The sequence below is a fragment of the Heptranchias perlo genome, chromosome 3 (assembly GCF_035084215.1).
Source record: "Heptranchias perlo isolate sHepPer1 chromosome 3, sHepPer1.hap1, whole genome shotgun sequence".
In the NCBI taxonomy this organism is placed as follows: domain Eukaryota; kingdom Metazoa; phylum Chordata; class Chondrichthyes; order Hexanchiformes; family Hexanchidae; genus Heptranchias; species Heptranchias perlo.
The window spans coordinates 33,670,635-33,777,416 of NC_090327.1; the positions used below are offsets into that span (position 1 = coordinate 33,670,635).

The 106,782-nt window shown below is 44.4% G+C and overlaps 1 long non-coding RNA gene across 1 annotated transcript; it reads left to right on the top strand.

Moving 5' to 3' along the window:
* Window positions 1–7,939: 7,939 nt before the first annotated feature.
* On the top strand, window positions 7,940–45,466 carry LOC137306069 (uncharacterized). Its single transcript, XR_010958818.1, has 3 exons — window positions 7,940–8,006; window positions 12,994–13,133; window positions 43,287–45,466. It is a non-coding gene; the product is annotated as an uncharacterized lncRNA (long non-coding RNA).
* The last annotated feature ends 61,316 nt before the right edge of the window (window positions 45,467–106,782 follow it).

The following is a 106,782-nucleotide window of genomic DNA, read 5'->3' on the forward strand; positions in this document are numbered from 1 at the left end:
CACAGATCTCTGAAGGTAGCAAGACAAGTAGATAAGGTGGTTAAGAAAGCATACAGGATACTTTCCTTTATTAGCAGAAGCATAGAATATGGGAGGTTATGCTAGAACTGTATAAAACACTGGTTAGGCCATAGCTAGTGTACTGCGTACCGTTCTGGTCAGCACATTACAGGAGATTTACAAGAATGTTGCCTGGACTGGAGAATTTTAGCTATGAGGGAAAGATTGGATAGGCTGGGGTTATTTTCTTTGAAACAGAGAAGGCTGAGGGGAGATTTAATTGAGGTGTATAAATTTATGAGGGGCCTAGATAGTGTGGATAGGAAGGACCTATTTCCCTTTGCAGAGAGGTCAATAACCAGATGGCATAGATTTAAAGTAATTGGTAGAAAGATTAGAGGGGAGCTGAGAAAAAAAAAATTCACTCAGAGGGTGGTGGGGTCTGGAACTCACTACCTGAAAGGGTGGTAGAGGCAGAAATCCTCATCGCATTTAAAAAGTACTTGGATGTGCACTTGAAGTGTTGTAACCAGAAGGCCATGGACCAAGAGCTGGAAAGTGGGATTAGACTGGATAGCTCTTTTTCGGCCGGCACAGACATGATGGGCCGAATGGCCAAATGGCCGAATGGCTTTCTGTGCCATAAATTTCTATGATTCTATGATTATGAAAGGGTAGATGTAGAGAAGATGTTTCCACTTGCGGGGGAGACCTGAACTAGAGGCCGTAAATATAAGATAGTCACTAATAAATGCAATAGGGAATTCTGGAGAAACTTCTATACCCAGAGAGCAGTTAGAATGTGGAACTTGTTACCACAAGGCATAGTTGAGGCGACTACTATTGATGCATTTAAGAGGAAGCTAGATAAACACGAGGGAGAAAGTAATGCTTTGTTGATGGGCTTAGATGAAGAAGGGCGAGAGGAGACTCTTGTGGAGCGTAAACAGTGGCATGGATCAGTTGGGCCGAATGGCCTATTTCTGTGCTGTACATTCTATGTAATTTTATGTAACACTGAGACTGTTGGCCAGGACACTGGGGCTAGTTTGGGATTTCTCTAGCGAAGAGCACAGAAAGAATGCGACAAAAGGCCTCCCTCTGTGCGTCAAACTCCCTACTCTTCTTCATATAGTTCCATTTGATCTTTAACGTTCCCTTGAAACACTGGACTGGGGTAACACCAGGCCTTAGACCATAAGACTATGAGCAATAGGAGCAAGAGTACGCCTTGACTTAACTGCTCATCTAAAATTCATCCGAGACAGAAAATAACTAAACAAGAGCTGCACCCTGAAGCAGAAACAAGCTGAGGTAATATCCTTTTTATCTTATTGGAAATATTTGTCTGACACAACCTGCAATAAACAAACATGGAATGCCACTCAGCACAGTATTCAATTTTTCAAATTGCTAAGGGAACATCAAGAGATCATTTCTCAGCAAGAAAACAATGTCACTGACTCTGATGTGAGGAGGCACCAGGATCATTCAAATCAGCTAATCTCAGAGCCAAACAACAAAACGGACAGCAGTAAAAATTACAAAGCATACTGAGTCAGTGACCGGAAACATTCACTGTCTAAAGATGAGCGGAGACACAGCACTCTGCCATTTCTCAAAGGAGAAGATAAGAATTTGTGCATGTGCTTAAATAAAAAATGAAGTTGAAGAGGAATAAAATAAAATCTCTGGCAAGCAATGCATTCTTTTAATCCTGAATGTTACAATATGTAGGTTGACTTCTCCAATGGTTTCGTGGAGAGCACAGCCATATCAAGAAAGTACCTAGTTCAATTGCCAGTCTGCACTGAGTTAGCTGATCACAGCTGAAGTGACATTAGGAGTGCTACAATTGACCTCAGCACCCTTGAAGTAGTGCTGTGAAGCCTAGTATCTCAACAAGCTAACCCATTTAAAATAGTGGACAATGAACATTCATATAAATGCATTAATATGTTCATAAGCCAATGTCACACTGCACGATTTCACTCCAGACAGATGACGATTGGGCTTCTGGGACGTGTGGAATTGTGCCCCAGCATGAGACATGCCTTCAGGAGAGGAAAGGAGAAAAGGGGAGGAAATTGAAAGGAAGAACATGAGGAAAATATGGCGCACCTTGCAAAATTTTGGTCCTCATACCTAACAACATGTAAAATGTTTTGATTGATCCCTCCTTCTCAGCTTGGACGTTTCTTTCCAAATAGGAACTTAGGGCCAAGAGTAGGCCATTCAGTCCTTCAATTAGGTCATGGCTGATTTGTACCTCACCTCTACTCACTCGTCTTTTGCTCCATATCCATTGATACCTCGACCTAACAAAATCTATTAATTTCTTTGAACTTTGGAAGTATCAATTTTGACCCAGCATCCACAGCTGAAACAGTAGGCGTGAGGCCCACCCGATATTGGGCCTCGGGCCTCACCTTTATGAGACTGGTGAGCTACAGACACCTGCTGGATGTCCTCAGGCAGCTCGGCGGCGAAGAGGATTTTATGAGCCGCTGGTTAGGCTGCATGTAGACTATGTTTTCCTGAACCACGTTCAGGGCAGTCCAAATTTAAAAAGGGGCCCTCAAACAAACCTTAGGCTCCCTATTTGCATAACCAAAGGGCTAAAGGCCTATTTCAGGCGTAGGCCCTCGACGGCTCTTTTTCTGCTTTTACCAGCATGATGGGCAATGTTCGTCCGGCATGTTATGTGCGGCGCACCCCGCCCGCCATATAGGATGCTTGGGCGCCATCGAATTTCTAGGCCCAGTTCTTTGGCATCTCCCTTCTGAACTGATTCATTTTTAATGTTAAAACCACCTGCAATGTAGTAGATTGAGATTGATATGAATCATAGTGCTGGATGATGTAAGAGAGAGTGAATGAATGGGTGAGTGAGTACATGGTTGAGAAATTATGTGTGGAGGATTGTATGGGTTTGAGTGGCTGACTGTGTGGGTAATAGTGGCTAACTCTAACTGACTCTGTGAAACACAGCATGGCTAACTGCGTGGGCGAATTAATGGGTGAGCATGTTTAACTGCAAGTGTCTGTATGAGTGAATGCAGGGGTGATTAAATATCCACGGCATCTTATTCTCCCTGTGTGCTATTTTCAGTGCGCCCACTAATATGTTTGCAAAAGTTCCCGTCTACACTATTTTAATCCAGAAGTTAATCTATTTATTTTAAACAGTACGCAGAGGGAGTTAAATGCTCAAGTGACATTGTTGATGACTGCATGGGCATAAGTGATTACTTGCGTGATTGTAAAGGCGACTGTATGAGCAACAATTTGAGTGATGTTGTGGGTGACTTCATAAGTGAATCAGTAGGTAAGTGTATGGGTGACTGAGAGAGTGGCTGTAATATTCAATCATTGACTTACAATCCAGAAAGAGCAAGAAAGAAAGCTAATGATTTCTACTTATTCTTCAAAGGAGTCATGTGAAAGTAAAAACAGGAAGAGCTGGAAATACTCAGCAGGTCAGGTAGCATCAGTAGAAAAACACACAGGAAAAGTGCTTGGGCGGAGGATAGGATGTGATTAGATGGAAAATGTGATATTAGCAGGAGAGAGACTTGAGCACATAATCCAGACTGACACTCCAGTGCAGTACTGAGGGAATGCTGCACTGTCGGAGGTGCTGTCTTTCAGATGTTAAACCAAAGCCCCATCTGCCCTCTCAGGTAGACGTAAAAGATCCCATGTCACTATTTGAAGTAGAGGGGACTTCTCTTGATGTCCTAGCCAATATTTATCCCTCAACCAACATCACTAAAACAGACTATCTGGTTATTATCACATTACCGTTTGTGGGACCTTGCTGTGCGCAAATTGGTTGCTGCATTTCCTACATTACAACAGTGACTACACTTCACAAGTACTTTGATACGTCTGGAGGTCATGAAATGCAATATAGAAATGCAACTTCTTCCTTGAACCGTATTCACATAACTTCAATGACATGCATTTCATCTGTGTATTGTTCTTAGGATTAATATATAATTGTTTAAAACAGGGTTGTACAAGCTATTCGGGCTTTATGGATTTCATAGGTGCAAACCATGGACCCTAAGGGTCACATGTGAAGTTCAAATTCCTTTTCTCATTAATTTACACATATCTTTTGTTGCTGATACTTGACTATGGTGCTCTGATTTATGATTTATTCACCAATGAATGGTCGTGCCTTTAGTCGTCCAGGTCATAAGCTCTCTGATTCTCCCCCCAAGCCTCTCCGCTTCTCCACCTTTCACTCCTCCTTTAAGACGCTCCTTAAAACCTATCTCTTTGACCAAGCTTTTGGTCATCTATCATTCTTTGGCTCAATGTCAATTTTTGTCTGATTACACTCATGTGAAGCGCCTTGGGATGTTTTACCACATTAAATGTGCTATATAAATGCAAGTTATAGTTGGTGTTAATGAACTCACAAACAGGCTGAAGGCAGGCTAGTTTCTTAACTTTCTCAAAGGCAGACCTGTGGCCTTTGTTCTCATTGAAAAATTCAGTCCTGTAAAACTTTGCTGGGTGGTGGGGAATGAAATTTTATAATGAGATCCAAAGGCAAAAGAACCGGAGGAGAGATGAGGAGAATTTTTTTTAAACAGCGAGTTGTTATGATCTGCAATGCACTGCCTGAAAGGGTGGTGGAAGCAGATTCAATAGTAACTTTCAAAAGGGAATTGGATAAATACTTGAAGGGGAATAATTTGCAGGGCAATGGGGAAAGGGCAGGAGAATGGGACTAATTGGATAGCTCTTTCAAAGATTCTATGATTCTATAGCGACTCAATACGTTTGTGGTATCACAGCACAATATGGAGGTCATATATGCACCTGAATCAGAAACATGCATTATTACTGTCCATTAAGGAAAATTAAAAAACATTTAATGGGACTTGAAATTCCTCTTGATGGGAAAATTGGGGCAATGCCTGTGTATGTCCAGAATTTAGGAACATAGAAACAGGAGTAGGCCAACCAGCTCCTCGAGCATGTTCTGCCATTCAATTAGTTCATGGCTGATCTGCACCTCAACTCCATTTACCCGTCTTTGCTCCATATCCCACGATACCCCTCACAAACAAAAATCTATCAATATCAGTTTTGGCATTTTCAATTGACCTAGCCTCAACAGCTTTTTGCGAGAGAGAATTCCAACTTCTACTACCCTTTGCATGAAGTACTTCTTGACATCACCCCTCTAATTTCAAGGTTATGCCCCCTTTTTCTGGACTCCCCCACCAGAGGAAGTAGTTTCTCTCAATCTACCCTATCAATTCCTTTAATCATCTTGAACACCTTAATTAAATCTCTTAAACATCTCTCAATCTTTTATACTCAAGGGAATACAAACCTGTCTTCATAATTTAACCCTTTCATTCTGGTGAATATGTGCTGCACCCCCTCCTAGGCCAAGTTCTGGGTACCTTCCTGAGGTGCGGTGCCCAGAACTGAACGCAGTACTCTAAATGTGGTCTAACCAGAACTTTACATAACTAACATAACTTCCAACCCTTTGTATTCCAGCCCCTTTGAGATAAAGGCCAACTTTCCAGTAGCCTATTTGATTATATTTTGTACCTGTCCACTAGTTTTTAGCAGCTTCTAAATTTGAACCTCGAAGTATCTCTGCTACTTCACAGTTCCTAGCTTGCAGATTTCCAATCATTATTATGTCCCTTCATTAACTTTTTTTTGCCTCCTTTTGTATCATCTCGAAATTTGCTCTTTTCTAAAGTCCAATTTTGCAGGTAATCAAGAACATTTCAATTCTAATGGCATGATGATTGGATCCTAGATACAAAATCCTTCAACCTTAAGATGAAGCAGGGACTGAGAAAAATGGAGGCTATCTTAGCAATGACAAGTGAGTAATGGCAGTTCTTTCTCGAATGTGAAGGACACGCAACTAATAAGCTGTGCTTGATTTGAACAACTTATGGGCTTGCACACAAGTAGAAGAATGTCCAGAAGTTTCCTTCATGGATGACATGCTCCATTTATTCTTCCGGCTTCAGCTTGGACCTTAAGTACTATCTTAATTCATTTTGAGAAGCTGTGTACTGTTGTTGATATTGAGTGTTATTTTACATTATGACTCAGAAATAATAGTAACGATGTTACCTGCTATGCCACAAATTGAGTTTGTTGGGCATACAACAAATGAAGATTGTCAACATAAAATGTGACTGGATAGTGTATCTGAATTTTCACTAATCAGATAGGCATTACTGAATGATGATGGAGAATTTCTTTTTAGAAATATATAAAAGTTCAGGGTCAGAAACAACTCTGCAGCTCATTTGGCAGGTCCCAAAGACTAATGTCAACAACAACAACTTGTATTTATATAGCACCTTTAACATAGAAAAACATCCCAAGCTGCTTCACAGGAGTATTATCAAACACAATTTGACACTGAGCTACATAAGGAGATATTAGGACAGATGATCAAATGCTTGGTCAAAGAGGTAGGTTTTAAGGAGCTTCTTAAAGGAGGAGAGGGAGGTAGAGAGGCGGAGAGGTTTAGGGAAGAAATTCCATAGCTTAGGGCCTAGGCAGCTGGAGGCATGGCCGCCAATGGTGGGGCGATGAAAATCGGGATGCGCAAGAGGCCAGAGTTGTCCATCTATCACACTTTCTTTCAAATATCTATCTTATGGGGCATAGTCTCAGGATAAGGGGTCGGCAATTTTAAGACTGAGATGAGGAGGAATTTCTTCACACAGAGGGTTGTGAATCTTTGGAATTCTCTACCCCAGACGGCTGTGGATGCTGACTCGTATTCAAGGCTGAGATAGATAGATTTTTGGACTCTAGGGGAATCAAGGGATATGGAAATCGAGTGGGAAAGTGGAGCTGAGGTTGAAAATCAGCCACTGAATGGCGGAGCAGGCTTGAGGGGCCATATGCCTACTCTTGCTCTTATTTCTTATGTTCTTATCTTTAATTCTTCCTTAAGCTTTTCCATACTGTCTGCCTCTGTGGGCTGTCCATTCCACTTATTCACAACCCCCTGCATAAGGCAGTTAATAGAAATTGTCTGTGCACCTTCCTTCTTCTAAGTTTGAGCCACTGTCCCCTAGTCCTAGAGTTTGTGGCTCTCTTAAACATATTTTCGAAGTTCAATTTATCAATTTACTTACGAATCTTTAATCTTTGAATAATATCTCCCCTAAGCTTTCTCTTTCCTAGAGTAAACGGTCCCAGCCTTTCCAATCTCTCCCTGTAGCTCAGATGTTTTATTTAGGCATCAGGTTAGTTTCCCTTTTCAGCAGTACTTCCAATGCCTGAATCTCATTGCTGTGTAGTAGGGTGACCAGAACTGTACACAGTGCTGCAGGTGTGATGTAACGAAAGGATTAATCAGACTGACCTGAGGTCTGTTAATGTAACACTGCTATTGGTTTCTCTTCATATTGTAGTAATAGTAACCTTTAGCTTTTGCCTGTTGTTAGGAAGAATAAGTCAATTCAAGTGCAGTGACCACTGAACTGTTGAATTCAGACTGACCTCAAAGCAAATGATTAGTTTAGTAATTAAAAGACATTCCAGTGCATACATTCCAGAGAGCTTTAATTGGTTGTTAACAAGTTCTGCAGAAAGGAACATCTGTGACTACATCATCCTTTTCAGAAGCAGGAGATTGCTATGGAATGGTACAGATTTATAATTAGAAGTTTCATTTCGTAGAATAGTAACAAGAGTGAAACTATCCATAAGGTGACAAAGTAGGGCCGTTATACTGGTCTATGGAAAAATAACTCATTAAAACTAAAGTTACTGATAAGGGACAAGGGAATAGGCTCATTAAAATTCACCTTATATGGAATTGTATTAGGCAATGCAGAAACTTGCGGATTGTCACGTAGAAGGGTTAACAAAAAGATATAAAAAGTGGATGTTGGAACAGAGACTTAGGATTCAAAGGTCTGCAGATTGTATACCGAGCTCCGAACTGCAACATACTTGAGTCCTCCAGCTAAAACTCACAAGATTTTGTCGTAAGTACTGCTGTTAAGTGTATGTTTAATTATTGTGTACTTAATAAATCTGTGAAATCTGACATTCAATTTTTTTTATATTCATTCATGGGATGTAGGTGTCGCTGGCAAGGCCAGCTTTTATTACTCATCCCTAATTGCCCTCGAGAAGATGGTGGTGAGCTGCCTTCTTGAACCGCTGTAGTCCATGCGGTGGAGGCTCTCTCACAGTGCTGTTAGGAAGGGAGTTCCAGGATTTTGACCCAGTGACAATGAAGGAATGGCGATATATTTCCAAGTCGGGATGGTGTGTGACTTGGAGGGGAACGTGCAGGTGGTGCTGTTCCCATGTGCCTGCTGCCCTTGTCCTTCTAGGTGGTAGAGGTCGCGGGTTTGGGAGGTGCTGTCAAAGAAGCCTTGGCGAGTTGCTGCAGTGCATCTTGTAGATGGTACACACTGCATCCACGGTGCGCCAGTGGTGGAGGGAGTGAATGTTTAAGGTGGTGGATGGGGTGCCAATCAAGCGGCTTGCTTTCTCCTGGATGGTGTCGAGCTTCTTGAGAGTTGTTGGAGCTGCACTCATCCAGGCAAGTGGAGAGTTTTCCATCACACTCCTGACTTGTGCCTTGTAGATGGTGGAAAGGCTTTGGGGAGTCAGGAGGTGAGTCACTCACCGCAGAATACCCAGCCTTTGACCTGCTCTTGTAGCCACAGTATTTATATGGCTGGTCCAGTTACGTTTCTGGTCAATGGTGACCCCCAGGATGTTGATGGTGGGGGATTCAGCGATGGTAATGCCATTGAATGTCAAGTGGAGGTGGTTAGACTCTCTCTTGTTGGAGATGGTCATTGCCTGGCACTTGTCTGGCACGAATGTTACTTGCCACTTATCAACCCAAGCCTGGATGTTGTCCAGGTCTTGCTGCATGTGGGTACAGAATGCAGCATTATCTGAGGGGTTGCGAATGAAACTGAACACTGTGCAATCATCAGCGAACACCCCCATTTCTGTCCTTATGTGGAAAATTGCCCAGGTTTGTCCTGTCCATAAAAAGCAGGACAAATTCAATCCGGCCAATTACTGCCCCATCAGTCTACTCTCAATCATCAGCAAAGTGATGGAAGGTGTCGTTGACAGTGCTATCAAGAGGCACTTACTCACCAATAACCTGCTCACCGATGCTCAGTTTGGGTTCCGCCAGGACCTCTTGGCTTCAGACCTCATTACAGCCTTGGTCCAAACATGGACAAAAGAGCTGAATTCCAGAGGTGAGGTGAAAGTGACTGCCCTTGACATCAAGGCAGCATTTGACCGAATGTGGCATCAAGGAGCCCTAGTAAAATTGTAGTCAATGGGAATCAGGGAGAAAACTCTCCAGTGGCTGGAGTCATACCTAGCACAAAGGAAGATGGTAGTGGTTGTTGGAGGCCAATCATCTCAGCCCCAGGACATTGCTGCAGGAGTTCCTCAGGGCAGTGTCCTAGGCCCAATCATCTTCAGCTGCTTCATCAATAACCTTCCCTCCATCATAGGGTCAGAAATGGGGATGTTCGCTGATGATTGCACAGTGTTCAGTTCCATTCACAACCCCTCAGATAATGAAGCAGTCCGTGCCCGCATGCAGCAAGACCTGGACAACATCCAGGCTTGGGCTGATAAGTGGCAAGTAACATTCACGTGATTCACTCGACTGATTCCTGGGATGAGGGGGTTATCCTATGAGGAAAGGTTGGACAAGTTGAGCCTGTATACACAGGAGTTTAGAAGGATGAGAGGTGATCTTATTGAAACATATAACATCCTGAGGGGACTTGAAGGGGTAGATGCTGAGAGGATGTTTCCCCTTGTGGGAGAGACTAGAACTAGAACTAGGGGCCACAGTTCAAAAATAAGGGGTCTCCCATTTAAGACGGAGATGAGGAGAAATTTTTTCTCTCAGAGGGTCGTGAGTCTGTGGAACTCCCTTCCCCAGAGAGCGGTGGAGGCAGGGTCATTGAATATTTTTAAGGCTGAGTTAGATAGATTCCTATTGACTGGGACAGCCAAAGCATTAGGGGCTTGGATGGAGAGAAATTTGTTGAGTGTATTCAGGAGGAATTTCTCATTCAGTATGTGGATGGCCCGACTAGAGAGGGGGCAAAACATGACCTCCCTTGGGAAATAAGGAAGGGCAGGTGACCGAAGTGTTAGTGAGGGATCACTTTGGGACCAGTGATCATAATTCCATTAGTTTTAAGATAGCTATGGAGAATGATAGGCCTGGCCCAAAAGTTAAAATTCTAAATTGGGGAAAGGCCAATTTTGATGGTATTAGACAGGAACTTTCAGAAGTTGATTGGGAGAGTCTGTTGGCAGGCAAAGGGATGTCTGGTAAGTGGGAGGCTTTCAAAAGTGTGTTAACCAGGGTTCAGGGTAAGCACATTCCTTATAAAGTGAAGGGCAAGGCTGGTAGAAGTAGGGAACCTTGGATGACTCGGGAGATTGAGGCCCTAGTCAAAAAGAAGAAGGAGGCATATGACATGCATAGACAGCTGGGATCAAGTGGATCCCTTGAAGAGTATAGAGATTGCCGGAGTAGAGTTAAGAGAGAAATCAGGAGGGCAAAAAGGGGACATGAGATTGCTTTGGCAGATAAGGCAAAGGAGAATCCAAAGAGCTTCTACAAATACATAAAGGGCAAAAGAGTAACTAGGGAGAGAGTAGGGCCTCTTAAGGATCAACGAGGTCATCTATGTGCAGAACCACAAGAGATGGGTGAGATCCTGAATGAATATTTCACATCGGTATTTACGGTTGAGAAAGGCATGGATGTTAGGGAACTTGGGGAAATAAATAGTGATGTCTTGAGGAGTGTACATATTACAGAGAGGGAGGTGCTGGAAGTCTTAATGCGCATCAAGGTAGATAAATCTCTGGGACCTTATGAAATGTATCCCAGGACGTTATGGGAGGTTAGGGAGGAAATTGCGGGTCCCCTAGCAGAGATTTTTGAATCATCCACCGCTACAGGTGAGGTGCCTGAAGATTGGAGGGTAGCAAATGTTGTGCCTTTGTTTAAGAAGGGCGGCAGGGAAAAGCCTGGGAACTACAGACCGGTGAGCCTGACATCTGTAGTGGGTAAGTTGTGAGAGGGTGTTCTGAGAGACAGGATCTACAGGCATTTGGAGAGGCAGGGACTGATTAGGAACAGTCAGCATGGTTTTGTGAGAGGTAAATCATGTCTCACGAATTTGATTGAGTTTTTTGAAGGGGTAACCAAGAAGATAGATGAGGGCTGTGCAGTAGACGTGGTCTACATGGACTTTAGCAAAGCCTTTGACAAGGTACCGCATGGTAGGTTGTTACATAAGGTTAAATCTCACGGGATCCAAGGTGAGATAGCCAATTGGATACAAAATTGGATTGACGACAGAAGACAGAGGGTGGTTGTAGAGGGTTGTTTTTCAAACTGGAGGCCTGTGACCAGCGGTGTGCCTCAGGGATCGGTGCTGGATCCGCTGTTATTTGTTATTTATATTAATGATTTGGATGAGAATTTAGGAGGCATGGTTAGTAAGTTTGCAGATGACACCAAGATTGGTGGCATTGTGGACAGTGAAGAAGGTTATCTAGGATTGCAACGGGATCTTGATAAATTGGGCCAGTGGGCCGATGAATGGCAGATGGAGTTTAATTTAGATAAATGTGAGGTGATGCATTTTGGTAGATCGAATCGGGCGTTAGGGAGAGTTATAGAACAAAGAGATCTAGGAGTTCAGGTTCATAGCTCCTTGAAAGTGGAGTCACAGGTGGATAGGGTGGTGAAGAAGGCATTCAGCATGCTTGGTTTCATTGGTCAGAACATTGAATACAGGAGTTGGGATGTCTTGTTGAAGTTGTACAAGACATTAGTTAGGCCACACTTGGAATACTGTGTACAGTTCTGATCACCCTATTATGGAAAGGATATTATTAAACTAGAAAGAGTGCAGAAAAGATTTACTAGGATGGTACCGTGACTTGATGGTTTGACTTATAGGGAGAGGTTGGATAGACTGAGACTTTTTTCCCTGGAGAGTAGGAGGTTTAGGGATGATCTTATAGAAGTCTATAAAATAATGAGGGGCATCGATAAGGTAGATAGTCAAAATCTTTTCCCAAAGGTAGGGGAGTCTATAACGAGGGGGTATAGATTTAAGGTGAGAGGGGAGAGATACAAAAGGGTCCAGAGGGGCAATTTTTTCACTCAAAGGGTGGTGAGTGTCTGGAACGAGCTGCCAGAGGCAGTAGTAGAGGCGGGTACAATTTTGTCTTTTATAAAGTATTTGGACAGTTACCCGGGTAAGATGGATATAGAGGGATACAGGCCAAGTGCAGGCAATTGGGACTAGCTTAGTGGTATAAACTGGGCGACATGGACACGTTGGGCCGAAGGGTCTGTTTCCATGTTGTAAACTTGTATGATTCTATTAACAAGGGAGTCAAAGGTTATGGTAAATAGACAGGAAAATAGGGTTGAGGTCGCAATCAGATCAGCCATGATCTTATCAAATGGCAGAGCAGACTCGAGGGGCCGAATGGCCTACTCCTGCTCCTAATTCATATGTTCGTACGTTCGTATCCCTTTCTATTTGGTTTGCACCATTCCTATTATTGATAACTGCCCCCAATGTGAGCGCTGCACTGTTGGAGGTGCCGTCTTTCAGATGAGGTGTTAAACCTCTCGGGTGGACCTAAAAGATCCCAAGGCACTATTCGAAGAACAGTCCTGGTCAGTATTTATTCCTCAACCAACACCACGAAAAAAAAACTGATTATTTGGACATCGGGGCAAATTTTTACCCCCAATGGGGGCGGGTATGAGGTCAAAATGACAGAAGCTGGAAGTGGGACCACATCCCGGCTTCAACCTGCCCACTTCCAGGTGTAACCCAGGCACGTTCGGATGCCTGTGCGCAACTAAAACCCGGAAGTCCACGGCCAGTCCTCGCCCTCTCTCTCACATTTTGCGCTTTTTTCTCCTACAAGGGACAACCGAACAGACCTGTGAGTGACTGAAGGTGCCATATTCACCCGAATGATGCAGTGAATTGGATGAGGAGGAATATCTTACAGATGCATCAGAGGTTAACCGTCACACAGATGCATCATGTTGCATAAGGATTGGGGTGAGGGTCAGTGTTGGGTTCATAAATGGGGAGGTGAGCAAGTGCATAGAAAGTGAAGGATGGTTGCTGGTGACAATTAAAATGGGTTTAAGGAGTCTTGTGATGTTGTGATGGAGTACACTTGCCAAGACAAGGGTGATGACGGTGTGGGGGGAGGGGGGGTGGCGATGTTGTACACAACAGAATGTGGGTGATATTGCGAATGTATTCACTTTTCCAGATCTACTCAGGTCATTGAATCGCTTCCTGCACTGCAGCCAACACCTGGGCATCTTGCTCCTACTTGTTACCCCTTGTGCTACCTCCAGCCAAACCTTTTTAGTGACAGAGCCAGGTTCCTGCCATCCCTTGGAAAAATAACCTCCCTTCTTGCTCTCACTGCAGCCAGTAGCACATCTAGAGAGGCATCACTAAATCCAGGCACTGCCTTTGTTTTCTTTGACTCTTTTTCTCCTTCAAAATCCATTGTTGAACTGGCCCTTCAAATAATGCAGTTCCGATCGAGTCATCTGGGTACGCAGTATGCCCACTGCGCAGCTTGGAGATGTGAAACCAGGAAGCAAAGATAATTGACTGCAATCAAGGTACGATCTCAGATTTAAACGGGTTCACTTTGCTTCCGGGTACCCCAGGCACAAATCCACCCACCCGCTGAGTTCCCGTCTCAACATTAAAATCCAGGCCATTATCTCATTGTGGTTTTTGGGACCTTGATGCACGCAAATTGGTTGCTTAGTTTCCCTACATTACAACAGTAACTACATTTCAAAGTCACTCATAACAACTGACATCTGTTCCTGTACATGCTTCCCTTATTTGATTACAAAGCTCACGGTTCATCCTGGTGACCTGGTGAACTACAGGAGACAACCATTGTTACTTTGCTTCCCTCTTGTCCCTCATTCCTACCCACATTAGACACAACCTGACCAGATAGCCCTTGCTCTATTATAACCAAGTTCTCTTTCACAAAAAAGCTACAATCCCTCCCAGTTTGTCATTTCAATCTCCATGAAGTAATCTGTATCCCTTTATGCAGTGCCAACCCAGATCGTTCTTAAATGAGGTCTCTGGAATGATTATAATATTGTAGCCTTTGTTTCTATCAAGGACCTCCAAGTCTCTCATTTTATTTCTAAGGCTCCTGGCATTAATATATAGAACCTTGAAGAATCCATTTTCCCCACTACCTAGACTGATGTGTTTATTTTGTCATTGTTTCCCCACATGGTCATATCCTTACACTCTACACACTTACCTGCTCTATCAGTGTCTGCACTTGATCCATTATTTAACAGACTCTGAGCAGGGGAGTTCTCTTGGTGTCCTGTCCATCATTTATCCCTCAACCAACAAGTAGAAATAAACAGATGATTTGGTCATTTATTTCATTGTTGTTTGTGGGACCTTGCTGTGCGCAAATTGGCTGCTGCCTTTCCTACATTACAAGTGGCTACACTTCAAAAAAAGTACTTACTTGGCTGTAGAACACTTTGGGGCATACTGAGGTTGTGAAAGGCACTGTATAAATGCAAGTTCTTTTTCTTTGTTTTGTTCAGGACTCCTGATCATAGCCACAAAACACCCTATCTATACTCTAATTGCAGAACCCCTTACAACTACCACTCTCCTGATCTTATGGCTAGTGTTTATCTTTTGCCCAGAGATAACCCCTTGTTCAAGAGGCAATGGTGTTGCTCTTAATTACCCTGCCCTTAATTAATTTTATCCTTGTCCTAGGAGTTGAGAATTTGGACAAGTCCATACCCACAGGGTTTTCAATTGTAAACAATTTTACAACACCAAGTTATAGTCCAGCAATTTTATTTTAAATTCACAAGCTTTCGGAGGCTTCCCCCTTCGTCAGGTGACACCTGACGAAGGGGGAAGCCTCCGAAAGCTTGTGAATTTAAAATAAAATTGCTGGACTATAACTTGGTGTTGTAAAATTGTTTACAATTGTCAACCCCAGTCCATCACCGGCATCTCCACAACAGGGTTTTCAGCACTGGTTGCTCCTGTCTCTTCCTCTTTCTCCTCCTATGGATGGTCAACCACTTTCTCTCCCCTGCTTCATTAACTCTCTCTTTCTGTGTGGAATGTGTTTTGCAGGAACCTTTCTCCTCCACATTTGCTGCAGTGAGTAGCCAGCTGGTCCTTGAGCTCAGCATTCCTTTGCCCGTGAATCACAACTCACTGATTCTGCATGCATTTGTACTTCTATTAGATGCTTTACAGACATTGTTAATGCTGCACACTTCACTAGCCTAGCTCCTCATACTATAATTGCTATACTTCTAACTTGTATTATACTCTAGACAATTAATTAGAGATAATACTCAGTTACCTGCCTGGTCTTGTACATTCAGATCACTCTGTCTCACTACTAAACTCCTGTTCAGGCCAAACTTGTTTTCTTATCTTCTTTCTCTAAAAACTCACTCTGTCATCACCTTTCAGCTCAAGAAGCCTCTCGCTAGCACAAACTTATTTGATACCAACAGGAATCTGGAAAATCAATTGAGAATTAGCTCCACTTTCATAGCATCGACCTTAATTCACATGCATAATCAGCACTATCCAAATAACTTAATTAACTTTGCAGTAAAATTACTTAATTTAAAATAAAACAGCACAATCAGCACAATCCTTGGACAGTCGCAGTTACACCAGCACACTTGCAACACAGTCACCATCTACAACTCATCTCCTTACTGCAGGATTTTGGACTTTGTGATATGAACTTTTTGGTGCCTCCTCTTTTAAGGAGGACTAAGTAAGGCCTATGGAGTGGGAACTGTCAGAACGACCCTCACCCAGGATCTGTGAGATGGATAAATGAATGAACTTAAAACCCTGGATTAGAAGGTGAATAACGAGCATAATTGGTTAAAGTATGAATAGCAAATGAAGGATAGCCCACGTGCAATAAATACAATCGAAATGAAATTACCGGTAGACTAATTTGGGATCGATAGCCTACCGAGGAACAGATCTTGTATCAAAACACCAATGTGGCAAAGACCCCTCTGGGTCGTAATTGTTAGCTTGGCCAAAATCAAAGAGCATGCTGGATCTTGTTACTGCACAAAGCTGCCTTAAGGAAGAATGTACTGTCTGTACTTTCCAAGAACATTTACTACAGAAAGAGATAAACAAGGGGACAGATAAGACAATTATTCTGCTAAACCGTCAGAAATGAGAGGAAAACAACAAGCTATTCTGCACAGCAAAAGCTTCAGGAGGAAAGATTTAAAACATACAGGCTTGCGGAAATTTTCAAGCAGCACGCAAGGAAGAAGTCATCAATGAAGAATTAACCACCTCAACTCTCCCAGAAAAAGTATTTGATCACCTTTCCTTCTGAGTTGTACTCCCCATCCATTACCGAGAAAAACTGTTGTGTCTTAATGTCAGTAAAATTATTTAGGGTGTTTAAAACTATACTAGAGTCAGTCTAGGTTGATTCTTGCCTTTTGAGACCTATAAAAGAGAAAACCCTACATTGCCTTCTCCCACAGCTCGACAAGCCTCTCACGTTTTTCCACTTCTCTCCTGAAAGCAGTAGCTAATGCTTGAGCAATTTTCCACAGGTACCAGCTCTAATACTTCACCCTGCCACATTTCCCGACATTACAACAGTGGCTACAATTGTTCTTTGGCTGTGAGGTGCTTTGGGACATCCCGGGGTTGTAAAAGTTTCTATATAAATGCAAGCTTTTTCTTTCTTTCTTTCTTTCTTTCTGTCCATTTCAACCTCTAATGACATTTTTCTACACCTTAGTAGTTTTTGATTTACCATGTGAATTCTCATCTATTCCTTTTAATCTTGAGGATATCTTTAACTATGGGACTTGACTCAGTGTTTGAGTAAGCAAGTCTCCTAGTTCTGATGCATGCATGAATCAGCTTGGGTTGACTTTAGCAGCAAAAGCTTTTATAGTGATGGCTGAGTTTGAAAAAAAACTTGAGCACATCAGCAGAAAATTAATTTGCTTCACAGTAATTCAATAACAACAATTAGTTTAAGTTAGTTACTAATTTGAAAGCTAACACCACTAACTTTTTTAATTACTTTTTTTTGCATTTAGTGCTCATTAAGATTTTAGTATTATCCAACTACAACAAAAGCAACAAAAACTTGCACTTATATAGCACCTCTAACGTAGTGAAATGTCGCAAGGTGCGTCACAGGACAGTAATCAGACAAAGATTGACACCAAGCCAAAGAAAGAGACATTAGGATAGGTGACCAAAAGCTGTGTCAAAGAGGTAGGTTTTAAGGAGCGTAATTAAGGAGGAGAGAGAGGTGGAGAGGTTTAGGGAGGGAATTCCAGAACTTAGGGCTTACGCGGCTGAAGGCATGGCAGCCAATGGTGTGGCGAAGGAAGTGGGGAATGCACAAAGGACCAGACTAACACTTTGTTATATCAGGCACCCAGTGGCAGTTAGGAATAATCCCAGTTCATGGGTTAGATACAGATTCCAATTCATTAAACCCCAATAATGTGCCTCCCAAGAGCACTGCCTACTATATCATGTGACAATTTTCCATTCATCAAACCAGCTATCCCATGGCCTCTCTGGTTTCCACTTTAATGACTAACAGTACAAATAAAAAGAAACAAAACTGCAAATGAAGGAGGTCTAAAATAAAATAAAAACTCACCACTTGCCCTGATGGGTGCAGTTGCAACAACACTCAAGAAGGTTGACACCACCCAGGGCAGAGCAGATTGCTTGATCAGTGCCCCTGTCACCAGGCTCAATACCCCCCATCAACGGTGCCCTATGGCTGCAGCATGTATGATCTACAGGATGCACTGCACCTCCTTCGCTTGTGATTTCTACCAACGAGAAGAACAATGGCACCAATGTTGTGGGAAAACCATCACCTCCAAGTTTCCCTTCAAGTCAGGATGGTGTTTGACTTGGATAATGCGGCCTTGCCAGCGTCACCCGCGTTCTGAGAACAAAAAACATATAGCAGGTGATGTAAGAAAATGTAAGCTAAATTTTCAGGCAAAGTCTGAAAATACTGAAAATGGAAAAGTAGTAGAATTGGGAACAAAGGCAGGGGGCAAGGGTAAACAGACAGTCCAACCAAATAGAGGAAGTTAATGGGTTGCATGACTTGCAAACTGCTTAAAAGAAAAGCTGGAAACTATGCAATGTTATAAAAGATCACCTTAGTCAAGCAACAAAAAGACATTGGGATAGATCTTGGCGTTTGAAGGCAATGAAAATAAAAATCAGGAGAAATGTAAAACAGGCTGCTGACTGACTATCACCCATTTTACACTATCGCACAAAATCAAGATCTACCCCATTAAAAGAACAAAACAAAATGCACATAGACAAGGGAAAAGGTGAAAAAATGGGAGAAATTGAAAGAAAAGAATGAAATCATTTTTTTGCAGTTTGCCTTGTAATTCATCCAATTTCTAAAGTTTGTTAGCTAAACACTGAAGGGTAGAAATGTATATCATGTCAATATTAGCGATTAGAATATTTTCCTTATTCATGGCAAGATTTGGCCTGCACAGCAGACAACCTGTATGAGCGCACATACAGCCACCAAGAAATTTGTGGCACTGCTGCAGCTGCATCAACCATTTAAAGAGCCACATTTGAGCTGAGCAGGAAGCTTAAATGATTGAAAGTGAAAGTCTGCAGTGAAATGGAAGGATCTAGACAGTGCACTCCCAGATATACTGTTGAAAACCATGGGGTAGAAATTCAGGCATTTGGGCACGCAGTATAAAAAATGGGCACTGCGCGGCTGAATTTACATGCCCATGACCTGATGCTCCATGATTCTTTGTAAAAAAGGCTTTATTCTTCATGTGCAATATCCTTGCAGATCTACTGAGACTGCAAAGTAAGCAAATATTTGTAGCATGTCTTTTGCTCACATCTTATATCATTAAATATTTGTCTAGTTTTTTATGTTTTTTTTGTAAATTATGTACGTTGCAAGTAAATCAAAACTTGAAGAGACAGCTATAAATTATTCGTCATTTCAAGTTTGTTACTGGCTTGCCCCTGGTCTTGCATTTAACAAAACAGTAAAATTCTTTTCATAACATCCTTGAATAACATTCAAGATTTGCAATGTCGTTTTATGTTTAATCAAACAAGGCTCATTTGTGCCTGCAGTTGTACTCAATATATGGCTTGCAATGATTTAAAGACTAGGATTACGATGGTGTTACAGGACCTACTAAATCGTTAAATAAGTTTACTGAGTTCAAACTGGAATCCCCAAACTCCATCAGATTTCTGTTTCTCTGGGGCTGGAGGGACTACAGCACGGTATAGAATCCATAGCATCATACAGTGCAGAAGGAGGCCATTTGGCCCATCATGCCTATGCCGGCTCTTTGTAAGAGCTATCCAATTAATCCCACTCCTCTGCTCTTTCCCCATAGGCCTACAATTTTTTTCTTTTCAAGTATATATTCAATTCCCTTTTGAAAGTTACTATTGAATCTGCTTCCTTCACCCTTTGATGAGGTTCAAATCGGGTCAGGCTGTGATGCTACTCCTGCCGACTCTCACAGTCCAAACTCACACATGGACCAATGGTCACATGATGGGAGGGGGTAAAGTGGGAGGAAAATCCAGTGCTGTTACTGTAGCAGCTGAAAGGGCCAAGACAGCCATTTTGTGTCTGTAATAATGTGGCTGACTGCAATGTCTGAGGCTGGTGCTTCTACATGACTCCAAGTCCAGAAATGTAAAGATTCTTCAATAGAGGTGTTACTGTCTGTAATCCAGCAAAGGAGGACCCTAGCTATTTTTGGTCCTTGGGAAGGAGGCCCATGGAAAGAAGTGGCCTTGACAACTCCTGCACAGCTACTTAATGCTGGAAGAAGTTTATTGACTTCTCCAGGCCAGTCAAGGTAACAGGAGGCAGTCATACCTTGCAACAGTGCACTGTAGTAAGCATGTTTCCCAGATGCAAATACCTAACCTTCACTGCAAGGAACACTATATGTGACATGACACCTATGCACAGGAAATACCACAATATCCTTCACACACTCTTCCTTCTCCTGCAAGTGTTTCTTAATCCACAGCTGAACACGTAGAGCAACAGTGGTAGACGCAATCTGATTGATAGCACTCAGATTAAGCATTAGTTATAACATACACAAGCTGCCGGTAGACCCACAAAGTAAAGTTGTGCATTCCTGAGAGTGTGTTAGAAAAGAGTGAAAGAAAAAACATACATTCTCAGCAAGCTAAGGATAATCACCCCACCCTCCAGGAATTACATTACGGAATACACTATCCTCAGTTCAGTAGACATTGAGTCTGTTTTGATTTGGCGAGAGAATTGGATGGATTTTATTCACAGAGTAAAAGCCTGAAGTGGGAAACACACCAGCTGTGCCCTTTGCTGGGCTGTTTTGGATGAGTTATTGAATCTGACATTGTGAAACAGCTAAATTAAAGCTCATAAGAACATAAGAATTAGGAGTAGGCCATACGACCCCTCGAGCCTGCTCCGCCATTCAATGAGATCATGGCTGATCTTCGAACTCAACTCCACTTTCCCGCCCGATTCCCAAATCCCTTGATTCCCCTAGAGTCCAAAAATCCATCTATCTCGGCCTTGAATACACTCAATGACTCAGCATCCACAACCCTTTGGAATAGAGAATTCCAAAGATTCACAACCCTCTGAGTGAAGAAATTCCTCCTCATCTCAGTCTTAAATGGCCGACCCATTACCCTGAGACTATGCATCCTAGTTCTAGACACTCTAGCCAGGAGAAACAACCTCTCAGTATCTATCCTGTCAAGCCACCTTAGAATCTCATCTGTTTCAATGAGATCACCTCTCATTCTTCTAAACACCAGAGAATATGGGCCCATTTTACAATGAAACAAAAAAGTCAACATATAGGTGCAGCAGGTAATCTGGAAGGCAAACGGAATATTGGCCTTTATTTCTAGGGGGATGGAGTATAAAAGCAGGGAAGTCATGCTACAACTGTACAGGGTGCTGGTGAGACCACACCTGGAGTACTGCGTACAGTTCTGGTGCCCTTATTTAAGGAAGGACATACTTGCATTGGAGGCAGTTCAGAGAAGGTTCATTAGGTTGATTCCGGGTATGGAAGGGTTGTCTTATGAGGAAAGATTGAACAGGTCAAGTCTATACTGATTGGAGTTTAGAAGAATGAGCGGAGATCTTATTGAAACATACAAGATTCTGAGGGGACTCGATAGGGTAGATGCTGAGAAGATGTTACCCCTCATGGGGGGAATCTAAAATTAGGGGTCATAGTCTCAGAATAAGGGGTCGCCCATTTAAGACGGAAATGAGGATGAATTTCTTCTCCCAGAGGGTCGTGAATCTTTGGAATTCTTTACCCCAAAAAGCTGTGGAGTCTGAGTCATTGAATACATTCAAGCTGAGTTAGACAAAGTTTTGATCAGCAAGGGAGTCAAAGGATATGGGGAAAGGGCGGGAAAGTGGAGTTGAGGTAAAAATCAGATCAGCCATGATCTCATTAAATGGTGGAGCAGGCTCGAGGGGCCGAATGACCTACTCCTGCTCCTATCTCTTATGGTCTTAAGGTCTCATTTTACTCAATCTCTCCTCATAGGACAACCCTCTCATCCCAGGAATCAATCTAGTGAACCTTTGTTGCACCGCCTCTAAAGCAAGTATATCCTTCCTTAGATAAGGAGACCAAAACTGTGCACAGTACTCCAAGTGTGGTCTCACCAAAGCCCTGTACAATTGTAGCAAGACTTCCTTACTCTTGTACTCCAACCTCCTTGCAATAAAGTCCAACATGCCATGTGCCTTCCTAATTGCTTCCTGTTCCTGCATGTTAACGTTCTGTGTTTCTTGTACGAGGACTCCCAGATCTCTCTGAACACCAACATTTAATAGTTTCTCAACATTTAAAAAATATTCTGCTTTTCTATTCTTCCTACCAAAGTGAATAACCTCACATTTCCCCATATTATACTCCATCTGCCACCTTCTTGCCTTCTCACTTAACCTGTCAATATCCCTTAGCAGATTCTTTGTGTCCTCCTCACAGCTTACTTTCCCAGCTCACAGTTGAAATGACATGATCGGTGAAGCAGCCAGGTTAATGAATCTCTTTACTGGTGATTATTAACAACATCAACAACAACTTGCATTTATGCAGTGCCTTTAACGCAGTAAAATGTTCAAAGGCATTTCACAGGAACGTTAACAAACAAAATTTGACACCAAACCACATAAGGCGATATTAAGGCAGGTGAGGTAAGTTTATGGAGAATCTTAAAGGAGGAGAGAGGTAGAGAGGCAGAGAGTTTTCTGGAGGGAATTACAGAGCTTAGTGCCTGGGCAGCTGAAGGCATGGCAGCCAATAGTGGAGCGATTAAAATCGGGGATGTGCAAGAGGCCAGAACTGGAGGAGCGCAGAGATCTCAGAGGGTTGTAGGGCTGGAGGAGGTTACAGAGATAGGGAGGGGCGAGGCCATGGAGGGATTTGAAAACAAGGATGAGAATTTTAAAATTAAGATTTTGCCAGACTGGGAGTCAATGTAAGTCAGCGAGCACGGGGCGATGGGTGAACAGGACTTGGTGTGTTAGGATACGGGCAGCAGAGTTTTTGATGAGCTAAGTTTATGGAGGGTGAAAGATGGAAGGCCAGCCAGGGGAGCATTGGAATAGTCAAGTCTAGAGGTAATAAATGCATGGATGAAGGTTTCAGCAGCAGATGAGCTGAGGCAGGGGCAGAGATGGGCAATATAACAGAAATTGAAATCTTCTTCCCTCTAGTTCCCTCAATATCTCTCCCTGGATCCTTCCCATCAATTATACCATCAGCACCCCATTGTTAAGTATTGTTTAAATCAACAGCTACAGACAGAACACAAAGAATGTTGATTTCTAAATTTCCTTATCACACTAACTCTTGCAAGGTAGAGTTATGTTGGCGTTTTATACCCTCTGGGACCCAACTGAATTGATCGGTCTTCATGTCTTCATCAGATCAGGGAATGGTTGCTGGAAGCCTATTTAACCATAGGGAGCATCACAGCCAATCTTCACACTACCAAAAAAAAAGCATTAACTAGCTATTCATTTCATTGCTGTTTGTGGGATCTTGCTGTAAATTGGCGGCCAAATACAACTACACAGAAACTATCACTTCAAAGAAAGAACTCACATTTATATAGCGCCTTTCAAAACCTCAAAGTCAATTATGTAGGTATGAGGGCCGAGTTGGCTAAGATAGATTGGGAAATTAGATTAAAAGATATGATGGTAGATAAGCAATGGCAAATATTTAAAGAAATAATTCATAATTCTCAATGAATATACATTCCATTGAGAAATAAAAACTCCATGGGAAAAGTGATGCAATAGTGGCTAACTAGAGAAGTTAAGGATAGTATTAGATTAAAAGAAGAGGCTTACAATGTTGCCAAAAAGAGTGGTAAGCCTGAGGATTGGGAGGGGTTTAGAAATCAGCAAAGGATGACCAAGAAATTGATAAAGAGGGAGAAAATAGAATATGAGAGTGAACTCGCAAGAAATCTAAAAAAAGATTGTATGATCATCTACAAGTATGTAAAAAGGAAGAGAGTAGCGAAAGTAAACATCGGTCCCTTAGAGGCTGAGACAGGAGAAATTATTAAGGGGAGTAAGGAAATGGTAGAGACGTTAAACAAATATTTTGTATCCGTCTTCACAGTAGAAGACACAAAAAACATACCAGAAATAGTGGGGTCTAATGAGAGTGAGGAACTTAAAGTAATTAAGATTAGGAAAGAAAAAGTACTGGAGAAATTAATGGGACTAAAAGCCAACAAATCCCCTGGACCTGATGGCCTACATCCTCGGGTTTTAAAAGAGGTGGCTGCAGAGATAGTGGATGCATTGGTTTTGATCTTCCAAAATTCCCTAGATTTTAGAACGGTCCCCGTGGATTGGAAGGTAGCAAATGTAATCCCGCTATTCAGGAAAAGAGGGAGAGAGAAAACAGGGAATTATTAGCCAGTTAGCCTAACATCAGCAGTAGGGAAAATGCTAGAATATATTATTAAGGACGTAGTTACAGGGCACTTAAAAAAAATCATAATATGATTAGGCAGATTCAACACGGTTTTATGAAAAGGAAATCGTGTTTGACATGTTTATTAGAATTTTTTGAGGGTGCAAAACCAGCAGGGCAAATAAAGGGGAACCAGTGGGTGTAGTATATTTGAATTTTCAAAAGGCATTTGATAAGATGCCACACAAGAGGTTGTTACACAAGATTAGGGCTCATGGGATTGGGGGTAATATATTAGCATTGATTGAGGATTGGTTAATGGACAGAAAGCAGAGAGTAGGAATAAACAGGTCATTTTTGGGTTGGCAGGCTGTAACTAGTGGGGTGCCGCAAGGATCAGTGCTTGGGCCTCAGCTATTTACAATCTATATCAATGACTGCTGTCAATACAAAGCTAGGTGGGAAAATAAGCTGTGAGGAAGACGCAAAGAGTCTGCAAAGGGATATCAACAGGTTAAGTGAGTGGCCAAGAAGGTGGCAGATCGAGTATAATGTGGGGAAATGTGAAACTATCCACTTTGGTAGGAAGACTAGAAAAGCAGAATATTTTTCAAAAGGTGAGAGACTAAGAAAGATTGGTAGACAGAGGGATTTGGGTGTCCTTGTACATGAATCACAGAAAGTTAACATGCAGGTACAGCAAGTAATTAGGAAGGCAAATGGTATGTTAGCCTTTATTGCAAGGGGGTTGGAGTATAAGAGTAAGGAGGTCTTGCTACAATTATTTGGAGCTCTGGTGAGACCAAACCTGGAGTATTGTGCACAGTTTTGGTCTCCTTACCTAAGGAATGATATACTTGCCTTAGAGGCAGTCTAACAAAGGTTCACTAGATTGATTCCTGGGATGAGAGGGTTGTCCTATGAGGAGACATTGAGTGGAATGTGCCCATATTCTCCAGTGTTTAGAAGAATCAGAGGTGATCTCATTGAAAAGTATAACATTCTTAGAGGGCTTGACAGGGTAGATGCTGAGAGGCTGTTTCCACTGGCTGAAGAGTCTAGAACTAGCGGTCAAGGTAAGAGGTCGGCCATTTAGGACCGCGATGAGGAAAAATTTCTTCACTCAGAGAGTTGTAAATATTTGGAATTCTCTACCCCAGAGGGCTGTGGATTCTCAGTCGTTAAGTATATTCAAGACTGAGATTTATGGATAGTTGGACACTAAGGGAATCAAGGGATGAGGGGATAGGACGGGAAAGTGGAGTTGAGGTAGTAGATTGGCCATGATCTGATTGAATGGTGGAGCAGGCTCAAGGAGCCATATGGCCTACTCCTGCTCCTTATGTTCTTATGTCCCAAACCGCCTTAGAGCCAATTAAGTACTTTTGAAATGTAGTCATTGTTGTAATGTAGGAAAAGCGGCAGACAATTTACACACAGCAAGTACCTGACTGGTGTTTGAACCCACAACCTTGTAATTCAGAGGTGAGAGTTACTACTGAGCCACAGCTAACTTCTAAATGGTCTTTATTCATATGTATATCAGCTTGACTTAATTGGCTGTCCTCTCACCTCTGAGTCAAAATCCCCAACACCAGGATTTAAGCTAGGCTAACACTCCAGTGCAATCCTCAGAGGGCATTGCCCCACCAGAAGTTGTGTCCTTCGATTGAGACGTTGAAATGATTTGCACTCTGTTTGTTTAGCAGCACAGGTTGATTAAAGATCCCAGGGGTGCTATACGAGAAAAAGTAGAGAGTTCTCCCGGTCAGCATTCCTTCTTCAACCAAATTCCACCAAAAATAGATTAACTGCTCATTCATCTCATCATTGTCTATGGAATGTTGCAGCATGTTTGAGTGTTTGTCTACACAACAACAGTGACTGCTCTTCAAAATAATTCATTCATTTGGTGGAACTGTTTAGACATTTTAGCTTGATAAATGCAAGTGTATGACTCCATACTTTCCAACATTACAACTCTCTCTTAGAGATGAAACAATACATTCAGAAAGAAGCCATGTATTTGTAAAGTGATTCCACGGCAGTGTTTTTGTGGTAGTCTAGTACTGAGCTGTAGCTCCCCGGCTTACCTTATTTGAAAGGAATAATGATGATCTCCATACCGGCAACAACTGTGAAGATAATTAGAACATGATTGGTAAATTAATCATACAGAAATTCTGCCAGCCAAACAAAGGCATTTGCATTGGATGTGTTAAAGCACTCCGCATACCCATTACACAGAGATCACAGTCTGCGTATAGAGTGCCAGGACAGGCCCATTATTAACGAACAATAAAGGAGAACTGGCTTGCTCTTGGGTAAATTTACCGGGCAATAGCTGTCTCCGGAATATATTGGAAAAAGTGTGAATAACTGGTCCTTGTGTACGCTTTTGGGCTTTGTCTGAGTGCTCTAGTGTCACATTCCCACCTCTGCTCTGTAATGGAGCTCCTGTGGCAGTCGAACACATCTGTCTCCACAGAAACAAAACAAAAGCTGCTTGTTCATGAAAACCATGCAAATGTTAGCACTGTTTGGGGGATGTTTGTATTATAATTGCTATGAATGCACATTAATGAGGCCTGTTGAGCCTATTACCATAATTTCTATCATTCGCTCATTCTATCTCCGGCTGAGCAGAGAAGGCTATGGTGAGATTTAATAGAGATGTTCAAAATTATGAGGGGTTTTGATACAGTAAATGAGGAGAAACTTTCTAGTGGCAGAAGGGTCGGTAACCAGAGGACACAGATTTAAGATAATTGGCAACAAAACCAAAAGGGAGATGAGGAGAATTATTTACGCAGCAAGTTGTTATGATCTGTAATGCACTGCCTGATAGGGTGGTGGAAGCAGCTTCAATAGTAACTTTCAAAAGGTAATTTGATATGCACTTGAAAAGGAAAAATTTACAGGGCTAAGGGGAAAGACCCCCTGCTTTCCAGTTCCTCTCTCTCCAGCCCCTGGTCTCCAGCTCCTGTCTCTCCAACCCCTGGTCTCCACTTCCGGACTCTCCAGCCCATGGTCTCCAGGTCTGGACTCTCTAGCCTCTAGTCTTCAGTTCCTGTCTCTCCAGCTCCTGGTCTCCACTTCCGGACTCTCCAGCCCATGGTCTCCAGTTCTGGACTCTCTAGCCTCTAGTCTTCAGTTCCTGTCTCTCCAGCTCCTGGTCTCCACTTCCAGACTCTCCAGCCCCTGATTTTTAGTTCCTGTCTCTCCAATCCCTGGTCTCCAGTTCCTGCCTCTCCAGCCTCAGGTATCCAGTTTCAGTCTCTTCAGCCTCTGATCTCTAGTTCCTGTCTCTCCAGCTCCTGGTCTTCAATTCCTGTCTCCCCAGCTGCAGTTCTCCAGTCCCTGTCTCTCCAGCCCCTGATCTCCAGTTCCTTTCTCTCCAGTCCCTGGTCTCCAGTTGCTCTCTCTCCAGCCCCTGATCTCCAGTTCCTTTCTCTCCAGTCCCTGGTCTCCAGTTGCTCTCTCTCCAGCCCCTGATCTCCAGTTCCTTTCTCTCCAGTCCCTGGTCTCCAGTTGCTCTCTCTCCAGCCCCTGGTCTCCAGTTCCTTTCTCTCCAGCCCCTGGTCTCCAGTTCCCCTCTCTGCAGCTCCCTTTTCTCCAATTCCAAGTCTCCCACACCTCTCTCAAGCTCACTGTCCCTGTACACCTGCAGTGGCAGCAGTATGTGGAACAGAGTGCATTAAAATCAAATTTGCCGCTGTCTGGGAGCCATGGTGATGCATTTTTAGAACTGAGGCATAGTTCTTTTAATTCAATTTTTTTGGCTGGTAAGTCAAGAATCATTTTACATATGGGTTGCCATAAATGTGGATAGATACTATACCTCTGTTTTATGACATCATTGTACATACATGGAATCATAGAATTTCACAGCACAGAAGGAACCCATTCGGCCCATCATGTCTGTGCCAACTCTCTGAAAGTGCTATCCATTTAGGGCCATTCCCTCTGTGGAAACTTGGGGGTCCCTCACCCTTGGCTCCTGCTAACCTACATCTAACCTCATTGGACTTGCTGAGGTTAATTTTGACTTTGGCCGATAGTGTGGAAAAGGCGCCATCGCTTCAGCCTCCTGTTATACATCTCTCCCGATTGAAGTCAGTGGAAGTGAAAATTGGGAGAGATGTATAACGGGCGGCCGATCCGATATCGTCTGTTTTACACAATCACCCAAAGTTAAAATCACCCCCGGTCAGTTACTACGGTGAGATTGTGTACAATCCACATCAAACAAACAGAAACTGTACTTTTGACAATGTCTCAGCAGTTTGATCGGGAACTCTTAAACATGGTGATGGTTTCCGTGAGTGTCAGGCTACAAGCTGATCAAAAAAAAACAGCCCACAGTTAAGCAGCTTCATTGTTATTGTCTCACATGAAGCTCTATAGTTCCCTTCTACAGTGTCTGCTGTCATCTTGGTTGATAACTTTGATTTCATGATAGGGTACAAAATTTGAAGTCAGTAGAAGTCAGTAAAATAACACCAGCTAAAGAGAAGTAGAATAAGAGAGAGAGAGAATGTTACAAGAGGTGGGTGGTGCTCCACTTAACTGTTTCCATCTTGCTTGCTTGCCTGTGCCTTTGATTTTTTTCCCATCTGTTGTGATCTAGACCTAGAGACGAGGTTGAAGAAAGGGGGAGGACAGAAGAAGGATCACTGACATTGCCCCAAAGAATAGGGGTGAAAACAGGGGTGGGGGGATGTGTTTGTGGGGCTGAATAAAATCAGAGTAGAATAGATTAAACCAACAGCATCTACTGAACGATTTCTCATTACTCATAGACAGAAGCAGAGGCCTTCAAAGCAAGCTGAAGACAAGCACTGACCTTGTAAGATGAGGAACTCCACAAAAAGCTTGATCTCCTGTTGCTGTTAGAGGTAGATTTTGTACCCTATCATGAAATCAAAGTTATCAACCAAGATGACTGCAGACACTGTAGAAGGGAACTATAGAGCTTCATGTGAGACAATAACAACAACAACTTGCATTTAACATAGTAAAACATCCCAAGGCGCTTTACTCTAGTGTTATCAAACAAAATTTGATACCGAGCCAGATAAGGAGATATTAGGACAGGTGACCAAAAGCTTTGTCAAAGAGGTAGGTTTTAAGAAATGTCTTAAAGGAGGAGGAATGAGGTAGAGAGTTGGAGAGGTTTAGGGAGGGAATTCCAGAGCTTAGGGTCTAGACAGCTGAAGGCATGGCCGCCAATGGTGGAGCGATTAAAATCGGGGATGCTCAAAAGGCAACAATTGGAGGAGTGCAGAGATCTCGGAGGGTATAAGGATGGAGGAGGTTACAGAGATAGGGAGGGATGAGACCATGGTGGGATTTGAAAACAATGATGAGAACTTTAAAATCAAGGTGATCCCAGACCGGGAGCCAATGTAGGTCAGCGAGCACAGGGGTGATGGGTGAACGGCATTTGGTGCGAGTTAGGATAATGGCAGCAGAGTTTTGAACGAGCTCAAGTTTATGGAGGGTGAAAGGTGGGAGGCCAGCCAGGAGAGCATTCGAATAGTCAAGTCTAGAGGTAACAAAGGCATGGATGAGGGTTTCACCAGCAAATGAGCTGAGGCAATGGCAGAAACGGGCGATATTACGGAGAAGGAAGTAGGCGGTCTTGGTGATGGAGCAGATATGTGGTCGGAAGCTCATCTCGGGGTCAACTAGGATGCCAAGATTGTGAACAGCCTGGTTCAGCCTCAGACAGTGGCCAGGGAGAGGGATAGAGTCGGTGACTAGGGAATGGAGTTTATGGCAGGGTCCAAAGACAATGGCTTCTGTCTTCCCAATATTTAGTTGGGGAAAACTTTTGCTCATCGAGTACTGGATGTCGGACTAGCAGTGTGACAAATGAGAGACAGTGGAAGGATCGAGAGAGGTGGTGGTGAGGTAGGACTGAGTGTCGTCAGCGCACATGTGGAACCAGAGGTTGTGTTTTCGGATGATGTCACCTAGGGGCAGCGTGTTGATGAGAAATAGGAGAGGGCCAAGGGTAGATCCTTGGGGGATTCCAGGGGTAATGGTCCAGGAGCAGGAAGAGAAGCCATTGCAGGTGATTCTCTGGCTACGACTGGATAGATAAGAATGGAACCAGGCAAGTGCAGTCCCCCCAAACTGAACGACAAAGGAGAGATGTTGGAGGAGGATGGTGTGGTCAACCGTGTCAAAGGCTTCATACAGGTCGAGAAGGATCAGGAGTGTAGCACCAGCATTCTGGCCATTTTTATGAATCATATTTTAAATCCAATACCCCCAAGAAAGAACTGTACTGTTTGGCATGCTTGTGGGAGCGGCTTAGGGAATAAGATTGACTGGCAGGAGTTCCAAGCCAGGTTATCCTGACTAAGGTGCATTCATATGCAAACGGACATTTCGCACTGACAGGCTGGGTGGAAGGGAACCCAGGCCAATTGACGTTATCACCATTTAACATGATTACTGGGAACAATACCCCGAGAGGTAACTCAGAGACACTCAGTCCCAACCGAAACTGGTGGAAGGCAGGAGACGGCCGGGCCATTGTCTTCCAGGAGAGAAGCCAGTTAAGCGAGATTGGTTTGAGATCGAAACCCATAACCTGCTAATGGGGGCCATCAACTCGGGAAACGACAGACACCCAGTAATCAGCACCCATTGTCTCTCCAGGTGCAAGGCCTGGGAGCGGGAAATCAAAATAGCATTTTTCACAAATGTAAGGAATCTTACAACACCAGGTTATAGTCCAACTGTTTATTTGAAAATCGCAAGCTTTCGGAGGCTTTCTCCTTCGTCAGGTGAGCGAGTGTGGGATTCCATGGAAAGTTATCGCATTTATAGTCAGAGAACAATACCTGGTGATTACAGATAATCTTTCCAACTGCCCGTTGTCAAGGCAATCAAAGTGTTCAGACAGAGTGATGTTACCGACAGGACCACCGAATACACAAACGGCCAGAACACAAAACAGAGAGAGAGAGAGAAACATCCGAAAGGAAGAGAAAGACAGAGAATGACCCGTTGTGTTAAAAACAGATAACCTTTTTTCGCTGGTGGGGTTACGTGTAGCGTGACATGAACCCAAGATCCCGGTTGAGGCCGTCCTCATGGGTGCGGAACTTGGCTATCAATTTCTGCTCGACGATTTTGCGTTGTCGTGTGTCTCGAAGGCCGACTTGGAGAACGCTTACCCGAAGATCTGTGGCTGAATGTCCATGACTGCTCAAGTGTTCCCCGACTGGGAGGGAACCCTCCTATCTGGCGATTATTGCGCGGTGTCCGTTCATCCGTTGTCGCAGTGTCTGCATGGTCTCGCCAATGTACCATGCTCCGCGGCATCCTTTCCTGCAACGTATGAGGTAGACAACGTTGTCACTGCGACAACGGATGAACGGACACCGTTCCCATACTGGGAGGCGAAATTTGTAAAAGTTACCATAGTAAGTAAGTGGGTACTAGATAGAGGTTGCCTAAACATATTTCACATAGGTCCCTTACAGCTAACAGAGGGAGAGGATATCACCCCATCAGCCAAATAAGCTTCCAGAGGTGAAGGAACAGTTGACTAATGCACTGCACCACTCAGCCCCCTGCAGTGGTATTGGTGCAGTTTAGGGTATGAGGGAATTATAATTGGACATAAGATAAAGATAGAAAATGTTGGAAATACACAAGAGGTTTAAAGAAAGAAAGACTTGCATTTATAAAGCGCCTCTCACGATCTCAGTACGTCCCAAAATGCTTTACAGCCAATTAAGTACTTTTGAAGTGTAGTCACTGCTGTAACTTAGGAAACACGGCAGCCAATTTGCGCACAGCAAGCTCCCACAAACAGCAATGCGATAATGACCAGATAATCTGTTTTAGTGATATTGGTTGAGGGTTAATTATTGGCCAAGCTGAAAGCCCACCTCCTTCTACTCAGGGCAACTAAGGATGGGCAATAAATGACAGACTTGGCCGCGTGGCCCATATCCCAAGAATTAATATAATAAACAAATTTGTAAACACAGAAGTATTCAGTTCTGAATACTAGTGAGGGCAATGGTTCCTCTGGGGCGTGCAGCCAGTGCCAAGTCCACAGCACCATGGGTGGCTCAGCTGTACAGGGGGCGAGGAGAAAGATCAGTTGAGCAATAGTGATAGGGGATTCAATAGTTAGGCGAATAGACAGGCGTTTCTGCGGCTGCAGACATGATTCCAGGATGGCACGTTGCCTCCCTGGTGCCAAGGTCAAGGATGTCACTGAGCGGCTGGAAAACATTCTGAGGGGGAAGGGTGAACAGCCAGAGGTCGTGGTCCATATCGATACCAATGAGATAGGTGGAAAGAGGGATGAGGTCCTGCAGGCAGATTTTAAGGAGCTAGGAAAGGAATTAATAAGCAGGACCTCAAAGGTAATAATCTCCGGATTACTCCCGGTGCCACGCGCTAGTGAGTTTAGAAATAGGAAGATAGAGCAGATGAATGCGTGGCTGGAGAGGTGGCGCAGGAGCGAGGGCTTTAGATTCCTGGGTATTTGGGACCGGTTCTGGGGGAGTTGGGACCTGTACAAGCCAGGGGGGTTGCACCTCAACAGGGCCGGGACCAATATCCTTGCAGGAAGGTTTACCAGTGCTGTTGGGGAGGGTTTAAATTAGCTTGGGAGAGGGATGGAAACCTGAGTGCAGATTCAGTTACGATAACTACCAGATTGTCGTAAAAACCCATCTGGTTCACTAATGTCCTTCAGGGAAGGAAACCTGCCGCCCTTACCCGGTCTGGCCTATATATGACTCCAGACACACAGCAATGTGCTTGATTCTTAATTGCCCTCTGAAATGGCCTAGCAAGCCACTCAGTTGTACAATCTCGCGAAAAAAAGTCACAACAAGAATAAAACCGGACGGACCACCCGGCATCAGACCACTAGACACCAGACACGACAAAGGCAAACCAAGCCCAGTCAACCCTGCAAAGTCCTCCTCACTAACATCTGGGGACTTGTGCCAAAATTGGGAGAGCTGTCCCACAGACTAGTCAAGCAACAGCCTGACATAGCCATACTCACAGAATCATACCTTTCAGCCAATGTCCCAGACTCTTCCATCACCATCCCTGGGTATGTCCTGTCCCACCGGCAGGACAGACCCACCAGAGGGGGCGGTACAGTGATATACAGTCAGGAGGGAGTGGCCCTGGGAGTCCTCAACATTGAGTCTGGACCCCATGAAATCTCATGGCATCAGGTCAGACGTGGGCAAGGAAACCTCCTGCTGATTACCACCTACCGCCCTCCCTCAGCTGATGAATCAATCCTCCTCCATGTTGAACACCACTTGGAGGAAGCACTGAGGGTAGCAAGGGCACTGAATGTACTCTGGGTGGGGGACTTCAATGTCCATCACCAAGAGTGGTTTGGTAGTACCACTACTGACCGAGCTGGCCGAGTCCTAAAGGACATAGCTGCCAGACTGGGCCTGCGGCAGGTGGTGAGCGAACCAACACGAGGGGAAAAACCTACTTGACCTCGTCCCCGCCAATCTACCTGTCGCAAATGCATCTGTCCATGACATTATTGGTAGGAGTGACCACCGCACAGTCCTCATGGAGACGAAGTCCAGTCTTCGCACTGAGGACACCATCCAATGTGTTGTGTGGCACTACCACCGTGCTAAATGGGATAGATTCAGAACAGAACTAGCAGCTCAAAACTGGGCATCCATGAGGCGCTGTGGGCCATCAGCAGCAGCAGAATTGTATTCCAGCACAATCTGTAACCTCATGGCCTGGCATATTCCTCACTCTACCATTACCAACAAGCCAGGGGATCAACCCTGGTCCAATGAGGAGTGGAGAAGAGCATGCCAGGAGCAGCACCAGGCGTACCTAAAAATGAGGTGCCAACCTGGTGAAGCTACAAATGAGGACTACATGCATGCTAAACAGCGGAAGCAACTTGCTATAGACAGAGCTAAGCGATTCCACAACCAACGGATTAGATCAAAGCTCTGCAGTCCTGCCACATCCAGTCGTGAATGGTGGTGGACAATTAAACAACTAACGTGAGGAGGAGGCTCTGTAAACATCCCCATCCTCAACGATGGCGGAGTCCAGCACGTGAGTGCAAAAGACAAGGCTGAAGCGTTTGCAACCATCTTCAGCCAGAAGAGCCGAGTGGATGATCCATCTCAGCCGCCTCCCGATATACCCAACCATCACAGAAGCCAGTCTTCAGCCAATTCGATTCACTCCACGTGACATCAAGAAACAGCTGAGTGCACTGGATACAGCAATGGCTATGGGCCCCGACAACATCCCGGCTGTAGTGCTGAAGACTTGTGCTCCAGAACTAGCTGCACCTCTAGCCAAGCTGTTCCAGTACAGCTACAACACTGGCATCTACCTGACAATGTGGAAAATTGCCCAGGTATGTCCTGTCCACAAAGAGCAGGACAAATCCAATCCGGCCAATTACCGCCCCATCAATCTACTCTCAATCATCAGCAAAGTGATGGAAGGTGTCATCGACAGTGCTATCAAGCGGCACTTACTCACCAATAACCTGCTCACCGATGGTCAGTTTGGGTTCCACCAGGACCACTCGGCTCCAGACCTCATTACAGCCTTGGTCCAAACATGGACAAAAGAGCTGAATTCCAGAGGTGAGGTGAGAGTAACTGCTCTTGACATCATGCAGCATTTGACTGAGTGTGGCACCAAGGAGCCCTAGTAAAATTGAAATCAATGGGGATCAGGGGGAAAACTCTCCAGTGGCTGGAGTCATACCTAGCACAAAGGAAGATGATAGTGATTGTTGGAGGCTAATCATCTCAGCCCCAGGACATTGCTGCAGGGGTTCCTCAAGGCAGTGTCCTAGGCCCAACCATCTTCAGCTGCTTCATCAATGACCTTCCCTCCATTATAAGGTCAGAAATGGGGATGTTCGCTGATGATTGCACAGTGCTCAGTTCCATTCGCAACCCTTCAGAAAATGAAGCAGTCCGAGCCCGCATGCAGCAAGACCTGGACAACATCCAGGCTTGGGCTCAAAAGTGGCAAGTAACATTTGCACCAGACAAGTGCCAGGCAATGACCATCTCCAACAAGAGAGAGTCTAACCACCTCCCCTTGACATTCAACAGCATTACCATCGCCGAATCCCCCACCATCAACATCCTGGGGGTCACCATTGACCAGAAACTTAACTGGACCAGCCATATAAATATGGTGGCTACAAGAGCAGGTCCAAGGCTGGGTATTCTGCGGCGAGTGACTCACCTCCTGACTCCCCAAAGCCTTTCCACCATCTACAAGCACAAGTCAGGAGTGTGATGGAAAACTCTCCACTTGCTTGGATGAGTGCAGCTCCAACAACACTCAAGAAGCTCGACACCATCCAGGACAAAGCAGCCCGCTTGATTGGCACCCCATCCACCACCCTAAACATTCACTCCCTTCACCACCGGCGCACAGTGGCTGCAGTGTGTACCATCCACAGGATGCACTGCAGCAACTCGCCAAGGCTTCTTCGACAGCACCTCCCAAACCCGCGACCTCTACCACCTAGAAGGACAAGGGCAGCAGGCGCATGGGAACAACACCACCTGCACGTTCCCCTCCAAGTCACACACCATCCCGACTTGGAAATATATCGCCGTTCCTTCATTGTCGCTGGGTCAAAATCCTGGAACTCCCTTCCTAACAGCACTGTGGGAGAACCGTCACCACACGGACTGCAGCGGTTCAAGAAGGCGGCTCACCACCACCTTCTCAAGGGCAATTAGGGATGGGCAATAAATGCCGGCCTTGCCAGCGACGCCCACATCCCGTGAACGAATAAAAAAAAAACAATTACAGCTGTGAGGAGGGATGATATGTTAGAAGGATCATCAAATGAGGCCATATGGGTCGAGCTAAGGAACAATAAAGGGGCAGTCACACTATTGGGAGTGTATTATAGACCCCCAAACAGTGAGAGAGAGGTGGAGGAGCAAATATGTCGGCAAATTTCTGAGACGTGCAAAAACAATAGGGCAGTAATATTAGGGGATTTTAACTACCCTAATATTAACTGGGATACAAACATTGTGAAGGATATAGACAGCACAAAATTCTTACATTGCATACAGGAGAACTTTTTTAGCCGATATGTAGCAAGCCCAACAAGAAAGGGGGCTGTTCTGGGTTTAGTTTTAGGAAATGAAGCTGGACAAGTGGAAGGAGTATCAGTGTGAGAGCATTTTTGTGGTAATGATCATAATTCAGTCAGATTTAGCATAGTTATGGAAAAGGACAAAGATAGAACAGGAGTTAAAGTTCTCAATTGGGGAAAGGCTAATTTTACTAAGCTAAGAAGTGATTTAGCAAAAATGGACTGGAAACAGCTACTTGAAGGTAAATCAGTGTCAGAGCAGTGGGAGGCATTCAAGGGGGAGATTCAAGGGGTTCAGAGTAAACATGTTCCCACAAAGAAAAAGGGTAGGACTGCCAAACCTAGAGCCCCCTGGATGTCAAGGAGCATACAGGGTAAGATAAGGCAAAAAAGGAAAGCTTATGTCAGACGAGAACTCAATACTATAGAAAGCCTAGAGGAGTATAGAAAGTGCAGACGTGAAATTAAAAAGGAAATTGGGAAAGCAAAGAAGGTATGAAAAAATATTGGCAAATAAAATCAAGGAAAACCCAAAAATGTTTTATAAATATATTAAGAACAAGAGGATAACTAAAGAATGAGTACGGCCTATTAGAGACCTAAAAGGTAACCTAGGTGTGGAGGCGAAAGATGCATATAAGGTTCTTAATGAATACTTTGCGTCTGTCTTCACAAATGAAAGGAACGATGCAAACATTATAGTTAAGGAGTAGGAGTGTGAAATATTAGATGGGATAAACATAGTGAGAGAGGAAGTATTAAGGAGATTAGCATCTTTGAAAATAGATAAATCACCAGGCCTGGATGAAATGTATCCCAGGCTGTTAGAAGAGCAAGGGAGGAAATAACGGAGGCTCTGACATCATTTTCCAATCTTCCCTGGCTACAGTCATGGCACCGAAGGATTGGAGGACTGCTAATGTTGTACCGTTGTTTAAAAAGGGAGCGAGAGATAGACCAAGTAATTGCAGGCCAGTCAGCCTAACCTCGGTGGTGGGCAAATTATTGGAATCAATTCTGAGGGACAGCATAAACCGTCACTTAGAAAGGCACGGAGTAATCAAGGACAGTCAGCATGGGTTTGTTAAGGGAAGGTCGTGCCTGACTAACTTGATTGAATTTTTTGTGGTGGTAACTAGGAGGGTCGATGAGAGTAGTGCGCTTGATGTAATGTACATGGATTTTAGCAAGGTTTTTAACAAGGTCCCACATGGCAGACTGGTCAAAAAAGTAAAAGCCCATGGGATCCAAGGGAAAGAGGCAAGTTGGATCCAAAATTGGCTCAGTGGCAGGAAGCAAAGGGTAATGGTCAATAAATGTTTTTGTGACTGGAAGACTGTTTGCAGTGGGTTTCCGCATGGCTCGGTACTAGGTCCCTTGCTTTTTGTGGTATAAATGATTTGGACTTAAATGTAGGGGGCACGATTAAGAAGTTTGCAGATGATTCAAAAATTGGCCGTGTGGTTGATAGTGAAGAGGAAAGCTGTAGACTGCATAAGGATAGCAATGGACTGGTCAGGTGGGCAGTAAAGTGGCAAATGGAATTCAATCCTGAGAAGTGTGAGGTAATGCATTTGCGGAGGGAATACACAATAAATGGTAGGATGTTACGAGGTGTAGAGGAAGTGAGGGACCTTGAAGTGCATACCCACAGATCTCTGAAGGTAGCAGGACAGGTAGATAAGGTGGTTAAGAAGGCATACGGGATGCTTTCCTTTATTAGCTGAGGCATAGAATATAAGAGCAGGGTGGATATCTAGAACTGTATAAAAAAATAGTTAGGCCACAGCTTGAGTACTGCGTACAGTTCTGGTCACCACATTACAGGAAAGATATGATTGCATTCACGAGGGTACAGAGGAGATTTATGAGGATGTTGCCAGGACAGGAGAATTTTAGCTATGAGGAAAGATTGGATAGGCTGGGGTTGTTCTCTTTGGAACAGAGGAGGCTGAGGGGTGATTTAATTGAGGTGTACAAAATTATGAAGGGCCTAGATACAGTGGATAGGAAGGACCTATTTCCCCTAGCAGAGAGGTCAATAACCAGGGGGCATAGATTTGAAGTAATTGGTGGAAGGATTAGAGGGGAGCTGAGGGAAAAAAATTTCACCCAGAGGGTGGTAGCGGTCTGGAATTCACTGCCTGAAAGGGTGGAAGAGGCAATAAACTCATTTAAAAAGTACCTGGATGTGCACCTGAAGTGCCGTGACCTACAAGGCTACGGATCAAGTGCTGGAAAGTGGGATTAGGCTGGGTGGCTCATTTTTGTCCAGCGCGGACACGATGGGCTGAATGGCCTCCTTCTGTGCCGTAAATTTTCTATGATTCTATGAAAAGGATCGCCATAGGAAAGCCCATAAAGCTCGTATGGGCAGCACAGCATGAAATATCCCTCAGGATCGGTCAAAGAGATTTTAGAAGCCTTCACTAAGTTTATTCTTAGCCATGCAGCTTAACGGTTAAACACCTAAGTATCAAAAAAGCACTAAATTAGGAGGAAACAAACACAGTAACTATTTGCAAATCTAAATTAATGAGTCCAATTTAAAAGAAAGGACCCAATATATGGGAAGGGCTTCCCATGAAGTGCCTGTTTTATTCGGGCTCTGAGCATCTCTTGTGATGTTCTGATGCTCCAACCACATTATGAGGCTTTGGCCTCATTAAGAGATGTTTTGGGGCCAATGTGTGCACAAACTGTCAGCACTCCACAGGTTCTGCCCCCTGTGTAATAGCGTAGCCTGCACACTGGGGGCTAAGCTTGACCCAGCACCTCATACTGTACGGTGGTTAATGAGAGGCTGAAATGGAAATCCTAAATATTGCATCATTGGTAGTGTAGCATGAAATATATAGTACAGTGTATCATTCAATGATCCCTTATTAAGGGAGCTTCTTTGCATTCTCTGAGCAGGGCTGTTGCAATTTAGACTGAAATGGAAGGTGTAACAAGATTACCTTTGCACTTACATTTTTGTAGATTTTTATATTACATCCAATGTTCCACCTTTAATAGTCGTTCATGTACACCCATGTAAACTAATACTCATACATATTTAATATATAGCTACAGCTACAGATAGATATTTATACTACTTATACATATTTATAGTAACCAATACAGAGCCCAAAGAAGAAAGGGATGAGGAAATATGTATATCACAGTTATAGTATTTCATACAATTTAGGTAGTGTTAGGAATTGAATGATTCTGTGCGCTTCGATTTCTTTCTTGAGGTTCTGTTTCATAACATTCACAGATCATCACATATAGGAATCAGTTCTTGTGACTCAAATTCTTTTATCCAATAATCAAAGTTAAACTTACCCCATGGGATACACGGAGGAATTTCTAGTCACTGAAGATGAGATTAACTGATTCAGTACAGACTAGGGATCAGGCTTGGGATCTTCCTGTGCTGCGTAGGTCAGTACCACACTAGGTGGTGATTTACACAATGAGCTATAAATGGAGCTCAATGTCCTGTGTTTTCTCTTACCAATATCCAGATTCCAATCCAAAAGGCTAATCCCATTCTCAAACTACAGTGCAATTGGAAACTTTATTACATTCGATATTATTGAGCACATAATCTAGGCTGGTGCTCCAGTGCAGTGCTGAGTGAGTGCTGTTTTGCTCAGGATGCGGTCCTTTGAATGACATTTTACACTGAGGTCCTGTCTGCCTCTTCAGGTACATCTTAAAGATCCCATGATGCAATTTGAAGAAGAGTACTGAAATGTCCAAGTCAACATTCCTCCCTTAATCCTTCAACCAACATCATAAAAGAATACATTTTAACATTGTGAAACATTCACCTGACATTTTCTCTGCAGATGCCGTCTGACCTGCTATATCTTTCCAGCATTTTCTGTTTTTGTTACAGATTTAGGGGCCAAACAGCCTCAGATAAATAGCAAAAGATTATTTCCACTGGTCCATCAGTATCAGAAGGGCTCTTAAGGTTAGAGCTAGAAGCACAAAGAGGGGAGGTTAGAAGGAATGTTTTCATGCAAATTCATATTGAAATATGGGTGGCAATTTTCATTCCTGTTTTCAGGCATGAATGGGGTAATTAGCATGCTGGAAATGCAGGTGCACACCTTACTGCCCTTTTCCCACTGACAACTGGGCCACTGCCATTATTGTGGGGGCCTTAAGATAGTTGGCCCAGGCTCTTGCCAGAAACAAGCCGGACTCTCATTATGCCATGCAATCAGAGCCCTACTTGTCAGTAGAACCCCGATGCAATTTTGAAGTAGCAATTGATGGAACGTGTGCAGCACATGCTCCACCCATTTGTGCCTGATGTTCAGCATTCTAACCAGTGGTCCTTAAAGGGACCCTGCAGGCCACTCCAAAATACTTAGAGGAAAGCCTTTTAACAGCTTGACACAAAAATCGACCTCCCAATACCCAACCCTCCACGGCCCTTTCTGGAATCACATGCCATTCAAGGCATGGTATAATTAATAGTGCAGCACTCCCTTAGCATCATACTGGAGTGCCAGCCAAGTTTCTGTGTTCAAGTCTTGGAGAACGGTTTAAAGCTGCAACGCTCTGTCTCAGACATCAAGTTAATGTACATAATATCGAATATAATAAGGTTTTCAATTTGTACTGTGGTTTGAGAATGGGATCAATCTTTTGGACTGGAATCTGTATATTGGTGAGAGGACAAACAGGACACTGAGCTTCATTTATAGCTCATTGTGTAAGTGTACCACCCAATGAGGTACTGAACCACGCAGAACAGGAAGATCCCAAGCCTGATCCCTGGGCTGTGCTGCATCAGTTAATCTCATCTTCAATGACTAGAAATTTCTCCATTTATCTCACAGGGTAAGTTTAACTTTGATTATCGGATACAAGAATTCAAGTCACAAGAACTGTGACTTGAAATGTTATAAAATGTTATAAAAAAGAATGTTTTAAAAAAGAACAAGAGAATGGAGTCAAAGCACACAGAATCATTCAATTCCTAACACTACCTAAATAACATGAAATATAATAACTGTGATATACATATTTCCTCATCCCTTTCGCCTTTGAGCTCTGTATTGGTTACTATAAATATGTATAAGTAGCATAAATGTCTATCTGTAGCTGTAGCTATATATGAAATATGTATGAGTATTGGTTTACATGGGTGTACATGAATGACCATTAAAGGTGGAACATTGGATGTAATAAAAAATCTTCAAAAATGTAAGTGGAAATTGTTGCACCTTTCGTTTTAGTCTAAATTGCAACAACCCTGCTCAGAGAATGCAAAGAAGCTCCCTTAATAAGGGATCATTGAATGATACACTGTACTATATATTTCATTGCTACACTACTAATGATACGATATGTAGGGTCTCCACTTCTGCTTCTAATTAACCACCACACACTCAGGCAAGCTTAGCCCCCAGTGTACAGGTTGTGCCATTACACGGGGAGCAGAACCTGTGGAGTGCTGAAAGATTGTGCACACGTTAGCCCCAAAACATCTCTTAATGAGGCCAAAGCCTCATAATGTGGTTGGAGCACCTGAACAGCACAACAGATGCTCAGAGCCTGAATAAAACAGGCAATTCATGGGTCCTTTCTCTTAAATTGGACACATTTGTTCGGATTTGAAAATTGTTGTTGTGTTTGCTTCTACCTAATTGAATGCATTTTTGCTGTTTAGCTATTTAAACATTTAGCTGCTTTGCTATGAATTAACTCAGTGAGAGCTTCTTAAATCTCTGTGACTGTTACCCAACGCTATTTCATTATATGCTGCCATATGGTTTAAAGCCACAACCTTCTTTCTCAGACTTCAAGGCAACGTACATAATATAGAGTATTATTATGAATTTTCCTTGGGCATCCTTTTGTGTCTTCAGGTTGTGAGAGAAATGCTAGACAGATACATTTGTGCTTTAGGTAATTTATTACAGCACCTTTCACAACCTCAGGGCCTCCCAAAGTGCTTCACAGTCAATTAAGTACTTTTGAAGTGTAGTCACTGTTGTAATGTAGGGAAACCAATATGTGCACAGCAAGGTCCCATAAACAACAGTGAGATAAATGACCAGATAATCTGTTTCATTGATGTTGGTTGAGGGATAAATATTGGCCAGGCCACTAAGGAGAACTCCCCTGCTCTTCTTTGAACGGTGCCATGGAATTGTTTACATTGTTGGATGGCATGCAAATCAGGCTCGACTGTGAAAATGGTTTGGGCCCCCAACCACTTGTTTTGGGTGAGCAGAAGGCTTGTTCCACCCATCATCCATCCAATGGACACTTCAAAATTGACCCCATGAATCCCATGCCATCAGTGGCTACTAAAGCCAAGTCAATCCTGATGTTTAAAAGAGTACATTTGAAGAGTAAAAAAAATAAGGGTACAGGGAAAGAACAGGAAAATGGAATGTGAATGATGGGCTGAATGGCCTCCTTCTGTGCTGTGTCATTCTATGTATCATTCTTTGATGTGGAGCCAGCACCAGCACTGGCACAGCAGAGTGAATAGTTTCTTTCCATACCGAAGTCTCTATGGTCGGAAATTTCCTCGGAGATTTTCCTGCTTTGCCGCCGTAACTTTGGTGGACGTTCGGCGGCGAAAGGGGAGAAGCCACGAGGAAATTTCCGGCCTGTGATTCTACGAACCATCATCGTAACATCTTGTCAAGATCTTTTCTTTCCAATGGCTGACACTCACCCACCACTTTCTATTCAAAAACAAAATGCGCTTGTACTAGACACCATACCACATACCCAGCAATCTCACAAGAAATTACATTTCATTTCATCTTTAAAAATAGATTTTAATACAACAGACTCTTTCAAATAAATGATCTGAGTGTTTTAATATCCGCTTTACAAATTACTGCCTGCCCTGTTCTGTAGTACACAGTGATCTGGAAAAAGTTAATTTCTCAATGAAAATGGATGATAATTCTGGATGTTCTTTATTGAAATAATAAGTCTTCAGTTTTTTAATATTTCACCTTAATTCAACAGAAGAAAAGACAACCTTCCCGAGGGAAGTTGCATCAAGCTGAACAAGGGCCTTATAAAAAGAAAGAACTTGCGTTGAGATAACGCCTTTCACAGTCTAAGGATGTCCTGAAGCACATCACAGCTAATGAATAACTTCTGAAGTGCAGTCACTGTTGCAATATAGGGAACACGGGAATCAAGTTGCACTCAGCAAGATCCCACAAACAACAATGAGATAAATGACCAGATAATCTATTTTTCTGGTGTTAATTCAGGGATAAATGTTGGCCAGGTCATCGGGAGAACTCCCTTCGAATAGTGCCTTGTGATCTTTTACACCCAGTTGAAGGCAGATGGGACCTGGGTTAATGTCTCACCTGAAAGATAAAGGCAAAGAAATTTAATGCACAAGGTAATTAAAGTTCCAAACTTTCTGGGGGTTTTTTGCTTTTTGGCTTCCTGGCAATTTTCCAGAATTTTGGTTAGATGCTTCAAAAGCAGATAAAAGAATCAGGGAAAAACAAAAGTCAAAATTTTGGAGGAAATGGGAGATAAAAAGATAGTGCACGATTGTAAAATATGCGTGTTTCATTGTTTTTTGCTGTCAATCTATTCTCTGTATGTGTGAGTCTACATAAGATATTCACACTTACAGAGTACACAATCAGAATCAGGACAGGAAGAGAAAGCAAGGGTTTTTGAGTAAACCAAAAACAGCATTTTCAGTTTAAAGCCTGGGAAAAATAAGTGGCAAAAACGTTTTTTTTTCAGAGGATACAGAACAGCAATAAAAAAAACACAGGTGAAAATCCCCTAAAGGGGAAAAAGCGAGAATTTCTGAGTTAAAAACTGACAATGACTGCTTAAGGATGATATGTCGTCTGCAGTCTGGTACTTGACAGTAACATAGTAAAGGGTTTGAGATGATTTTGAAAAAAAGGCCTGTCCGGGCTCAGAAGGTCACAAGACAATTAGAAATAAAGAAGGCTATTCGGCCCATTTTAATTCATGCATCCAAAAAGATCCTACAGCCATTGTGGCATTCAATTCTTTCTTAAAAGATTCCAGGCTTTTTTTCTCCACCTTTGTACAAAACACCCATTCCGTTTATTGATTGCTCTTTGAGTGAAGAAGAACTTCCTGTCATCAATCCTAAATCTAACTTTTCCTAATTTGAACCTTGTGTCCCCTTGTCCTATTCTCAAAGTTTAGTTTGAAATAATGGGCAGAGTGGAGCTGTGCCGAATCGAACGCCAATTAGACACCCCGCCTGATTTCCCGTTCCATTAACTATTGCCGATCCGCTACCGGCCATTTTATGCCCCCTGTCGAAGTTGAACCTTCAGCCCAATGCATCTAGATTTAGCCTTTCCACACCATTTTTTAAACTTGCATGCCACTATAAGATCACCTTTCAGTCACCTCCATTCTTGCTTTATAAGTCAGAGATCTGATAACAGGGATCAGCCTTGTAGATCTTCTCTGAAGAACCTCCATCACTTGAAGGTCTCCTTTGCATCTCAGTGTCCATTTCACAGTACTCATGGAAAGTGAAGAGTGGCCACTTGGGCGAATGGCTGGGGCTGCAGGCATCCATGGCAGGTGTCACCAGCTTTATGAGAGCAGGGAAGGAAATGTGCTCTAATAAAAACAGAAAATGCTGGAAATACTCAGCAGGTCAGGCAGCATCAGTGGAGAGAGAAACGGCGTTAACATTTCAAGTCAATGAACAACTTTTAAACAAATACAGAGCAAGGGAAAAGGGGGGCAGGGAAAGAACAAAAGGGAAAAGTCTGTGATAGGGTGAAGGGCACAAGAAAATGTACTATTAGCCGAACACAAGAGAACACAAAGAGAAAGATGCAACAATTCATCAATTAATACTTGCAGAAAGATTTTTTTTATTACCATACATTTGTGTTTCCATAGTAAAATGGTTGTACCAGTGTGTCACAGTGGAGGAGACAAGCCAAGTCGTTTCTACACAAAGCCTATTATACATTCATGCAAAAGATAGAACAATAAACCTATTGGAATAAATGGGTTGCGTTGGCAACCCTTGTGGAAATTAAGATGAAAGGCCAAGCTAGATTTATTCATTTATATCCTCTGAATATTTCAAATGTTTTATAAATTTATAATTTGACCACACTATATGATAGCACAGTGTTGTAATTGGTTGAATGCTATTTTTTGAATAAAGACAGGTCAAACTATGGGGTGCTCACAAGTTAAATTAATGGGGTGGAAACTGGACCTTGTTGCACCTGTTTTAAGGGCAGTGTTTTCAGGGACCGGTTTTCAGGGACCAGCGTCCTGCATCCTAAGGACACCTGAAAGATTTCCGACCCAATATTGGGTTGGTCATTTTTCAGGCATCCTGCATAATTAACTTCGCAAAGCCTGCCTAAAACAGGCATGGGGCTCCTTGAATATGCTAATAAGGGGCTTAATGCGTATATTAGGACCCCTCTGGGGAATTGGGCTGCCCTGACTGGAGCAGGCACCTGTTTAACCTTATGTGGGGTAGGCCAAAAATGGATGCTCCTGAATTTCTAGAAACTACAGCTTTGAGCTTCATTTGAATCTAAAAAGACTGTTAAATCATTGCAATTCACGCACCTGAGCGTGCCTGAACCAAAGAGACCAGTAAATTTGCAGGTGAGACCACAGCTGTTTTTTTTCTTTATTCATTCTCGAGATGTGGGGATGGTGCTGGCACCAACATCATGCAGCTTCATAATTTCTTTTTTAAAATTAGTGCAGAGAAGGATTTAGTATGAAGTTGGTACGAGAACAATGCCCTCGACATATGTACCCCATTGCCGCAGCAGAAGTACTCTGATTTTCCAGGATTTGGAGTTTTAGCTGGTGCACATTATTACACTCATGATAAATTTAAATCAAATATAAAATTCTAACAACCCTTTTACTTATTCTTAGCGAAAGATACAAACTCTGCCCTGCATGATTACTTCTGTGACTTGGAAGCCAGTTGAAATTTAAACTTGCAAAAAGAAATAAAGTGACTTTACATCAGTCACAAGAGAAATGAATACTGAAAATCTCTGTGTTCTTTATACAAAATTAAAATGCCAAATTGAATTCAGGCCTAGCTTGACATATAGAACATCTGATCTGTATTGACATCTCTGAAAATAGTCAGCAATGAAAATGGGCAGCATTATCTTCACAAAGAGATCGGGCACAATTCTAAAAGGAATCTGCGGGTGCGTTGAGGGCAAAGAAAATCGTGTTTTTGAGGAGCAGGCAGAAATCCCGGCTCCAACGTGCCTAAGGACGCGCACGACTCCGAGCGATCTGGGTGTGCGCGCCGTTCCTGAACCTGGAAGTCCCGCTGGGAATTAAAGCACTATTTAAAGCAATAAATCACCTAGTTGAAGTAGTTTAAAAATGAATAAATGAAGACAAGCGATTTCAATGCTACATCAACTGCCCCATGGACAACCTCAGCCAGACGGAGAGGGCAGTGGGATTCCACTCTGAGGCTGGCTTCCCAAGTGTATAGGGTGCTATCAATTGCACCCATATAGCAATCCGAGCACTCCACACGAGCCAGGGCCGTTCATCAACAGAAAGGGGTATTACTCCATCAATGCTAAGCTCGTTTGTGACTACTGCAAAAGATTCCTTCACCTGTGCGCCAGATTCCCTGGCAGCTGCCAAGATTGATTCATTCTGAGGGAATCCAACATCCCGGGGCTCTTCCACGCACCAAACACCCTTAAGGGCTGTCTCCTCGGGGTCAAGGGATACCCCCTGCACACGTGGCTCATGACACCTCTGAGGAACCCCATCAGCGAACAGCAGCATCGATATGACAGCCACATCGCCACCAGGTCTGTAATTGAACATGCGATAGGACTGCTGAAGATGCGATTTCAGTGCCTCGATCATTCTGGGGGAGTGCTTCAATATGCACCAGACAGAGTGGGATGCGCTATAGTAATGTGTTGTGTCCTGTTCAACATGGCACAACAGAGATGGGTACCGGTTGATGAGGCCCCATGCCCTCATCTACCATCCACATCTGCCATCCACATAGAGGAGGAGGAGGAGGACGAACTCATGGGCAGAGCAGTGGCTCACCTGGCTGCTCGTGAGGCCAGGGAGTCACTCATATGTGAACAGTTCTCGTAAGATCAGAAACTGAGAACAGTCCAGTCCTCACAAGACCTGGAAAGACCAGTCCCCACCCCGAGCCCTGCACAAAACAGTTCTGCAACTACACATACACCCACTGTAAAGTGACCCACTGGGTGGCATCAAGTGTCGCTGTTCATGATGAAGCTCATGAAAGGACACTATCACAAAAGCCAGTCAAGAATGGGCAAGAGGTGGCAGTAGTGGTGAGAATGATAACATTTAATGTGACTTTAACAAAAGCCAAATATAAATGAAAAACATGACAGTCTGTAAGACACACTTGTGCATACCCTCCGTGATCACAAAACCTTAGCCTTTCTCTTCCTGCCGCTTCTACAAGGTGCATCCCCTTTAGCTGCAGCAGATGTAGTGGCAGATTGCTCATGTCCATGGCCGGACTGCTTAGATGCTTTCGGCCTATGCCCTCTGGGTTTGGAGCCCGTGAGGGCCCCTCCAAAGACTGCTCCACCTGCACCTGTGCAAGGGCAGACTCGGCCACCTGGAAAGGAGGCAGCATTGCGGGTACTGGTTGAGAGTGGGGCAACAGGTAAGACGTAGGAGCACTTTGAATGGCGTCCCCACTTCCATGTCCCCTTTCACCATCATCCCTCCCTTGGGCCAGGGCCACGTACTCCTACCACTCTACTGGAGAACAGTTTGGAGGACATGTGTGATGCCTTGGAAGCCCAGTTGTAAAGTTTCTGTCTGCCTGTTTAAGGCGGCAGAATGTTGTTCACCGTGAGTCTGCACGGCCATTGTCAGCACCTGAATGGACTCATCTGTAAGCCGTGCTTGAAGCTCAATGGAGGGTAGCCTTCTCCCCATCGCAGACATTCCCACACTTACCTGCGACACTATCTCAATCATTTCCGCAGTTACCTGCGACACTATCTCAGACATTTCAGCAGTTACGTGCGACACCCTCTCACACAGTTGCTCACATCCCTGTGACACTATCTCAGAGATTCCCTCACGTCCCTGTGACACTATCTCAGAGATTCCCTCACTTCCCTGTGACACTATCTCAGAGATTCCCTCACATCCCTGTGACACTATCTCAGAGATTCCCTCACATCCCTGTGACACTATCTCAGAGATTCCCTCATGTGCCTGCGCCACCATTCCACTAATGCAGGAGTTGGACTCCTCCATCCTCTGCACTATTGTGGAGAGTGCACGTGGCACCTGTTCCAGCACCTCGCAAATGTGCTGCTGCCCCTCGATCATTCTCCTTTTAAAGGATGGTCCCCAGGGTTCAGCATCTGCGGCCACTTGAGCAAAGCCTGGAGAGGAGTGTGCCCACCGATGTGGACACTCCACAGCTTCCCCTGCTACCAGTGTCTGCTCATGCTCATTTGTGTGTGGTAACTCACCAGATGCCAACCCAACTAACTGACTACTAGGACCCATCGAGGTGTGAGTATCTGCGCTGGTGGATGACTCGCTAAGATGTGACGCTTCGCCCTCAGAGGCCGGCAGGTCCTCTGAGGAATCACCCTCTGCCGTCACTGTGGTCGTTGAAGGGCCTTTACGGGAACAGAAAGCAATATTACGCATCATCACAGATGTGCCATGTTGCGATGAACATACTGAGGTATTGTACATGGCAAGCATTGTTCACATCAATTCACGTTGTGTGTGATGAATGTTAAAGTTGTGTCATCAGACGTTTGTGGGGTGCCAGTCTCGGCGTCCTCGACGGACAGGCATTCGAGGGTGCGGCTGATCTGCAGGGCCTCCTCCTCCATGTCTGTGAGGACCACTATTTGTTGTGGCCCCCCTCCAGTCCTCGCCCTCTCGTGTGCATTTTGCGCTCTCTTTTAGAAAGGGAGAAAGAACAGACCTGTGAGTGAGCGATGGTGAAATGGCCAACCAATGAATGCATTGGTTTGAGTGAGGTTGACCATGAAGGAAATGCATCAGAGGGTGAGTATGAGACAGAGCCATCACATTGGATCAGGATTGGGGTGAGTGGTAGTGGTGGGTCACAAATGGGGAGGTGAGGAAGTACTCAGGAAGTGCAGGTAATTTGAGGATGAGCCTTAAACGGGTGTGAGGAGTGATGTGATGTAGTCTTGGCAGTGCAGAATAAGTTGGGGGGTGGTGGTGATGTGCACCATGGAATCAGTAAGTGTACTCACTTTTGCTGACCTGGTTAGGTCATTGAAACGCTTCCTGCACTGGATCCAGGTGCGGGAGATGTTACTGCTGCTGGTGACCTCCTCTATCACCTCGAGCCAGGCTTTCTTGGTGGCAGAGGCAGGGCGCTTCCTCCTGTCGGCCGGATAAAATAGTTCCCTCCTCCTCCTCACACCGGCCAGTAGCAGCTGAGGCATTGCTGAATCTTGGAGCAGCCTTGCCCCTCTGCTGCTCCATTGGATCTTCTTGCTCTTTGCTCCAGCAAAATCCATTGGAGCAATGGCCCTTTAAATCCAGATGCTCCAGCTGACAGCCTGTCATGTGGGTGCGCAGTCCACCCACCATGCAGCTTTCAGATGGCAAACGTGGAAACAAGATTAATGGCCACCAATTAAGTCGCGATTGCGTAGGGAACGGTAAGATTTTATTAGTCGGGTTTGCCGCGCGCCCATTGACCCCCCCCCCGCTGCTATTGAGCCTCCCTTTTAAGATCGAGCCTATACAGCCTGAATATAATTTACTCACTCTTATTTCTTTATCGCTTGTGTTCCACCTCTTGCTATTGAAAAATTTGAAACCAATTGTACAGATTTTTCTAATGGTTTGCATTTCATGGCTGTGTTGTCTCACGTCAGTCAGAGTAATGTTGGATGTAGCTCAACCAGCAGTTGACTCTTTCATAGAATCTTTCTCTGACTTTTTTGTTCGTTCCACCCTTCCCTCCCTCCTATTTTCTTCTGTCCTCTTCTGAAGGGGTTAACTCATCCTGAGGTACGGATCCGCAGGCACCATCTGCCCACAATCTACCTAAGGTGCCATTTGTGAGCCAAGTTAAGCTGGTTTACCCCCCCTCCCTAACTCAGAGGCTTTGAGGCCGATTAAAGGGCCCCTGCCATTACTGTGCAAATCATTAGAAACATCTGCACAATTGGTTTCAAGTTTTTCAGTAGTAAGAGGTGGAAGACAAGCGCTAAAGAAATGAGAGTGAGTAAATTATACTCTGACTGTATCACTTTGTTAAGGTAATGCTGCCTATTTTCATTGCTGAATACCTCCAGAGATGACAGTCCAGATCAGATGTGCTGTACGTCAAGAGAGACCCGTAAGCAACTTGGTTACCACCGTTGAGATCAGTTATCTCAGTGTGGACCAGAGGTCAAACCTGAGGCCTGCCTGGTCCAAATGGATTTGTTCCACAGGATGCACTGTATTTACCAACTGAGCTAACCAGCAACTTTTGTTTATATAGCGCCTTTAACATAGGAGCACAATCGGACAAAAATCAACACTGAACCAAAGAAGGAGATATTAGGAGTGGTGACTAAAAGTTTGGTCAAATAGATGGGTATTACCTGGAGGTATAGAGACAGAAAGGCAGAGGGAGGGAATGTCAGAACGTGGGGCATAAATAACTGAAGGCACATGTGTAAGTGTGAAAGCATATTCCTCCCAATCCAGTCTGACCTCGCCTGATGGCTTGGTTCTGCTTATTGTGATACTGAGCCATGTAAAGGTAATTCATTTCAGCTGCAGTTACCTTTGTGGTGCTACAATTAATCTTAGGGCTCTTGGCCCCTTTGGAGAGGGGAGGTAAGTGGGGTCTCAGTTGGCTCCATAATCTGGTGCTGAAAGATTAGAACTAAGTCAGTCCTTCATAGCAAACTCCTTAGCGTCGATATTAAGCCCCCACCACGACGGGAGAGGGGTTAAAAATTAAAAATCGGGAAACCATAGAACCATAGAAAAGATACAGCACAGAAGGGGGCCATTCGGCCCATCGTGTCCGCGCCGGCTCGAAGAACAACCAGGTGCCCATTCTAATCCCACCTTCCAGCACCCGGTCCGTAGCCCTGCAGCTTACAACAGTTTAGGTGCAGGTCCAGGTACTTTTAAAAAGAGTTGAGGGTCCCTGCCTCTACCACCAATCGAGTTCCATACACCCACCACCCTCTGGGTAAAAAGGTTTTTCCTCATGTCCCCTCTAATCATTCCGCCAATCAGTTTAAATCTACGTCCTCTAGTTCTTGAACTCTCTGCTAGGGGAAGCAGGTACTTCCTGTCTACTCTATCTAGGCCCCTCATAATTTTGTACACCTCAATCAAGTCTCTCCTCAGCTTCCTCTGCTCCAAGGAAAACAACCCCAGCCTATCCAATCTCTCATAGCTGCAATTTTCAAGCCCTGGCAACATTGTTGTAAATCGCCCCCCCACCCGCTCCATATGCGCCCGTTACTGTTTTTACGGCAGCAGGTTGCTTGATGTGTCTGTATTCCGCTCTGGAGAGGCAGGACACTTCATTATAATATTTAAATTAGGCTCCCACAGTGCAGTTGGAGCTTGATTTAAATTTAACGCTGGCTGGTTAGGTTTCCCAGGGCTTGGGAAATCTGCGCAAAATGGAGACTGGAGCAGCAGGTAAGTGCTTTTTATGACACAGCTTGTGAGCCAGGAGGAGCAGGAGTGCAGCCCCCAGCCCCTCAAGCAAACTTTCTGCCGATCGCAGCCTCTCCTCGCTGGTGCGATTGGCCGATTCCCCCTGCCGCCACCCCCAACCTCCAAACCCCAATCTTTGCCTCTCTACTGATTGACGGCCTCCGACACCCCCCCCCCCCCCCCACCTACGATCTTTGCCAATTGACGGGGACCATCTCCAACGGTCCCCAGCTGCGACCTTCTCCAACGGCCCCCAGCTGCGACCTTCTCCAACGGTCCCCAGCTGCGACCTTCTCCAACGGTCCCCAGCTGCGACCTTCTCCAACGGTCCCCAGCTGCGACCTTCTCCAACGGTCCCCAGCTGCGACCTTCTCCAACGGTCCCCAGCTGCGACCTTCTCCAACGGCCCCCAGCTGCGACCTTCTCCAACGGCCCCCAGCTGCGACCTTCTCCAACGGCCCCCAGCTGCGACCTTCTCCAACGGCCCCCAGCTGCGACCTTCTCCAACGGCCCCCAGCTGCGACCTTCTCCAACGGCCCCCAGCTGCGACCTTCTCCAACGGCCCCCAGCTGCGACCTTCTCCAACGGCCCCCAGCTGCGACCTTCTCCAACGGCCCCCAGCTGCGACCTTCTCCAACGGCCCCCAGCTGCGACCTTCTCCAACGGCCCCCAGCTGCGACCTTCTCCAACGGCCCCCACCTGCGACCTTCTCCAACGGCCCCCACCTGCGACCTTCTCCAACGGCCCCCACCTGCGACCTTCTACCACTGGCTTTCTCGCCCGGCAGCCGACCAGGCTATCGATCTGACCGGCTGCTGGACAGGAAACGGAATAAAAAGATGATAATGAGGTCCTGCCATTAAATCCGGCAAGACCTTCGTATTTCTGGTTTCCCCCCCCCCCCCCAAACACACTCCCCTGCTCCCTCCCCATAAATATCGGGGCCATTAATTCAGTATCTGAGCCAGTCAGGTCCAAAGTTCTTCAGGCACTGTTGAGATTGACCAGCTAGGCTGGCTCACTAATGAAATCTGGAGTGGTGGACCTGTCACAGAGGAATACAATTCTTCCCATTTGACTCGAGATATGACAAGTCAATGCTCTGTACTGGTAGGCTGTATAGATTCAGATGATTAAACTTCAGTAGTACCTCTCCAACTAGTTGGGCTTCCCTAACCCTTGGCTTCTGCCAATCTGTGCTTAAACCCTTATCAGAGAGAGATCGCGTGCACTTCATGTCGCAAACAAAAGCTCTGCTGGTTGAATTTTCCCAGTAGCTTAGTTCAGAGACACTTAAACATGGTGATGAGTTTTGGACCCAAGGCTGACCAAAGAAAGAGAGCTAGGGAGGTGAAAAATCAACCAAAGTTCCCTCTCCTGACTGCTATATAGCAACAACTGCCAGCAAGTGTTTCATGTGTTGGGTGAAGACATGATTGGGCTTGGCTGTGATCCCTCAACGGTCATAAAACCTACCCACGCTTGTGCATGGCTCACACACAACAAAGAGCCCTTATGGCAAGTAGTATTGGGTGGCCAGTTCCCACACGCCAAAAACAGAGTTGATCATTTTAGTTACTTAATAAGGCCATTCAAGGTGGAGAATTTACCCTTGTGCAGATGCACATAGAACCTGAGGAACAGCGGTCTTGGCTCAGAACCACTGGTCCGTTACTTCCAAATACTGCATGCGCCTGCATCCCACTGAGCTGACCCCACCCCATATCACAAGTTTGGCTCAGCCAAATGTCTGTGGTGCTCTTAGCACCTAGCGCAAGACGTGCTGGGGGAGTATCACGGGGGAGTCAGGTGATGGGATGTCAAGCATCAGCAGCTATTGAAGGGCTGTGGGCTGCCCTTCAATAGCTGCCATTTTCTTGAAAATAGAAAAGGCTTCAGACATAGCAGCATCTTAGAAAGACCGGCCTTTGAAGGCTAATGAAGGGAGGCCCAGGGTCGAAGAAGAGGGCAACCCAGAAGAAAACATCAAATGTTATCGTATGATCTCATGTATAAAATTCCTTCATGGCCTCAACTCAATGTCAGCTTGACTCAGTTGATAGCATTCTTATATCTAACTCATAAAGTTGTGAGTTCGAGCCCCACTCCAGGACTTGAGCATATTAAACATGGGCCCCATCTGCCTGTTCAAGTGGATGTTAAAGATCCCATGGCCCTATTTGAAGGGTAGGGACTGCTCCTAGTATTCCGGCTCACACTCATCTTAGTCAACATCACCAAAAATAATTTAAATGGTCCTTTATCTCATTGCTGGTTGTTTATGCAAAATTGGTTCTGTGTTTCCCTAGGGGTTTGTCCAGAAAATTATTGTCTTTCTGCTCCTTGATTATCTTTGGTAGGACAAATGCCCTAAGAATTGCTTTAAGTGTGTAAGGGAAAGGGCGCATGCTAATTAAACCATGAAGGTTTATTCAAACAAAACATTGCTTACCAGGGATAAGGGGGACCTGTGTGTGACCCCTTTTGTTAGCTGAGAAGCTAGGAAGTAAACAAGCAACCTGGCATGTCTAGGTGCTGATTTGGAGGTCATCAGTGATGGCAACAGGGTTATGTGAGGTGACTGACACCAAAAGGTTTGAACTCTTCTAACACAGTTAGAGCCCTCAGTTCTCCGTCCTTAGTTCTTGGTTCTTAGTTTATTTGTAGTTCTTTCAGTGGTTCTTGTAGTCGTCTTTGTGGTAAAAGGTATATCAAGTATACGTAGAAGAGGGTCTCTGTAAAATCGGAAAAAACATTTCTAACAGAGAAAAAGCTTACAGAATATTTTACCGCAACTAGGCATATATATGTGCCACTTAATTTCCTTGAGATCAAGGAAGGTGAGATTTAAGCCAGTCAGTCAAGATTCAGCTACCAGTGCAGAAAGTGAATTTACTAAGGAGCAGAGGATCCAAGGGAAATGGATAGCACCTCTACAGATGGAGATTCACCAAATGGACATCTCAGAAAACTAACACCATCCTCCCAGAGGAAGGCGAGGCAACCAGTTCATCCATGCCAGCTCATAAAAATAATAGGAATAACATTTGATCTGGACCCAGGACTTTGTTACCCTTAAGTTTGCCTAGTTTGTCTCGTATCTCCTTTATTTCTATCTTAACTGTCAGCCAGATGTCTGACACACACTGATACAAAAAAAAGTACATGAAAATGGGTGCAAGTAGCAAATGAAGAGTCTGTTATGATGAGATTGCTATGAGAAGAGTATATACGAGTGAAGATTGTCACTCGGGAGCGTGAAAAAGAACAAGTGAAGGACTACAAGTGAGAAGGTAGGACTGTATAAGAAGATCTGAATGGAAGAGTGGCAAAGGATAGACAGCTGCAAGAGCTGGCAGAGGAGGAAACTTATTGGCAAGGTCTTGTGGCATCTATGGTCAATCTGGTTATGGTAGCTCTCTTTCTCTCTCTTGAACCCTACAGGGTGAAATCTAGTCTGGGAGTCAAGGTAAAAGTCTCTTAGCTTTGAGGGCTGGAAACAATCATGAAAGAAAAGCTTTTGGCTTATCTCAACTCTGTCCCCAGTAGACATAAGCCCACAAAACAAAGTTGCTTTTAGATGTGGCACAACTGGCATTTGACAATCTTACTCAATAGTTCAAAGATACAGGCCAAGCAAGAAATGCGAGACATTAGACTGGTGCAATAGAGGGCTGGTTGTTTGGGGAATATAGGGGAGCTGTGTTCAATTCAATTGATGTTCCTCGTTGCTTCTGGTGCAAAATATTCCATTGCCATCTCCAGAAACAGAACACAATTAAAAGTGTTTGACGTGTTAGAGTATGTACATGGATCTATTCATAAAACAATATCCGTGGAAAAAAAATTAGCAGTGATAAAATATTTGATTATAGTAATGTTATCTTGAAAAAGCCTTCACTATTCAGTGGCTGAAGTAGATTAATTAACATGCTTCATGAAGCATACTCAACCTTGGTCTCTCTTGATACAGAATGATGATTCACCAGGGTCTAACTTTATAATATATTCTCAGGATGCCTGAAAGATTTGCATAATATTAGAATACAAGTGCCTTTTTTGTTAATCTATAGTGGACTTACTTATGCTGCTAAACATGGCCAATGCTCAAAAATAGATAAGAGGAAGGCAGAGCTGTTTTGATAGTATAAATTGTCCTTTCATGAGTATGAGTAAATTGCAATGTGGAGCGTTTTGGTGTAAGTTTAATTCCTGTGGCCTTTTATTTTGTCATGACTAAAGCAAATTAAAGTTTGAAGAGTGTTGCTGCAAATTAAAATCACACAGCAGCTTCTTGCTATTTTTGACTGTAATCCCTCTGGCCTCCTTGTATCTTCCTAGGCTTGAGAAGCCTTGGCAAAGGGCCAAAGTCTCCAAAAGCCACCAGAGGATGAAAAGAGTTGGGGGAGAACTTAACATAAATCAAGAAGTAGTGGTGAGGTGGCCCCTAACTTGATTTTAAAAGTCTGTAAATAGGAGGAAAAGAAGACTGGGGAAGGTAAAAAGCTTCACAGTTTTGAAGTCTTGGGAAAGAGTGAGAAGAATGAAATAGAGTCATGAGTCAAGAGGAACAACAAATAAGACAACATACTCAGGAGCATCGATAGAGGAAAGCTCAGAGGAACATTGACCATGGTAGATAGGCCATTGGAGTAGATAGCTTCAGTTGAAGATTTAGCACTGGCACAGGCATAATGGGCTTAACAGCCTCCTTCCGAAATGTAATTTTAATGATTCTAAGATTGTAGTTTAGATAAAATAGAGACACAAGAAATGTTTTGATTAGGACTGAGAGTTTAGAGACTAGAGCTAAGAGAAGATTTGCCTATCAAACAAGATTATTCTTATCTTGTACTAGCACAGAATTGCTACAACATGCCCTCTGAGTACCAAGTCCCTTGCTATAGTAATATTTACATTGCTTCAAAGGACATGTTATACTACTACTAAATTCTCATCCATCAGCTCAGCAATGACGATGGGGCTGAATGAATTCGCTCCATAGTTGTTTGTAATGAACCAGCCTGGCTGCTTCAATCACCTTTCTGTGACACACTTGACATTGGCTATCCAACACTTCCCATAGACACCAATAGGTGCACTTATTTTTGTAATGGCATAGTGCAAGCACTTATTGATGCTCCCTTGACATCCATTTGTGTATCAACATATAGAGATATTCCCTTAATAATTAATGTGTGTGTCACCTTGGCTCTGTTGGTAGCACTCTCCCCCTGTAGTCAGAAGTTGTGAATCCAAGCTCCATTCCAGGACTTGAGCACACAATCTACGCTAACACTACAGTACAGTATTGATGTAATGCTACATTGTCGGAGGTGCTGTCTTTCAAATAAGATATTAAACTGAGGCTCTATCTGCCCTCTCAGATCGACTATTCGAAGAAGAGTAGGAGAATTCTCCTGGTCCAACATTTACCCCTCAACCAACATTGCTTAAACAGTTTAATTGATCATTTTTCACGTTGCAGTTTGTGGGACCTTGCTGTGCACAAATTGGCTGTTGCATTTCCCTACATTACAACAGTGACCACACTTCAAAAGTACATCATTGGCTGTAAAGCGCTTTGGGATATCCTGAGATTGTGAAAGGTTCTATGTAAATGCAAGCTCTTTCTTTTTTCTTTCTTTATTTCTTTATGTAGTAAAATGCGTATTAATCACAGTAAGATCCCACAAAGAGCAATAAGATGAATGATCAGTTGAAGTGTTTTTGTTGGCATTAGATGGATAACTTCCATCTTTACTTCAAATGGCATCATGGGAATTTTAACATCCCTCTAAGCAGGGATAAGGGTGCCTCAGTTTAACATGTCATCCAAAGGACTATGCCTTTAACAACACAATGGTCCCTTAGTACTGTACTGGAGGGTTAGCCCAGATTATGTAATTAAGTCATGGAATGGGGCTTGAACCCACAACTTTCTAATCTAGGGAGAGGATATTATGAACTCCATCAAGCAGACACAATTCTGATTATGGAACCATATGATCAAGAAAAAAGCCTGATGAAACCTACCCTTTCAAGATTAAATAGTGCCAAAACAAGAGAAAGCACAGAGGATCAAACGGGGAAAATACAAAGAAATTAACTTTTACATCCATTTCTTTGTTCAGAAGAAGGAAGTCACAGGTACTTTGTGTGAGAACCATATAATTGACATGGGTCCTGTTCCCAAAGTTGAGGTGGGCCATGCACAGGATTTTCTTAAATAGTTTCACCTGCACATCAAAGAAGGCCAGACATAGAGAGTCTTAAATTTCTCCCACTTGTCATCTGTAACTTCAGCAGAAGATTCTCAGATACCGTGGAGAATCAGCGTAAACACTGCGGTGCCTATACTACCCCACTGTGAATCAACACCTTCATGAGAGAAGAAAAGAGGAGAAAATAGGCAATAAACAGATTGCTCCTCTACAAAACTGTTCACTGCCAAGCGAAATATACTTAGTGACATTGGTTTTGGAAGACTTAAAACAACAAATGACCAATATTTCTGTCCGTGGTAACTTGAGGTCCAACTGCTTGCCCTCATTCTGGTATGATAATCATTTCATTGCCAAATGTAAACTTTATTCTGTTTTGGGCACCACGCCTCAGGAAGGATATATTGACCTTGGAGGGAGTACAGCGCAAATTCACCAGAATTATACTGGGGTTTAATGGGTTATATTATGACGACAGGTTGCATAAACTTGGCTGGCATTCTCTTGAGTTGAGAAGGTTGAGCAATGACCTAAGCGAGCCCTTTAAAATTATAAAGGGATTTGATAGGGTAGATAGAGAGGAATATTTCCTCTGGTGGGAGAATTGAGAACAAGGGGGCATAATCTTAAAATTAGAGCCAGGCCATGTAGGATGAAATCAGGAAACATTTTTTCACACAAAGGATAGTGGAAGTCTGGAAATCCCTCCCCCAAAAGGCTGTGGATGCTGGGTCAATTGGAACTTTCAAGACTGAGATTGATAGATTTTTGTTAGATGAAGGTATCAAGGTTATGGAGCAGGTACATGGGAGTGAGGTACAGATCAGCTATGATCTAATAGAATGGTGGAACAGGCTGGAGGGCCTGAACAGCCTACTCCTCTTCCTATTTTCCAAATGATTGTGTTAATAAGTTTGTCATGGTAACGCAAGCCTTCAATATTTCTCACTGGTTAACGTGGAAGAGCAAACATTGGAAATGGTTGACACAATCATGGTCTTCTTTGACATAATATTTATTAGATGATCTCCCCCTAACAATGCAATAATCTGTCAGTACTGCCTGAAGTGTCAGCCTCGGTTATGCACTCAAGTCGAGTGGGCTTAAGGCCTACAATCATCAGGCTCAGAGGTGGAAGTGCTACCAACTGAGCCAATCTGACACCAAATGTGTCAAAGGAATGTGAGGGAGTGTGAAGCCAACAAAGGGAATGTTTCAGAGGGGCAAATAGGGAGGGTGAAAACATTATAATGTTCACAATATCCATTTAGTGCATATACAGCTTTGAAAATTTTTGCTGAGTGTGATATATTTTAGCATCATAGTATGTTACAACACAGAAGGAGACCATTCGGCCCATCGTGCCTGTGCTGGCTCTTTGAAAGAGCTATCCAATTAGAGCACTCCAATGGTCTTTCCCCATAGTAAATTTTTTCTCTTCAAATACTTATCCAATTCCCCTTTGAAAGTTATTATTGAATCCACTTCCACCACCCTTTCAGGCAGTGCGCTCCAGATCATAACAACTCTGCATGAAAATATGCTTCCTCATGTCGTCTCTGGTTCTTTTGCCAATCACCTTAAATCTGTGTCCTCTGGTTACCAACCCTTCTGCCACTGGAAACAGTTTCTCCTTATTTACTCAATCAAAACCGTCCATGATTTTGAACATTTCTCTAAAAAAAATTTTTAAAGTTTGGTATGTCATTACTGTTGAACTCTTAAGCAATATTATGGAAGTGACTGCTTGCAAAGATCAGTTAAAGCTTTGAATCATACTACAGGAAACAGATTAAGTTCAGCACTAAATTGGTTAAGTTTCGTTAAGCTTTTTCTAGTCTACGTTTGCAAAGGAAATCTAAGAATGTGCATAGCACAGCAAAAATGGGAAGGATTAAAGGGCTTGAGGATGCATTAAGCAATGTGTGTTTTTTTTCTCTTGCAGCAATCTTTAGGTCTCAGGGCTTATTCTGCTGTACAAGATATAGAGGATGATCAATCAGAGGCAAAACTTTATTAGGAGACCCAGTGCATGGAGATGTCAGCCGTGGCTCTGTGGTAGCACTCTTACCTCTGAGTCAGAAGGATATGAGTTCACAGTCCTACTCCAGAAACTTGAGCGCAAAATCTAGGCTGACACTTCAATGCACTACTGTGAGAGTGCTGCACTGTTGGAAGTGCTGTCTTTTTAAAAGATCCCATGACACGATTTTGAAGAAGAACAAGGGAATTCTCCCCCTTTTCCTGGCCAATATTTATCCTTCATCCAACATCACTAAAACAGGTTATCTGGTCATTATCACATTGCTATTTATGGGACCTTACTGTGTGCAAATTGGCTGCCATGTTTCCCCTCATTACAACAGTGACTACACTTCAAAAGTACTTCATTGGCTATAAAGTGCTTTGTGACATCCTGAGGTCATAAAAGTCGCTATATAAATGTAAGTTCTTTCTTTCTGCAATGAACATGGGCATTGCATTTTTTTCACATAAAAAGGAAAGGATGTTCACAATAGTGCAAGATAATTCCAGATGAAGAAGGCCATTTGGTCCATCTTAGTTCATTCATCCAGAATTACCCTAAAGATCCCTGTTGCAGCATCCAACTGGCTTTTAAGTGATTCCAGTTTTCCCCTCCTTTATTCTATCCGGGAGTCCATTCCATTTTTACTCACTCTTTGTGTGAAGAAGAACTTCCTGCCATCAGTCATAAATTAACCTTTTGCTAGTTTGAATCAATTTCTATTTGATGTACTCTAACAATTTAGGTTAAAGTAGGTATTTGCACTTACCTTTTCCATACAGTTTTACTATGTTTTATTTTTACCTCTATAAGGTCACCTCCCAATCACTCCCTTTCAATGATGAAAAGTCCAGACTTTCCTCATAGGTCAGACCTCCTTATGGCCCTTCTCTGCACTGCTTTCAATGACTCTCTTGTGTTTCAGTGACCAGAAATGGACACAGTTTATTCAGAGCACTATACAGTTTGATCATGATTTCTTCTGACTTGTATTCTACTGTTCTGGCTATGTACTTGAACATTCTAGTTGTCAGCCTTGGCTCAATGATAGCACTCTCATCTCTGACTCAGAAGGTTTGGACAGACTTGAGATGTACAGTGCGTAAAAAGGCAAATTTGGACTGACCTTTCTTGAATTTGTAATCACAGTAGCACAAATCAAATTTAAGTTCTGGTTATTCAGGGACATTTGAGTCCTATTGGCATTTGAATTTGATTAAAACAGATTATCCACTACTTGAGAGCATTCTGGGAGTGAAATTGGATAACCACCGAAACTGGGTGCGAGGGTCACGGTGCGCAATTAACCCGCGCCCGGTTGTTGAGAATCAGACAGCAGGTGAAATTCGTGCTGCCTGATAATCTGCATGATTGCTGCTTGCAGCCAGCGCTACCTGCACTGTTGAGTGGCTGCATGCACCAGCAGGGGACCCGATACGGGACATTGCCAGTATACTTAAAGGCAGCCTGCACCTCTTAAAGGGTTAAGTGCACTGTCAATTCAATCGATGGTGAAAGAAAAATCTAATGGCTGGACCTGCGAGAGAGCGTACATCAAGGTTCTCAGATGATACACTAGAGGCCTTGGTAGACGAGGTGGATGCACAGAGGACCATCCTGTATCCGCAGGGTAGCAGGAGGTCCTCCAGACACCGACTGCGGAGGCAGTGGAAGGAAGTGGTGCTGGAAGTGAATGCCAGGAGCATTGCACCACGCACATGGATGTAGTGCGGGAAAACGTTCAATGATTTGACACGAATGGCCAAGGTGAGTGAATTCAAGTGTCAAGTGGCACATCCTACCAACTGCACCACTGCTCCATGCACGACACCTCCAGTCACCCACCCACCAACAAATGCTTTCCATCCGTACGCAACGCTGCACTTTGGATGCTGCATCTCGCCCTCACATAGTACCACTCTTGCAAGCCACACACCCACAACTCACTGGTCAAACTGGTAGCTATTCAATCATGACAGCCACATCACCCAAACACCTTGCAGAACACTCACTTCCCTCTGTCTTGCTGGAGAAGATGGCGCATAACAGCTGGCAGCAGCAAAAACCTGGGGGAGGGCAGGCACGCCTACACGTCCTCACCCCCATGGAGGAGACAGTGCTGGGGATCATTGGGCGGGCCGACACTGTGGCCATGGCCACTGGCGGCGCTGGAGGTCTTGATGGTGAGAGTCTCTGCATACCTAATCCTCCTTCTTGTTTCCCACATCTCCCTCATCCCACAATTTTTTCTGACTCACGTGCTGCAGATTTGTCAGCAGGCGCATCTTACTTTCTCCACCCCTGCTTCACAACTCAACCCATCTCCCTTTATCATTGCAGATACCCAAGAACTGGAGCCGGCACCATCCGAGGTGGAGGAGGAGGAGGAAGACAGTGATGATGAAGCTGCACCATCACTTAATCTAACAATCACAGCCACCAGCTCAGAGGCTGACACTACGAGTAGGGTAGAGGCTAGGTTAGAGAAGGGATCTGCACGTGGTGAGACACTGGGCACAAATGCACCGGAGCCGAGGCGGGGGGATCAGAAACCGCAGGAGTCAGCTCACCGGAGGACGAGGTCACACACTAGTTCTGCTGCAGAGGAGTCAGATGATGACTTTGATGAACCAGGCTACAGAAGATGGCTGATGGGCGTACACAACCAAATGCTTGGTGCACTGGAAAGCCTGCCAGAAAGCCTGCGCACAATGTCAAGGGGCATGGAGAAGTCGACCTCAAACTTGACACAGGGCTTTGCGCAGAGCTTAGAGCCCATCCTTTCCCACATGGAACAGGTAGTCATCTCCATCAGCACACCTGTGGAACCCACCATGATACAGCGTCTGATGTCTGATTTCACAGCTTCCATTGCAACACAAACATCTGCCATCCAAGATCTGACTGCTGCATTTGGAATTCAGACTGTTGCTATCATGGCTCTGGATTCCACTGTGGAACGGGGCTTCCAGGACGCCACAGCAATCTGTTTTCCAGCAGATCACCAGGAGTGCTGAGGCACCACCCTGTGCGAGTGGCAGTGGCGCCATGACAGTCGAACCTGCTGTCTTCGCTCAGGATGACAGCATTCCTGCTTCCACACCTGCTACTACGCCAGTGCCTTTGCTGACGCCTGTCAGCCAGCCATGCCTGACTGCTGCAGCCCAGGCTGAGATGGTGCAGTCTGAAGCCGAGCCCATCCCCAGCCCAGCGCTGCTCGAGATCGTTCTCCACAGCCATTTGGGCTCTCCTCAATTGAAGGTCAGTAACCTTCCACCACCCATGCTCCAGCCACTGGGGATGTACCTCGTAGGAGTGCCAGGAAAGGAAAAGGTACACGAACGACAGGCACTAAGGGAATGCACAGGGTGAATAGTGTAATGTGGTATACATGATTTCATGTGTTAGTTTATTAATCTGTATTTGAAGTCGCAGTTGGTGGTGGTTTTTATTTACGCGATGAGTTGCGGGAAGAAGCAATGTGTAATCATAAGGATGATTGGATGGTCATGTGGGAGAGGAAAGGTGAAGAGTGTAGGACTGTTGGTGTCTTGGGAGGTGTCTTTGAAGTTACTGATATCATTCATCAATGAGGTGAGCATGCAGAGACAGAGCCTGTGCACCTTGTTGCCTCCTTGCCTCTTCCTCCTCCATCTCCTCCTCCTCTGCTTCTTCCTCCTCTTCCTCTGTCTCTGGCTCAGGGTCTTGCCGTATAGGCAGTGGCAAGGGCTGTCCTCTCATAAGGGCGAGGTTGTGCAGCATACAGCATACAACAATGAATCTTGATACCCGCTCAGCTGAGTACTGCAAGGCTCCTCCAGAACAGTCCAGGCAGTGGAAGCGATGCTTTAGGATGCCAATGGCGTGCTCAATGACATTTTGTGTGGCCACATGGCTCTCATTGTAGGCCCGCTCTGCACGAGTGAGTGGGTTCCTGACCAAAGTCATGAACCACCTCATGAGGGGATAGCCCTTGTCGCCCAGTAGCCAGCCTTTGACTTACCTTGCCAGTTGAAAATTAGGTGGGACGTTGGACTGCTGCAGAATGAAGGAATCATGACTGCTGCTGGAATAGCGGGCATTGACCTGCATGATGCGCTGCGAATGGTTGCACATCAGCTGCACATTGAGGGAGTGGAACCACTTTCTGTTTATGAAGACGGCCGAGTTGAGATGTGGAGCATGCAAGGCAATATGTGTGCAGTAAATGGCACCCTGCACTACGGGGAAGCCTGCAATGCGAACAAACCCTCGTGTTGGCTCATTTTGCTTCTCTCTGTCAAGAGGGAACGTTATGAATCTGTTATGCAGCTCGTACAGTGCCTCAGTGACCTCCCTCATGCAGCAGTGCACTGCAAACTGCGAGATGTTGCACATAATGCCAGCAGCAGCCTGAAAGGATCCAGAGCCATAAAAGTTCAGAGTCACGGTTACCTTCACAGCCACTGGTAATGCTGTCCTTGCCCTGCTCTGAGGCTGCAGCAGTTGGCAAATCTCTGACCTCTTTCGTGAACCGCAGCCATTGGATGTACTGATCTCCACTCGGGTTGAAGTAGGAGAATTGGTCCCTGAAGGCCCTCATTGGATATGGCCTCTTGCTCAGTGCCCTGCACCTCCTCTTCCTCCTCCCTCTCCTCGCAGCTTGACTTGCTCTGCGTGGCCTCTCTGCATGCACCCAGTCATGTTCAATGCCCAGCGGGAACCCTAACACGCCACCCATGGTTGGCAGAAACCTTGTTCAGCACACTGTTTTAAATGTCACCAACAGTAATGCAGGACCTGCCAGACCACTCTCTATACAATATTGCAACTTTCTCCAAGTATAGGAAGCTTCAACAAACACATACAATTTTACCAGCAGCCAGAAGCAATAATCCAGCAACTAACCTACAGCTATAACATTGGCATCTACCCAACAATGTGGAAAATTGCCCAGATATGTCCTGTCCACAAAAAGCAGGACAAATCCAATCCAGCCAATTACCGCCCCATCAGTCTACTCTCAATCATCAGCAAAGTGATGGAAGGTGTCATCGACAGTGCCAGTAAGTGGCACTTACTCAGCAATAACCTGCTCACCGATGCTCAGTTTGGGTTCCGCTAGGACGACTCGGCTCCAGCCTTGGTCCAAACAAGGACAAAAGAGCTGAATTCCAGAGGTGAGGTGACATCAAGGCAGCATTTGACCGAGTGTGCCATCAAGGAGCCCAAATAAAATTGTAGTCAATGGGAATCAGGGGGAAAACTCTCCAGTGGCAGGAGTCATACCTAGCACAAAGGAAGATGGTAGTGGTTGTTGAAGGCCAATCATCTCAGCCCCTTGACATCGCTGCAGGAGTTCCTCAGGGCAGTGTCCTAGGCCCAACCATCTTCAGCTGCTTCATCAATGACCGTCCCTCCATCATAAGGTCACAAGTGGGGATGTTCGCTGATGATTGCACAGTGTTCAGTTCCATTCGCAACCCCTCAGATAATGAAGCAGTCCATGCCCGCATGCAGCAAGACCTGGACAACATCCAGGCTTGGGCTGATAAGTGGCAAGTAACATTCGCGCCAGACAAGTGCCAGGCAATGACCATCTCCAACAAGAGAGAGTCTAACCACCTCCCCTTGACATTCAACGGTATTACCATCACTGAATCCACCACCATCAACATCCCGGGTGGTCACCATTGACCAGAAACTTAACTGGACCAGCCACATAAATACTGTGGCTACAAAAACAGGTCAGAGGCTGGGTATTCTGCGGTGAGTGACTCACCTCCTGACTCCCCAAAGCTTTTCCACCATCTACAAGGCACAAGTCAGAAGTGTGAGAAAATACTCTCCACTTGCCTGGATGAGTGCAGCTCCAACAACACTCAAGAAGCTCAACACCATCCAGGACAAAGCAGCCCACTTGATTGGCACCTTAAACATTCACTCCCTCCACCACTGATGCACCGTGGGCTGCAGTGTGTACCATCTACAAGATGCACTACAGCAACTCACCAAGGCTTCTTCGACAGCACCTCCCAAACCCGTGACCTCTACCACCTGGAAGGACAAGGGCAGCAGGCACATGGAAACAACTCCACCTGCACGTTCCCCTCCAAGTCACACACGATCCCGACTTGGAAATATATTGCCGTTCCTTCATCGTCGCTGGGTCAAAATCCTTGCACTCCCTTCCTAACAGAACTGTGGGAGAACCTTCACCACACGGGCTGCTGCGGTTCAAGAAGGCGGCTCACCACCACCTTCTCAAGGGCACTTAGGGATGGGCAATAGGCAATAAATGCTGGCCTTGCCAGCGACATCCACATCCCATGAATGAATAAAAGAAACCCTGCAACACCTGCATGATCCCTTTGAATAGCGCTGGTAAGGGGTCCTCCAGGCCGTCTATGACCTGCTCAACTGTGCAAGGTTAAGACAATGCTTTGGCTGGAATGTTGAGTTCCAAAATCGCATCTGTCCCTTTAAATCAGCGTTGCACACTGATCTTCCGCATATGCTCCCTACTTTACATGGTGCCGGCGTTCATTATCTGCGAGTGCGCAAACGCCTTTACCAAGATGGCGTCTGGCGCACGTCACACTAGAGGTGTGCGCACACATTCCTGATGTCATTTTGGGTCCTTAAGAGGCCACATAGCGCCTACACAACGGACGCTACATGGCACAATTTATAGTCTGTAGTCTTGTGAAGGATATAATTATTAAAGCTGATCATTACCTCCATTAGGAAGTGTCACTGCTGAGGTAAAACTGTAATTAACTGTCATACTAAAAGAAAAAAACAACTTAACAGCTGCAAGCCTTAGCCAAAGGAACTCTTTACAACCCTGAATCAATTATCGTTATGGACTGAAAACTAAATAGGACATGAGAATTGAGATAGAGGATTGAGGACTTCAAGATTTCAATGGGTTATGATAAGGCAAATATAATAGATGGTTTCCACTGGTTAGTGACATGGTAACGAGAAGGCACAAATTTAAGATAATCACTAAAAAAATTAACAAGGGGGAGTTCAGAAAAAAATTCTTTACAAAGAGGGTAGTTAAAATATGGAATTCTCAGTCACAAACTATGGAAACAATTTTACAACACCAAGTTATAGTCCAGCAATTTTATTTTAAATTCACAAGCTTTCGGAGGCTGGACTATAACTTGGTGTTGTAAAATTGTTTACAATTGTCAACCCCAGTCCATCACCGGCATCTCCACATCATGACAAACTATGGAAGCAGAATCAAAAAAAATGTTTGAAAAGGGTATTAGATGGTTGTTTAAGAAGTGAAACATTAAAGGGTAATGGGGATCATGCAAGAGAGTGGGATTAGACTGGGTGGGATATAGAATGGTATGGGGATCATGCAGGAGAGTGGGATTAGACTGGGTGGGATATAGAATGGTATGGGGATCATGCAGGAGAGTGGGATTAGACTGGGTGGGATATAGAATGGTATGGGGATCATGCAGGAGAGTGGGATTAGACTGGGTGGGACATAGAATGGTATGGGGATCATGCAGGAGAGTGGGATTAGACTGGGTGGGATATAGAATGGTATGGGGATCATGCAGGAGAGTGGGATTAGACTGGGTGGGACATAGAATGGTATGGGGATCATGCAAGAGAGTGGGATTAGACTGGGTGGGATATAGAATGGTATGGGGATCATGCAGGAGAGTGGGATTAGACTGGGTGGGACATAGAATGGTATGGGGATCATGCAGGAGAGTGGGATTAGACTGGGTGGGACATAGGAGGGTATGGGGATCATGCAGGAGAGTGGGATTAGACTGGGTGGGATATAGAAGGGTATGGGGTTCATGCAAGAGAGTGGGATTAGACTGGGTGGGACATAGAATGGTATGGGGATCATGCAGGAGAGTGGGATTAGACTGGGTGGGACATAGGAGGGTATGGGGATCATGCAGGAGAGTGGGATTAGACTGGGTGGGATATAGAAGGGTATGGGGTTCATGCAAGAGAGTGGGATTAGACTGGGTGGGATATAGAATGGTATGGGGATCATGCAGGAGAGTGGGATTAGACTGGGTGGGACACAGAATGGTATGGGGATCATGCAAGAGAGTGGGATTAGACTGGGTGGGATATAGAATGGTATGGGGATCATGCAGGAGAGTGGGATTAGACTGGGTGGGACATAGAATAGTATTGGGATCATGCAGGAGAGTGGGATTAGACTGGGTGGGACATAGGAGGGTATGGGGATCATGCAGGAGAGTGGGATTAGACTGGGTGGGATATAGAATGGTATGGGGATCATGCAGGAGAGTGGGATTAGACTGGGTGGGATATAGAATGGTATGGGGATCATGCAGGAGAGTGGGATTAGACTGGGTGGGATATAGAAGGGTATGGGGTTCATGCAAGAGAGTGGGATTAGACTGGGTGGGATATAGAATGGTATGGGGATCATGCAGGAGAGTGGGATTAGACTGGGTGGGATATAGAATGGTATGGGGATCATGCAGGAGAGTGGGATTAGACTGGGTGGGATATAGAAGGGTATGGGGTTCATGCAAGAGAGTGGGATTAGACTGGGTGGGATATAGAATGGTATGGGGATCATGCAAGAGAGTGGGATTAGACTGGGTGGGATATAGAATGGTATGGGGATCATGCAGGAGAGTGGGATTAGACTGGGTGGGATATAGAATGGTATGGGGATCATGCAGGAGAGTGGGATTAGACTGGGTGGGACATAGAATGGTATGGGGATCATGCAGGAGAGTGGGATTAGACTGGGTGGGATATAGAAGGGTATGGGGATCATGCAAGAGAGTGGGATTAGACTGGGTGGGATATAGAATGGTATGGGGATCATGCAGGAGAGTGGGATTAGACTGGGTGGGATATAGAAGGGTATGGGGTTCATGCAAGAGAGTGGGATTAGACTGGGTGGGATATAGAATGGTATGGGGATCATGCAGGAGAGTGGGATTAGACTGGGTGGGACATAGAATGGTATGGGGATCATGCAAGAGAGTGGGATTTGACTGGGTGGGATTTAAAGGTCGTGGTGATCATGCAGGAGAGTGGGATTAGACTGGGTGGCTCATGTGGAGACCACCCTGATGTAGAATTGATGAGCCGAGGTGCTTGTTTCTGTGCTGTAACATTGTATGACCCTACCTTGATGTTAGCGCATGAATGTGTAGCAGGCTCATAACAGATTCCTCTCTCCGCTATTTCACCGGAGGCGTTAAACCGCAAACATAAAACATTCAGATATACAGATGGATACGTTAATAGGGTTAGATGAAGTAGGGTGGGAGGAGGCTCATGTGGAGCATAAAAACACTGGCATAGACAAGTTGGGCCGAATGGCCTGTTTCTGTGCTGTAAATTCTTTGTTGTTTGTACAACGATAATTTCTACTCTCTAGTTTATTATGAGGCTAACGCTTTTTAAAATTTGTTCATGGGATGTGGGCGTCGTTGGCAAGACCATCATTTATTGCCCATCCGTAATTGCCCTTGAGAAGGTGGTGGTGAGCTGCCTTCTTGAACCGCTGCAGTCCGTGTGGTGAAGGTTCTCCCACAGTGCTGTTAGGAAGGGAGTTCCAGGATTGTGGCCCAGCGACGATGAAGGAACGGCGATATATTTCCAAGTCGGGATGGTGTGTGACTTGGAGGGGAACGTGCAGGTGGTGTTGTTCCCATGTGCCTGCTGCTCTTGTCCTTCTAGGTGGTAGAGGTCACGGGTTTGGTCCTGCTCTGAGTTGGATTCTAAGAGTTGATTTTCTGAATTTCACCCTCAGCACATAACTTCATCTGCCAGGAGCGTGAATCAGGAATTCAAGTTCAGAGATCAATGGGAAATCTCTTGAGGCTCATTAACCTCCATGCCCAAATTCCCAATATGCACTCCTATGTAACATGAACTGACAGGCATTAAGTCGTATAAAGGTATTATTACACTTGAAAGGTTAGAGTGGAGAAAAATGTAATGTATCCACATTTAACAGTGATGGCGACAGTAGTTCAGTGGTTTTGTTACAGGACTAATAGCCCAGATGACATGAGTTCAAATCCCACCATGGCTGTTTCAGAATTTGAATTCAGTTTAAGAAAAAATTTGGAAATAGAAAGTTGGTATCAATAAAGTGATCATGAAACTGTTAGATTGTTACAAAAACCCAACCAGTTCACTAATGTCCTTTAGGGAAGGAAACCTGGCGTCCTTACCGGGTCTGGCCTATATATGACTCCAGTCCTTACACCAATGTAGTTGACTCTTAACTGCCCTCTGAAGTGGCTTAGCATGTCAATTAGTTTTATGAAACTGCTACAAAGAATAACGACTGCAGCGGTTCAAGAAGAAGGCCCACCACTGCCTTCTCATGGCAATTAAGGATGGGCAATAAATACCAGCCGTGTCACCAATGCCCACATCCTGTGAATGAATAAAAATTAAATTATGAGGAAAGGTTAAAAATTAGGGAATAAAAAGGAAAATCAGGTGTAATGTTTTTACCTGAAGTCATTGAAGAAGTTAGCTGGAGAAGCTATTGAAATGAGCAGTATAAGTGTGTTCAAGATACAATCAAAAAGCATTTCTGGTAAGAAGAGAGGGAGATGGGTCTGAAATTTATCAAAAAGAATGGGATGTTGGACCTATTGGCCTTTCTCTATTCACTTATTTAACATATTAAAAAAAGCTCTTGTGATGTAGGTGACACTGACAAGGTAGTATTTATTGTCATCCCTAATTACCTGAGGGCATTAAGAGTCAACTGCATAGTGTAGGACTGGAGTCACATTTAGGTCAGACCAGGTAGGGATGTCAGGTCCCTTCCGTGAAGTGAACCAGTTGGGTTTTTACAACAACTTCATGGTCATTGTTTTGGTGCTAGCACTGAAATTAACATATTCAAATTCAATGTCATAACCTTCCATAATGGGATGGGAACTTACAACCTATAGAGTGCTAGTCTAGTACCATAACTACTAGGCAACTGTACCCTTATCATGACTTACCTGATAACTCCATAACTATAACAAACTGCCCAGAGTGTCCCAGATTCGGTCCCTAGGCTGCGCTGAGCTGCTGGCAGGGTCCACACAACTGGCTATAGTGCCCCCCAGGTTAGGGATGGAATAAAAGCAGCCAGAGGTCCCTCTCTGGCAACTCTTGCTGGAAAGTGTGCTTGTATGAATATCGGTTAATAGCCCAGAGAACGTGAGTTCAAATCCCACCATGGCTGTTTCAGAATTTGAATTTTGTGATTCGGTTTGTGATGTATCCCATAAATGTACTGGAGTTAAAGCCATCGCACAATCTCAGAGTTCAGTCAGTTTGCACAAGCTACTCTCTTATGAGATATGATGCTATTTGAATCCCTGATCTTTGTTATGCCTTTTTTTTTACAATAAATGCCTTGCTTGCTCTCTCTGCCGCACCCCCCCCCCCCCCAGTACATGCCCCTGCTCCCAAGTTAGTCACAGCTGGATTGATTCTGAATATAGCTTCTGTTAACATCTACAGCACGATCCCTGTAAAGCGTACACCCCTGGGCCTTCCTCCCACGGTGTAATTTCATTATTACTCTTTAGCATAATTGTAGTAATTAATCAGATGATGTATAAAAACGTTAAAAGTCTGTCCCCTTATCATTTTAATTCTACAACTGAGCATCTCAACCACTGCTCTCAGCGGAGGCTTGAGTGCTGTCATTTATTTCAGTACATGGGGGCTGCCTTCTGTTCAATGGGCTTTATTTTTCTTGAATTTTAACATGGCAATGTCAATCCTTTTGTGGCCAACGGAAGTAAGAAAGTCGGGACACGTAGCCAGGACAGTAAATAACAAACTACAGAGTTTATGCTGAGGACTCATAGGCCTCGATTTTAATTCGGAGCAGTATCATTTTGTGCAACGAGGTGGGAGTGGGGAACGGGGCAAGTAACAAGCTCACATGTTGAGGCCTGGAGAGATTTTTAATCCCGGGCCTCATTTCGATATTCAGGATCGGACTCCCACCTGGCAAAAATCGCTGCCCTGGCCAACGGGCTGCAGCGGGAATAATGGCAGCAGGAGGCTGTTACCGGGGAGCCCAGCAGTCAGGTAAATGGTGGGGTGTGGGGGGGCGGGGGAAGTTCCAGAGGTGATTGCGATCAAGGTAGTGGGGGAGGAAACAAAGGAGGCTCAAGGTTTCTTGTGGGGCTCAGAGGAGCACCCCTACTCCTATATCTTTCTACAATTTTACATTGTAACAACCCAATTGGTTCAGTATTGTCCCTAAGAGAAGCTGCCATAATTTCCTGGTCTGGCCTACATGTGACTTCAATCCCACATAGGTAGTTGACCTTCTAAAGCAGCCTAGTAAGGCACTCACTTGTCAAAACATTTGGAGAAGAAACGTGTAGTTTTGTTTGCATCATTCATATTCGGAGAACAAATTTTTAAAAAAATGATTGCATTCAATTGTCAACAGTAATTTTTGTCGTCTATTCTGATGCAAGGAGAAAGTGGAAAAGTTCCCCAAAGGCTCAGCAAGGAAAATCTATGAGTGAGTCATTGAGCCTTAAGTGTATTTTCTAGTGGTCGATAAAGAGTAGGCTTTGAGGAACTGTATGCTTGTCCTTTCTGTGAGGAAAAATCATGGGAGTAACAATTTTACACTGCTGGGTCACAGCTTTAATTACTTTTTTAAAATCAGTTTCTGATAGTCTTGCTGTGTTAGGCAGCCTCCCAATCGATGTTTCCAAACAAAGCTTCGCGCCAGTGTTTAATGGCTTTCATGACCCTCTATCAGCAGGCTTTTGGCATCTCATGCTTGATGTTAACGACTGTTTAATAGGAGTCTATGGGCATTAATGGCTATTGATTTCAGTGTGGCTGGCTGCTGATGTAGCAATCTCTGCACATTATTCATACTTCTGCAATGAATGGCACCACTGAATCTTGTCCTTACCTGTTTCCTACATAAGAAAGAAAACAATTTTAATTTCCTGTAGGTGATGAGCTCTACACAATGTTGTAACAGTGGTGGAGGAGGGCGATGTTATGGAAGTGGAAGTAGGCAGTCTTTGTGACAAAGATATGGGATTACATGGAAATTATTTGCAGTTATATGTGCAACCAGGTTAAGTGGCTTTCTTTCATTAGTTACCTCATCCCAGAAGCCACAGATTGGGACACCCTGCTACAGATTAGATTGTACTACCCATCCGATTGCTCCCACTAAAACAATTCATTTACTTTGGCATAAAGCAGGGAAGTCCAACTTGTGGTTTCCAAGCTTTGGCTATCTGTTCTTGAAAGCCCATAAAACTCAGTTGTATTTGCACTTATATTTCTTAGTTGCTGGTTTGTCCTGTTTGAATTTTGTAAGGCCGGGGGGGTTGGAAAGAAAGAAACAAAGAACTGTTATTTATATAAAGAAAGAAAGACTCGCATTTATATAGCACTTTTCACAACCTCAGAATGTCCCAAAGCGGTTTAGAGCCAATTAAGTACTTTTGAAGTGTAGAAACGCGGCAGCCAATTTGCACACAGCAATGTCCCACAAACAGCAATGAAATAAGTAACCAGATCATCTGTTTTAGGCGTTGGTTGAATGTTGGCCAGGACACCGGGAGAACTCCCCTGCACTTCTTCAAAAAGTGCTGTGGGATCTTTTACGAGAGGGCAGTCGGGGTCTCGATTTACATCTCATCCAAAAGATGGCACTTCCAAAAATGCAGCTCTGCCTCAGTGCTGCACTGGAGAGTTAGTGTAGATTGTGTGTTCAAGTCTCTGGAGTGGGACTTGAACCACGTCCCAAAGTGCTTCACAATCAATAAATTAATTTTGAAGTGCAGTCATTGTTGGTGCAGGATAGGATATGGGCAGCAGAATTTTGGATGAGCTGAAGTATACAGAGGATGGGAGACCAGCCAGGAGAGCATTGGAATAGTTGAGTCTGGAGATAATTAAGGCATAGATGAGAGTTTCAGCAACAGATAGTAGGGGTGGAGGAGGGCGATGTTATGGAAGTGGACGTAGGCAGTCTTTGTGACAAAGATATGGGATTAGATGCACAGCTCAGGATCAAATAGGACGCTGAGGTTGCGATCAGTCTGGTTCAACCTGAGAGTGTGGCTGAGGAAGGCGATAGAATGGTGACAAGGGTACGGGGTTCATGGCAGAGGCCAGAGACGATGGCTTTAAACTTCCCAATGTTTAGATAGAGGAAATTGCAGCTCATTCAAGACTGGATGTCAGTATGTAGTCTGACAAAAAAGAGTCAGTAGAGAAGTCAAGAGAGTTGGTGCAAAGGTTGAGCTGGGTGTCATCAGAATAAAAGGGGCAGTGGCAACATGGATACAAAATTGGCTAAGTAATAGGAAACAGAGGGTAGTGGTGAATGACTATTTTTCAGACTGGAGGAAGGTATGCATTGGCATTCCCCAGGGGTCAGTACTGGGACCACTGCTTTTCTTGATATATATTAATGACTTGGACTTGTACAGGGCACAATTTCAAAATTTACAGATGACATAAAACTTGGAAGTGTAGTAAACAGTGAGAAGGATAGCGATAGACTTCAAGAGGACATAGACAGGCTGATGGAATGGGCAGACATGTGGCAGATGAAATTTAACGCTGAGAAATGTGATGTAATACATTTTGGTAGGAAGAACGAGGAGAGGCAATATCAACTAAAGGGCACAACTCTAAAGGGGGTGCAGGAACAGAGAGACCTGGGTGTATATGTACACAGGTCGTTGAAGGTGGCAGGACAGGTTGAGAAAGCGGTTAAGAAAGTATACGGGATCCTGGGCTTTATAAATAGAAGCATAGAGTACAAAAGCGAGGATGTTATGTTGAAACTTTATAAAACACTGGTTCGGCCACAATTGGAGTATTGTGTTCATTTCTGGGCACTGCACTTTAGGAAGGATGTGAAAGCCTTAGAGAGGGTGCAGAAAAGATTTACTAGAATGGTTCCAAGGATGAAAGACTTCAGTTACATGGATAGACTGGAGAAGCTGGGGTTGTTCTCCTTGGAGCAGAGACGGTTGAGAGGAGATTTGATAGAAGTGTTCAAAATCATGAGGATCTAGATAAAGTAAATAAAGAGAAACTGTTCCCATTGGCGGAAGGGTCGAGAACCAGAGGACACGGGTTTAAGGTGATTGGCAAAAGAACCAAAGGCGACATGAGGAAAAACTTTTTTTTGCAGCAAGTGGTTATGATCTGGAATGTCCTGCCTGAAAGGGTGGTGGAAGCAGGGTGAATTGTGGCTGTCCAAAAGGAATTAGATAGGTAGCTGAAGGAGAAAAATTTGTAGGGTTACGGGGAAAGAGCGGGGGAGTGGGACTAGCTGGATTGCTCTTGTAGAGAGCTGGCTCAGGCCCAATGGGCCGAATGACCTCCTTCTGCACCGTAACCATTCTATGATTCTATGAGTACATGTTGGTGTTGACCCCATGCCTGTGGCTAATGTCATCAAGCCCAGCATGTTGATGAGGAAGAGGAAGGAGCCAAGGATAGATTCTCGGAGGACTCCAGAGGTACTGGTGCGGTGGAGGAAAGAGAAGCCATTGCTGGAGATGTTCTGGCAGCGATCAAATCCTTTGAATTTTTTAATAAAATGTAGTGTGTGCATATGTGTAAAAAATGATCAATTGAATATTTCCCTTCCAAAAGTATAAGATTGATGTGTGATGGATTGCTCAAAAAACTTGCCACAAAAAATTTACATCAAAGAGGATCAACATTTCATATGAAAGAAATCCCATGGGACAAGCAGCATCTTGTCCTTTCATCATGGATAGATGTTGACTCCAACCTATGGTGGCTGGAATGGAGGTCTTTTCTCTCCCACCATCTGTCAAGGTCTTTAGTGAAATCAGTTTGGAACAATCTTATTCTAGAACCCAATGGATGCAGGTCTACTGCATAAGGCTGGTCACAATTTGACACAAGTTGTACTAGGAGTCTTTATTCAGAGAGCTGTGAGAATGTGGAAATCGCTACCACATGGACTGGTTCAGGCGAATAGCATAGATGCATTTAAGGGTAAGGTAGATTCATACACAATGGAGAAAGGAATAGAAGGATTTGTTGATGGGGTGAGATGAAGTAAGGTGGAAGGAGGCCTGCATGAAGCATAAACACCAATAAAGACCTGTTGGGCTGAACGACCTGAATCTGTGCTATAAAATTCCATATAATTTTATGTAAGTATGGTAAGTGTACCGTGCTTGGGAGGAACAAGTGACCTTGGTTAATCTGCAATACTACTTTAACAACAGCAACAACAACTTGCACTCATATATCACCATTAACATAATAAAAAGTCCCAAGGTGCTTCACAGGAGCGTTACCAAACAAAATTTGACACTGAGCCACATAAAGAGCTATTGGGTCAAGTGATTAAAAGTTCGGTCAATGGGGTATATTTTAAGGAGCGTCTTAAAGGAGGAGAGTGAGGTAGAGAGGCTTTGGGAGGGAATTCCAGAACTTGGGGTCTAGGTAGCTGAAGGCACAGCTGCTCCCACAATGCTGTTAGGTAGGGAGTTGCAGGATTTTGGCTTAGTGATGATTAAGGAATGGCGGTATATGTCCAAGTCAGTGTGTGACTTGGAAGGGAACTTGGAGGTGATGGTGTTCCCATGCACCTGCTGCCCTTGTACTTCTAGGAGGTGGGGGTTGCAGGTTTGGGAGATACTGCCAAAGAAGCCTTGGCGAGTTGCTGCAGTGCATCCTGTAAATAGTACACACTGCAGTCATGGTACACCAGTGATGTAGGAGATGGGTTTTTAAGCTAGTGGATGAGGTGCTTTGTCCTGGATGGTGTCAAGCTTCTTAAGTGATGTTGCAGCTGCATCCATCCAGGTCAAGTGGAGATTGATGGATGAAGTAAGGTGGGTTGAATGGGCTTCCTCATATATAGATACCTTTTGATCTGGTTTACATAAAACACAGAGGCTGTACATACTGAAAATGTCTGAAAGCAGCGGCATGCCCTTCATTTGATAAACAAGAGCTCCCACTTCGAAATACAGTGACTGAAATGCACCACATTGTTTATTAAAAATAAAAATTCACAGGAAGTGCAGAGACACATCAGCACTCATCCATAATTGATATGGCAGAATCGTGTAATTCCACTCAGCCTTTGCCTACAGTACAAGCAGAGGTGGTTATACATCGAGATTCAGTAAAAGAACAAGCATTGGAGATGAGGCAAAAATAATAAATATCCATAAGATGAAATAATACATGGGATGTCATAGTTCAGTAGAGACTGCATAAATAGAAACAACACATTATCTATTATCAGGTCATTCTTTAGATTCTTTTGTCAAGACATTTCTGTGAGTTGCACGAACCACTGTTTGCGGCAATAAATATTCTCCTGCTAAATTAATACCATTCTCTTTACGGGTGAGTAGAGCTTTAAACTCAGCCAGTAAGTGTTTTTTCTACGCTATAAAAACAAAAAAAATATGGTGGAAATTGCATAACAGGTCAGTGAGCGTCTTAAAGAGAAAGGACAGGTTAGCATTTCAGGAGGGGGAGGAGAGGGGGGGTCCTTTGCACTTCAGAGGAAAGGAGAGAACTGCAATTCATATAGAACCTTTCACAACTTTGGGATATCCCAAACTGCATCACAGCACACCAATTACTTTTTGAAGTGACATCACTCTTGTTATGTAAGCAGATGCGGCAGCCAATTTGTGCAGAGCAAGATCCCACAAACAGCACATGATCAGTTCATCTGTTTTGTTAATGGTTCTGATTGAGTGAGGAATGTTGTCCAGGACACTAGGAAAATTCCCTGTTCTTCTTCAAAACATGCCATGGAATCTTTAACATCCAGGCAGACAGTGGCCTCGGTTTAACGTAAGACAGCACCTCTAACAATGCAGCACCCTCTCACTACTACATTGAAGTGTCAACCCGGGTTATGGGGTCAAGTCCAAAGGAGGGCTCAAATCCACAGCCTTTGGATTCAGTAGTGAGAGTCCAATTTTAATCAAGCTGTGCCGATATTAACCAAATCAGTGAAGGCAGCAGAGGCATGCAAGACCCTGATTTGAACTGCCAACCCGAATTCAACCTTTCAGGTTGAAGGGTAATTAAACAGCTTCCTCTTTCAGTTGCTGTCTGACCTGCTGTATATTTTTAGTGTGGTGTGCTTTTATTTCAGATTTCTACACAAAATACAGAAACACATGCAAGCAATTAGGAAGGCAAATGGTATGTTGGCTTTTATTGCAAGGGGGTTGGAGTACAAGAGTAAGGAAGTCCTGCTACAATTGTACAGGGCTTTGGTGAGACCACACCTGGAGTACTGTGTACAGTTTTGGTCTGGATATACTTGCCTTAGAAGCAATGCAATGAAGCTTCATTAGATTGATTCCTGGGATGAGAGGGTTATCCTGTGAGGAAAGATTGAGTAAAATGAGCCTATATTCTCTGGAGTTTAGAAGAATGAGAGGTGATCTCATTGAAAAGTATTCAATTCTTAGAAGGCTTTACAGGGTAGATGCTGAGAGGTTGTTTCCCCTGGCTGGAGAGTCTAGAACTAGGGAGCAAAATCTCAGGATAAAGGGTCGGCCGTTTAGGTCCGAGATGAGGAGGAATTTCTTCACTCAGAGGATTGTGAATCTTTGGAATTCTCTACCCCAGAGGGCTGTGGATGCTGAGTCGTTGATTATATTCAAGGCTGAGGTGGATAGATTTTTGGAATCTAGGGTGTAGGGTGTTTTGGGGTTGTTCTCATCCTATTGATGGGTGCAGATATCTGGTCCCCGGTCTAGCCAAGGAACACTTATACCTCACGGATCGGGGATTCAAGAAAACGGGACTTACGCTAACGCACCCGGTGATGGATCACGCAGTCGAATAGCACAGAGAACACACAAACTCGGTGTTTGAATTGAATTGGAATGTTGGTTTTATTATACCATCAACACGAAGAAGATAAGGACACAAACGGTCCTACACAGTACATTGAGTTACACACACCCACTACAGTACTATATCCCGCAAAACTAAGAGGTTGGTGGGGACCCTGGAGACACCTATCACACACACACACACACACACACGCACGTATGGTCGAGGCTCACCAATCCTTTGCACGTGCAGGTCTGGCTGACCGGTTCTCTCATGTAGGGTTTGTTGCTTTCGCTGAAGCTCCTCTCTTCCCTGGAGAGCTCAGATAAAAAGCAAGAGAGCAAACCAAGAGGAGCAGAACAAGAGACAGAGAACACAAGAGCACAAACCCAGAGCGAGAGAGGTTTCGAGCTTCCAGCTATATACCCCTCTCCCACAATGGTCCCCGCCGTTAAATGAGGCACTTCATGTCTGTTTAAACAGTTCTTACAAAGTCCTTCAGAATCTTTGGTGGCTTTTGATGGTCTCTCATCATGTTACAATTGCTTTTCTCGATGGGCCATTGTTAATTCCGATTTGTTGATCACACACAGTGCTCCTTTTGTATCCAACGTCCGAGGTGTTGATCAGTTTTGCTTTAAAACAAAGATATGGCCTTACTATGTCTGGAGCAGTTGCCTCTTTCAGTGGCCTACTGCCTTTCTGATCATTGACCACCTGCTGTAGGTTTTGCATTAAAACAGAGACATGTCTGAAGCAGGAATTCTCCCACATTCCACTGTGTGTGTTGTTGATTCGTCTAGTGACCTCTCACCTATTCTTCCATCTTAGGATTTTAGTCAATGGCCAAAGTTTTTCACACTCAGGGAAAAGGTGGAATTCCCAGAATTCTTACAAGGGGAATCAAGGGATATGGGGATCGGGCGGGAACGTAGAGTTGAGGTCGAAGATCAGCCATGATCTGATTGAATGGTGGAGCAGGCTCGAGGGGCCGTATGGCCTACTCCTGCTCCTATTTCTTATGTTCTTAAGATTCTTGGTTTCTCCTTTCATATCCTTTTCTCTTGGTCAACTGTGATTGCATTTAAGTTTGCTGCCACCAGTGTGGTGTAATTTGAGTTTACTGTTGCAATGGTCTTTCCACATTTACCATAAGCAGACCTCATTGTCCCTGTGACCAGGAAATTGCAGCCCTATAAGTTTTTTTGCCCCTTGCAGAGCCCTTGTAGGAACATAGGAATATAGGAACAGGAGTAGGCCATTCAACCCCTCAAGCCTGCTCCGCCATTTGATAAGATCCTGGCTGATCTGTGATCTAACTCCATATACCTGCCTTTGGCCCATATCCCTTAATACCTTTGGTTGCCAAAAAGCTATCGATCTCAGATTTAAATTTAGAAATTGAGCTAGCATCAATTGCCATTTGCGGAAGAGAGTTCCAACCTTCTACTACCCTTTGTGTGTAGAAATGTTTTCTAATTTCACTCCTGAAAGGTCTGGCTCTAATTTTTAGACTATGCCCCCTACTCCTAGAATCCCCAACCAGCGGAAATAGTTTCTCTCTATCCACCCTATCTGTTCCCCTTAATATCTTATAAACTTCAATCAGATCACCCCTTAACCTTCGAAACTCCAGAGAATACAACCCCAATTTGTGTAATCTCTCCTCATAACTTAACCCTTGAAGTCCGGGTATCATTCTAATAAACCTACGCTGCACTCCCTCCAAGGCCAATATGTCCTTCCGAAGGTGCGGTGCCCAGAACTGCTCACAGTACTCCAGGTGCGGTCTAACCAGGGTTTTGTATAGCTGCAGCATAACTTCTGCCCCCTTGTACTCTAGTCCTCTAGATATAAAGGCCAACATTCCATTAGCCTTATTGATTATTTTCTGCACCTGTTCATTGACACTTCAATGATCTATGTACCTGAGCCCCTAAGTCCCTTTGGACATCCACTGTTTTTAACTTTTTACCATTTAGAAATTACCCTGTTCTATTCTTTTTTGATCCAAAGTGGATGATCTCACATTTGTCTACATTGAATTCCATTTGCCACAGTTTTGCCCAACCACCTAATCTATCAATATCACTTTGTAATTTTATGTTTTCATCTACACTGCTTACAATGCCATCAATCTTTGTGTCATCGGCAAACTTAGATATTAGACTTTCTATGCCTTCATCTAAGTCGTTAACAAATATTATGAATAATTGAGGCCCCAAGACAGATCCCTGCGGGACTCCATTAGTCACATCCAGCTAATATGAGTATCTACCCATTATCCCTACTCTCTGTCACCTTTCGCTCAGCCAACTTCCTAACCAAGTCCGTACTTTTCCCTCGATTTCATGGGCTTCTATCTTAGCTAACAGTCTCTTATGTGGGACCTTATCAAATGCCTTCTGGAAGTCCATATAAATAACATCCATTGACATTCCCCTGACCACTACTTTAGTCACCTCTTCAAAAAATCCAATCAGGTTTGTCAGGCACAACCTACCTTTCACAAATCCATGCTGGCTCTCTGATTAACTGAAAATTCTCGAGGTGTTCAGTCACCCTATCCTTAATTATAGACTCCAGCAATTTCCCCACAACAGATGTTAGGCTAACTGGTCTATAATTCTCCAGTTTCCCTCTCTCTCCTTTCTTAAAAAGTGGAGTGACATGTGCAATTTTCCAATCTAGAGGGACAGTTCCTGAATCTAGAGAACTTTGAAAGATTATAGTTAGGGCATCTGCAATCTGCTCACCTACTTCCTTTAAAACCCTGGGATGGAAACCATCTGGTCCTGGGGATTTGTCACTCTTTAGTGCTATTATTTTCTTCATTACTGTTGTTTTACTTATGTTCATTTTATTGAGTCCCTGTCCCCGATTCAATATTAGTTTTCTTGCGATTTCCAGCATGCTATCCTCTTTTTCTACTGTAAATACTGACGCAAAGTAATTATTCAACATGTCTGCCATTTCCCCACTTTCAGTTTTTAAGGGGCCAACACTGCTCCTGACCACCCTCTTTTTCCTAATGTAACTATAAAAGTTCTTCGTATTGGTTTTGATATCCCTTGCAAGTTTTTTTTTCTACTCTCTTTTTGTAGTTCTTACTGTCTGTTTTGTGACCCTTTGTTGACCCTTGTGCACTTCAAGCCTCACACACTCCGAGATCGCTAGAGTCCATGCACTTTATTTTTCTACAATACCGTTTAGAAGGCGCTATCACCAACACACCACACTCGAGCTGGGCTCAGATTCTGAATTAATTAAATGAGATTTATTTACAGAGACTAAACTCATAGGACACTTACAAAGTATCACACTCTCATGTACAATGAGTGCAGAAAGTGACCAGGTCTTTTAAATCTACAGATAATCTAGAGGGTTTCTTTACAACAGTCTGTAACATGTTCCAGCAAGCACATTCAATTCTGTTTCACTCAGGATCACCCTGTGGTTTCAATGGGGGGAAAATTGGATAAGGACCGTTTGTAGGCGTAGGTAGTGTGATGTGCTATTACCCCATGTCCAATGACCCCTGCGCAGGCAGGACTCAAGTTTCACCTGAGGACTTACCTGCAATCAGCGTTCCATTCCAGGCCTTGCATGTGGAATCAATGCAATTCGCACTTTCCACCACCAGGGGAGCTCAATCTCTTAAAGGGAGGATATTTCTTAGACATCTCTTAAAGGTAGCTGGTACCTGTTATTTGCTGAAAATAACAGTCTACTGTCTGCACGGAGTCTGAACGGAGATCAGATATCGCACACGTAAAACAAAGATGCAGGTCCCATCCCTATGTTTACACACTGATGAGTTATGTTAAAACATTGAATAAAGATTGCACACTACTAAATCCCACATCCTCCAATCTACACGCCAGACCTCACCAATCTGCCGATCTGCGAGAGTGCATCACCAAGGTACCAGGCCTGCGAGAGTGCATCACCAAGGTTCTCTGCTAATGTACTAGAGACCTTGGTGAAAGAGGTGGACAGAAGGAAGGACATCCTATATCCGCAGGGGGTGGGGGAGTGGGGGAAGCAAAAGGCCATCCAGACATATATCCAAAAGGCAATGGGAGGCAACGGGGGACAAAGTCAATGCCAGGCGCACAGCATCTTGAACATGAAGACAGTGCAGGAAGGAGTTCAATGCTTTGACATGAGTGGTCAAGGTGAGTGAGGTCAACTGTCAAGTGGCATCTCCTGCCAACTGCACCACGCACTACACCCCCCCATCCCCCACATACCAATAAACTCTTTCCATCAGTACTCAACTCTTCCAACCAGATGCTTCCTCTCACCCTTACACATCACCACTGTTTCAAGCCGCCCACCCACAACTCACAGGCCACACACACTAGCAGCTATTCAACCATGACAGACACCACCCAGACACATGTCCCGCTTTCTTGCAGGAGAAGGTGGCGCATATCAAAAGGCAGCAAGTGGCAGTGGCATTTAGCCCCTCGAGCCTGTTCTGCCATTCAATGAGATCATGGTTGACCTGTGACCTAACTCCATATACCCGCCTTAGCCCCATATTCCTTAATACCCTTGGTTCACAGAAATCTATCAATCTCAGATTTAACTTTCACAAGTGAGCTAGCATCAACTGCTGTCTGCAGAAGAGCGTTCCAAATGTCTCCCACCCTTCACGTGTAGAGGCATTTCCTAACTTCACTCCTGCACGTCCTGGGTCTAAATGTTAGACTATGTCCCTGCGTCCCAGCATTCAATTGTAGGAGACCTCCAAAAACTGCTACAAATATCTCGGTAGCCAGAAGCAATAATCCAGCCACTAACCTGTAAATCCTGCATGGTCCCTTTAAATAGCACCAGTGGGGTGTCCTCCAGGCACTCTAAGACACGTTCAGATGGTTGGGGTTAAGACTGTGCATTGAGTTGAGCCTTAAGTCACAAAATGGTGTCTATCACTTTAAATCAGCATTGCACACTGATTGAAGCCATTTTCTCTCTACTTTACATGATTCCAGCATGCGTTATCTGCGCCTGCGCTAACTCCTATACCAAGATGGCGTCTGGTGCATGTCACACTGGAAATGTGCGTGCGCATCCAAGACGCCATCGTGGATGTCGGAGAGGCTGTGTAGCGCCGAAACAACAGGCACTACACAGCCCAATTTAGCGCCCTATGTTTCTATGTAAAGCTGGCATTTATTGCCCATCCCTAGTTGCCCTGAGAAGGTAGTGGTGGGTCTTCTTCTCGAACTGCGATTAGCAGACTGATACTGTAGCTTGCTAGGCCACTTAAGAAGGCATGATGTGGCGATGCCGGTGATGGACTGGGGTTGACAATTGTAAACAATTTTACAACACCAAGTTATAGTCCAGCAATTTTATTTTAAATTCACAAGCTTTCGGAGGCTACCTCCTTCCTCAGGTGAACGATGTGGATTTTCCACATCGTTCACCTGAGGAAGGAGGTAGCCTCCGAAAGCTTGTGAATTTAAAATAAAATTGCTGGACTATAACTTGGTGTTGTAAAATTGTTTACTTAAGAAGGCAGTTAAGAGTCAACCACATTGGTGTGTGACTGGAATCACATATTGGCCAGACCGGGTAAGTACAGCAGGTTTCCTTCCCTAAAGGGCATTAGTGAACCAGTTGGATTTTTACAACAATCCAACAACTTCATGATCGCTTTTACTGGTACCAGCTTTTTATCTCCAGATTTTTTTAAACTGAAACTGCCAGGGTGGGATTGGAACTCATGTTCTCTGGATTATTAATCCAGGCCTCGGGATTTCTAGTCCAGTAACATAACCACTACTCTACCGTATACCCCTAAAAGTGTTTACGTCTATCTGTCTCTCACACTTAAATATCCCTTTTGCCTTAGAAATTCTTGGAATGTACAGTGAATCCCAGGTAGATATAAAACCTTGCACATTGATGTTGCAAACTTGATCACATAGTTGTTCTGATGGCCCCATTTCTAGTTTGAATGATCCACAGGAGAGTGTTATTCACACCTCCCAAACAAGATCGTCCAACAAGTCAATACGGTTTGGAAGCAGAAAACAAAGGCTTCCCTCTGAAACCATACACACCAAAGCTGGGAAGCCATTTTAGACCTTCTCTGGCCCTGCTTTACATTTAAATGTTGCACAATTTATATTTATGCACAAAGTCAATTTGTGGTGTCAGCCACGGCTCAGTGGTAGCACTTTCGCCTCTGAGTCAGAAGGTTGTGGTTTCCATTCCCACTCCAGAGACATGGGCATATAATCTAGGCTGTAGCACAGAACTGAGGGAGGGCTGCACTGTCAGAGGTGCCGTCTTTCAGATGAGACCCGAGGCCCTACCTGCCCTCTCAGGTGGACAGAATAGATCCCACGGCACTATTCAAAGAAGAGCAAGGGAGTTCTCCCCGGTGTCCTGGTCAATATGTATCCTTCAACTAACACCTAAAACTGGTTATCTAGTCATTTATTTTATTGATGTTTGTGGGACCTTTCAGTGCGCACATTGACTGCCACGTTTCCTACATTACAACAGTAACTACACTTCAAAGTACCTCATTGACTGTAAAGCAACATTGGGGTTTCGTGAAAGGCACTATATAAATGCAAATTCTTTCTTTCTTTTCTGCCTACCAATGCACAGTGACAATACCAGGAAGTTTGCCACAGTAGTTTTAAGGTTTTTGATATTTTAGCCCCTTCCTTTCCATAGTCTCCCTGCACCTTGCAATGTCCCTGGGCATCTGCCGATGTCACTTTGAGTTGCATGAAAGAAGCCCAAGGCAATTTCATTTCTTTCCTCTCCAAGGACGATGCCAGTTGTTCATTTTAAATGGGTTAACGCTGTAGTGGAACTATCAGACTGGATAATTTCATTGCAACTATTACCAATATCACATAGTGCAAGTTCAACCCAAAGGACTGCTCTAAATATAAGAATCACAGTCTCCAATCTTTGCCCTATTGCCCCTAGTTGCCCATTAAATCAGTGCTAAATAAATGAATTGTTGCCAATACTTGGTGATTGTGGTAATGACTTAATGATTTAGTGATATGGTTTTTTGTGCACAATTCACAGGATAGAAGTGTCACAAAAATTGATAACTGCCTCCCTTCTTTCCTCATGAATAACACACATTAAAGCAGTGCAAAATCAATAAATTACCAACAAAAGCAACACTGCAAATATTTGTTGGTCTCAGATTGAAACCTATGTGGAGAGACTGGAGAATCTGGGGTCGTTTTCCTTAGAGCAAAGAAGGATAAGGGGAGATTTGATAGAGGTATTCAAAATCATGAAGGGCTTTGATAGAGAAACTGTTTTCAATGGCAGAAAGATTGCTAACCGGAAGACACCAATTTAAGGTAATTGGCAAAAGAACCAGAGGTAACATGAGGGAAAATATTTTTATGCAGCGAGTTGTTATGATCTGGAATGCACTGCCTGAAAGGGTGGTGGAAGCAGATTCAATAATAACTTTCAAAAGGGAATTGGATAAAAAGTTGAAGTGGAAAAATTTGCAGGGCTATGGGGAAAGAGCAGGGAATGGGACTAATTGGATAGCTCTTTCAAAGAGCTGGCACAGGCACGATGGCCCGAATGGCCTCCTTCTGTGCTGTATAATTCTATCATTCGATGATTCTATGTTCCTCGACTAATAATCCAGTACTAAACATGAGTTCAAATCCTATTACGGTAGTCTTGAATTTGAAGTCAGTTAAAAAAAAGTCTGGAAATAAAAAGCTGCTATTGATAAAAGTGACCAGGAAGTTGTCGGATTGTCATAAAAACCCAACTGGTTCACTAATGTCCTATACAAAAAGAAATCTGCTGTCCCCACCTGGTCTGACCTATATGTGACTCCAGTCTCACACCAATGTGGTTGACTCTTAACTTCCCTCTGAGGTGGCCTAGCAAGTCATTCAATTGTATCAAATCACTACAAAGAATTACAAGACCCTTCTTGTGGCAGCTAGGGGTGGGCAATAAATGCCAGCGACATCCAAAGAATGAATAAAAAAAATACTTGGGAATTAAATAAACACATGAGGATTAAAATTGGGGGAAAGAATGGGGAAGTGGAATCACAATAGACACTTCTGATAATGGAATCAACACTGCCATAATGGAATGATTAGTGCTCTTCTGCTCCACAATTTTTAATGTTTCCATGATGTACACTTTGCGTATTAAGCCAACCATATTTTCACAACATATTTCCATTGGAATTATGGCCCTCCAAAAAATTGTTTCTCTGTACGATGTTGTTACAATTCGATGCATTGCGAAACAAAATCAACAAAATTCACTTGGAGGACTGTGATCTATTTACAATACTGTATCTCAGAGGTATTCCTTGACCTCTGGGAGAGTTGGAATCATAGAATAATGCAACACAGGAGGAGACCCTTTTCCACCCATCGTGCCTGTGCCTGCTCTTTGAAAGAGCTATCCAATTAGTCCCGCTCCCCCGCTCTTTCCCCATAGTTTGTTCCAGGTGCTTATCTGCACTGCATTTCAATGCTGTTTCAAATAGAAATGTCACTCTTTAAATAATCGCGCAAAACGTCTGCCTATAGAACATCCTTCTCTAAAAATAGTGAAACAGGAAAACAAAAGGGCACTTACCTCGACCCCTCAGCATTACAGAATTCAAAGAATGGCTCATGTTATTGTATAATAGAAGATGCAATTATGGGAGATAGCAGTGAATGTTCAGTATAGACACCACATCCCATTATATACTCAAAAGCAGCAATGACTCATAGGGACTTGAAATTATAATAATGATTTTAATATGTTGTGTGTTTGGTGCTATTATAATTTTCCATTCAAAGTCTGCTAAAATACTATCCTACTTTAATTCTTTTTGCTGTTAATTCTCACTGCTTTCAGAGAGCTGCAGTAAGCTGGTATTGGAAAGAACTTTGGAAATCCAGTCAGTGCCAGATATTTGGGTCCAAACCATTTGCAAATGAAATGGTTGATTACGATGAGTGGTGTGTCCAGTTCTGGACACTGAGACACAACAGAGACATTCAAGCCCTGGAGGTGAAGCATAGAAGAATGACAAGGCCTATCCCTGGTATCAGAGGATTGCATTGTGAAGGAACAAAGGAAAAACTCAGGTTATTGAAAGCAGGTGACCTCATAGAGGTTAATAAGATAGTAAATAGTATAGAGAAGGTAAATTGTTCTCCTTAGAGCAGAGAAGGTTAAGGGGAGATTTACAGTGAGTTACGTCAAATCTACAGCACAGAAACAGGCCATTCGGCCCAACTGGTCTATGCCAGCATTTATGCTCCACACTAGCCTCCTCCTTCCCTACTTCATCTAACCCTACCAGCATACCCTTCTATTCCTTTCTCCCTCATGTGCTTATCTCGCTTCCCCTTAAATACATCTGTTATTTGCCTCAACTCATCCTTGTGGTAGTGCATTCCACATTCTTACTACTCTTTGGGTAAAGAAGTTTCTCCTGAATTCCCTATTAGATTTATTAGTGACTCCTCCACAATTGGAAACATCTTCTCTACGTCTACCCTATCAAACCTTTTCATTATCTTAAAGACCTCTATTAAGTCACCCCACAGCCTTTTATTTTCTAGAGAAAAGAGCCCCCGTATGTTCAGCCTTTCCTGATAAGCATATCCTCTCAGTTCTGGTATCATTCTTGTGAATCTTTTTTGCACCCTCTCCAATGCCTCTATATCCTTCTTATAATATGGAGACCAGAATTGTGCAGAGTATTCCAAGTGTGGTCTAACCAATGTTCTTTTCAAGTTTAAAATAACTTCTTTGCTTTTCAATTCTATCCCTCTAGAAATGAAGCCCAGTACTTGAATTGCCTGTTTTATGGCCTTATTAACCTGTACCCCGAGATCCCTTTGTTCCTCTACCCCATTTAGACTTATTATCTGAGCAGTATGTGGCCTCCTTATTCTTCCTACCAAAATGCATCACCTCACACTTATCTATATTGAAATTCATTTGCCATTTAATAGAGGTGTTCAAAATTATGAAGGGTTTTGATAGATTAAATATGGAGAAACTGTTTCCACTGGCAGGAGGGTCAGTAACCAGAGGCCACAGATTTAAGATCATTGTCAAAAGAACTGGAGGGGAGATGAGGAGACAATTTTTTATGTAGTAAGTTGTAATGATTTGGAATGCACTGCCTGAAAAGGTGGTGGAAGCAAATTCAATAGTAACTTTCAAAAGGAAGTTGGATATTTACTTGAAAAGGAAAAATTTGCAGGCTATGGGGAAAGAGCAGGGGAGTGGGATTAATTGGATAGCTCTTTCAATGAGACGGCACATGGCCTCCTTCTGTGTTGTATGATTCTATGATTCTATATCCAGAATACTTCTTCAAACTAAACAGTAACAGAGAGACAGAGGCACTGGTTCAAAACCAAACACTTTGACCATGCATTTGGTCACCTCCTCTAATACTTCTGCTTATTCCTACTAAGTATTTGCTGTGCTGTTGGGGAGGGTTTAAACCAGCTTGGCAGGGTGGGTGGAAACCTGAGCATAGATTCAGAAGGGAGAGAAGCATAGCTGGAAATGAAAGGCAGAAAATTAGTAAGCGAGTTTGGAAGGCAGAGGAAACAAAGGCTAAGAAATAGACAACAAAGGAGTTTGGCAGTGCTTAATGGTATATACTTCAATGCAAGGAGTCTAGTGAATAAGGCAGATGAGCTGAGGGCACAGATAGATACGTGGAAGAATGATATCATAGCTATTACTAAAGCATGGCTTAAAGAAGGGCAGGAATGGCAGCTCAACATTCCTGGTTACAGGGTTTTCAGGCGAGATAGAGAGGGGGATAAAAAAGGAGCGGGGGGGTCACAATATTGGTTAAAGAAACAATTACAGCTGTGAGGAGGGATGATATGTTAGAAGGATCATTAAATGAAGCCATATGGGTTGAACTGAAGAACAAAAACGGGACAATCACACTGCTGGGAGTGTACTATAGACCCCCAAACAGTCAGAGGGAGATAGAAGAGCAAATATGTAGGCATATTTCTGAGAAGTACAAAAACAACAACTACCCTAATATTAACTGCGATAGAATCAGTGTAAACGGTGTAGAGGGCGCAGAATTCTTAAAATGCATTCAGGAGAACTTTTTTAGCCAGTATGTAGCAAGCTCAACAAGAGAGGGGGCAGTTCTGGATTTAGTTTTAGGGTATGCTGGACAGGTGAAAGGTGTGTCAGTGGGAGAGCATTTTGGTGGTAGTGATCATAATTCAGTTAGATTTAGCATAGTTAGAGAAAAGGACAAAGATAGAACAGGAGTAAAATTTTTCAATTGGGGAAAGGCCAATTTTACTAAGCTGAGATGTGATTTAGCAAAAGTGGACTGGAAACAGCTACTTGAAGGTAAATCAGTGTCAGAGCAGTGGGAGGCATTCAAGGAGGAGATAGTGAAGGTTCAGAGCAAATATATTCCCATGAAGAAAAATGGTGGGACTCCCTAATCTAGAGCCCCCTGGATGTCAAGGAGCATACAGGGTAGAATAAGGCAGAAAAGGGAAGCTTATGTCAGATACTGAGAGCTCAATACTGCAGAAAGCCTAGAGGAGTATAGAAAGTGCAGGGGTGAAATTAAAAAGAAAATTAGGAAAGCAAAGAGAGGGCATGAAAAAATATTGGCAACTAAAATCAAGGAAAACTCAAAGATGTTTTATAAATACCTAATAAGCAAGAGGATAACTAAGGAAAGAGTAGGGCCTATTAGAGCCCAAAAAGGTAACCTGTGTGTGGAGGCAGAAGATGTGGGTATGGTTCTTAATGAATACTTTGCGTCTGTCTTCACAAAAGAGAGAGACAATGTAGACATTGTAGTTAAGGAGGAGAAGTGTGAAATATTGAATGGGATAAACATAGTGAGAGAGGAAATATTATGGGGTTTAGCATTTTTGAAAGTAGAAAAATCACCAGGCCTGGATGAAATGGATCCCGGGTTGTTAAAAGAAGCAAGGGAGGAAATAACGGAGGCTCTGACCATCATATTCCAATCCTCTCTGGCTACAGGTATGGTGCTGGAGGACTGGAGGACTGCTAATGTTGTATTGTTGTTTAAAAAGGGAGAAACGTATAGACCAAGTAATTACAGGCCAGTGGTGGGCAAATTATTGGAAAAAATTCTGAAGGACAGCATTATTCGTCATTTCGAAAGGCATGGATTAATCAAGGACAGTCAGCATGGATTTGTTGAGGGAAGATTGTGTCTGACAAACTTGATTGAATTTTTTGAGGAGGTAACAAAGAGGGTCGATGATGGCGGCACATTTGATGTAATCTACATGGATTTTAACAAAACGTTTAACAAGGTCCCACATGGCAGACTAGTCAGAAAAGTAAAAGCCCATGGGATCCAAGGGAAAGTGGCAAGTTGGATCCAAAATTGGCTCAATGGCAGGAAGCAAAGTGTAATGGTCGGCGGGTGTTTTTGTGACTGGAAGGCTGTTTCCATTGGGGTTCTGCAAGGCTCAGTACTGGGTCCCTTGCTTTTTGTGGTATATCTCAATGATTTATACTTAAATGTAGGGAGCATGATTAAGAAGTTTGCAGATGATACAAAAGTTGGCCGTGTGGTGGATAGTGAGGACGAAAGCTGTAGACTGCAAGAAGATATCAATGGACTGGTCAGGTGGGCAGAAAATTGGCAAATGGAATTCAATCCAGAGAGGTGTGAGGTAATGCATTTGGGGATGGCAAACAAAGCAAGGGAATACATAATAAATGGTAGGATACTGAGAAGTGTAGGGGAACAGAGGGACCTTGGAGAGCATGTCCACAGATCCCTGAAGGTAACAGGACAGATAGATAAGATGGTTAAGAAGGCATATGGGATACTTTCCTTTATTAGGGGAGGCATAGAATATAAGAGCAGGGAGGCTATGCTAGAACCGTATAAAACACTAGTTAGGACACAGCTAGAGTACTGCGTACAGTTCTGGTCACTACGTTACAGGAAAGATATGATTGCACTAGCGAGGGTACAGAGGAGATTTACGGGAATGTTGCCAGGATTGGAAGCTTTTAGTTATGAGGAAAGATTGGATAGGCTAGGTTTGTTTTCTTTGGAACAGAGGAGGCTGAGGGGAGATTTAATTGAGGTGTATAAAATAATGAGGGGACTAGATAGAATGGATAGGAAGGACCTATTTCCCTTAGCAGGGAGTTCAATAACCAGGGGGCATAGATCTAAAGTAATTGGTAGAAGGATTAGAGGGGAGTTGAGAAGAATTTTTTCCACTCAGAGGGTGGTGGGAGTTTGGAACTCACTGCCCAAAAGAGAGGTAGTGGCAGAAACTCTCATCGCATTTTAAAAGTATTTGGATATGCATTTGAAGTGCTGTAACCAGAAGGCTACAAACCAAGAGCTGGAAAGTTGGATTATGCTGGATAGCCCTTTTTTGGCCAGCACAGACATAATGGGCCTAATGGCCTCCTTCTGTGCCATAAATCTCTATGATTATATGTTTCTATAAGTATCTGATCACCTCCTTTTGCTACTTTAAAGGATGTGGAGATGCCGGTGATGGATTGGGGTTGACAAATGTAAGGAATCTTACAACACCAGGTTAAAGTCCAACTGTTTTATTTGAAAATCACAAGCTTTCGGAGGCTTTCTCCTTCGTCAGGTGAGCGAGTGTGGGATTCCATGGAAGGTTACCGCATTTATATTCAGAGAACAATACCTGGTGAAAACAGATAATCTTTCCAACTGCCCGATGTCAAGGCAATCAAAGTGTTCAGACAGAGTGATGTTACCTACAGGACCATCGAATACACAAACGGCCAGAACACAAGAGAGAGAGAGAGAGGGAGAGAAACATCCGAAAGGAAGAGAAAGACAGAGAATGACCCGTTGTGTTAAAAACAGATAACTTTTCTTCGCTGGTGGGGTTACGTGTAGCGTGACATGAACCCAAGATCCCGGTTGAGGCCGTCCTCATGGGTGCGGAACTTGGCTATCAATTTCTGCTCGACGATTTTGCGTTGTCGTGTGTCTCGAAGGCCGCCTTGGAGAACGCTTACCCGAAGATCGGTGGCTGAATGTCCTTGACTGCTGAAGTGTTCCCCGACTGGGAGGGAACCCTCCTGTCTGGCGATTATTGCGCGGTGTCCGTTCATCCGTTGTCGCAGTGTCTGCATGGTCTCGCCAATGTACCATGCTCCGGGGCATCCTTTCCTGCAACGTATGAGGTAGACAACGTTGGCCAAGTCACAGGAGTATGAACCATGTACCTGGTGGGTGGTGTCCTCTCGTGTGATGGTGGTGTCTGTGTCGATGATCTGGCATGTCTTGCAGAGGTTACCGTGGCAGGGTTGTGTGGTGTCGTGGACGCTGTTCTCCTGAAAGCTGGGTAATTTGATGCGAACGATGGTCTGTTTGAGGTTGGGTGGCTGTTTGAAGGCGAGTAGTGGAGGTGTGGGGATGGCCTTAGCGAGGTGTTCGTCATCATCGATGACATGTTGAAGGCTGCGGAGAACATGGCGTAGTTTCTCCGCTCCGGGGAAGTACTGGACGACGAAGGGTACTCTGTTGGTTGCATCCCGTGTTAGTCTTCTGAGGAGGTCTATGCGATTTCTCACTGTGGCCCGTCGGAACTGTCGATCGACGAGTCGAGCGTCATATCCCGTTCTTACGAGGGCGTATTTCAGCGTCTGTAGGTGTCCATCGCGTTCCTCCTCGTCTGAGCAGATCCTGTGTATTTGCAGGGCCTGTCCATAGGGGATGGCCTCTTTGACGTGGTTAGGGTGGGAGCTGGAAAAGTGGAGCATCGTGAGGTTGTCCGTGAGCTTGCGGTAGAGTGAGGTGCTGAGGTGCCCGTCTTTGATGGAGATTCATGTGTCCAAGAAAGAAACCGATTCTGAGGAGTAGTCCATGGTGAGCTTGATGGTGGGATGGAACTTGTTGATATTATCTTTAAAGGAGCTATATAAGAGCAAAGTGTTGTGCAGAATGGCCCGAATCACCTTCCAAATCCAAATCAATCCTGTGCTATCAGAAGCCATGTTAAGAATTTTAGTTATCCACAAGCACTATGTGCCAGCTAGGCTCATTTTGTAGTTCTCTTGCCTTTGAGTCCAAAGGTTGCAGGTTCAAGGCTTAATTCAGGACTTTAGTACATTGTTCAGGTGAACGGTTCAATGAGTGCTACATTGTCACAGGAGCCACCTTTTAGGTAAGATGTTGTACGGAGGACCTGTCAACCTGTTCTTTTACCCAGAGGTTAGCTGGAAGGCTATTAAAGCAGAAGGGTTCAAAAGACACTTTCAGGAGAGAGATGGAATTGAGGAACATGAAGGTAAATTCACCAATCTCATTCGTCATGCTTAAAGGGTGTGCAGGTTGGATAAAGGGCTGCAATAGAATCATAGAATAGAATCAGAGAATGATACAGCACAGAAGGAGGCCATTGTGCCGGGTCTTTGAAAGAGCACTCCAATTAGTCCCACTCCCCTGCTCTTTCCCCATTAACCTGCAAATTTTTCCACTTCAAATATTTATCCAATTCCCTTTTGAAAGTTATTATTGAATCTGCTTCCACCACCCCTTCAGGCGGTCCATTCCAGATCATTGCAACTTGCTGCATAAACATTTTTTCCTCACATCACTTCTGATTCTTTTGCCAATTACCTTAAATCTGTGTCCTCTGGTTACTGACCCTTCTGCCACTGGAAACAGTTTCTCCTTATTTACTCTTATCAAAAACCTTCATGATTTTGAACACCTCTATCAAATCTCCCCTTATCCTTCTCTGCTCTAAGGAAAGCAACCCCAGATTCTCTAGTCTCTCCATATACCTGAAGTCTTTCATCCCTGGTACCATTCTAGTAAATCTCCTCTACACCCTTTCTAAGGCCTTGACATCCTTCCTACAGAGTCGTGCCCAGAATTGGAAATGATACTCCAGCTGAGGTCTAACCAGTGTTTTATAAAGGTTTAGCATAACTTTCTTGCTTTTGTATTCTATGCCTTCTATTTATAAAGCCAAGGATCCCATTTGCCTTTTTAACAGCCTTCTCAACTTGTCCTGCCACCTTTAAAGACTTGTGAATATAAACCCCAAGTCTCTCTGTTCCTGCACCCCCTTTAAAATTGTACCATTTCGTTTATATTACCTCTCCTTATTCTTCCTACCAAAATGAATCATTTGACACTTCTCTGCATTAAATTTGATCTGTCATGTGTCTGCCCATTTCTCCGGTCTGTCTATGTCCTCCTGAAGTCTGTTACCACTGTTACTCACAACTGTTACTCACTGCTTACTACATTACCGAGTTTCATGTCATCCGCAAAATTTGAAATTATGCCCTGTAAACCCAAGTCCAGATCATTAATATATATCAAAAAGAGCAGTGGTCCCAAAACCAACCCCTGGGGGATACCATTGCGCACTTCCCTCCAGTCTAAAAAACAACCATTCACTGCTTTCTGTTCCTTAGCCAATTTCATATCCACGCAGCAACTGCCCCTTTAATCCCATGGGCTTCAATCATGCTAACAGGTCCATTATGTGGTACTTTATCAAATGCCTTTTGAAAGTCCATATGCACAACATGCACAACTGCTCTACCCTCGTCATCAAAGAACTCAATCAAGTTAGTCAAATATGATTTGCCTTTAACAAATCTGTGCTGACTTTCATTTATTAAGCCATATTTTTCCAAGTGCCAATTAATTTTGCCCCGGATTATTGTCTCTAAAAGTTTCCCCACCATCGACGTTAAGTTGACTGGCCTGTAGTTGCCAGGTTTATCCTTCTCCCCTTTTTTGAACAGGGGTTAACATTTGCAATCCTGCAGTCCTCCAGCACCACTCCCATATCTAAGGAGGATTGGAAGATTGTGGCCAGAGCATCTGTAATTTCCATTCTTACTTTCCTCAGTAACCTAGGATGCATCCCATCCGGATTGGGTAACGTTTCGACTTTAATCGCTGCCAACCTTTTTATTACCTCCTCTTTATTTATTTTTATCCTATCCAATTTCTCCACTACCTCCTCTTTTACTCTAACAATGGAAGCATTCTCTTCTTTAGTGAAGGTAGATGCGAAGTATTCATTTAATCCCTCAGCGATGCCCTCTGCCTCCACAAGAAGATTTCCTTTTCGGTCCCTAATCGGTCCCACCTTTCCTTTGACTACCCTTTTACTATTTATATGTTTATAAAAGACTTTTGGGTTCCCTTTTATGTTACCCGCTAATCTATTTTCATGCATTCTCTTTGCCCCTCATATTTCCTTTTTCATATCTCCCCTGTACTTTTTGTATTCAGCTTGATTCCCTACTAAATTATGAACCCGGCATTTATCGTAAGCCTCCTTTACTATTTCATTTTAATCTCTATATCTTTAATCATCCAGGGAACTGTAGCACTGGATGGCCTACCTGTTTTCAAATGTTCATCCACTGAAACATGATCCACTTGCCCCAGTTCATTCCCCAGAACTAGATCCAGCACTGCTTCCTTCCTTATTAGGCTGGAAAAATACTGATCAAGAAAGTTCTCTTATACACATTTCAGGAATTCCTTCCCCTCTTTGCAATTTACACTATTATTTTCCCAGACTATATTAGGATAATTGAAGTTCCCCCATTATCACTACCCTAAAGTTCTTGCATCTTTCTGCAATTTGCCTGCAAATTTGCTTCTCTATCTCCTTCCCACTATTTGGTGGCCGATAGATTACACCCAACAGCATAATGGCTCCTCTATTGTTCCTTAATTCTAACCAAATAGATTCTGCCTTTGAACCCTCAAGTACATCATCCCTTTCTTGTGCTGTAACAGTGGGCCCGATTTTAGCAGGGATGCGGGTTCTCGGCGGATGGGCTAGCGGGCGCGTGGGTAACGCGCCCGGTGAAATTAGTGGGTTTCCCGCGCGATCGTAGCAGGCAAACCACTAATTGGATTCACTCACCTGCTCCTCCGGGTTCCCCACTGCTGATCTGCGCGTTGGGCGGGCTGCGCATGCGCAGTAAGATCTGTCAGCTGGAGGCGCTCTATTTAAAGGGGCAGTCCTCCACTGACAGATGCTGCAACCAATAGCAAAGATGACTGCATGGAGCAGCCCAGGGGGAAGGCTGCTCCCAGTTTAATGATGCCCCACCCCAGGTATCAATACATGGGGTGAGGAGGAGGGGGAGGACAGAGATCTTCCACCCGGCGGGCGGGAGGAAGCGGCCCGCCTCCACCACCAGGAAGGCCTGGCTCGAGGTGGCAGAGGGGGTCACCTGCGCCACCGACATATCGCCCACCTGCACACAGTGCAGGAGGCGGTCCAATGACCTCAGTAGGTCAGCCAAAGTGAGTACACGTAGTCTTTCCCCTACACTCCGTCTGCCACATCACTGCCCCCACCCCACATCTCCTTCGGCACTGCCAACACTACTCTGTCACATCACCCCTCATACCCATTCAAACCCCATCCTCATCTTACTTGCACCTACTCACCTCGCCAGTACTCAGCCCGCCACTAACACGCAACCCAATCCTCATACAATCTCATGGCTCTATCCCATACTCACCCTCTCGTGCATCTCTCTCACGGCCAGCCTCACTCAACCTGCCACCACCTGTGCTGCAGCCACAGGGCATGCATCACATATGTGCAGTAGGCAGCGTAAGGCAAACGTGTCGTGAGCATGAAGGGGATGCACAAGGGTGTTTGAGGGTTTGTCATGGTTGTTACTTATATTGAATTTCAGAACAACTCACATCACACATTATATTGGCACCACTTCTGCCATGTCTTCGCGAATCCTGTCCGGTTTGTGCAATAATGCCCGCTCCTGGGTATCACTATGAGGACCCACCACTGATGCCACCCATTGTGTCACTGCAGAGTGGGTGTAGGTGTATTTGCAGGGCTCTTCTGCGCAGACGACTGAGACACATCGGCGATGTCCCAGGTTGCACCCTGGAAGGCTGTGAAGGAGAAGTTCGGGAGGGCAGTGGTGACTTTGACAGCGACAGGTAGGAAGGTGGTGCACGGGCCAGCCAGGAGCAGCTCGGCATGAAAGAGGCTGCAGATGTCCACGGCGACATGTCGAGTGACTCTGAGCCTCCGTGTGCACTGCTGCTCAGAGAGGTCCAGCAAGCTGAGCCTCAGCCTGTGGAACCTGTGGCGAGGGTAGTGCCCTCTGCGACGCATCTCTCTCTGCGGTAGCCCTCCCTCCTGCTGTACAGGTGGATGTGTCACAGCACTCTGTAGTGGAGCTCCACGTGTCAGAGGTGGACGGCGTGGATGGCGAGGCTGGTGAGGCTGGTGATACTGTTCGCCCTCCGAGGAGGTCATGACTGCAGCTACGGCGGCCCCCATCCGCAAGATGTACATCTGAGGGGGTCCGCAAGGTAGGTACGTGTCTCCGGACCCCGGGGTAAGTGTGCAGGTTGGTGACTTTGACCGTCAGGAGGAGGGTGGTGGAGGCCAAACTTTGTCCAAAGTGACAGAGTGGCCTCCTGCAATGGGTGAGGGTCTCCCCCCCCACCTGTCAAATGGACCTTTGCAGCTGCCACAGGCTGACAGCTGCAACACGTCCATTTGAGCTGGGAGTGTTTCCCCCAGTGTGGGAAACAGTCCCATGTTGATCAAAAATCACACACAGTCCCTTAATCAGGTCAGTTAATGACCTGAAATACCAAACTAAATATTGTCAAGTGGCATCCCGCTGGCTTTAATTGCCTGCGGGATTCCCACCAGCGGGGGTTGCGCGCGCACACCGGTGCATCAGCGGGGAACCCGGAAGTGGGCGGGATCGAGGCGCGATCCGGTCCCGCTCCTGGATTTCGCGATTTTCGGGGCCCCCCCGCCGAGAACGCACCCGATAGCGGGTGCTAAAATCGAGCCCAGTATCTTTGATCAACACTGCCAACCGCCTCCTTTTCTTTCCTTCCCTGTCTTTCCTGAATACATTGCAGCCAGAAATATTAGGTGCCCATTCCTCCCTTTGTTTAAGCCAGGTCTCCGCTATTTCCACTATATCATATTCCCATGTGGCTACTTGTGCCTGCACCAACCTTATTTACCAAACTCTGTACATTTACGCACTCTAAACTCATCTTAGTCTGCTTCGTACTTCCCCCCTGCCTGATCCCTCCTATTCCTGAACTACTCTTTATTCTAATGCTGCTTGTCTCTCCCAGTCCTCTGTGCACCTTGTATCTCCTCTCTAATGGTTCATTCTGGTGCCCCTCCCCCTGCCAAATTAGTTTAAGCCCTCCCCCACAGCACTAGTTAACCTCCCTGTGAGGACATTGGTCCCAGCCCTGGACATTGATTGCAACCCATCCATCTTGTACAGGTCCCTCCTGCTCCAGATCTGGTCCCAATGCCTCAGAAATCTGAAGCCCTCCCTCCTGCACCATTTCTCCAGCCATGCATTATCCTGTCTTATCTTACTGCTCCTATATTCACTAGCACATGGCACTGGGAGTAATCCAGAAATTACTATCTTTGAGGTCCTGCTCTTTAACTTCTGCCCCAGCTCCTGAAACTCTGTCTATAGGACCTCGACCCTTTTCCTACCAATGTCATTGGTTGCAACATGGACCATGACTTCTGGCGGTTCCCCTTCCCCTTGCAAAATGTGGTGCACCCGTCCAGTGAAGTCTTTTACCCTGGCACCAGGGAGGCAACATACCATGTGAGACTCACATCAATGGTTGCAGAAACGCCTATTTGTCCCCCTGACTATCCAATCCCCGAAGACCACTGCATTACTACACTTTGCTGTGCCCCCCGTGCAGTCATTTGCCCCACATTGCCGTGGACTTAACCGTATTCAACACTGAAAACTGATTTGAGAGTATCACACTCCCAGAGGATTCCTTCACTACCTGCCATTTCCTACCCTGCTGAATGGCCACCCATTTACTATCCTCCTGAACTCTCTGTGGCTGCGGGGTGACTGCATCCTGGAATGTGAGATCCAGGAAATTCTCAATTTCCCATATGCCCTGAAGTGACTCCAGCCGCTCCTCAAGTTCAGAAATCCTGAGCCTGAGTTTGAGCAACTGGAGGCACTTCCTGCGCACATGGTTATCCAGGCACATGTCCATAAAAAGCAGGACAAATCCAATCCGGCCAATTACCGCCCCATCAGTCTACTCTAAATCATCAGCAAAGTGATGGAAGGTGTCGTCGACAGTGCTATCAAGCGGCACTTACTCACCAATAACCTGCTCACCGATGCTTAGTTTGGGTTCCGCCAGGACCATTTGGCTCCAGACCTCATTACAGCCTTGGTCCAAACATGGACGAAAGAGCTGAATTCCAGAGGTGAGGTGAGAGTGACTGCCCTTGACATCAAGGCAGCATTTGACCGAGTGTGGCACCAAGGAGCCCTTGTAAAATTGAAGTAAATGTGAATCAGGGGGAAAACTCTCCAGTGGCTGGAGTCATACCTAGCACAAAGGAAGATGGTAGTGGTTGTTGGAGGCCAATCATCTCAGCCCAGGACATTGCTGCAGGAGTTCCTCAGGGCAGTGTCCTAGGCCCAACCATCTTCAGCTGCTTCATCAATGACCTTCCCTCCATCATAAGGTCAGAAATGGGGATGTTCGCTGATGATTGCACAGTGTTCAGTTCCATTCGCAACCCCTCAAATAATGAAGCAGTCCGAGCCCGCATGCAGCAAGACCTGGATAACATCCAGGCTTGGGCTCATAAGTGGCAAGTAACATTCGCGCCAGACAAGTGCCAGGCAATGACCATCTCCAACAAGAGAGAGTCTAACCACCTCCCCTTGATATTCAACAGCATTACCATCGCCGAATCCCCCACCATCAACATCCTGGGGGTCACCATTGACCAGAAATTTAACTGGACCAGCCACATAAATACCGTGGCTACAAGAGCAGGTCAGAGGCTGGGTATTCTGCGGCGAGTGACTCACCTCCTGACTCCCCAAAGCCTTTCCACCATCTACAAGGCACAAGTCAGGAGTGTGATGGAATACTCTCCACTTGCCTGGATGAGTGCAGCTCCATCAACACTCAAGAAGGTCGACACCATCCAGGACAAAGCAGCCCACTTGATTGGCACCACCCTAAACTTTCACTCCCTTCACCACCGGCGCACCATGGCTGCAGTGTGTTCCATTCACAGGATGCACTGCAGCAACTCACCAAGGCTTCTTCGACAGCATCTCCCAAACCCGCGACCTCTACCACCTAGAAGGACAAGAGCAGCAGGCACAACACCACCTGCACGTTCCCCTCCAAGTCACACACCATCCCAACTTGGAAATATATCGCCGTTCCTTCTTCATCGCTGGGTCAAAATGCTGGAACTCCCTTCCTAACAGCACTGTGGGAGAACCTTCACCACACGGACTGCAGCGGTTCAAGAAGGCGGCTCACCACCACCTTCTCAAGGGCAATTAGGGATGGGCAATAAATGCTGACCTTGCCAGCGACGCCCACACCCCATGAACGAATTAAAAGAAACATGAAGCATCCTGGAGTTCCCATATGGCACAGGAATTACAAGCAACAGGTTTCAGCTGACCCATCATTTTGCTTAAAAGTCTATCTATTTACATTTATATATATATATATATATATATGTGTGTGTGTCTCTTATGTTACATATATATGTATGTATTTTGTTTGGAATCCCCTTACTCCTATTCATTATTTATTTATTATTTGTGTATATCAGATTCTTACTTAATGCAATTTGGATCCCTTTTTATGTTGGTATCCCCTATTTAGTTAATTTTAATTTTATCACCTTAGATCAAATTAATTACTCTGATTATTTGTATATTTACTTATTTACTGTTTCCCCTTGGTTTAAATTACTTTGCACGTCCTTCCACCTCCACACCAAATTCCACTCTCACCAAATTTCTGTCGTCACTCCATTTAGCAGATTCACACAACTCTCACCAAGCTTTGTGCTTAAAGCTTTCTTTACTGCAGAACTGATCCTCCAACCCCCTGTCCCTTTGAGCACGGCTACATGCTGGCATTTACGGGGTAGCTGAATTGAGCAGATGGTGAGCAGGTGGGATTGTTGAGCCGAGCGGCCTTTTCCTGTTCCTAATAATTGTCATGTTAATTCCATCAATCTGTCTGCTGTCCTTATCTGCCTGGAACCAATCCCTGGAATCAATCAAGATGCAGATAGATATTGTGATTGGGGTGGGCGGGGGGGGAGGTGTTGGTGAGGGCCTATAGGTTTCCTTGGAAATGTGAACTAGATGGGATGAATGGCCTTCCCATGCGGTACACCATAGCCTGTTATTGCTGCTCAGTCATGATTCTGTTACAGTTTCAGCCACAGTCTAGCTTTCCTTGACCTTTCTGGTTTTCAGTGATCTATATTCGGGTTCAAACATACTTGGGAAATAAATGCTGGCCTTGCCAGCGACACCCATATCCCAAGAATGCATTAATAAAAAACAGCAGTGGAGAACTTACCAGTGCCCCTGAGAGTGACAGGCTGAGGCACTGTCATATGTTGATACATCTTCTAAGATGATACTCAAGTCCTCATAGTGCCCTGGATTTGTAATCACTACAATTGACGGAGGTTTTAATGGCTGGTAAAAGCCTGTATCTCTATAACATGCACACATGGCTAAGGCCAGTAAAGCACAGGAGCTCTTCTGGCTTCAATCTTTTCCCTTTCGGTCCTGGCAACACAACAGTAATCTTACAAAATTATGCTCCCAGCATAGAGCTCAGCCACTGGGAGCACATAGTGATGATTCTGGAGATCGCCCAAATTCCCGATACATTCTCTCATTGGGTGAGGGCTATGTGCATGGATCACGATTTCATAAAGTTAACCCTACTGACTCTTCCTGGAGTATGGTTTCACAGGACTTGGCTGGTCTCACTCAAAGTACCAGTCTAAGTAGTTAGTCTTGATAGGCTATTGGAGCATGGAGGGCATCACAGCCAAGTCCAATTCTGTCTACACCCAACTTCCACGCATGCATACTTTCCAGTAGGGATCATCGGATGGTGGTCAGGAGAGGAAATTCTAGATGATTTTTTCCCTTGCCTTGCCCACAGATGCATAACCCCAACCATGAGATCAGCTAACTGAGCACAGACCTGGGATCAAACCTGCAGCCTCCTGATCTGTAAGGCCTAAAACTACACTGCCTTTACCCACTCAGGTTTCAGGGAGCTATCAGCATGAGACTTGTCGTTGCCAGCCCACCATTGCTTTCTAAAAAGTAATTCCACAGTCTGCCTTGTCTACTAGTGGCCCAGATGATCACTCATTATGTGTCATAACGGAGTCGAAGACCTATTAAACCACTCATGCGCACCTCATGCATTAGCAGGTCTCTCACCCTTTCTCTGTATAAATCACACCGCTGTGTTAATTCTAACTGCAACATTGAAGAATGGTTTTAATTTAATTTTTCAATAGTTCATTTGGGCTGAGGTGCATATTGGTCTTTCTGCTTGTAAGCAATGATGTATAAGTCACACATGAGTATGAGTTGCACCTCTACTTAAAATATCCTATTAATCATGGATGTATAAAGTTACTGTGCTGTGACTAGTCCATGTTTTAGTAAAATGGTTAAGCAATAAACATGGTGCTGCCCCAGTGGCTCAATTTGATAAATGCACTGCTCAGTGTGGTGTTGAGCCATACAGACCAAAAAGGTCCTAGGTTCATTCTCCAGTCCATCTTGAATGAGCTCTCAGCCAGAGAGGGGATAGGAATGCTACTACTCAACATCTTGGAATAGAGTGGGGAAACAAATCAGCTAAAGTTCCTATGCCTTTCTTGATGCTGCTGGAAAGTCTGTGTATATTGATGTCTGTTGTAAACAATTTTACAACACCAAGTTATAGTCCAACAATTTTATTTGAAATTCACAAGCTTTCGGAGGCTTCCTCCTTCCTCAGGTGAAAGTTGTGGAAATGAAATCCTCGAATCCTTCGCATTTATAAATCACAGAACAATGCCTGATGATTACAGATAGTCTTTCCAACTGCCCGTTGCCACGGCAATCACAGTGTGCAGACAGAGAGGTGTTACCTAAAAGGCCACCGAATATACAAACCACCAAAAAAAAAACAGAGAGAGGCAGAAACAAACATAGAAAAGACAGCAAATGACCCGTTATATTAAAAACAGATAACATTTGTTCGCTGGTGGGGTTACGTGTAGCGTGACATGAACCCAAGATCCCGGTTGAGGCCGTCCTCATGGGTGCGGAACTTGGCTATCAATTTCTGCTCGACGATTTTGCGTTGTCGTGTGTCTCGAAGGCCGCCTTGGAGTATGCTTACCCGAAGGTCGGTGGCTGAATGTCCTTGACTGCTGAAGTGTTCCCCGACTGGGAGGGAACGCTCCTGTCTGGCGATTGTTGCGCGGTGGCCGTTCATCCGTTGTCGCAGCGTCTGCATGGTCTCGCCAATGTACCATGCTCTGGGGCATCCTTTCCTGCAACGCATGAGGTAGACAACGTTGGCTGAGTCACAGGAGTATGAACCATGCACCTGGTGGGTGGTGTCCTCTCGTGTGATGGTGGTATCTGTGTCGATGATCTGGCATGCCTTGCAGAGGTTACCGTGGCAGGGTTGTGTGGTGTCGTGGACGCTGTTCTCCTGAAAGCTGGGTAATTTGATGCGAACGATGGTCTGTTTGAGGTTGGGTGGCTGTTTAAAGACGAGTAGTGGAGGTGTGGGGATGGCCATAGCGAGGTGTTCGTCGTCATTGATGACATGTTGAAGGCTGCGGAGAACATGGCGTAGTTTCTCCGCTCCGGGGAAGTACTGGACGACGAAGGGTACTCTGTTGGTTGCGTCCCGTGTTAGTCTTCTGAGGAGGTCTATGCGATTTTTCGCTGTGGCCCGTCGGAACTGTCGATCAATGAGTCGAGCGTCATATCCCGTTCTTACTAGGGCATCTTTCAGCGTCTGTAGGTGTCCATCGTGTTCCTCCTCGTCTGAGCAGATCCTGTGTATTCGCAGGGCCTGTCCATAGGGGATGGCCTCTTTGACGTGGTTAGGGTGGAAGCTGGAAAAGTGGAGCATCGTGAGGCTGTCCGTGGGCTTGCGGTAGAGTGAGGTGCTGAGGTGCCCGTCTTTGATGGAGATTCGTGTGTCCAAGAAAGAAACCGATTCTGAGGAGTAGTCCATGGTGAGCTTGATGGTGGGATGGAACTTGTTGATGTTATCGTGTAGTCTCTTTAGTGATTCCTCGCCGTGGGTCCATAGAAAGAAAATGTCGTCGATGTATCTGGTGTATAGTGTTGGTTGGAGGTCCTGTGCAGTGAAGAAGTCCTGCTTGAACTTGTGCATGAAAATGTTGGCGTATTGGGGTGCGAATTTGGTCCCCATGGCTATTCCGTGTGTTTGGGTAAAGAACTGGTTATCGAAGGTGAAGACATTGTGATCCAGGATGAAGCGGATGAGTTGTAGGATGGCGTCTGGAGATTGGCTGTTGTTGGTGTTGAGTATTGATGCTGTCACAGCGATGCTGTTATCGTGGGGGATACTGGTGTAGAGTGCCGAGACGTCCATCGTGGTGAGAAGTGTTCCTGGTTCAACTGGGTCATGGGTACTGAGTTTGATGTCAGATGAGGGCAGGATTGGACTTGGTTCTGATGCCCTCTTCCTCTCACACACAGTTCACCATCCTGCTGAAGCTCACACATGAAGAATGGTCCCTTGGAAAAGATACCGCAGGTTGAACATCACCCGTGGAACTAGAACAGAGCGTATTTCAGTGCATCTACGAGACTGGGGAGGAAATAGGAACAAAAATAAAGATGGAGAAAAGTAAGTATCATATGGAGACTTGTAGAGCAGATTTTACTGAGCACAATTAGAATGTAAGTAGACATGTTTTTGTCACTGAGGCTCCCTCGAGCCTTTTTCCTTTCTTGGTCACAAACATCAAACATCACTCAGGAAAGCAGACAGCCAAGCTACCTGCCACCTTCAGTGCCAGTAATGACACCAACAACTGAAAGGTGGGCAAGAACAGGGCAAGGTGATGCTCCCTTCAATTTGTTTCTCTCCTTATTCAAGTTTTATGGGAAGGATAAAGACTTGGGCTTGTTTTCTTTGGACAGGAGGAGACTTTGTGGTGATCGAATGAATGTTTTCAAGATGATGAAGGAAACTAACAAATCTAATTCAGTTAAGTTGTTCACGGTGGTGAAGGGTTCAAATTCCAGAGAATACAACTAAAAATCAGGAAGCTGGGAATAAGTAGGGAAGCTGAAGAAAATCTTTGCAGAATGTTAAAGAAGGTTCATTTGAAGAAAATAGTATTAATGGGTGCAAGGGACAATTAGATTTATTTGCGATTGAAGGATATGTTGAGAAGGTGAATGGAGGTAATTGAGATCTGTTTAAAGCTGCATTTAAACTGTAGTTCAGCTTTGCTTCACACCAGTGATAAAAAAAAACTGTACTATAAATTTGCATTTAGGGTCACACCCTATTCTGGAGCAAAGCAGAGCTCCACATCGATGCTACTGTTGTGGTGTAAATGTTAGAGACTTGCTGGGCTTAACAGCTATTTTATGTGTCAGTTTGGCTCAGTTGGTAGAACTCTTACTTTTCAAGTCAAAAGGTCATGGGTTCAAGCCCCACTACAGATCTAAGCAGGTAATGCAGGCTTGTGTAGCACTGAGCAAATACTGTGTTGTTGGAGGAGGAGTC